We start from the raw sequence: 144,179 nt of genomic DNA, 5'->3' as shown, positions 1-144,179 counted from the left end.
AGCTACATGCATGTATTACATTGAATAAAAACATTTTAAACTGAAAAAAAAGTGGATGAGATCACTGAGGGTGAGGTTGGGGAGTTTGTGGAAGAAGAGGTACCTTAGGGTAAAGGTTGCAAGAAACAATAACCCATTAAAATAAGGTAAGGAAAAGAGAGGGTTATTACAGGGATACGGGGAATCACTCAGAAACGTAGTCCAGTAAGCGCAGCAGCACCTCACAGAAACTCCAAAGTCGTCTGGGTGCCGCCTCCTCTGTGCTCGCTCTCATCACTCCCCTGTCTCCCTCCTATTCCTCTCACAACTCTTCCCCTCTCTCTCCTCCTCTGTCTGCTACTCCGCATCTCTCCCCGGATCATGATCTCTTCCTTGGTTCTCAGGGAGTGTTGCTTTTTTTTTTTTTTTTTTTTTTTGCAGTACGCGGGCCTCTCACTGTTGTGGCCTCTCCCGCTGTGGAGCACAGGTTCCAGACACGCAGGCTCAGCGGCCACGGCTCACAGGCCCAGCCGCTCCCCGGTCTGTGGGATCTTCCCGGACTGGGGCACAAACCCTCGTCCCCTGCATCGGCAGGCGGACTCTCAACCACTGCGCCACCAGGGAAGCCCGGGAGTGTTGCTTTTATCTCCCACACCTGTTCCTCTGCCTGGCAGTATCTTCTAGTCACTCATCCACTCCCACAGCCACAATGGTAGCATCAGCCCCTGAGCCTGTGCCACCTCTCAGCCTGGTTCCCTGCGGTCCACTTCCTCCATCTCACCGCATTCCTGGGGGAGAGAATGGACTTCCGCAGATACGGTGTCCACTTCCCATTAGATAGCCGTCCCTAGGCCCACTGGCTGTGTCTCCGGCTTTACCATCCCTTCCTGAGAGATGACAGGTTGGGAAGTATTGCAGTAAAGGAGATTTAAGCTGGGTGTGAACCCAAGATATAACTACCATCAACTAAGATCCTTGAGGAACAGAGGAGTAGGAGAATCTGGAGAAGAAAAACCAAGGAAAAGAGAGTTTCAAGTAGGCGAATGGTTGAGCTGTGTTAAATGCTGCAGAGCAAGAGTCCTTAAAGACCAAAAGTTGTTCATTGAGTTTGGCATTGGGGTGAATGAAAAGGAAGGATTGAGAACATCAAGTACGGACCATTCTTTCAAGAGGCTTGGATGACAAGGGAATAGCGGAGGGGGGGACACAGGTTGAAAAGATTTTTCTTTTTATCAAAACAAAACAGAGGTTTTGTTGTGGTTACAAATGCAGCAGGGCATAAGGGAAAAGCAAAGAATTGTGAAGAGAGGAACAGGTGAAAAGGCGGGTGTTGAACTGAAGAAGGGATACATTATCTGCTGAGATAGGTGGAACATCCTAAGAACTGCAGTTGTAGCTTTTCAATTCCGACTCAGTCTTATATTTGTCATACAGACCAACCCTAACTGTGGAGCTGCTCTGAAGAGAAGAAAAGAGGGCCAAGGGCAGAACCCAGGAGAATGCCAACACTTAATGCAAGCAAGGGTCGACTCCAGATCTGATCATCCAGGGTGAATATTTAGTTTGGGTCTAGCTTTTCCTACTATTGTATGGCTCTGGATCCCTTCTTAACACCTAATTGGCTTCGTGCCCCAGGAATGCAACTAATAACTTTTACAAATCATAATTCGAAAGGAAAGTATATAGCAATAAAGTCACATATCACGTTCTGGAAAGAGGACAGGAATGGGAATCATGAGAGCTGCTACCTTCGCTCTCTGGGTCTCAGTCTCCCTGTGTGTAAAAGTGAAGGGCTGGCCTCAGTTGTTTCTATGGCTCCTCCGGTTGGAACACTCTGATTCTTTGACTTCTGGTTTATCTCTACTTCTCTTGTAGCTGTATTAATGCTCTCCTACATTAATACAAATGGGTAGAAGCTGACCACATTCTTTTTCAAGCTCCTGATAACAGGAAAAAAATCTGAAGAATGTGGACAATCACAAAATATGATAAGTAAAAGAAAAGGAGAGTCAAAAGGAAAAAAAATATGATTGGCCTTTTGCTACTAATGCCAGTGCCCAGGGACTTCCCTGGTGGCGCAGTGGTTAAGAATCTGCCTGCCGGTGCAGGGGACATGGGTTTGATCCCTGGTCCGGGAAGATCCCATATGCCGTGGACCAGCTAAGCCCGTGCCCCACAACTACTGAGCCTACACTCTAGAGCCCGCGAGCCACAACTTCTGAGCCCGTGCACCACAACTACTGGAGCCCGCATGCCCTAGAGCCCGCACACTGCAACTACTGAGCCCACGTGCTCTAGGGCCCTCGTGCTGCAACTACTGAGGCCGCATGCTGCAACTACTGAAGCCCACACGCCTAGAGCCTGTGCTCCGCAACAAGAGAAGCCACCGCAATGAGAAGCCCACACACCACAACGAAGAGTAGCCCCCGCTCGCTGCAACTAGAGAAAGCCCGCTCACAGCAATGAAGACCCAATGCAGCCAAAAATAAATTTAAAAAAAGAATTCACAGTCACTTAAAGATAGATAAATAAATAAAAAATAATGTCAGCACCCAGCTGTGCAACAGTAAGGCTGTGTTCCCTTGAGATCAAATCAATGGCTCAGAAGTGGAAAACTCAAACCACTTTTTTTCTCTGGTCAAATCAAGATTTCCTACTCCAATATAAAATAAAAATTTAAAAATAAAGGAGAAAACATCAAGATCTACTCCCTATCCCTGCTAACTTTTCAGGAGATAGTGAATATTTTCCTCTCTTCATAACACCCCTCACAGTTGTCATAAGCATTAAGAATATTTTAATACATGTAAAAGAAAGGGTGTTTACTGTTCTCAGTTCACCAACTATTCCTACCAAACTTTCAGAACTTCATGGGGGGGAAATTAGACTAGGGACAGTGTGCCCTGCCCACCTTCTCCCACACTGCCAGCTAGGAACAATTTACCAGTGTCAACGCCTAGGTTCGTCACTCCTATTCTGAAGTTTAAAAATACTTTAAGAGTGGGATTGTGAGGAAAGAGCATGCTGTCGTTTCTACAAAAGGATGGTAGAACTGATTTGTGTGTAAATCATATCCTTTCAGTTCTTTTTCCAGGGTCGAGGATGGGATTATTCACTCTCTTCTACACCCTCTCACCCTCTTGTGACCAAATGGCTTTCATTTGTGCCCGAGTGGCCAGGGATAGAGGTAAAAGCAATGGCCAAGAAATTAACCTGTTCATTTATATCAGACCCAGGACCATGAATCAATCACACACGCCTGGAACCTCACCACCACGAGATAATTAGCGTGCAGTCCCACAGGCGGGCAGGGTATAGAGAATGAACAACTGAAGTGGAAAATCAGATGAACAAAAATGTAGGGGAGGTTGAAAATGTTCATGCCTCAACATGAAAGGCTCCGATTGCACCAGCTCTAAAGATGCATTTCTTTCCCATTCGCATTCGAGTCTCAAACATTTAACTAGCTTCCTAGGTGCACTTTATTTCTGTTATTTCTCAGAAAGCACTTCCTCTGTGACTATTACTTTGCAAAGGTTTGGACTATCTTACTGCTCAGTTCTCCCACTCCCTGGGCCACACCTCAGCTCACCTGCTTGGAGCCCAGGGGCCGTGGCCAGAAGCCCTCAGGAAGGCCACTGTGCCTGCCCCAGTGTCTCTGCCGTCCATCTGTTGCTCCGCTTATTTAACCACGGGCTGCTGTCATTATATGGTTTGAATTTGTTACAAATCAAGATGATAAACTGCACTTTTGATTATTCCTTTGCTGTTTGAAACATCCTTTTGATGCCCTAAGAGCCACTTACCTATACATAAAATAAGCAGCTGTCTCTTTTATGAACCATCAGATTGAAAATGTGTCAACTCAAGCACAGTCTACCAGTTTACTAACTGTTGGCCAATGGCTAATTAACAGAAATGAGCTATGTTACTGGCAGACACACCGACCGTTACCTCATTAATTGTACGTGTCTGTGTGTGGCAGGAAGTTGTAAAATAACACTGGTGAAGAAGACCAGGGCCCTGGTTCACCCCGGGGCAGAAGGGGCGTTTGCTTCCTAAATGCAGCATGCAAGGGTTGTCCTACTGCCCTCAGTGCCAGGGTAAGCCCAGCCACCGAGACTGACTCCCCTCCCTCACAGGAACTGGACTCGATTCACCCACCACCTGAAGTCTCCGATACTTGGCAGTCAAGTTCCTTTTACAGGTAGGACTTCAAGAGTGGCCTGCCTTTGGGGAGAAGGATAAAAGGCTATAAACACAAAAGAAGGGGAAACTGAATAAAAAGGAAAGCTCTCCTTCGATCAGAAGGTGCCTTTCTCCTTAGTTAAGTACACTGGATTCATAAACACTCTTTTATTGAATTGGGTTTCAGAGCTTTTACTTAGTGTTGACTTACTAGGTAGATAAGACAGCAACAAACAAGGCATCCTTAAAACGTTACCTTCTAGGCAATTGTACTCATTCCTGTGCATGGGACTGGTTCTAGAATCACACGGAAGTTCCTGGGCAAGAAGCATATGTCTAGAAGTCCACTGGCCACTGCTGTCCTGGTAGGTTTCTCAAGTGGTGAGAGAAGTGATTTGAGAACAGTTCAGGCAGTCAGGGGTGCTGCTTTCTAGTTTTAGAACTCTATAATGCTTGTTTAGAAATTATTACCTACTTCTTGCCTCTCTACTTTTTTTTTTCGCCAGAAGAAACAGATTAAGAACTGGGTAAGAGAAACATTAATAACTGTCAGTCATTTGACCAAAGGTGATTTCATTGCACACAGATTACACTGTTGCTGCACTATTACAAAGCCTGCTTAGAGGACTAATCAACAAAATTGGAGAGCAATTCTTAAGTAAAAAGGGATCTTAAAATGAACTACCGAGAGATACAACGATGTGATGAATCCCAAAGACATGATGCTGAGTGAGAGAAGCCAGTTTCAAAGTTACCTACTGTATGATTCCATTTCTATGACTTTCTCAAAAAGACCAAACTACAGGGCTTCCCTGGTGGCGCAGTGGTTGAGAGTCCGCCTGCCGATGCAGGAGACATGGATTCGTGCCCCGGTCCAGGAAGATCCCACATGCCGCGGAGCGGCTGGAACCGTGAGCCATGGCCACTGAGACTGAGCGTCCGGAGCCTGTGCTCTGCAACGGGAGAGGCCACAGCAGTGAGAGGCCCGCATACCGCAAAAAAAAAAAAAAAAAAAAAGACCAAACTACAGTGATGGAGAACACATCAGTGGTTGCCAGGGTTTTGGGGCGGGGGTTGTGTGTGTAACTACAAAGGGGCAGCATGAGGGAGCTTGGGGGGATGAATCCAGATACAGTCTGTATCCTGACTGTAGTGGTGATTACATGAAACTATACATGTATTGAAATTCATAGAACTGTATACCAATAAAATCAATTTTTCTATATATTAACTTAAAAACTAATATTAAGGGAAAATGCACTTTTCCCATTGTTTGTTTAGTCCTCTGTGAAATCAAGTTTCGCCTCTGTAAAATCAAGTGGTAAGTTCAAGATGCTCCAGGTCTGAAGAACAGGCATGAAAAGGGCTCTTCGGAAAAGATCATAAAAACCCTCTGAGCTCCTCCTAAGGAAGGTGTTGAATCTAAGAAGGCGGCGGAGCATATGTTTGGAGGCGCTGGCCAAGCAATGGAATGGGGTTTGCAGCCCATCATCCACAGCTTCTCATTCCCCCTCAGAGTTCCTCTTGTGGTCTGAGCCTGCTGGCTGACTGACTAGGGTTAGGGGTGGCGACTGTTCACCATACAGAGTTAACAGGCCCATTCAGCCCTCACATATTGGCTCCATGAACAATGATCAGGCCAGTGATTCCTATGTTAGAAGGGCTAGGGTGGGGACAGGTTGGAGATACCCTATTTTGATTTCCTGGTGCGGCCCTCTGATATGAAGACATGTAGCAAACGTTTGCTTTCTCATGGAAGTGATTTGCAATTAAATTTGGTTACTGAGAATTTCCAGAAGGTGAACAATACCTGTTTGGATTATCAGAGGCTCCCGAAGGGGCTGCATCCCCAGGCTGGGGGAGTCACTGTTCTTTGTAACTATCTAGTCTGTAGCCAGATGGCCAACTAGTTCCATGCCCGTGCAACGAAGCAGATTCCTTAGCCCAGCTTCTGGCAAAATGTTCAAGGGCTCAATTTTTTGTCTTCATCTTTTTTTTAATTGAACTTTTTATTTTGAGATCATTGTAGAGTCACATGCAATTGTAAGAAATAATGCAGCGAGATACCACATACTCTTTAATCCAGTTTCCCGAAGGGGTAACATCTTGTCAAACTGTAGTATAATGTCACAATCAAGGTATTGACACTCCTGCAAACTGTTGATCTTGCCCAGATTTCCCCAGCTTTACTTGTAAACATTTGTTTGTATGTGTCTGTGTATTTAGTTGTATGCAATTTTATCGCATGTGTAGGTTCACATATCCACCGACACAATCAGAACTGTACTATCACCAAAAGGATTCTTCCTCTGCAGCCACACTCACCTTCCATCTGCCCCATTCCCTAATCCCCGGCACCCCCTAACCTGTTCCCCATCGCTATGTTTTTTGTCATTTCAATAGTATTATATAAATAATCATATAGTACGTAACCTTTTAAGACTGGCTTTTTCTCACTCAGGAGGATTCCTGGGAGATCTATTCAAGTTATTACATGAACCGATACCCCATTTCTTTTTATTGCTAAGTACTATTCCATGGCACGGATGTCCTACAGTTTAACCATTAATCTGTTGAAGAATACATGTATGAGTGATTCAGTTTCTCTGCATCCTCACCAGCATTTGGTGTCACTATTTTTTTATTTTAGCTATTCTGAGAAGTGTGTAGTAATACCTCACTGTGGTTTTGATTTGCACTTTCCTGATGACTTAGGTGTTGAACATCCTTTCATGTGTTATTTGCCACCTGTATATCCTCTTTAGTGAAACGTCTGTTCATATCTTTTGCCCATTTTCTAACAGGATTGTTTGAGTTTCCAGAGTTCTTTATGTATTCTAGATAAAAATCTTTTCTCAGATATGTAGTTTGCAAATATTTTTCCATTCTGTAGCTCATATTAATAGGATCTTTCATAGAACAAAACTTTGTAATTTTGATGAAATCCAAATAATAGTTTTTCCTTTTATGGATCATGCTTATGGTGTCAAGCCTAAGAACACTTTGCTGAGCCCTAGACCATGAAGATTTTCTCCTGTGGGCTTCTTTTCTACAAGTTTTATAGTTTTACACTTTAAGTCTGTGATCCATTTTGAGTTAATCTTTGTATACGGTGTGATGTTTAGGTCAACGTTCACTTATTTTGCCTATGGATGTCAATTGCTCCTGCACTATCTGTTGAAAAGGCTACCCTTCCTCCATTGAACTGCTTTTACATCTTTGTCAAAAATCAGTTGAACAAATTTGTGTGAGTTTATTTCTGGGTTCTCTATTCTGTTCCATTTATCTGTGTGTCTCCCTTCCACTACTACCATACTGGCTTGATTACTGTCGCTATATAGTAAGCCTTTACACTGGCTTATTCTTTTAAAAAGTTTATTCTTTATAAAAATCATTTTAACTACTCTAGGTCCTTTGCCTTTCCATATAAAAAAAATTGGGGGGGGGGGAGCTACACCACATGGCTTGCGGGATCTCAATTCCCCGACCAGGGATGAACCCGGGCCATAGCAGTGAAAGCCCAGGATCCTAACCACTAGGCCACCAGGGAACTCCCTCCACAGAAATTTTACAATAAGCCTATCTATATCTATATCTACAAAAATCCTTGCTTGGGTTTTGATAGAGATTTCATTAACCTATAAATCAACTTGGGGAGAACTGACATCTTAGTATGTTGATTGAGTATTCCAATCTATGAACACAGTCAGTCTCTCAAATTACTAATGTCTTAAGTTCTTTCATCGGTGTTTTGTAATTTTCAGCATACAAATCCTGTACCTGTTTTGTTTAGTTTATACCTAAATATTTCATTTTCTTTGGAGCACTTATAAAAGGTGTTATTTTCTTTTAGATTTCCAGTTACTATATAGAAATGTAATGGATTTTTGTGTGTTGCTCTTGTATCATACGGCCTTGCTGACTTCCATTATTAGTTCTAGAAGGTTTCTTTTTAAGATTTCTTGTGATTTTGTATGCAGATGATCAAGTTTTCTGCAAATAGAGACAGTTTTACTTTGTTCTTTCTAACCTGTATGTTTTAAAATTTCTTTTTCTTGCCTTGTTTCACTGTCTAGAACTTCCAGTACAATGTTGAATAGAAGTGATAAGAGCAGACATCCTTGCCTTGTTCCAATCTTAAGAGCAAAAGCATTCAGTCTTTCACCATTAAGTATAATGTTAGCTGTATGTTTTTTGTAGATGTTCTTTACATGGTTAAGGAAGTTCCCCTCTAATTCCTAGTGTACTGAGAGTTTTTATCACAAATAAATGTTGAATTTTATCAAATGTGTTTTTCTGTGCCAATTGATATGGGCATATGATTTTTGTTTAGCCTTTTGATATGGCAGACTATCTTGACTGATTTTTAAAATATTGAACCAGGCTTGCATACCTTGAATAAATCCCACTTGGTCATGGTGTATAATTCTTTTATACATTGTTGGTTTCATTTTGCTAATGTTTTGTTGAAGATTTTTCTAAGTTCATGAGATACTTGTCTATAGTTTTCTCCCTTTTCTGCACTGCCTTTGTCTGGTTTTGGTATCTTTCTGGGACTCTGATATGAATGTTGGATCTTTTGCTATTTCCCACAGGTTTCTGAGGCTCTATTTTTTTTCCAGTCTATTTTCTCTCTGCTGCTCAGATTGAGTAAGTTCTATTGGTTTATCCTCAAGCTCACTGATTCTATCATCTGTCATCTCCACTATACTACTGAGCCTATATAGCAAGTTTTGAATTTCTATTATTGTATTCTTCAGTTCTATAATTTCTGTTTGGTTCTTCTGTATAACTTGTTTTTCCTTTGCTCAGATTTTCTATTTTTTTCATTTGTTTCAAGAGATGTTGCAATTGCTTATTGAAGCATTTTTGTGATGCTGCATTAAAATCCTTGTCAGATCATTCCAACATCTGATTCATCTTGGACATCAGCTGATTGTCTTTTCTCATTCAAGTTGTGATTTTCTGGTTCTTGGTATGATGGGTGATTTTTCATTGTATTCTGGACATTTCGGCTACTATGTTAGGAGACTATTTAAATCTTTTATTTTAGCAGGCAGTCAATGTTTAGGTTTAGCACACAAGTCCTAACCTACTTTTGTAGGCTGTGATTTCAATGATGATTTACTTTTCAGAGCCTCTGTGGTGCAGTTTTGGTCTGATTGGTTAATGTGGTGCTGATGGGGCCCTCACTGGTCCCTGCTGGTGTTGCCTGAAGGAGCAGAAGGTGCTTTACCAGGCTGCGTTGCCTGATGTCTCTAGGTGGAGGAAGTGAGTCTCTAGTCTGTGGAAACAACAAATCTTCCCTGGCTTTGCTTACTCTGGTGGAACCCCACACACACACACTTGCCAGTGCTGTATGCCCTCCTGGTATCTCTTCTGGGGAGAGGGGATCCTTAAGACCATGGGGACAAAGGCTTCCTGAGCCAGACTACTTGTTGTGGTGGGATTTCCTCTTGATGGTGCCCTGGTTGCACAGTATCTTTTGGTGGGGTAGGGGAGTCTCTGGTCTGGTGAGAAAGGAAAGCACTTCCCCTGGCTGCTTATTTTCAGTGGGGCTCCCTGTTAGACTCCCTTTGCTGGAGTTGCCATGCTCACTTGGTGTTGTCAGCAGGACTCCCATTCAAACCAGAGGGAGAAGGAGCCTATCTGAGCCACTGTTGCTAGGTTGGGAGCTGGGAAATGCTGGGCCTGGGTTGCCTTCTTCTGTTGGGTAGTAAGTCATAAGGCTACCATAGTGTTCCTCCAGTCCTGGAATTCCTAACCATTCTGCCGTCCTCTTTACATCTTCTAGAATTCTCCTTTGGTTGCCTCTTGAATTATTTCTAGGATTCATAATTATACTTAGCTGGGAGGAGCAAGGAGAAATGAGTCTATGCCATCTTGTCCAGACTGGAAGTAGAAGACCAATTTTGCACTGGCTTCTGCTGCTGCTTCTCCTGGGAATGACTCAGGCTTTCATCTGCCACCCTTTCCTTGGCAAAGGGAAACTCAGGAGGCTTTGCTTTGGTTAATATAACAAGCTCCCAGTTTGGGGGGTTTTGTTTGTGTGTATGTGTGTGTGTTGTTTGTTTTTAAGAAAGGCTGGCAGACATCAGCCCTGAAGGAGCAACTGTGTTACAGTGGGGCAAACACTCTTGATAGGATGCTGAGTCAGCTGTGGATCTGTCTTGCCTATAAGGTACTCCTGTGCCACTGTACTCACAGGATCATATTTTGAGGAGTCAGAACAACCAAAGTTTGGTATTTCCAGACAGGATGGTGGCAGAAAATAAGATTTTAAAATATTCTCCTTCCTTTGCATAAAACCTTGGCATATCAGTGTGTGGCATACTCTGTGCAGCACTGGTCCTCAAGGAAAACAAGATGCCACTGGAGAACACTGCCTGTTATGGTAAGCTGAATCATGATTCCCCAAAGATGTCCACATCCTAATCCCTGGGACCTGTGGAAATGTTACCTTACATGGTAAAAGGGACTTTGCAGGTGTGATTAAGTTAAGGATTTAAGAGGGGGACATTATTGTGGATTATCCAGGTGGGCCTATTCTAATTACAGAGTCCGTATAAAAGAGAGACAGGATGGTCAGAGTTAGAGAAGGCAATGTGAAGCAGAGGTCAGACAGTGAGAGAGAGGTTTGAAGATGCTATTCGTTGGCTTTGAAGATGGAGGAAGGGGCCAGAAGCCAAGGAATGCAGGTGGCTTCTGTAAGCTAAAATATGGCTGATTTTTAAAAAATAAATTTATTTATTTATTTATGGCCGTGTTGGGTCTGTGTTGCTGCATGCAGGCTTTCTCTAATTGCGTTGAGCAGGGGACTACTCTTTGCTGCGGTGCACGGGCTTCTCACTGCGATAGCTTCTCTTGTTGCGGAACATGGGCTCCATGTGTGCAGGCTTCAGTAGCTGTGGCTCGCGGGCTCTAGAGTGCAGGCTCAGTAGTTGTGGTGCATGGGCTTAGTTGCTCTGTGGCATGTGGGATCTTCCTGGACTAGGGCTCGAACCTGTGTCCCCTGCATGGCAGGCAGATTCTTAACCACTGTGCCACCAGGGAAGTCCCCAAATGGCTTATTTTAAACTTCTAATCTCCACAACTGTAAGATAATAAATTTGTGTTGTATTAAGCCATGAAGTTTGTGGTAATTTGTTATAGCAGCAACAGGAACTAATACACTGACAGAGGGCAAGTGACATGATCAGGGTAGGAGGTCAGGGGGTATCGCAGAGTAGTAGGAACATGGCTGCTGCACAAGGACATGCTGAAAACATGAGACTTCAATCTGGAAAGGGGAAACCTGAGAGGAGACTGATTCGAAGTCTAGACCACTGATGAAAAATAGAACTTTCTGTGATGATGGGAATGTTGTGTATCTGCATTCTCCAGTACGGTAGCCACTAGCCACATGTGACTACTGAGAACTTGAAATGTGGCTAGTACTACTGATTTACTCAATTAATTTATATTTAAATTGTAAAAGCTTCATGTACCTAGTGGCTACTTGTATTGGACAGAGCAGATCTCTACCATTAAAAAGAGTGTGGGTAAGGTAAATACAAACTTATTCATTAAATCCTTCAATGCTAGAAAACTAGCCCAAAATAGCTATATCATATTAAAGAAGCACCAACACTTCTCTGGAGATCAGATTTCTCATAACCTCTGCCATAATATAACCACAAACCTAGAAAAGAAAAAAACATCTAAACAGCATGTCAAACTGCCACCATAAAATCCATGAACTTCACAGGAGGTGTATGGGGTCAGTCCTTGTTCAAACACCTGTACATTAGAAAAACCTAGAATATGCTGATCTCAGCCTCTGACACCAAAAAGAGTAAAGCTGGAAACTAAACGAGATAGAATTTCAAAAGCACAGAAATCTGGGACCCATTTAATAGGGAAAGACATATTCCTACATGCCTCAAAGGTCCAGGGCAAAAGCAGATGGTCATAATGGCCATTCTGAGTCACAAAGGAAGGTTATACTATGTTCTGAATTATCTGTTTAAGAAGACAAACAGTGAATGATGTAATCTTTTTTTTAACATCTTTATGGGAGTATAATTGCTTTACAATGGTGTGTTAGTTGCTGCTGTATAACGAAGTGAATCAGCTATATGTATACATATATCCCCATATCCCCTCCCTCTTGCATCTCCCTCCCACCCTCCCTATCCCACCCCTCTAGGTGGACACAAAGCACCGAGCTGATCTCCCTGTGCTAGGCAGCTGCTTCCCACTACCTATCTATTTTACATTTGGTAGTGTATATATGTCCATGCCACTCTCTCACTTCTTCCCAGCTTACCCTTCCCTCTCTGCATGTCCTCAAGTCCATTCCCTACGTCTGCGTCTTTATTCCTGTCCTGCCCCTAGGTTCGTCAGAACTATTTTTTTTTTAGATTCCATATATATGTGTTAGCATACAGTACTTGTTTTCCTCTTTCTGACTTACTTCATTCTGTATGACAGACTATAGGTCCATCCACCTCACTACAAATAACTCAATTTCGTTTCTTTTTATGGCTGAGTAATATTCTATTGTCTATATGTGCCACATCTTCTTTATCCATTCATCTGTCGATGGGCATTTAGGCTGCTTCCATGTCCTGGCTATTGTAAATAGAGCTGCAATGAACATTGTGGTACATGACTCTTTTTAAATTATGGTTTGGTACATGACTCTTTTTAAATTATGGTTTTCTCAGGGTATATGCCCATTAGTGGGATTGCTGGGTCGTGTGGTAGTTCTATTTGTAGTTTTTTAAGGAACCTCCATACTGTTATTCATAGTGGCTGTATCAATTTACATTCCCACCAACAGTGCAGAAGGGTTCCCTTTTTTCTCCACACCTTCTCCAGCATTTATTGTTTGTAGATTTTTTTAACATCTTTATTGGAGTATAATTGCTTTACAATGTTGTTAGTTTCTCTGTACAACAAAGTGAATCAGCTATATGTACACATATATCCCCATATCCCCTCCTTCTTGCATCTCCCTCCCACCCTCCCTATCCCACCCCTCTAGGTGGTCACAAAGCACCAAGCTGATCTCCCTGTGCTATGTGGCTGCTTCCCCCTAGCTAGCTATTTTACATTTGGTAGTGTATATATGTCCATGCCACTCTCTCACTTCGTCCCAGCTTACCTTAGAAGAGAGAAAGAAAAACTCAACAAAGGAAATGGGTAAATGCAAAACAAAACAAAACAAAACTATCTTTCCAGTGTCATGCAAAAACCCTATTTTTAAGGTTCCAGCCACTATGCTATACCATCCACTCCAGCTCCTCGTCACTGTCACTTACACAGGAATGCTATGCACCAGGCTTGATAACTCACTTCAAGAACTCTCTCACCATTACCATCAACACCATTCTCACCTCATCCTCCTGCCTTACCTGCCACACAACTTCCAAATTTGGATCAATGCAATCATCAACCACTGCTGTTTCTATGTCCATTCTGCTGAGCCCTGGGGGGAGGAAATAACATAACAGTACAGACAGGATCATCTTGAAAAGCATGGTCTCTGTGGAATATTACATAGCAGTTATATACACAATAAATCTATATGTGCTGATGTGGAACAATATTCAAGGCACCTTAAATTAAAAAGCAAGTGATATCACACCCCTGAGTATGGCAATCACCAAAAAGATAGATTGTAACAAGTGTTGGTGAAGATGTGGAGAAACTGGAACCCTTATAGGCTGCTGGTGGGAATGTAAAATGGTGCAGCCACCTTGGAAAACAGTGTGGCAGTTCCTCAAAATGTCAAACATAGAGCTACCATATGACCCAGCAATTCCACTCCTTGGTACATACTCAAGAGACGTGAAACTTGTATTTGAATGTTCAGAAGAGTATTACTCATAATAGCTAAAAAGTGGAAACAGCCCAGTGTCCACTAACTGATGAACAGATAAACCAAATGTGGTCTATATGTACAATGGAATATTATTCAGCAATAAAAAGAATGAAGTTCTGATTCATGCTATAACATAGATGAACCTCAAAAACGTGTGCTAAGTGAAACAAGCCAGTCACAAAAGACCACCTATTATATACTTCCATTTATATGAAAGTCCAGAATAGGCAAATCTGTACAGACTGAAAGGAGATTAGTGGCTGCTTAGGGTTATGGGTGGGGATTGTGGATAAGGGGGTGATAGCTAAAGGGTACAGAGTTTCTTTTTGAGGTGATGAAAATGTTCCAAAAACTGACGATGGTGGTGGTTGCACATATCTGTGAATGTAACTAAAAACCACTGAACTGTACACTTTTAATGTGTGAATTGTATGGTACATGAATTATAGCTCAACAAAACTGTTTCTTTTTAAAAAAACCCAAGTGCTAGAATAATGCATGTACTATGAGTTCATTTACATAAAACCCCAAACTACATATGCATGTAATATAAACATTTATGAATGTATGTAAATATATAGAAGATGATTTGGAAGGCTACCCACCCATCTGTTAGCATTGGTTACTTCTGGAGAGGGAAACAGGATTGCCTTCTGTACTATCACACTTTCCTGTTTCTCCTCCTACCACCCTAGTTGTTCCTTCAAGTTGCTTTTGTAAGCGTTCCTTCCCCTGCCCATCTCTTTTGAATCTCATTCTACTCTTCAGGCTCTTCTTGAAGTAATCCTAAAATCATACATTTCCCATGGCTTCAACAACCTCCATCCATATCCTGACTCATTCATTCAGCAAATATTCATTGAGCACCTACTAGGTACTGTGCTAGTACCTTTGATTCCTTCCTCTCCCTCATCTCTCATCCCTTATCCAGCAAATTCCACCAGTCCTCTCTCCTATAAACATACTCTGTCTCTCTACTTCTCTCCATGTCCGTGGCCTCCACTGTAATGCAAGCTACTGTCATCTCTCCCAGATCACTGCAACAGTCTCCTCCCCAGTCTCCCTGCTTGCATAGGCCATTCTGCACACAACAGCCAGAGCCCACTTTTAAATATATAAATCAGCTCATATCAGTCTCCCTGCTTTGAAGCCCTCCAAGGACTTCCGAATACACTTTGCATAACATCTAAGCTCTTTGCTTTGACCTAGTAAGATAGAGCCCTTGCCTAAATCTCTGATCTCATCCCATCCTTGTTTGCTATGCTCCCAGCTATAATTTGCTCCCTCCTGAGGGTCTTTGAACTTGCCTAAAATGTTCTCTCATCATCCACGTCTCAGCTCCAGTGTCAGCTCCTCAGTGAGGCCTTCCCTGTTCATCCCAACTAAGTAGGCCCTGAGCCTGGTCAGTGTCTCATCGCATCTCCTGTTTTACTTTCTCCTAGCACTTACTGTCATCTGCAGTTGTTTCATTTATTGGTTTGCTTGTTCATTATGTTTCTTCCATGCCACTTGAATGTAAGCTCCATGAGAGTGGCAACTCTATTTGCCTTGTTCCTGCTGAATCTCTAGCACCTAGAAGGTACTCAATGAATATTTGCTGAATGAATGAGTCGGGAGATGGATGGAGGTTGGTGAAGCCATGGGAAATGTATGACCTTGGGATTACTTCAAGGAGAGCCTAAAGAATAGAATGAAATTCAAAAGAGATGGGCAGGGGAAGGAATTCTTACAAAGGCAACTTGAAGGAACAACCAGAGTGTCTGACCCTCAGGTTTTTGGCTGAAGCAACTAGGCAGATGGTGGGTGCCATTCACTGAGACTGGAAGATAAGGGGAGGAGCAAGCGGGGTTGGGGATTGCTTCAAGAACTGAGTTCTGGACGTGTTAAATTTGAGATGTGTATGAGTCACCCAACTGGAGATCCTAAGTAGATGGCTAGTTATAGAAGTCTAGATAGACTTCGGTGAGGTGGTCAGGGATAGAGATGGAAGTTTAGAAATTGAATTCATCAATATAGATACAGTATTTAAAGCCCCGGGAATAAATAACCTAGGAAGAAAGCAGAGAATGAGAAAAAGGGGGCCTGATGCAGAGTTCTAATGTCTCCCACATTTGTATCTCCAGTCCTCACCTCCTTCTCCCAGGAGTTCCAGAACTACCATCAAATGCCTTACATAAACCCCGTGTGTCCCAAAATGACTCCATCGACTTCCTCTTCAAAACTGGTCCTCCTTCTGTATTCACCAGTCAGTTGGACCTCTTCGTAACATCTCCAGTACAGTTCCCCACCTTTCCAACCCCGTGACAGTTACCTTAGGTCATCAATCTCATCATCTCATGCCTGGATGACTACAATAGTTTCTTAGCTGGTATCTCTGCCTCCAGTATTGACCCCCGACTGCTGCCAGTAGGGTCCTTCTAAAATCCCTTGATCATGGTACTTCCTTACTTAAAACCTTTCAATGGTTTCCCATTGTTCAAGATAAAGTACAGGACATCCCTGGTGGCGCAGTGGTTAAGAATCCGCCTGCCAATGCAGGGGACATGGGTTCAAGTCCTGGTCCGGGAAGATCCCACATGCCACAGAGTAACTAAGCCCGTGTGCCACAACTATTGAGCCCGTGTGCCACAACTACTGAAGCCCACGCGCCTAGAGCCCATGTTCCGCAACGAGAAGCCACCGCAATGAGAAGTCCACACACCACAATGAAGAGCAGCCCCCCTTCACCGCAACTAGAGAAAGCCCACGTGCAGCAACGAAGACCCAATGCAGCCAAAAATAAATAAATAAATTTATTTTTTAAAAAAGATAAAGTACAAATTCTTAAACCTAATGTATAAGGTCTTTCAGGACCTGCTTCCTGCTGACCTTTTCAATCCTGTCTTCTGCTTACTCCCTCTCCCTTACATCCTAGGCATACCAATTTATCAATTGCCTTTAGTTCTCTGGATGCATCATCCTTGTTTATTTCTACAAACATGTACCTACGATGCACCCCACCACTACCTGTTCTCCAGCTCTACGAAAAGTTTTGCCCTCCAACCAAGCCAACTTGCTCTCTTCTTTCTTGATGTCCCCTCAGCATCCTGAGCATCTTCCATCTTTATTTTCTGTAGTATCTTATTGTACTTCTATGTTCATGTAGCTCTCTCCCTCTACTAGCCTATAAGCTTAATGAGGGCAGGGATGGTACTTCCTTAGCTTTGTTTTACCAGCACCTAATATAGTGCCTAGCATATAGTAATCACATCAGCCAATATTTATCAAGTGCTTATCAGTGCCAAGTAATTCTATAAGTGCTTTACATGTATTGATTCATTTACAACAACCCTATGAGGCAGGTAGTATTATGCCCAACTGACAAATAGGAAATAAAGACAAATAGGAAATTAAGTAACGTTGCTCAAGTTACACAGCTAGTAATGGATACAAGCCCAGTCAGTCTAGCTCCAGAGTCTGTGCTTGTAACCACTAGTCTCTCAGCAAATGCCTGTTCAATGAATGTGAAATTGGAAATGTGGGACATGTGACTTTTTTTCATGTTATTATTCTGACCTTGACTATTTCATCTTTTCTTTCATTAAAAAATCTCATTTCATTCAGAGCTCAGACACAATACAGTTACAAAATCAAATAACAGATCCTGTGCTATGGAGCTCACGGGAGTCAATAAGGGCAAATGTCATTATCCTCACACCTCCAGGCACTTAGCAAGTCAGGTTGATTTACTGATGTTCAGCGACTAGGGCCAAAGCACAGAAAAGTAAGATAGGACAAAACATCATAACATCTTAACATCAAAACATCCTGACAGCAACCACTTACTGAGAGCCCCATAGATGCCAGGCACTTTGTTGAGAGTTTTACATGGATTACCTCATTCAGTCTTTCCAACAGCCCTCTGTGATATATGTACTGTTAGGCTCCCCATCTTACACATGAGAAAATAGGCTCAAAGAGGTTGGATAACTTGTGCAAGGTTGCAGAGTTAGTAAATGGCAAACCAGGATTTATGCCAGGGCTGCCGGCTGCAGTCCGTGCTTTATTGTTTTTTAACATCTTTATTAGAGTATAATTGCTTTACAATGGTGTGTTAGTTTCTGCTTTATAACAAAGTGAATCAGCTATACATATACATATATCCCCATATCTCCTCCCTCGTGCGTTTCCCTCTCACCCTCCCTATCCCACCCCTCTAGGTGGTCACAAAGCACCGAGCTGAGCTGACCTCCCTGTGCTATGTGGACCGCCCCACTCACCCTTGTCAACCGTGACTCTAGGGCTGCACTGCCCCCATTGGACAAACACTAGCCATACACGGCTAGGTCAATTTATTTATTTACTTTTTAAATTTTATTGAAGTATAGCTGATTTACAATGTGGTGCTAATTTCTGCTGTATAGCAAAAGTGACCCAGTTATAGATATATATATTCCTTTTCATATTCTCTTCCATTATGGTTTATCACAGGATACTGAATATAGTTCCCTGTGCTATATAGGACCTTGTTTATCCATCCTATATATACTAGTTTGCATCTGCTAATCCCAAACTCCCCATCCATCCCTCCTCCACCCCCTCTCCCCTTTGGTAACCATAAGTTTGTTTTCTATGTCTGTGAGTCTGTTTCTGTTTTGTAAATAAGCTCATTCATGTCATATTTTAGGTTCCACATATAAGTGATATCATACATATGGTATTTGTCTTTCTCATTCTGACTTAGTTCACTTAGAATGATAATCTCTAGGTCCATCCATGTTGCTGTAAATGCCATTATTTTATTCTTTTTTATGGCTGAGTAATATTCCACTGTATACATGTACCATACCTTCTTTATCGACTCCGCTGTTGATGGACACCTAGGTTGTTTCCATGTCTTGGCTATTGTAAATAGTGCTGCTGTGAACATTGGGGTGCTCGTATCTTTTCGAATTACGGTTTTCTACAGATATATGCCCAGGAGTGGGACTGCTGGATCATATGGTAGCTCTATTTTTAGTTTTTTGAGGAACCACCATACTGTTTTCCATAATGGCTACACCAATTTACATTCCCACCAACAGTGTAGGAGGGTTCCCTTTTCTCCAGACCCTCTCCAGCATTTATTGTTTGTAGATTTTTTTGATGATGGCCATTCTGACCAGTGTGGGGTGATATCTCATTGTAGTATTGACTTGCATTTCTCTAATAATTAGCAATGATGAGCATCTTTTCATGTAGGTCAATTTAAATTAATTAAAATTAACTACAACTAAAAATTCAGTTCCTCAGTCACATCAGCCACATTTTAAGTGCTCAAAAGCCACATGTGGCTAATGACTGCCATATTGGAGAGTGCACACAAAGCACATTGCCCTCATCACAGAAGGCTGCATAGGTCAGCGTGGCACCAGAGGGTAGGTTCGGTGAGCTTCTTGTAACTTGCTGCCCCCCTTCTCTCCACCCTGCCAGTCTGGCTCTTCTCACTTCAGCATCTTGGGGAAACTTTGAGGCATACGTTAAGGTAATAACTTTCATTATCGTCCCCTCCATCATTCACCTCCTCAGTAATATCACCCTTTCTATCCACTGCCTGCAGCTCATCCTCATGCCCCATCCCAGTCGCACCCTCCCCTCTCCAGTTCTGGGGAGACAGAGGTCCTGTTGTTATTCGTTCTCATTGTGCCTCCAACCAACCCAGATGATCCAGTGCAGGACAGGAACTTTACAGCCACAAGAAGCAGAGATCCCTGACTGTCATCCGCAGCCACACCCTGTCTCCCCACCTGCTGCCGGCTCAGCTCTCCAGAGGGAGGGCTCACCCTAACCCTGGCCCAGCCGGCTGCTGAGGTGCAGCCTCCTGTGGCCACCACGACTCCAATATGATTTTGGAGCTGGTGAAAAGGACCTGGAACCTTTCTAAAATCACATGTTACCCGATGTCAATGGCATCTAATAGGATACTAGAAGGCAGGCTGGTTATATATGATCTGCTCTGCACACAGGGATGAGTTGGGAAGAAAGGAGACAAAGCAGCCAGGGATAGGGGAGCTAAATAAGATACACTCAATTACCCATGGTCATGGAGAACAGACATGGCAGCTTATTAAAGCCAGTCAACAATCCCAAAGGCACTCTGGAATTCATCATACGACGCAGCCATAACCTACCTCTGAACCCCAGAGGATTTATCCATCTAATTAATTTTTCTCAGACTGATATTAAAATGAGTGTGTATTTTCCAAGCTGATTCTAACTGATGTCTAGAGAAGTGGGCAATGGCATGCATACCGGGAAGGGTAAAGACAGCCTAAAATGATTAATTTGCCACCGAAAATCTCAATGTATGTATTTGAGAGTCACCTGTACACACTGTCCAAAGAAGAATTCTGCCTGTCAAAGCAACTAAAGAGTTGAGCCACCTAAGACTCTTCTCGGAGGCCCACATCGAAGATGTAGGAAACGGTCAAGTCAAGCTGGATGTCTCTCAGTCCATAATGCCCCCAGTCACAAAATCAGAGACACCCTGCTGATTCCCAAAAGGTTCTCATGCAGAAGCAACTTCACTCCAGCGCATGTCACTTAACAGCAGGGGCTATAGTAGGGAAAGGAGGGGTGGGCAGGCTCTGTCCCCATCCCCGTGATGTGTGGGCCACACCACCTCTGAAAACACAGCTATAAAACAGGGACCGTAAGTAACACTCAGGGTTCTGCTTCAGTCATGCTTCAAGTGAGTAGAGCAGAGTGATAATGGAGCATGGAAAGGACAAGGGGCCAGAAGAAAGAATCAACATTGCTGAAAGCAAGAGTACTCACGAGACATGTATTGGTTTCTGCTTTCCCTCTGAAGGGGAGAAAGTAGGTCAACACACTCAAAGAACTGTGACCAGGAACAGTGGGTCTGAGAGGGAGGCACTGGCTGAGCCCTGCCAAGGTGAAGCAGTGAGACACATGCCTTTCACTTTCAGGCATTTGTCTGAGGTCACTTGGCCTTGGGAAAAACTCGGGCTGTGAATCCCTCGGTGTGTATTCTCTGCAGGGCCTCGGAGTTGGGTGCAAGGGGAGCCTCGCATTTTAAGACAGACATCTAAATGATTGGCTGGCGTGAGCTGGCAGGCACAGGAATGTTTATGAGCAAACTGCCTGCTTTGGCTTTCAGACAAGGTGGACAAGGCTCGGGGCAGCGTGGCTAAATATAGACAGCACAGGGGGCCCAGAACAGGAGAGCTCAGTTTCATTCCCAGGTCTCTCGGTTAACCTGAGGCAAACTCCCTGAGTGTCTTTCTTTCATGGACTGATTTGTTCTTGGTAAGGCAGGAGCACTGAGGAAGATTTCCCAGGCCTAGAGCAGGGGGTCACACTAAGTCTGCTGCATTTTCTTGCCTCATCTTCCCTCAGCGACCCAAGTATGGGGAAAACACCAGACTTGTGATCAGGTGGGTGGTGGAGTCACCGATTCACGTATGGAAAGAGGACAAGCTGTGATGACCCACTGGCGGCCACACGAGGTCCCCTCAACAAGCTTGCTGCCCAGTCAGAGCCAGAAGGAGGCTGACTGACCCCTGGTCTAAAGGTAGAGGTGTTAGAGAAGCATACCAGAGGCGCCAAATCAGAACTCTTGCTGCATAGCACACAGCTACGAGGCAAGCAGTGTGAAACCCAGGAATTTAGGTGGGCAATTTTAGGAGGAAGTTCAAAACCCAGGCAGTTCCTGCCCTCTGTCACTGCTCATATGCCATTCCTTTCCTCAGCAAGACGCTACTTGTACAGAAGCAAAGAACCCAGACCAAGGCGGCTGCTTGTCCAGTCCAGTTAGGGGGCAGTGTTCTTAGGAAAAACCGGGACTAGCCATGGAGCAGGGGAGGCCGAGCCCAAGGAAACTCTTCAGTATTTCCCGCCCCAAGGGCCTCGGCCCTACCCTCATTCCTGGACACTTCTGCCAGAAGTCTCTATATATCCCTGGGTGGCAGGAATACCTGGGAGGAGCTACTATTTTTTTTTTCTGATTATAAAACTGATAAGTGATCATTGTATAAAATTGAGAGCATAAAGAAAATAGAAACTAGAAAATTTTAAAAATCACTATAATCCCATCACCTAAAGATTACTACTGTTAACAGCCTTTATGTAAATTTGGAGTAGTCAGGCCTGGATTCAAGCCCTGGCTCTATTGCTCACTTACAGTGTGACTTTGGGCAAGTTACATAAGCTCTCTGAACCTCAGTTTTCTTATCTGCAAAATGGGAATAATCATAGCACTCACCTTAAAGTGTTGTTTCAAGAATCTGAGAATTCCCGTGAAGAGGTGTAGTCGTCCCTGGCAAATAGTAAGTGATCAATAAGTGCTGGCCATCATCACCACCACCATCATCATCATTCTACGTGCCTGTATTCAAAACCCTCCATAATGATGGCTGCATAATATTTCACCTTGTGATGGTACTATTTCCTGAGTGTTAAACACCTATGTTGCTTCCAAGATTTTGGTATTACGAAACTGCTGCAAGGAACATTCTTGCACGTAATCTCTGATCATTTCCTTAATATAAATCTCCTAGAATTGAGTTTACTGGGAAAAAGAATATGAACATTTTTTAGGCCCTTGTTCCAGACTGTAAAATGGCTTTCTAGAAAGGTTGTACTCACTTACATGTCTACCAGCAGGGCATATAAGTACCTATCTCTTCATACTTTCACCAACACTGAGTAATAACATTTTTAAAAAGTCTTTGCCAATTTGATAAGGGAAATGGTGCTTTGTTTTCACTTGTAGGACTTTGACCATAAGGGTGGATACACATTTTTTTTTTTTTGCGGTACGCAGGCCTCTCACTGTTGTGGCCTCTCCTGTTGCAGAGCATGGGCTCCGGACGCGCAGGCCCAGCGGCCATGGCTCACGGGCCCAGCCGCTCCGCGGCACGTGGGATCCTCCCAGACCGGGGCATGAACCCGCGTCCCCTGCATCAGCAGGCGGACTCTCAACCACTGCGCCACCAGGGAAGCCCGAGGATACACATTTTAAGCTAACTCTCTGTTAAACTCTCTGGGAACACGTGAGTTCCTGTATGCAAGGAGTCCCTATACTTTAGTTTTGCTTTCTTAAAATATTTTAAGTCTCTTTCCCTTAGTAACTGACATACTTGTAATAAAAGCTATGCTGGTTTATAATAGCATATAACTGAAAGAAGCAAATGTTTTTTTTTTTTAATGGACCTGTACATACACATAAAAACATACACAGGGCTTCCCTGGTGGCGCAGTGGTTGAGAATCTGCCTGTTAATGCAGGGGACACGGGTTCGAGCCCTGGTCCGGGAGGATCCCACATGCCGCAGAGCAGCTAGGCCCGTGAGCCACAACTACTGAGCCTGCGAGTCTGGAGCCTGTGCTCTGCAACAAGAGAGGCCACAACAGTGAGAGGCCCGTGCACTGCGATGAAGAGTGGCCCCCGCTTGCCACAACTAGAGAAAGCCCTCGCACAGAAACAAAGACCCAACACAGCAAAAATTAATTAATTAATTAATAAACTCCTACCCCCAACATCTAAAAAAAAATACACAATTTTCCCCAGGCATGTGAGTAAATAAAGTATTCTGCCTCAAACCTAGCATATCACTTGGATATAGCTACATGTGTTAGTTCAATTTCGAAGTCATGCCCCCAACGTCAGTATAATTTTAACATTTTCCATTCAAGCTTAAGTGTCAGTTATAAGTCAGGATTCTGATTTTCCATCTTTTTTTCCCCCCTCAACCTGTTAGATAGGTCAGAGTTCTTAGTTACAAACTACAGAATCCACTCTGACTAGTTTAAGCAGAAAGGAAATTTATTGAAGAATATTAGACAGTTCCAGGATCTATTGAGACCCATAAAGCCAGGCTCTGAAGAAGCCAGAAGCATGGTGCAAGTACACTGGGAGCACTGCTCTGGCAAAAACACCACTGCCCCTACCCTGCAGAAGACAGCAATGCCCCCTGATCCTTGTCTTCCATTTGGAATTTCCAGGCTGCTGGTATCTCCCTTCCAACAGCCCCTAGAAGTCCATCAAAGAGAACAATGGGCTGGAGGGATTCAAGCTGCTCGATGGGGCCCCTCTGCAGTCTGCTGGTTTCTGCTGTCCAGGACAGCAGGACTGACATGCCCTATGTTGGATACCAGAAAGCACAGCGAAGTTTTCTGCATGTTTTGCTGGTTCTCACTCAACTTTCCAGTAGAATGTAAACTTTTAAGGGCAGAGACTGGCTCATCACTTTTAAGTAGTCACATACTGATTATTTATTAATTATCTGCTACATGCACCAACAGATATTTCTGAATGCCTACTCTGAATTTGCCATAGTGCTGGGTGCTGGGGATATAAACTGTGGACTAGATAGAAAAGCGTCTTCTCTCACAAGCTTACATTCCAGCCAGCGCTGAGTGACATCAAATATATAAACAATCATGATTTCAGGTGAGGCAAGGGGCAAGGCTACCTTCAATAGGGTGGTCAGAGAAGGTCTCCATGAGGGGCTGATGGTGGGAATAAAATGCTAAGGATGAGAAGGATCCAAGCATTTGAAGAGTTAGGGGAAGAACAGTCCTGGAAGAAGGAATATCACACAAGGAGGAAACAGACTGACTCACTGGCTCTGGGGCTGGAGCATGATGAGCGAGCAGGGGAGTGAAATGCTTGCATTTTAATCCGAGCACAGTGAGAAGCCACTGGAGGCTGTGAATGGCAGGGAGTGACAACATCTGGTACACATTTTGAAGGATCACTCTGGGTGGTGAGGGGAGAACACACCATAAGGGAGACAAACAGAAACATTAAGAAGGTGAGTAACCCAGATGAAAGATGATGGTGGATTGGAGCAGGGTTGCCGAAAGAATGGGAGGTGGTCACATTTGGGATACGCCTCAGAATTAGAATCAACAGGAATTACAGATTGGCTGTGGGAGGTGAGAGGAAGAGGAGGATCAAGGATGATGCCCAGATTTGGGGGCTTGAGCAATAGAGCAACTGATGCTGACAGTTACTCAGATGGGGAAGAGTGGTTGGGGGCGGGGCGGTTCGAGTTCACATTTTGACAGGTTCACGTGTCAGTGTCTATGGGACTGGATGTGGTGAGTAGATAGTGACGTGCATCTGAGTGGAGCTCAGAGGAGAGGCCAGGTCTTGTGTTGCCCCACACTGAGCACTCTGAGAGGGGACATGAACTGTACCAGACACAGCTTGGAAGAAGGAGTTAACACAGAAGGTCTTATCGATCAGTCCTTGCATGTCTCCAGGGGAGCCTGGCATCATAATTGACCCTTGACCTACCCTGGGGACTATGGCCCTCAGAAGGCTTTTTTATGTCTCTGATTGACCTTGTTGTTTTACGTATCTGTCCAGAGAAATGGGGCATGTTTGTACCAGTTCAGGGGGACCTCTCAGGAGTGTTTGAGAAGAGTCATGATGTACCTGCTTTCGATGCTAGAGTCCTGAGTTTTGTTTCATAAACACCTCAGACTCTGAGACTTGGTGGACTTTCCTGGGCACAGACATGTCACAGGTGTCCCTGTAGCTTGCTGTGAGCTGCTCCTGTGTGGCCCTGGGTAGGGAAGAACTTGGAAGCCTGTGCCTGAGCGACGCATATATTTTTCCCACTGCCTTTCTCTGTATCCTTTGCTGTAAGAAACCTTAGCTGTGACTAAAACCCACTGTTGAATCTTATGAGCCCTTCTAGTGAATCACCCAAGTTGAAGTGGTTGTGAGCCCCCCGAAACACAGCCTTTGCCCTCAAGGGGCTTAAGCTTTAGCTGAAGAGGAGAAAGGAAGAAACAAGAAGCAACAGTGACCCAAGCAGGACAATATATTTATATAGCATGGTCCACCCGAGGACAGGGACTAAGTCTTTATTCATCTTTATATCCCCCAAAGAGGGCTGGGGAACTGCAAGGGCCTCAGTAAAAGTTTGCTGAACTTCACGCAAGAGGTGGAACTTCCTGGATGGTGAGGATTTTCAATAAGCTAAGAAGAGAGGGAAGGCCTGCCAATTGGAGAAAACAACTTGATGGAGGCCCAAAAGCAAGAACAGGCAGGGTTTGTTTGTAGAAAGCTGTCCCCTCAGTCTCCCTGCTCCACAATGCCTGGCTCAGTCACCAAACAGTGGGCATTTAATAAAGTCGGCCACTTGTTAGGTATCCGGGCCCAAGTTTGCTGCCACACCTTCTCCAGCCTCCACCCCTGCTTTTCTGGGCAGCACTAAGGATGAGAGGTGAGGGCACAGCTTATTCCTCCTGCACCCGCTCAAGTCACTTGCAAGAGAGTAAACTGCGGCTGAGATGTCTAGTTCCAAATCTTACTGCAGCACAGTTAGCTGGGCTGATCTCCCTGTGATTCTGAGATAAAATTCCAGATGGGACTACAATACCTCTATTAATCCTGAATTCCATGTCAGTTTCAAAATCAAAACTCCCAGAACTTAGGCATCTCTAATACAATCTTGCCCAATTCCCTGGGCAGCTTTCAAAAGAAATAGATTCATAACTTCTTCACTACAAGAGAGGCTCAGGTGAAGGGAGATATGGAGACCAAGGAAAAGAGAAGGCACTCTCAAAAATGGGCCAAAACATTTCTGTCTGCATGAACAGGAAAGAGAATGGAAGGATGAGCACTTGGACTTTATAGAGATCATCGAATGCAACCGTTGCCCCTCCCCTCTAACAGATGAAGAAGAGATTTGTCTAGCATGGAAGCAACCTAAGTGTCCACCGACAGATGAATGGATAAAGAAGATGTGGCACATATATACAGTGGAATATTACTCAGCCATAAAAAGAAACGAAATTGAGTTATTTGTAGTGAGTTGGATGGACCTAGAGTCTGTCATACAGAGTGAAGTAAGTCAGAAAGAGAAAAACAAACCCCATATGCTAACACATATATATGGAATCTAAAAAAAAAAAAAGGTTCTGAAGAACTTAGGGGCAGGACAGGAATAAAGATGCAGACATGGAGAATGGACTTGAGGACACGGGGAGGGGGAAGGGTAAGCTGTGACAAAGTGAAAGAGAGGCATGGACATATATACAGTACCAAACGTAAAATAGATAGCTAGTGGGAAGCAGCCGCATAGCACAGGGAGATCAGCTCGGTGCTTTGTGACCACCTAGAGGGGTGGGATAGGGAGGGTGGGAGGGAGGGAGACGCAAGAGGGAGGAGATATGGGAACATATGTATATGTAAAACTGATTCACTTTGTTATAAAGCAGAAACTAACACACCGCTGTAAAGCAATTATACTCCAATAAAGATGTTAAAAAAAAAAGAGAGAGAGAGAGAGATTTGTCTAGGACCACACAGCTGATCCAGGACCAGAACCCAGTTTTCCTATTTCCAGTCCAGTGCTTTACCACATTTTAGTGGTATTCAGCCCTATTTGGTAGTTCTACTGCCATAAGAATCATCCCCAAAGAAGGTGGATGCATTAAATTTCCAAATTAGCAACCATCCCTTGGTGAAGCACGTTAAGAGCCAGCACAGGGGAGGGGGGCAAGAGGCTCAGCCAAGGCAGCACAATTGCAAGGGCTAAGTGAGACATGTTTCTGACTGCTTTACAGGCTCTGCAGCCTCACTGCTTCTTTGCTTTGAGCCAAGTCAATCACGCTCTGTGTCATGGGGTGGGGGGTCAGGCAGGGAGAGGAGTGAACAAAACAGACTTTCCTGCCGGCAGAGGTGCGTGGCCAGACTATTAATCGACCAGCAAAGGGAAGGAGGTAATTGCAGATGCATATGACAGCAGCAGAAAGCCCTGGCCCGACCAGCATCCCTCCCACCCAAGGCCTGCCAGTTCACAGCAGCCGGTCAGAAAGCTCATGGCCATGAGAACAGGATAGGTTGCCAGAGTGGAATCTGCACATCAGCCTCTGCGCCCTGCCCAGACTTCTGACTCAGAGGTGGTGACGAAGAGGCTGGGTTGGTCCAGCAGCACAGTGAACCCAGACGACAGGCTGGCAGTGACTTCTTTGAGGACCGAAGTCACTTCCTGTTTGGGACCCCCAAACCCTGAGCTGCACTCCAACACAGCTCGGGCCTCCACAGAGGATCACAGGTGGCTTCTAGGCCAATCGCAAAAATGTCAGAAAAAGCCTAGAGGTAGTTAAGGGAGCCTTAGATAAAGTCTGAAATGTGACGCCTCTACTGAGTACCAAATCCGAGAATGAATGAATTCAGGATTCAAATCACATTCTTACTCAATGCCTGAATCACTCTCACAAAACAAGACTTAGATTCAGCTCCTCTCAGGGCTTGAAATCCTCACTATAAAAAAGCATTATATTGTCATCACAGGAAATACCCCATAATTCTAGTTTAGGTGAGGTATGGCAGAGTTAGAAATAACTGGATTTGTACAGATAAGGGAATCGTATCCTTTAAACACTAAAACATTTAAACAGTATCTTTGATGACATGAAATATACGTGTATATATTACACGCTTCCCAGATTTCTTAATTCACTCGATGTTTTTCCAGCTAACTCAGAGTAATCAGAATCAACATGTTTTATTATGTTATGCCATTTTATTTTTCTGTCTCTTTTCAGGATATCAGGCCTTCAGCCAGCACTTGCTCTGTCAGTATCTCTGAGCTTCTTCCCCCCCATCCCCCACTCCAACATCTCTTCCTGTTGCTTCTAACCTGTACAACTAGGAACCAGATTACAAAACTCTTTATAGCTATGTTACAAGCAAGGCACTAGAAAATAAAGTGCCTTGGGGAATAAAGTTTGTGGCTTTAGTGCTATCTCTGTGTCTTTGAGGGAGTTTGTGGCTATTTCTTCTTTCCAGGTTTGGGGAAAATTTCCAGAGAGCAGAAGTTGCCAGAAACCTGGCCTGGGGTTAAGTGCTGTGCTACTGAATATTTGCCTGGGATCAGGCCAGGCCTCAAAATCCCCTGCGCCCACATCAACTCCCTGGCTCAGACAGCTCTGAGTGACAGAAAATTGGGAAGAATAACCAAGAATAAACATGAGGCCGTGCCAGATTCTTCTTTCAGAAAGTGAAGTGCTGACAAAGTAAGGGCAACATGGGCTTGGGGAATCTGCTCTAACCTCCAACAGAGGAGCATCCCTGCACTATCCCCAAAACTGTGAAGCACTGAGGAAATTAAAAAGGTGAATTCTCAGAACTAGAACAAAAAAATCTTAAAATTTGTATGGAGACAAAAAAGACCCCGAATAGCCAAAGCAATCTTGAGAAAGAAAAACGGAGCTGGAGTAATCAGGCTCCTGGACTTCAGACTATACTACAAAGCTACAGTCATCAAGACAGTATGGTACTGGCACAAAAACAGAAATATAGATCAATGGAACAGGATAGAAAGCCCAGAGGTAAACCCACGCACCTATGGTCAAGTAATCTATGACAAAGGAGGCAAGGATATACAATGGAGAAAAGACAGTCTCTTCAATACGTGGTGCTGGGAAAACTGGACAGCTACATGTAAAAGAATGAAATTAGAACACTCCCTAACACCATACACAAAAATAAACTCAAAATGGATTAAAGACCTAAATGTAAGACCGGACACTGTAAAACTCTTAGAGGAAAACATAGGAAGAACACTCTTTGACATAAATCACAGCAAGATCTTTATTGACCCACCTCCTAGAGTTACGAAAATAAAAACAAAAATAAACAAATGGGACCTAATGAAACTTAAAAGCTTTTGCAGAGCAAAGGAAACCATAAACAAGACCAAAAGACAACCCTCAGAATGGGAGAAACTATTTGAAAATGAAGCAATGGACAAGGGATTAATCTCCAAAATATACAGACAGCTCATGCAGCTCAATATCAAAAAAACAAACAACCCAATCCAAAAATGGGCAGAAGACCTAAATAGACATTTCTCCAAAGAAGATATATAGATTGTCAACAAACACATGAAAGAATGCTCAACATCACTAATCATTAGAGAAATGCACATCAAAACCACAGTGAAGTATCACCTCACACTGGTCAGAATGGCCATCATCAAAAAGTCTACAAACAATAAATGCTGGAGAGGGTGTGGAGAAAAGGGAACCCTCTTGCACTGTTGGTGGGAATGTAAATTGATACAGCCACTATGTAGAACAGTATGCAGTATGGAGGCTCCTTAATAAACTAAAAATAGAACTACCATACGACCCAGCAATATACCCTGAGAAAACCATAATTCAAAAAGACACATGCACCCCAGTGTTCATTGCAGCACTCTTTACCATAGCCAGGTCACAGAAGCAACCTAAATGTCCATCGACAGATGAATGGATAAAGAAGACATGGCACATATATACAATGGACTATTACTTAACCATAAAAAGGAATAAAATTGGGTCATTTGTAGAGACGTGGATGGATCTAGGGCCTGTCATACAGAGTGAAGTAAGTCAGAAAGAGAAAAGTAAATATCGTATATTAACGTATATACATGGAATCTAGAAAAATGGTACAGATGAACCTGTATGCAAGGCAGAAATAGAGGCACAGACATGAAGAACAAACGTATGGACACCAAGCGGGGAGGGTGGGGTGGGATGAATTGGGAGATTGGGATTGACATATATGCACTATTATGTATAAAACAGATAATGAATGAGAACCTGCTGTATAGCACAGGCAACTCCACTTAATGCTCTGTGGTGACCTAAATGGAAAGGAAATCCAAAAAAGAGGGGATATATGTGTACATACAGCTGATTCACTTCTCTGTACGGCAGAAACTTGCAAAGCATTGTAAAGCAACTATACTCCAATAAATAAATAAGTAAATAAAACACGTGCATACACAGATTTTACCAGAAAAATAGAAACAAAAATAAATAAACATAAAAAGGTGAATTCTCATGCTTAGGCAGATCCAGAGAGAAACCCAATGACATAAAAAAATGCACTAATCAATTTTTAAGCACATGATACCTTATTGTTAACTATAGGCACTACATTGTACTGCAGATCTCTGGAACTTTCTCATCTTGTACTATATATCTGTAACTTTATACCTATTGAACACCAACCCTCTCCCCATATCCCCATCCCCCCATCCCCTGGCAACCACCATCCTTACTTCTGACTATTTTAGATGCCTCATATAAGAGGAATCATGCAGTACCTGTCCTCCTGTGACTGACTTAGTTCACTTAGCATAATGTCTTCTAGGTCCATTCACGTATCCAAACTCACCAAATTACATATATTAATTATTTGCAGTTTTTTTTTCTTTCTTCGTTACGCGGGCCTCTCAGTGCTGCGGCCTCTCCCGTTGCAGAGCACAGGCTCCGGACGTGCAGGCTCAGCGGCCACGGCTCACGGGCCCAGCCGCTCCACGGCATGTGGGATCCTCCCGGACCGGGGCACGAACCCATGTCCCCTGCATCGGCAGGAGGACTCTCAACCACTGCGCCACCAGGGAAGCCCTATTTGCAGTTTTTTACATACCAATTACACCTCAGTGAAGCTGGAGAAAAAATAACTAAGCCATGGGCTCTACGTTCCAGCCAAACAAAAATGCACTCATCAGAAGTAAGGTAAATAAAGTGAATTTTGAAGTTTCTTAACTATGGTAATACTTGAGATCTTTGAGGTCTTTCTTTAAAATCCTGGGAGAAAAACAACACATGCAATTTATAATGTAGTACCAATAGCCGTCATGTGTTCCATGTTTTTACAATTTAGAAACCATTTTCATAGTCAATACTTCATTTGATAAACTGCAGAGAAGGCCAATCTCTCTCGCATCCTCAGTCATCACTTGTTACTTTAAGAAGCAACATTTGAAATTTTCTACCGTCTATAATATTATTGACAGCTAAATCCCTACTGTGTCCACATACTCTGTAGACGAGGATTACCACAGGGTCCTGCTGGGAGAGCTGGGTCAGGCCCCAAAGGCCCAGCTATGCACAAGATATAAAAGGAGGATTGCCTAGATGCTGGGGTCCCTGCCTTCTGGGGACCTATAGCCCCAGAGTCCTGCCTCTACCAGACCATTAGCACCCACCCAGTGCAGAGCAGTCTCCTTCAGCCTGTCCCAGTGTCCTTTTTAGCCCAGGATGGAGGTAATAATGCAGAATCCACAGGTCAGCATTTGATTACTTTGGCCTGGACATCAAACAACCAGCAGGATGATGACAAGGTTCATCTCTGAAACTTGATTTGACCATTCTTAAGACAGAAGGGATAAAACTTGCCTCTACCTAGTTCCCAGATATTTGGAGATGATAAATGAAGTACTACAATTACATATTTTAGTTTTTAAGGTGAATTACTTTGAAGTCCTTGGAAAGGTCACAGAAGTCTGAGAGAGTCTAACTGGCTCAAAGTTAAATATCTTCGATCACTTAGCAGTTTTACTAGAAATCACACACAACATCTCAAACTAAAGATATGGAAAAGAGACAAAAGCTTAGGTTTTGATATTGGGAAGTAGGAGGAAACTTAGTGAGGAAAGTGTCAATCAACAGCAGGAGTATGAAACAGGAAGAGGAAGACATGAAGAAGTCAAAGTGAAGAATTAAAATTTTGTTTCTGGGAAAGAAAGGGGGGAATGTAAACAGCAACCATCGAATGATGTTTTCCCATAAAGAAAGCACAAAGAAATTTTTAAAAGTGGTTCAATCTGGAATAACTGATAAACAATTTAAAACACATCATAAAGGACATAATGCTTATATGCGTGAAATAAATTTAAATGGAAAACTCCAACCAAAGTGAATGCTGTACCTGAGTCTTAGAAATCTTTTAACCATAATGAGTTTGGCAGTGATTCTAGAAGGTAAGGGGATGTGATTTGTATCTCAGAACTGTCTATTTGGGTGAGTCTCATCCAGATTCAAGCTAACAAGACCCACACAGAGTATCACAATGAAGCCAAAGGAGAGAAAGGAAAAACTAATCATCCTGCCCCTCTTTCAGATACAGCCCTGCCTAACTCCTACCTCCTTATGTTGCTGCCCCTTCACACCCTTCTAAGCCAACCAGCTAACCAGCCAAGCAGTCACCCTGAGGCTAACTTACTTACATCTGGTCTAGGGCCTACCCTGCAGAAAGGTACACATGCCAGAGGCAAGGAAGCTGAGCTGCAATTCTGGCAGATGTGCACTCCTTGGATTGGTCTACACTGATTCCAGCCACCCCTTTCCTCTGGAAGACACTAAAAGCAGTAAGAGTAAATTATTATTTCCTTAGTTTGCTCACGCCTGTGATTCCAAGGGAAAATAACAACAACAGAAGAAAACTGTTGCAAGGGCTGGGCAACCGAAGTCACCAAGTACCACAGGATCAATTTTTACACACACACACACACACACACACACACACACACACACTCTAGTATACTCTAGTAGTTATGGTTCAGCTAAACACACTAAGTCAGGACAGGAGAAGGCAACCACCTTTTTACTCTCAGGTCCCTTCTGGGAATTTGGTCCTCACTTCTAGTGAGAGATCTGGAAATGGCTCCACTGGTCATCCTCCTCCTGGGAGAAGGACCACCTTAACTGTGGAAAACTTGGCTTTGGGAGGGGAGTGAGTTCCCTATCTCAGTGATACTCCTGGACACTTGGGGAATTCTGCTCCCTCAATCTTGTCAGAGGGCTTGCCGTAAGTTAATTTATGGTGACTCAACCCTCGGGCAGTAGGACCACTAGAGACATGGACAGCCTGCCTCAACCTTGTGAGAACTTCATAAACACAACTCTTGCACTTTCTCATCAAACACTCCCACAGCTCCAGTCAGACCTGGAACCTGGGACTAGAGTGACAAAGGTGTCTGACCTGGGGACAACTCTTCTGTTCATATGAGTGTGACTCTCAGGACAGAGCAGAAGTGAGAATGTGTGCTTCATGGTGAGCGATGAGGGAGGACAAGGAAAAGGACCGTACCTGTCAAACAGGTGAGCGCTGCCTGTCCTGTCCCCTTTCTTTAGATAAAACAAGCATTGTCTGTCAGGTTGGAGAGCTGGTTTGGTGTTCACAGTCCAGTCTGTTACAGAATTAGAAAATCAGCATCACTCATACATTCCCTGAGAGTGGGGTGGGAAGTTAAGGGTCAGTTGGTACCCAGGGGATGTAGCAGAGACTGTTAACAGCCACCAAATACACCAAGTATGCTTCTAAGTACCCCTTGCAGTTAGATTGGGGCGAAGTGATTGGTTCCTGCCACTGAAATATGTGAAGTGATGTGTGTCAGGGCTGGGATGAGGCAACTAAGGCATATGGGCTTCCAGCTGTCTTTTCCTCTGCCATGATGCCCTTGGAGGTCACGTGTGCCGCCAGATGGCATTGCAACAAGATTAAAGAGAGCCAACCAGTCTGCATCAAACCTTATTTACGTGAGCAACAAATAATTCTGTGTTGTTTATTTGTTACTGCGTCAGAGTCTACCCTATCCTGACTAATACAGGAGCCAAAGTAGCGGCCCATCCCCAATGCCAGAGACTTTAGTGCACTAAGTTTAACCTAGTCACACTCACAAACTCTGTGAGGATGATTGGGTCTCACATGTTTTCCAAGACTTTCTTCAACAAAACATTGTCTCTGAGGGAGGATGGTTCAGCCTAAAACAGTAACTTCAAGTGTAAAGGCCACCTTTCCCAAGGCATGTATCTTCAAAATATCATAAAGCATCCAAAACTCATTCAATGGCTCATGAAATCTCTTCCCAGGCACCTATAACCTCCTGCTGTTTCCCATTTTACTAACATCACTGGACACAAATGCTGGCTTATAGCCTCTATAAACAGAAGTTCCTCATAAATTCAGGTTCCCATAAAAATCAAACAAGAGAAAAGTGAAAAAAGAGCCACCAGTAAGTTTCTCTCTGTCGAGACCATCTCAGTTTCGTGAGGGCCCTGGCTCAATTCACTTTTAAAGTTTGGAATAGGAAAGAAGAGGAGCTTCCCTCACTCACTGTCTCTAAAATGTCTCTTGGAGAGCCAGTAAGGCCAGCATGAGGTAGGAGGCACATCGCTTTAAAGCTTGAACTGAAAGGGCTGGGGATGCTTCTGGCTGGGCACTCTTCACAAGCTGCTGAAAGCCCTACCTTTCAGAGCACCTACCTACTCAGATGACAAGGACCCCGTATATGACTACTTGTTGTACATGACCAAAACGTGTCTTTAAAAACACGTCTTTCAGGTCTTCCCTGGTGGCGCAGTGGTTGGGAGTCCGCCTGCCGATGCAGGGGACACAGGTTCGTGCCCCGGTCTGGGAAAATCCCACATGCCGCAGAGCGGCTGGGTCTGTGAGCCATGGCCGCTAACCCTGCGCATCCGGAGTCTGTGCTCCGCAACAGGAGAGGCCACAGCAGTGAGAGGCCCGTGTACCGCAAACAAACAAACAAACAAACAAAAAAACACGTCTTTCAAAGGCAGGTCACATTATCAGTGTAAGTTTGAGAAATTACACACATATATTTTTCTCAGGCTGGGACTGGATGGAAATGTTCATGTATTCAACCCCTAAGAGAAGGTCTGTCTGGTGGTTAAGGGCTGCACAAAAGCCATAGCCTGGGCCCGTGCTCCGCACCCGGAATCTTCTGGTGGGAGGGGATGGTCAGAGAAGTCCTTACTCTCTGACCCAGAAGGCCTCTTCTGAGCATTGCCCAATGCTCCTGTTATACAACATGCAAAATAAATAACCAACCTTAAAAGTCAGGCAGCCAAAACTCTACTCAATAATAAGCCCTTTTACAAGCTGCTTATCACTTGCCAAAATCAGCTCCAGAGGAACACCAGGAACTCTGAATTCTATTGTTCTTATGAACTACTTGAGGAATATAGACAAGCTTCACTGGCTTTATTGGTTTTCTAAGAGACAAAAGACAAAGGTTTTCATCTACCCATACTCTGACCTTGACCTCAAGAATGTAAATATAGCCCCATCCCACCATCTTAGAGAGGTCCCTATTACAAGTGTGAGTTAGAAAGGGGTCCTGATCTTTTCTTAGAAAACACGCTGCTCTCTGCTTTCCCTCTCACCTGATTGTTGGGGTGAGGAATGGAAGAAAATGCCAACCTTTTCAGAAAATTCACTGGGAGGGAGGGAGAGGGCAGGACAGAGGCATATGGAATGCAGTCTTCTGCCTGCGGGGGCCCTCTGGCTTAACTACAAAAGGAAAGAGGAGTTTTGCTCAAGGAAAACTGTTCAAAACCATTTTTGGTACACTTAGGTTGGCTTGATGATACGTTGTTATTGGCCCAGAATGGTTTCTCTGGGTTTCCAAATACACGGTGGAGCCTCTCGTTAAGGGGTCTTGTTAAAGAAATTGATGGGAGAAATCTGTTATAAAACTCATTTCTGAATTGAACCACAAAAGGGATTTTGATACCCATTTGGCAGTTTTTTTTTTGTTTTTTTTTTTGCGGTACGCGGGCCTCTCACTGTTGTGGCCTCTCCCGTTGTGGAGCACAGGCTCTGGATGTGCAGGCTCAGCGGCCATGGTTCACGGGCCCAGCCACTCTGCAGCATGTGAGATCTTCCCGGACTGGGGCACGAACCCGCGTCCCCTGCATCGGCAGGAGGACTCTCAACCACTGCGCCACCAGGGAAGCCCCATTTGGCATTCTTATTCCAGGATCCTCAACCCACAGATGCAAAGCTCAGGATGTACCTGCTCTAGAAAACCTTACTGCCCTCCCATTTCCCCTCATTGCCCCCTTCCTCCTCCAGGCTCTATACATACTGACTTGTTGCCTTCACTAGCTGAGAGGTCTTCTTAGAGCAGGAACCAAGCCGTACTCCCCTCTGCATCTCTATTGTCTAGCACAGTCCATGGAACATGGTACGTGTTTATTAAATCATTTAATTAACGATAAGATTAATAATAAATATAGTTAATATCCGAATGTTCAGTAACCGTGTTTAACTTCCTATATTTTTTCTCATTTTCCAGATGAGGAAGCTGAGGCAATGAGGGTTAAGAAGCTAGTAAGTGGCTAAGCAACGACACAAACTAGGCCATCAGGCTCTAGAACCTTCATTCTTAACCGCTACGTGGAGCAGTACACAGCAATAAATAAGTGAGCTGATGAAGGGGCTATACACATATGAAACCGTTAAACATGAACCTAGTTTAGTCACACAAAAATGTATTAGGCACCTAGCACTCTGTGCCAAGCCCAGTGCTAACATAAGGGCATCATCTTATTCCTCAAGGAGAAGAGAGACAAATAACAAAAGCTTATTGAGCACTTACTACATGCTGGGCACTGTCCTAAGTACTTCACACATATTCTTTCCTCTTTACAAAATCCCTATGAGGGCACTACTACTACTATTATTTTATATTGAGATAAGACAGGCGAGAAACTGAGGCACAAGGAGATTAAGCAATTTGCAAGAAGCACGATTTAAACCCAAGCAGCCTAGCTCCAGAGCCCGTGCTCTTATCCACTACACTCTGCCGCCTTTTCTGTTTACAACCACACACAACTCAGTGTAACGTGTGCGAGAAGAGAGAAAGAGAAAAAGTGGTATAGAAACTCAGGGAAGGAAATGGCTCATTTTGCCTGAGATGGGGCTCACAGAAGGCTCTGCAGAACAAGTGACACTTGAGCTGGGCCTTGAAGACATGAGAATCGGAAACAAGTTCAAATAAAAACAGGATATGGAGACCAGTAAAACTTGTATGTGTTTTCAAGGCCATCACTACTAAAACACAGAGCTAAGAAGCAAGCCTGGCCCGACAATGGCTTCTGCTGCTGAGGCCACTTCTTGCCAAGGAACAGGGATGTCATTCGTGGAACTGTGACCTGAATTTTTATGTCACTTTTCCCACTTGGTTCAAACTCTACCTAGGGTTTTGTCATGCTCACAGTACCTATAGAAATTTCTTTTCCTCTCCCTTCCCTAGATAATAAGAGATAATAATGTTTCTGGAAGCGGATCTACAGGCTGTCTTCAGTGTAACTGAGGCCAGATCCTTCAAGGTTGGCAAAGGAGGCTGGAAACACCCAGTGAACAAGGGGGATGGCTAGAGCTCATGGTCCCAACCATTTCCACACGTGCAGATACTCTCCCTTTCCCTAACTGCAGAGGGTCTGAGTCCAGTTTTATGAAAGGATGCCCACGGGTTTCCTTAGAGTTTGTTCCAGTCAAACCCACTGGCAACTTCCCCTCCCTCAACATCTAGCTTCTCTGAGGATTACTGGCTACTATGCCCAGAAATGCATGTGACTACGGACTAGTGAATGCCTACGGACTAGTGACCGCCAACGACGAGTGAGTACTCCTGGGGCAATCGTTCCATTATTTCTCCCATTCTGAGTTTATTTTTGTGGATGGTGTGAGGGAGTGTTCTAACTTGGATTGGTTTACATGTGGCTGTCCAGCTTTCCCAGCACCACTTGCTGAAGAGACTGTCTTTTCCCCATCGTATATTCTTGCCCCCTTTGTCGTAGATGAATTGACCGTAGGTGCGTGGGTTTACCTCTGGGCTCTATTTCTCCCATTCTGATACCTTCTTTTGACCCCCTCTCCCACACACCATTCCAGTTACTGCCTCATCTCCCTCCTCTTCTTGACAGCAAAACTCTTCAAAAGATTTGTCTATATTCCCCGTGTACAATTTTCCTCTTCCCCTTCTCCCTTGAACCCACTCCAATCAAGCTTTTGTCCACTGAAAAGGCTTTTATCCGGGCCACTACTGGCCTCTATGTTGCTAGAGTCCACTGAATATTCTCAGGCCTCATCTTGCTTGGCCAACCAGAAGCACTTCTCACAGCTGATCATCCCCCCTTCCTGGAAGCACCTTCTTCACGTGGCTTCCGGGGCACCATTCTCTTCTGGTTTTCTTTCCATCTTCCTGGCCACTCCTTGTCAGTCTCCTTTTCGGGTTCCTCATTGTCTTCCAAACCTCTGGCTGTGGGAGTGCCCCAGGGTGGGTTCCATGGTCCCCTTCTCTTAACTATCCTTACTCCCAGTGATTTCATCCATCTCACAGCTTTAAATACTATCTAGATGCCTATGACTCAAGAATATTTATCTCCAGCCCTAACCACGCCTGTGAGTGCCAGGCTCATACATCCCACAGCTCACTCCTCATCTCCACTTAGATGTCTCAACTGGCATCTGAAATTCAACATATCCCAAAGTCAACTTCCAATATACTCCCAACCTTGTCTACCCACAGTCTTTATCACTGCAGTTAGTGGCAACTCCATCGTTCCAGCTGCTCAGGATGAAAACCTTGGCATCGTCTCCAACAGAAACACTGTGTTATACAACTCCAGAGGGCACGAGCCACATTTTATGCAATGCCATTGGTGTTATGTAACATGGTGACCCTGTTTTCCTTGATTCCTCATTCACATCCCACATCTGATCTCTTACCAAATCCAATTGGCTCTACCTTCAAGATATACCCCAAAATCCAACAACTTCTCCCAAACTCCACTGTTACCAGCCTGGCCCAAGCTTATCCCCTTAAACATAACGTATTATCCAAAAAACAAGAGTGATCCTTTTAAAACATGTCAGATCACATCATTCTTACTCAAAAACCCCCACTGCTTCCCATCTCACTCATAGTAAAAATCAAAGTTCTTACAATGGCCTTCAAGACCTTGCATTATTTGTTCTCTTTAGCACTTATCCCTATCTAATATACTACATATTATTATCTATCTAACTTATTTATTATCTGTTGCCCACATATGAAATAAGCTCCATGAGGTCAGAGACTTGGTCGGTCTTGTTCACAGATGAAGCCTCAGCATCTATAACAATATCTGACACAAAGCATATGCTCAGTATATATCTGTAGAAGAAATAAAAGATTGGCAAGAGGGAAATCTTTACACATGGGCCAGAATCATACCAAAACCCAATATAACAAGTGAAATGGCATTTGGGCCAACTGGTGCTGAGACTAAGTCAAGTCCCAAGAGATGTTATGTGTAGTTCCTACTTCCTATTACTTGTTTTCCCATTGCTTTGATATTTTGCCTGGTGAAGTCTCCTTTCTTTTGCCTCTAAAGAAAAAAAAATTGACCTAGCTATAGTAAGGAGCTCCCCCTGGTGGAAGCAGCTCCATCAAAGCAATGGCAAAGAAAATCATAGAAAACAGGCTTTAAGTTACAAAGGAGATCGCTGGAGACAAAGGAGTGACGCCAGCATTTCACAGGAAAAGTCCTTACTAGAAACAAGAGAAACTAAAGATTAGATTCAAGGTACATGGGGGAACTTATCAACTTATTTTACTGTTGAACCTCTTTTGCATCTGATGATGAGAAAGAAAATAATTCATTTAAAGTTGAACAACCTAAGTACCTTCCCTCAAGGAATTTAAAATCTGATAGAGGAGGTAAGTCATGAATACAAATAAGTACAGGGGCTTCCCTGGTGGTCCAGTGGTTAAGACTCCACGATTCCACTACAGGAGGCACAGGTTCAATCCCTGGTCAGGGAACTAAGATCCCACATGCCACTCAGCCAAAACAAACAAACAAACAAACAAAATAAACAAATAAGTACAAAGCAATGAGTATAACTGTGAAAGAGTGAATGGGGGCTAAATAAAAGGAATAAACTAAGAGCTATGACTTACCTAGGAAAAAGAAGGATTACTTTAGGCTGAGTAAATCCAGGAAGACAACTTGGAGGAGGTGGTTCTTGAGCTGAGCCTTGAAAAACAGACACATTTTTATTGAGCATAAATGTAGGGAAGGGCACATCAACCCAAGTTGACCAACGGGACCCTGTAAAGGTCACAATTTCAGTGACAACACAGATTTCAAACTCTCTTCAAAAGAGCAGAGAGGGATTCTCAAGAGAAAACTCCTTGGCAGAGGCAGACACAGGAGGGAACCAAAGAAAGCTCCTTTCCTTGTTTTCCCTTGGGTGAGAGAAACACTATTAAAAACTATAGAGGAAAAAAAAGATAAAATACAATCTCCACGATAAATGGTCCAGCTTCCATACTAGAGGATTTAGAATCCACAAAACTAATGAAAAAGCCCATATAGACATGCAGGGTCTATTCTGTTCTATATTTTATCTGAAGGTAATGTGCAGAGAACATCCTTTCAAATGAGGCTCGTCTCCCTTCTATTCCCTCCTGTGCAATGTCCTTCCTGTGGAGATGTCAAAATGCATGCTGAATCCATCCACCCCTCTCAATTTCCACTGCCATCCCCCTAGTCTGAGCCACCATCATCTCTCCCCTGGTCTAGTGCCACAGTCTCCTGACTGGTCCCCCCACTTATAGTCCGGCCCCTCTGTAAGCCACGCTGCACACGGCAGTCAGATCACCTAGGGATATTTGGGGGTGAGGTAAATAACTCATGTTTCATTTTCTTTTTTTAAATTTATTTTCATTTATTATTTATTTATTTATTTGGCTGTGCCAGGTCTTAGTTGTGACACGTGGCATCTTCATTGCTGCGTGTGGGATCTGTAGTTGAGGCATGCGAACTCTTAGTTGTGGCCTCTGGGATCTAGTTCCCTGACCAGGGATCAAACCCGGGCCCCCTGCATTGGGAGCACGGAGTCTTAGCCACTGGACCACCAGGGAAGTCCCTCATGCTTCATTTTCAACTTTTCATTTTGGAAGTACAGACGATGAAAAAAGTGGCAAAATAGCACAAAGAATTCTCATATACCTTTCACTCAGATTCTCCAAATGTTAACATCTTCCATAACCACAGTACAATATTATAAATCAGGAAATTAACGTTCATACAACACTATAACCTAATCAACAGGCTATTTGCTTTTCTCCAATTGCCCCAACAGTGTCCTTTTTCTAGTCTAGGATCACACCTGTCTCCTTCAGCTCCTTTAATCTGGCATAGTTCACTAGTCTTTTTTTTTTTTTTTTGGTCTTTCATTACCATGACACTTTTGAAAAATACTGACTGGTTTCAATTTTGGGTTTGTCTGATGGTTCCTCGTGACTCAATTTAGATTATTTGTTTTGGCAAGAATACTACAGATGTGATGTTGTGTCCTTCTCAGTGCATCCTACCAAGAGGCACATGGTATCAGTTTGTTCCACAACTATTGATCTTAACTCTGATCATTTGGTTAATGTGGTGTCTGCCAGGTTTCTCCCCAGTGAAGTTACTATCTTGCCCTTTGTAACGAATAAGCATTTTGTGGGGAGATACTTTGAGACTATAAACACATATACTGTTTTTCACCATACTTTTGTCCATTTTGTGGAGAAAAGGGAACCCTCTTGTGCTGTTGAGTGGGATTGTAAACTGGTGCAGCCACTATGGAAACAGTATGGAGGTGCCTAAAAAATTAAAAATAGAACTGCCATATGATCCAGCAATTTCACTTCTGGGTATTTATGTGAAGAAAACAAAAACTATAATTTGAAAAGATATATGCACGCCCATGTTCATTGCAGCATTTACAATAGCCAAGATATGGAAGCAGGGCTTCCCTGGTGGCACAGTGATTGAGAGTCCGCCTGCCAATGCAGGGGACACGGGTTCGTGCCCCGGTCCAGGAGGATTCCACATGCCGCGAAGCGGCTGGGCTCGTGAGCCATGGCCACTGAGCCTGTGCATCTGGAGCCTTTGCGTCTGGAGCCTGTGCTCTGCAATGGGAGAGGCCACAACAGTGAGAGGCCCGCATACTGCAAAAAAAAAAAAAAGATATGGAAGCAATCTAAGTGTCCATCGACAGATGAATGGATAAAGAAGATGTGGTGTATACACACACACACACACACACACACACACACACACACACACACTGGAGTATTACTCAGCCATAAAAAAGAGTGAAGTTCTGCCATTTGCAGCAACGTGGATGGACCTAGAGAATATTATGCTAAGTGAAATAAGTCTGACAGAGAAAGACAAATACTGTATGATCTCACTTACATGTAGAATCTAACAAACAAAATGAAAACAGACTCATAGATACAGAAAACAAACATGTAGTTACCAAAGGGGAGGAGGGTGGTGAGAGCAAAATAAGAGAAGGGAATAAAGAGGAAAAAGCCTCCAGTTATAAAATAAATAAGTCACAGGGATGTAATATACAGCATAAGGAATATGGCCCATAATATGTAATAACTTTGTATGGGGACAGGTAGTTACTAGACTGATCAGTTACTAGACTGATCATGGTGATCATTTCATAATGTATGCAAATGTCAAATCGCTCTACGGTACAACTGAAACTAACATAATATTGCATGTCAACATAATATTGCATGTCAACTATATTTCAATTAAAAAAAAAGAATTCCAATCTTGTAAGTAACTTAGAGTCATCTGAAATTGGGAATACTGACACATGCTAATAAAGCTCAGAAGAGAATGAAGTTTATAACTTACAACATCAATTTATTAATTTAACTGTAAAGTGGGCATCCTCTCCCCACAGGCTTGCCTACTAAGACAGTTTTCTGGTGAGCCTAGAACAGGGATCCACAAACTTTTCCTTTTAAAGGGCCAGATAGTAAATTTTTTTGATTTTGTGGGTCATATACTCACATCTGTCACAATTACTCAACTCTGCCACTGCGGGGCAAAAGCAATGATAGACAATAAGTAAACAAAGACGTATGGCTGTGTCCCAATAAGACTTTATTTACAACAATAGACGTCAGGGTTTATAGACCCCTGGCCTAAAATAAGAATAAGAGGAGTAGTAGTTACATGATTCAAATGCTTGATCACATCAGGCTTCTGTCTCCGCTATCAGATTAGACACGCTGCTTAGCTGGACACTGCCAACGTTTGCCTCTCTAGTCCTCCTTTCTTAATGCCAGCCACCCTACAAAAATCCCACCCCATCCTAAAGCCTTGAGTATAAGAAAGCTCTACTTACCAGTAAAACTCTAAGGGAAATGCCAGCAGCCTCAGTTTACATTCTGCAGCTATTTCACGGAGAAAACGTTGATCCTTTGTTACCTTCGGGGTGGGGCGGGGGAAAGAGCACCCTCCATTCTTACTTGTGTCCCCCTGGAAAAAAAGTGACAGATTTGGCAATATTAATACTTATAAGAGGCACTAGCGTGTAAGCTCCATGAAGAGAGATATTACTTTTTAAATTAGAAAGAATCTCTTATTTTTACAAAAGCAGTGTATGTTTGTCCATTGTGGAAAATTAGAAAACAAAAATTAATAGAAACATTACATTTCTACCACCCAGAAACTATCACGGTTAACAGCTTAGTATACATCCTTCCAGATCTTTTTCTAAGTATATATAATATGTATATGTACTTTCTACCAAAATGAGGTAACGCATGTGCATAATGCTTTTTCTCAATTAACGACCTCCACCATTCCACGTTAAGAAGTTTTCATCTCATCTAAGACCCATCCATATTCATATCTGCTTACTTTTCCCCAAAATGTCCTATAAAGCTAGTCTGTTCAAATTAAGATCCAATCTCAGACCACACATTGCAAGCTAAGTCTCTTTTCATTTAGAACAGTGTCCTTTTTTCAGGACAGGAACTTTGTTTCCCAATGTATCCTCAATGCCTTTAACAGTTCTCGGTAGGCAGGAGTAGATCAAATATTTGCGTAATTAAGTAATTAATAAAAAACTTAGGAGATGGGGGGCTTTCGCCCTCCAGCTTATCTCATCCACCCATCACCCTTTATCTTCACTTTATAGATAATAAAAATCAAGGCCAGAGAAGTAAAATGACTTCCCAAGGTCACCCAGCAAGTACATGGCAATTTCTCGGTTTCTTCTGTTAAACCAGGAGTTGGCAAACTTTTTCTGTGAAGGTCAGATAGTAAATATTTTAGGCTATATGGGCCAAGAAGCAAAATCGAGGATATTATGTAGGTACTTATATAATGACAGAAAAAAATTTCCATAAATTCTTTACTGATGAAACCCAAAATATAATAATAATTGATTATACGGTTTTGTAATACAGGTCTACTAATGAAAAAATGGAATTGAAGAATAAAATATTTTGTTTTATTGTGGTTGAAGCTTAGTGTTCCCTATAATCAAACTGATGGTAAATGTTCATCTGAAAAAACATTCTTAGCTGCCAGGTCATAGTGTGCCAACCTCTGTCCTACACTATGCTGCTTGTCTGTGATTTGGCTTTTTCTTTGAAAGTTTGAATGAGAATAACATTCTTCCTAATTGACAGTTGCAGTTGGGTTCTGGCTTATTGAAGTTATATGGTACGAAAATACCAATGAGGAAAACAACTCCTTGGCTGCTCCTTTAAAATGTATATCTTGTCTTACTTCTGTTACTCTGGTACCTAACTGTTGGTAATGCCTGTCTTCTTTCATTTAAATGGTAAGGTAGGTTGCACTGTGACTGTGGCTTTCACGATTAACCATGCGTTAATACTAAATGGGGCTGGGACTACCCTGGTGGCACAGTGGTTAAGAATCCACCTGCCGGGCTTCCCCTGGTGGCGCAGTGGTTGAGAGTCCGCCTGCCGATGCAGCGGACACGGGTTCGTGCCCTGGTCCGGGAAGATCCCACATGCCACGCAGCAGCTAAGCCCCTGCGCCACAACTACTGAGCCTGCGCTCTAGAGTCCACGAGCCACAACTGCTGAGCCTGCGTGCCACAACTACGGAAGCCTGCGGGCCTAGAGCCCATGCTCCGCAACAAGAGAAGCCACTGCAGTGAGAAGCCTGTGCACTGCAACAAAGAGCAGCCCCCGCTCGCTGCAACTGGAGAAAGCCCGCACGCAGCAACGAAGACCCAATGCACCCCAAAATAAATAAATAAATAAATAAATAAATAAATAAAAACATTAAATGGGGCTGACTAATTGAGAAATCACTGCAAGTGAGGATGGTGATTGTTTGGCCTATGTCAAGGCTGATAATTTTTCTTCTAAAATAAAAATATGCTATGCTATTTAAAGATATAGAGGTAAATATCCAAAGAGTTAAAAGAACAGAAACTATTGGTTTGGGGGAAGCAGGGAATGGGGAGGAAAGCTGGGGACTCCTCTTTTTAAAAACAGCCAACCTCGTAGAATTATTTGACTTTTTAAAACTATGTACATGTGTAATTTTGATAAAAATACACAAAAGAAAACCAAGGCACATTAAAGTGCCTTCTAGAAAAGGCTTTTTTAATACTTTCCTATACACAAAAACAAACTCAAAACGGCTTAAAGGCTTAAGATATGACACCATAAACACCATAGAAGAGAACATAGGCAAAACATTTTCTGACATAAATCATAGCAATATTTTCATAATTCAGTCTCCCAAGGCAAAAGAAATAAAAGCAAAAATAAACAAATGGGATCTAATCAAACTTACAAGCTTTTGCACAGCAAAGGAAACCATAACAAAACAAAAAAGACAATCTACAGACTGGGAGAAAATATTTGCAAACAAAGGCTTAATTTCCAAAATACACAAACAGCTCATACAACTCAGTATCAAAAAAACAAACAACCCAATCAAAAAATGGGTAGAAGACCTAAATAGACTTTTCTCCAAAGAAGACATACAGATGGCCAACAGGCACATGAAAAGATGCTCCACATCGCTAATTATCAGAGAAACACAAATCAAAACTACGAAGAGCTATCACCTCACACTGGTCAGAATGGCCATCATCAAAAAATCTACAAATAATAAATGCTGGAGAGGGTGTGGAGAAAAGGGAACCCTCTTGCACTGTTGGTGGGAATGTAAATTGGTGCAGCCACTATGGAAAACAGTCTGGAGGTTCCTTTAACAACTAAAACTAGATTTACCATATGATCCAGCAATCCCACTCCTGGGCATATATCTGGAAAAAAACCATAATTCGAAAAGATATATGCACGTCAATGTTTATAGTAGCACTATTTACAATAGACAATAGCCAAGAAATGGAAGCAACCTAAATGTCCACCGACAGATGAATGGATAAAGAAGATGTGGTACATATATACAATGGAATATTACTCAGCCATAAAAAAGAATGAAACATTGCCATTTGCAGCAACATGGATGGACCTAGAGAATACCATACTAAGTGAAGTAAGTCAAACAGAGAAAGACAAATATTACATGGTATCACATGTATGAAATCTAAAAAAAATGATACAAATGATACAAAACAGAAACAGACTCAGAGACATAGAAAACAAGCTTATGGTTACCAAAGGGGAAAGTGGGGGGAGGGATAAATTAGGAGTTTGGGATTAACAGATACATACTACTACCTATAAAATAGATAAACAACAAGGACTTACTGTATAGAGCAGGGAACTATATTCAGTATCTTGTAATAAAATATATAACTGAATCACCTTGCTGTACACCTGAAACTAACATAATATTGTAAATCAACTATACTTCAATTTAGAAAAGAATACTTTCCTCCATCCTCCCCCTCCCAGACTAGGTTAGGTGTCCCTCTTCTCTGCTCCCCATAGCATCCCTTGCTCAGCTCCATCAGAACACTTAACACACTGTACTGTAATTATCTGTTTCTCTACCTGCCTCCCTGAAGGAACTATATATGAGCTCCTTGCAAGGAGGGACCATGTATTATTCATTTCAGCTCCTAGATTAAAATATTAAAATAGGTATTCATTAAAGTGAAGTAAAACTAGCTAAATACCACTCAGTCTAGGCAAATTAACATCACAATGAGATACCAAACAAAAAGACAAAACAAGTGTTGGTGAGTATGTGGAGAAATTGGAACCTTCATACATTTACCGACAGGAATATTAAATGGCGCAGCCACTTTAGAAAACAGTCTGGAAATTCCTAAAGAAGTTAAACATGCAGTCACCTTATGACCCAGAAATCCCACTCCTAGACCAGGGAACAAGTGAACATGGTCCTTGCCCTTTCCAGTGTAGAGACAGAGAACAAACCCAAGCTTATAGGGCAGTGTGTTAAGTGTTATGACAGAGGTCTGCTAAGGGCACTATGGCAGCACCTGTGCAGGGCAGTGAAATCAAGAGAATTGACAACATATGTCCTCACAAATGTTCACAATAGGATTACCCATGATAACCAAAAAGTGGAAATAAATGTCCATCAACCGATAGATGGATAAACAAATGTGGTATACCCATTCCATGGAATGTTATTCCGCCATAAAAAACAATGAGGTACTGATACATGCTACAGCATGATGAAGCTGGAAAACATCACGCTAAGTGAAAGAAGCCATTCACAAAAGACCACATATTGTATAATTCCATGCACATGAACTGTTCAGAAAAAGCAACTATAGAGACAGAGGGCGGTTACATGGTTGCTTAGGACTAGAGATAGGAGGAGAGATTAACTACAAAGTCTTTTGGGAATTTGGGGAGGGGTGATAAAATGCTCTAAAACTGGATTCTGGTGATAGTTACACAACTCCATAAGTTTAGTAAAAACAAGTGTACATGTAAAATGATTGAATTTAATGGTATGCAAAGTATAAGGCTCTTTTTTAAAAAAAAATCCCTCAATCTATTACATTATTTAGTTTCTCTCTAAATTAACTTTTTCCTGTATGACAAGACCTGGTAAGAATTGTGGTAAATGAAGTTTCTGAAGCATTTTTGTCGGTTGGGGTTTGGGGTTGTGCTGACAGAAACATCAAAGTCAACCTCTCTGAATATTGCGTGAGGAGGTGTACAATGCGTTTCCAGTTGGGTGATCCCAGTGTGTAATCTGGACAATCCGTGGTCGGCCAGTTTAAGTGTGAGTGCGCCAGGCCCCTACTCCAAGCAATACACTGTAGTCAGGTAACAAATTCACTTCTTGCAACTCTCAAGCCTTGTTCACAACCAGGTGAATTGTTCTATTACAGCATATCTGTGAAAATGTTTAGTGGTTTTTGTTTGTGTGTTTGGGTTTTTTTGGCAATTTGGTCAGTGCTTACTAGGCAAGGATGTCCTGCCAGAACAGCTGATAGATACTAACTCCACCCCTCCAGACCCGCCCCCTTGGATACTCCAGAGGAAAGCACACCTATCTAAGGGCGATGGGGGAGGTGCCAGGGGATGGAACAGCACCTCTCCGAGCTAGGGGAAAGGCTGGGACCGAGTCCCTCCTTCTTTGCGTTGCGGAATGGGCAAAAACTGCCACAAAGTCAGGGTGAGGTGTCTCCTCCCAGGGCCTCCTGGTGCCCGGGAAACTCACGCGTCTTCTTGTCAGGGTCGCCAGGAGGTTACAGGTAACTGCGCCCAGACCTCAGTCGCTTTCGCCGCTACAGTCCCACCGTGTGGTCCGCGCACAGCGAAAGAAGGCGATGGAGGAAGGCAAGCAGCCTGAGCAGGCCTGCAGCCGTGCCGAGTTCCAAGCCGCGGTCCCCTACGCCCCAGCGCTCGTCTCCCTGACCACGTGGCCGCCACCCCTCCCCGCACGCGCGATTATGTCGTGGCGCCCCCTGGTAGCCGGAAGCGGGCAAAACCGGCGCTGTTGTCACCGGCTGGTCGGAGCATGCGTGGACTGGCGAGTGGCTTCCGGTCCGCGGGGCAGCCCAAGCAGAGGCGGAGGCATCTGCGGCGGAAGTGGCCGCGCCGCTGGCCCTGGGCGAAGCGGCGATGCCGAGGGGAGCTGACCCAGATCCCAAGTGGAGTAGGTGGAGGCGGCCTCCACCCCTTCCTCCTTTCTCCCCAAAGGGAGAAGGACCCCAAAGAGGACAGAATGGTCAAATAATTATCTCGAACCTGGATGCCAGCTCTCTTCTGCAAAAACGGAACAGAATAAGGCAGCTTTGTTGAAGATGGTTTTTGTTGACGTTCCGCAAAAATGCATTTGTAGCCGCATCGATGTGAGCTAATTATTACCTCCCTGAGCCTCAGTTTCCTCCTCTTATAAAATAGGGATAATAATAGTACCAACTTCACAAGGTGTTTGTGAGGATTAAATAAAATAATCCACCCAAAGGGTTTACCAGACAGTTAAAGCTAGCTATTTAGTTGTTTCTCAGGATAAGAGTAGGTATTATCTTTCCTCAGGATTCAGAGAAACGGAAGGATTTTGACGCTACCAAATAAACGCATACCTAAGGTGAATTATTCATAAAAATGTTTTGTATATGAGGAAACAGTCCATCCGCACACTCAGCCTGGACACTGAGAAACAAAACCACGCCATACTATGTACATAAATGTGTCATGCTAGTCCACTGTCTTCGTTGGCATTACTTTTCCAGGACTCCTCTGTCCAGGCAAATAGTTTCTTCACTACAGCAACGTCCCCAAAGATCCATCAACTCTTCATTGGAAAGCAGCAACAGTTTGCTCTCTGAAATTCTTTAAGTGCCTCTCCTCAAAATCCTCCCCTTGCAGCTTCCACCAGTCCCAGACTGTTGGTATCATGATCCTTACCCAATCCTAATCAAGCCCCAGAGTTGAAAGACCCTCTGCCTAAAACCATGCTTTCATTTCTCAATAAATTCTACCCTTTCCTTCCTCCCTGAAACACTAGCAAAGCTTTGTGAGGTGAGGGTTCTCCCTTACAGAGGTAAGCGATAAATTCAGCATTGTCATATCAACAGGTGCACTGGTGATATTTGGGGAGCCAGCACTGGACGGTTTTGAAGTCCCCACTGACATCCAGTGCCCCTGAGACCTCAGCACCACAGCTCAAGACCTTCAACTTGGAAACAGTGTGCTCCTCCTTCCTCTTGGACCTCCAGCTTGGGGCTCTCTGACCACAATGGTAAGGTACGTAGGTTTCACAATGGTTAGAGTTCTGATCCCTTTGAGCTCCCCGTTGCTGAGGATACTAGTCCTACAGCCTGCACATGACCCCCTGTGAGAAGCCTGACCCCGCGGATTATAGGGCCCTCCTCTGTGTTCTGACTGTCCCCTGGCTCACCCCTGCCGTGGCTCTCGCCCCTCTTGTTTTATTCCGATGAGCTACTGCACTTAATAGTAAGCCAAGTGGGGCAGAGGACCCCTGCATTGTAATTGTGAGGTCAGCCTGTGATGTGGCTGGGGCCTGGGTGATTTTATAATAATGTCTTCCTCTACATCCACCACGCTCACCCACCATCCTCTAGCTGAGCTTCAGTTCTCTCCTTTGATTCGTACCTTCTAATGGTAAAAAGAGTTTTATCATTTTCTTTTCCTTAGGCTTTCAGATTTTACATTAACGTCCCTCATTTTATTTTCAGAAACGTTTCCACCAATTCTTTTGCTTTGTCTATGAAAATAATCATACTTACTACAATTAATGATCATTATTTGTCAGCCAGTAACAGCACAGTGTTTATTTCTTGTATTTTGGGGGGGTATGTTTTTATATTTGCTCAGGCTTTACCATCCCCTTACTTCTCTTTTTGCCAATCTTTATTTTCTACTTTTGAAATTATTGCACTTATTAACAGAAAAAGAACAAAATTTACTCAATAAATTGTACATATATCTACACTCACAAAGGTAGAAAAAGGATTTAAAAGAAATATGCCACAATGTTCAGTATTCACCTATGGTTTATTTTTTCTTCCTGTATACTTTTATGGCTATTTAAATATTAACCATGTAAAATATTTTGTATAGTTTTGTGACATTCTAAATACTCTACTTTTGTAACAACTCTAAAATTATTTAGTGAATAAAGTAGTTTTACCAAGCATTCTGGCAGACAGAGAAGGAAAAGTTTATGTGTCATTTCTTGAGTTTCAGAGATCAGTGATACTAAAGACATTCTATTTTCAATTATGTTTCCCTGAGCTAAATTAGATCTTGGTCCATTCAGGATATTTAAAATCAACCTCCATCATGTTCCCTCTAGTAAAATTTAAGTTCTTTTACTTACAGATTTTCAAACAGCTTTAACCTGTGCTTGATTAACAGGAAATTGATCAGATGTTCATATCTGCCTGGTACCCCTGCCCCAATAACTGATCTTCCACTGTGATACAGTTTTTCTCATTAATGTCAACACTTCTACTTCAGATATGTGATGGAAAGTTCATAGGCTTTGGTGCCAGACCTACCATCTGTTTACTGGCATATAACACCTTAATCCTGTTGCTGTCTCTTACTGAGACCCATTTATCGCCTCTAAAATGGGGTTAATAATTCTTACTATATTATTGACATGTTCAACACATAGCGAATGAAAATAATATTCATTATTTTACTCTTTTTTTACATCTTAGGTTATTTATTTATTATGCATGCAAGTCTTACATATTTTTATTGAAGTGTAGTTGATTTACAATATTGTGTTAGTTTCAAGTGTACAGCAAAGTGACTCAGTTATATATATATTTTTTCAGATTATTTTCCATTATAGGTTATCACAAGATATTGAATATAGTTCCCTGTGTTACACAGTAAATCCTTGTTGCTTATCTATTTTATGTATAGTAGTTTGTATCTGTTGATCCCATACTCCTAATTTATTCCTCCCCCCTCCCTTTCCCCTTTGGTAACCATAAGTTTGTTTTTATGTCAGTGAGTCTGTTTCCATTTTGTAAATAAGTACTATTTGTACTGTTTTTTAGGTTCCACATATAAGTGATATCGTATAGTATTTGTCTTTGTCTGACTTCGCTTCGTATGATATTCTCTAGGTCCATCCATGTTGCTGCAAATGGCAATATTTCATCCGTTTTTATGGCTGAGTAATATCCCATTGTATGTGTATATATATATATGACATCTTCTTAAATCAATCATCTGTTGATGGGCACTTGGGTTGTTTCCATGTCTTGACTATTGTGCTACTATAAACATTGGGGTGCATGTATCTTTTTGAATTAGAGTTTTCCTCTTTTCTGGATACATGGCCAGGAGTGGGATTGCTGGATCATATGGTAGCTCTATTTGTAGTTTTTTAGGGAACCTCCATACTGTTTTCCATAGTGGCTGCACCACATAGTTATTATTCTTAATTATCCTTTAATAAAAGGGAAAGAGCAAACACTACCCAAAACATTCATATTTTACAGGGCAGTTATCTTTAATATTTACAAATGCACATGGAGTGATTGGGACTTTGAAACACCTAAACCTAAGGTCTGATGATGTGACATGTATGTAGCCACAAAGAAACCCACCTCTCACTTTCTGCCATGCTAGGAGTGAATGGTCCAACTAATAAGTGACAACCTGGGAGAGTGAGAAGCAAGCAATTGATCTAGAAAGTCTCCCAGGTTTCTGATCTCAACTAGATGGATGGTGGTTCAGCAGTGTACACTGTTCTCTCCTTGACTGACTCCCCTCCAGTAAAATTTGTTCCAGGAAAGGAGCAATAATAAAGGCTGCCATTTGCTGAGTGCCTACTGTGTGACAGGCACTTCATTCATTCCAGCCACAAACATTTATTGAGATCCAGCTTATGTTCCAGGCAGTGTTCTAGGAGCTGAGGATACACCAGTGAACTAAGCAGACTAAAATGTTTATAGTCTAGTGGGGAGAGGCGGGAATAAACAATTAACATAATAAATCAGTAAATTATGTAGTATGCTAGAAGAGAGGCATGTGATGGGCAAACAGCAGGGAAAGGGAAATGAGAATGCTGGTCCAGGTGCGCAGTTCTATTTATTTTTTTTTTAATTGAAGTATAGTTGATTTACAGTGTTGTGTTAATTTCTGCTGCACAGCAAAGTGATTCAGTTATATACAATTCTTTTTTTTTTTTTTTTTTTTTTTTTTTGCGTTACGCGGGCCTCTCACTGTTGTGGCCTCTCCTGTTGCGGAGCACAGGCTCTGGACGCGCAGGCTCAGCGGCCATGGCTCACGGGCCCAGCCACTTCGCGGCATGTGGGATCCTCCTGGACCGGGGCACGAACCCGTGTCCCCTGCATTGGCAGGCGAACTCTCAACCACTGCACCAACCAGGGAAGCCCCTACAATTCTTTTTTATATATTCTTTTCCATTATGGTTTATCATAGGATACTAAATATAGTTCCCTGGGCTATACAGTAGGACCTTGTTGTTGATCCATTCCATACATAATAGCTTACATCTGCTAACCCCAACCTCCCACTCCATCCCTCCCCAAACACCTCCCCCTTGGCAACCACCAGTCTGTTCTCTATGTCCATGCGTCTCTTTCTGTTTCATAGATAGGTTCATTTGTGTCATACTTAGATTCCACATATAAATGATATCATATGGTATTTGTCTTTCTCTTTCTGACTTACTTCACTTAGTATGATAATCTCTAGTTGCATCCATGTTGCTTCAAATGGCAATATTTGATTCTTTTTTATGACTGAGTAATATTTCACTGTATATATATATACCACATCTTCTTTATCCATTCATCATCATGTCGATGGACATTTAGGTTGTTTCCATGTCTTGGCTATTGGATTAGAGTTTTGTCTGGATATATGCCCAGGAGTGGGATTGCTGGATCATATGATAATTCTATTTTTAGTTTTCTGAGGAAGCTTCATACTGTTTTCCATAGTGGCTGTACCAACTTACATTCCCACCAGCAATGTAGGAGGGTTCCCTTTTTGCCACACTCTCTCCAGCATTTGTTATTTGTAGAGTTTTTAATGATGACCATTCTGAGTGGTGTGAGGTGGTACCTCATTGTAGTTTTGATTTGCATTTCTCTAATGATTAGTGATGTTGAGCAGCTTTTCATGTGCCTATTGGCCATTTGTATTTTTTCTTTGGAGAAATGTCTATTTAGGTCTTCTGCCCATTTTTTGTTTGTTTTTTTGTTTTTGTTGAGTTGTATGAGCTGTTTTTATACTTTGGAAATTAAGCCCTTATCGGTCGCATCATTTGCAAATATTTTTTCCCATTCTGTAGGTTGTCTTTTTGTTTTGCTTATGGTTTCCTTTGCTGTGCAGAGCTTGTAAGTTTGATTAGGTGCCATTTGTTTATTTTTGTTTTTATTTCTATTGCCTTGGGAGACTGACCTGAGAAAACATTGGTACGATTTATGACAGAGAATGTTTTGCCTATGATCTCTTCTAGGAGTTTTATTTTTATTTTTTATTTTTTTAACATCTTTATTGAAGTATAATTGCTTTACAATGGTGTGTTAGTTTCTGCTTTATAACAAAGTGAATCAGTTATACATATACATATGTTCCCATATCTCTTCCCTCTTGCGTCTCCCTCCCTCCTACCCTCCCTATCCCACCCCTCTAGGTGGCCACAAAGCACCGAGCTGATCTCCCTGTGCTATGCGGCTGCTTCCCACTAGCTATCTATTTTATGTTTGGTAGTGTATATATGTCCATGCCTCTCTCTCGCTTTGCCACAGCTTACCCTTCCCCCTCCCCATATCCTCAAGTCCATTCTCAAGTAGGTCTGTATCTTTATTCCTGTTTTACCCCTAGGTTCTTCATGACATTTTTTTTTCTTAAATTCCATATATATGTGTTAGCATACGGTATTTGTCTTTCTCTTTCTGACTTACTAGAGCCTGTCATACGGAGTGAAGTAAGTTAGCTATCTGTTTTACGTTTGGTAGTGTATATATGTCCATGCCACTCTCTCACTTTGTCACAGCTTACCCTTCCCCCTCCCCATATCCTCAAGTCCATTCTCTAGTAGATCTGTGTCTTTATTCCCGTCTTACCCCTAGGTTCTTCATGACCTTTTTTTTTTCTTAGATTCCATATATATGTGTTAGCATACGGTATTTGTTTTTCCCTTTCTGACTTACTTCACTCTGTATGACAGACTCTAGGTCCATCCACCTCACTACAAATAACTCAATTTCGTTTCTTTTTATAGCTGAGTAATATTCCATTGTATATATGTGCCACATCTTCTTTATCCATTCATCTGTTGATGGACACTTAGGTCATACCTTATGTTGTCTTTAAGCCATTTTGAGTGTATTTTTGTGTATGATGAGAGGGTGTGTTCTAACTTCATTGATTTACATGTGGCTGTCCAACTTTCCCAACACCACTTGCTGAAGAGACTGTCTTTTTCCCATTGTATATTCTTGCCTCCTTTGTCAGAAGGTTAATTGACTGTAGGTGTGTGGGTTTATTTCTGAGCTTTCTATTCTGTTCCATTGATCCATATGTCTGTTTTTGTGCCAATACCACAGTGTTTTGATTACTGTAACTTTGTAGTATTGTCTGAAGTCTGGGAGGGTTATGCCTCCTGCTTTGTTCTTTTCCTTCAGGATTGCTTTGGCAATTCTGGGTCTTTTGTGGTTCCATATAAATTTTAGGACTATTTGTCCTACTTCTGTGAAGAATGTCATGGGTAATTTTATAGGGGTTGCATTAAATCTGTAGATTGCTTTGGGTAGTATGGCCATTTTAACAATATTCATTCTTCCAGTCCAAGAGCATGAGATATCTTTCCATTTCTTTGAATCATCTTCAGTTTCCTTTATTAATGTTTTATAGTTCTCAACGTATGTCTTTCACCTCCTTGGTCAGGTTTATTCCTAAGTATTTTATTTTTGGGGGGTGCAGGTGCACAGTTTTAAATGGGCTGTTTAGGAGGAGGTGCCATTTGAGCAAATACTTGAACATGGTGGGGAGTCAAGGCACAGGGATATCTAGAGGAAGAGTTACAATAGCCAGGGCAAACACGTGAGGTGAGAGTGTGCCTGGATTCTGTACCAAGGTATTGAAAACTCCCTGTGCTCTGCCCAGGGGTTATAAGCCTCCTGGGGAGGACAGATAATTAGACAAGCAGTTACAATGAAAAGTACTACCTAAGCTGTAAGGAATGACCTTTAGTGGAGTCAGAGAAAGCTGTCCCGAGGGAGTGCCAGGGGAGATGATACTAGAAATTTGACAAGAGTTTTGCCAGATGAAGGGGAGGACCAGGCTGATAGACACAGAACATTGGGAGTCACAGATAACTCGGAAGCCCTGGTGGACTGGTGGTCTTCTAAGCCCTTTTCTAGAGGGGCCACTCTTCATTTGTCTGGTTAGGCCCAATGATCTGAAAGCACTCCCAGAGTCTTAAAAGCATAGCATTCCATTCCAAGTGTGGAGCCTAATTTATTCAGCCAAACTTTACTCGTGGTCTTTCAAGTTGTTTCCAGTTTTCCACTATTACAAAAAAATTAAAAAGCTAGAATAAACATCTTTGTCCATAAGAATTTTTACACTTGTTCAGTTACTTTCTTAGCCTCAATTTCGGAAGTTAAACTGCTGGATTCAGGGTTTTCACATTCAACCTTTGATACATTTTCCCTTTGGCCTTGTAGAAAGTATGTGTCAATTCTCAGTCCTGCCAGCAGTGTGGGAGAGAGACTCTTGCCCATGTCCTTACCAACAATTTGTTATTTTTAGTATCTTATCCCAGAAATTGGATATAAAAATAAATATGAGGAGAAGATGGTTTCAGGCTCTGAGATGGAAGTTTCCTAAAATGATAATTTTTTCTGCCTTGTTCAATAAAAGAAATGAGACTAAGGCCATCCTACTATGCTTAGGTTGTGAGTATGACAATTCAGAAATCCATACCCAGGATGCAGCCAATAGAATGATCAGACGTCTTGTACCTGTTACCTTAGGAATGACTTTAACAACACAATGGTAAAGACTACAGTCTCTGGGGAGGGACAAATCTGATGTTCAGTTCCAGCTCCAACTTTTACTAGCTGTCTGATCTTAGGCAAGGTCCTATAACCATGTGTGCGTCAACATCCTGGTCTGTGAAGTGGGGATGGTGAGTGTGGTACATATCTGAGGGAGCAGTTGTGAGAGGCCATGATAAACTGTGACCTCCGATCTGAGATGAGATGCTGCAGCTAGAGATCCATACACCCTGTCAGGATGTGGTGAGAAACCCAGCCCCATTCCCTCTGCCCCCTTTTTTCCTGTCCCTGAGATCCCTTGTAGTGACAGGATTGGGGGGTTACCCGGATCATAAAGAACTCCTCAGACCTCAGTCATGTCTCCTTCCAGCCACGCACTGGGGAGCCTGTGTGACCCTCTGGGATCAGCTCCCCTGACCCCTAGCTCCCATCTGCTGCTCAGGGGAGTTGTTTGAGTGGGGGAAGACTTGGCTGGCCTTGACCTATCTGAAAGGATAGGAGTGCCTCTGACGTGGGGGAAGGAGACCTCTTCTGGGGACACACAAAACTAGGAGAAATCCACCTCGGCATTCAGTAAGTGTTCCCTTATCATCCCATCATCAATCATCATCATCATCATCATCATCACCACCATCATCACCATCACTAAACACTCGGGGATTTCTGAATCCACTCTTGTGCCTGTCAGGGGCCAGGTTCGTCGTAGCTCCTGGAGCCCAACTGTCATGGTGTCAGATTAACACTGAATAAGCACTGCCTGCGTAGCATGGACTGCATTTAATTTTCCCCGTCATTCCTTCTGTAGCAGAATAATGCATTCTAGCCGAGTAATAATAGCTACCATTTCTTGAGAGCCTACAGTGGCCCAGCCCTATGCCAATCACTCATACACTGGGCACCTGGGGAAGACAGGTCTTATTATCCTGAATTTACAAACCTCAGTTTCCTCATACTTCATATGCAGATAATAACACCTACATTGTAGGGTGCTTTGAGCACAGGAGAGCTAAGACGTGTAAGAAGCATAGCCTTCTCACCTGGGAGAGTGACCTCTGGCTCCACCACTAACTAGCTGCATGCCCCTAGGCAAGTTTCTTAACTTTGCAGTGTTTCCTCATCTGAAACATGTGCTAGTGGTAATACCTATTTTATGGAGTTGATATGAGGCTTAAAGGAGCTAATGCGTTTAAAGGACTTGGCACAGGGTGCCTGGCACTCAATAAGCTCTTAATAAATCACATTTTGATTTTGATTACTATTGTGGAAGGATCAGGAAGAAGAAGAAGATTCAGCAAAGGAGACTGAGAACTGGCCACCAAGAAGGTCAGGGAGGGGGGAACCATGAGAGAGGGGTATCATGGAAACCAAGGGAAAAGAGTGCCAGGAAGGAGAGAGACATAATGCAGAAGGGTACTCTGGAGGCCAGTCTCTTATGACAAGACAAAAGGGTGATTTTCATCTTTTAGCGACCAATGAGAAATGAGGGCAGAAAGGAAGAAAAGAAACCTATAGTTTGAAATGAAGCCTTTTTTAGGCTAACCCCATTAGTCTGATCTGAATGCCCAGGTCTTGGTTCCATGTCTCCTAATTAGTGAGAATACATATTTCTTGAGTAAAGGAAAAGCCAGTGTCACACAAAGTGAAAAAAGAAATGTCAGATTACATCAGGTTGGCGAAATAAAAATTTAGACAATCTTAAATTCATACAATAGAGAGGAGGATGGAGGAGGGAAGAAAAGGGGGGTGAATCACAGAACTTTCAAAGCAGTGGTCTATACTGACCTCCCAAGCTAACTGCAGTGAAAAGCAATGGTCTATACTGAACTCCCAAGCTAACTCCAGTGAAAAGGAGGGTAGTGAAATGGGCAGAATTTATTTATCTATCATTTCACGTTTCTCTTCTACCTGGTGCCAGAAGGAAATTATGGCAACATAAAGTGGGTCTTTGGGCAAATATTCAACAAGTGTTTATAAAGTAAAATTAAGACGAGCAGAAAGGGAGAGGTATGAGGAATTAAGGGTTAAAAATCTATGTGAGCTGGGAAATGGTGGTGGTCCCTGTGGCTTTGGGGGCCTGAGTGGAGCTGCCTCTTGCCTGAAGGTGATGGGGGGGTTCCTCTTTGGCTCTGGAGAGATGGAGGTGGCTACCAAGATCCCAGAGGTGCCATGCATGGATGCAAGGAGAGGGCCTCTGGAGTCTGCACTCCTGGCCGGTTCTCAGCTAAAGGGTCTGAGGCAGAGAGGCCCTCACAGTCTCCCTCTGGCCAGGAGGGTTAAGGAGGCTGAGGCTTAAGGCAAACCTGGGATGCTAGGGGTGGGGGAGGAGTAATGCAGAGCTAGGGAGGCTGAGCCTCCACCCCCCTGCACCGAGAGAGAGTGTGTGCCGGTGTGGGGGGGGCGGGGGGTGTCTTTCAAGGCAGGTTCAAGGCGTGGCAGCCCAGGGAAGGCTGCACTGGCTTCTTACAGCGCCTGGCATCTCCCCCTCCCTCCCCCCTTAACTACTAACATAATTAGAAGCCCACTATCTCTCCCTGGGTGCCTCAACCTGTGCCATTCCTGGTACACACAGCCCAGAGTTCTGTATGAAACCCTGGAGTCTGTGATTCCCACCGGACTTCCTGTCCCTGTCAGGCTCCATGTGAGTGTCCCTGGTCATCGGGCCCTCAGCCGCTCTCCTCTCACTCTGTGTTTAGCTCCTGACACACCACCTCCCGCTGCTGCGTGCACTGTCCTCTCGGCTCTGTGGAGCACTGATTTCCTGCAGGACAGCTGCTTCAGGTCCTGAGGTGTGCGGCGTTCGTTTTGCTCCACCCCCTGGCTTAAATGCAGTCGTCCCCCTCCACCACCCACCCCCAGCCCCGTCCTGCTCACAGAGGTAGGAACTTATACACCTACAAGAAACATAGGGATCCTCAGGGTCTGAGGTCAGATACGTCCTCTTGTACCACCCTCCGATATGAGATCAGGAGAGGGGACAGGGCAGGTTCCTGGGAAGGTTCTCCGCCCCGCCCCAACCCTGTCCCGCCTCTCCAGGCCATGAATGTCCACCACTCCACTAAAATAACGTGGAGGGCTTCCAGGCTTTCTGATCCCTGTGTTCCTTCATGCGTCCTGGCAACTATATTGCTTTTCGCTCCTCCCCAGCTATTCTCAGTTCCTGGGTTGAGTGGGGTTGGGCTTGGAGTCCTCAGGCTGTGCGTGTCCTCTAACATGTAGCTTCAGGGCTTCCAGGCTGAGCCTCCTGGTGCTCTGCTCCCTTTCCTTAACTGGGGAGTGGGAAGAGGGCCATGTCAGCCCCCAGGAGAGATTCCCGGTTGTGACCAGGATGCGGTGAAGCAGCGGCAGCAGCGATCTCAGAAGTACCCCCCGAGGAGGGAGAGCTGCCCCTCCCCAAAGTGGTCAGGAACGGAGCCGCTGGGATCCTCATTTTGGGCTATTCAGCACCAGACTCCCCCGCTGTCAGAATCTTCTGGATACATTAGAGAAGAAAGCATTAGCGTGTCGTCAGCTAGTGGGTGCCATAGTTTGGCTCTGTGACCTAAGGAACAGGTCAGTTGTGGTAAAGGGGCTCTGTCCATTTACCTTTGGGGAATATGTCAGCCTATTTCTTCTTCCTTTTTCCTCATCTGCAAAGGGAAGTTAATAAAAACCCCACCTCAGGGTATAACCCCACCGTTTACAGCTTTTTACTGTATTTTTCTTATTCCTTTTTCCTTTACTTCTTCCTAAAATAATATCAGAGACATTAAGATAGATGCTGATATATATTTATTGACATAGAAAGAAGCCCACAACATATATTATTTGGTGAAAAAATACACTTTAGAACAGCACTTATATTTGATCACTTTTTTCTATACATATATCTATCTGGGTACATAGGTATAGGGAACTATCTAGAAGGACATTCATCACAGCGTTGACAATGGTTATGTAAGGCTTGGAGGGTTTGGGGTTACTTGTACTTTTTGTACTTCCCTTTATTGTTTTAATATTTAACAATGAATTATACCAGTTTCACAAAGAGAATAAAGCCATCAAGGAAAGGGGCACACACAGAAGGTAGACCCTTGGGCAGCAGGGGATTGGACGCAAGGACGGAGGTCAGGCCATCTCCCTCCACTGTGCTAATATTCAAGACCCTTTGTCTTCCACCCCGAAAGAAAGCCACCTTGTGGATTCATTCATGGAATTAGAACCACCACCCGCCATTTTTCCCATTGCTAGACTCTGTATATAGGTTAGGGTTCATTTAAAGCTGGGGGCTAGCACCTCACTGTGGCTCAGAAGAGTCACTGGGTTGGCCAGGGGCCTCTCTTGACCCCTCCTCCTCGGTATGTGTCAGCTCCTGCAGGGTGATAATCAGGTTCTCAAACATCTGGGCCTTGTTGCTCTCATTGTCACAGGTTTCCTTTGAGTGGCCCTCCTCTCCACAGTACAAACAGCGGATTGTGTATTTTCGCTTCCTGGTTCTACGCATATCCCCAGGACCATCATTCTTATACCCAGAACCCCCGCTGGTACAAGGAGATTGAGCCCTGGAATTGTTGGGGGAATCAATGACTAGCACTTGATTCCGAGGTCTGGCCCTGCGTCTGGGGAGAGGAGAACTCGAGAATGAAAGTGGAGGGTCCTGAGACTCCACCAGGATCACATCCTCATCTGAGTCATCATCAGGGGTGTCATCTATCTCTATCACATTGCAGTCGGCATTACCGATCAATATGGGTCGGGAGCCCCCAAATGCCACTGGGCTAGTTGCCCTCTCCACCATTGACTCAGATCTCTTGGCCCGCTTCCGTTTAATAAAAGTGTCATCCCAATCCTCTTCCTCCCTTATCATTCTGATTAACTCCAGGAAACTGGGGAGACGCTCCTGCTCATTTGCATACATCCTGAGAAGATTCTTCAGCCTGAAGCGCAGGTCCCCATTCAGCTCAGCCCCTAAAAGGAGCTGGTGCAGGCGACTCTGGTTTGCATCTTTCTGAGCTATGATCCCTGCCTGAATAGCATTCTGGAGCTGCACCTCTAAACGGATCACGTAAAGGGAGGCTTTCTCCCCTTGTGCCTGCAGGGTGTTAAAAAATCTACCATGAGCGGTCACACTGCTTTCAGACTCCCCAAACACCAATTTCATGGCGTGCAAGAAATCTGCCACACTTAGATTGGGGTTGGCCGCCTGCAGCAAACGCATGACCTCCCGCGCGGGGCCCCTCAGGGTTTTCATCAAGCGCTTGAGCTTTTCCTCCTCAGACATATTCCAATCTGGTAGGACCCCACTGACTTGGGTCAGCCAGTTTTCAAAGGTTTCTTCCCCCTGGGCTGGCACCACCCTCCCCGAGAACAACTTCATGTTTCTCTCTGCCATGTTGGCCATTAAAGGACCAAGACTTCTCTCCAGGGACCTTAGCATAGAATGGGCCCAAGGCGGCAAGGGTGCGTTCTGTCGCCGGCTGTTACCCACGCGCGCAATGATGCTAGCCATGACGGACGATGACCGGGTTTCTGAATGTAACAAGATGCTCAGGCTTTTTAGAACAGCCTAATCTGCAGGCGTGCTGGGGGGCTCTGCCTTCCTCTTACCTCAGTAGGAACTGTAAAAAAAGAAAACAAAACAAAAAGCAGGAGGAGTTAATAAGGGACGGGCTGCAGCTGTATTCTCTCCCTTCCTGAATATCCTGCAGTACATTTTATATCTGCCCACTGCCCTAAAAATATCCTCCAGAAGACTGGCAATTACAACCTCACAGAGCCAGCCGGTGTCTCCGTGTTAGCAGGGTGCTTTTTACAGCCTCATCCATCCCCTCCCGCCAGTCCTTCAAGAGGGACGGCAACTGTTGCTTCTAATTCTAAGTGTAATAGTGTATGGAGCTGATATTGGGCTCTCAAAATAGAGCACAGCGGTCACAGATTTGTGGGAATAAATAAGATCTCATTAACCTCTTGGTCTCCGGTCTCAACCACACCCCTTTCTTAAAGTCCCCTCTCCCCCGCCCCATTATTTTTCAGATTCTTACAGGAGCTCAGGAGCAAGCGCGCGCCTTTATTTCACTTCCAGCTTCTGCAACCGGTGGCCTCCGTGAGAAAGCTCGCCTCTGGGGTACGGTCGATCGCTGTCCACCGGGGGTCGCCGATCCGGGACCTTAGGGCGTCGAGACTGCGCCGCTACAGAGGGCAGGGCAGGGAGGGAAGGGTCAGAATCAGCCTCGTCCCTCATCCCGCTCCCACCCCGCGCCCGCCACCGCCCCCTCCCCTCCCCTCCCCCCCCTCCTCCGGCGGCCTCCGTAGTACCCAGACGGAAAATTCCTTCTCCCACCTCTGAATACAAGCCAAAGCAAGCCCCCGCCCATTACATTTCCCCCGGGAAATCGTCGCCCTACCAGCTCTGCAATCAGTCGCACAGAATTCAAGTTCGGATTCGGCTCTGGTCGCCTGCCAAGGAGAAAGGGAATAGGAGTTGGACGCTCACAACCACGTATTCCTCCCTCAGGAAGGGATGAGGAGATGCAAAGGGGTTCAAGGCAGACACTTTGCGATTCTACCCCCAATACCAACGCGCCCCTTGCCACTTCCCCCCGAAAACGCCCGCCCTCTCAATCCAGGCAAATCCTATACCCTTTTGGCAGCAGCCAGTGGAACCCCACCTCCTCCCTCAGCGCAGCCGGGCCGCGGGAGTGCTCCTCCCCCCTGCCGCGCAGTCCTCGATTTCCCAGACGGGGAGCCGCCCAGTCCTGGTAGGGCTTCCCCCTCCTCTCTCCTCGCGGGGCAATCGCGCCCCCTTTCTTTACCTGTGTTCGGCTGGTGGGCAGCGGACGCTCCGGCGTTGACAGCTGTGATTCCACCTTCAGTCTCCGTGGCCCTGCAGGGGGAAAGGACGGGCGCCTCCTCGGCCGCTGAGTGACCCGGGACCGCCCGACGGAGCTGCTTCGCACGGCCACCCAGCGAGTAGTAGCCGAGTCGAGGCAGCACGGTTCCCACGGCAGCCGCGGCTGCTTTTATCCTCTGCACCGCCCCCCCCCCCCCGCCCAGACAAAAGAGCATGACGAGCTGGCAGGCGGGGCCAATCAACGGAGCGCGGAGGTGGATTCCCCGCGCCGCCTCGGGCAGGATGCAAATGTGCGCCGGCGGCCGAGGGGCTGGGGCGGTGACCCGCAGGTCCCTGGGACGTCAAGTGCAGCTTGGTTGCGGGGACTGGAGGAGTTTTCGAGTCTTCCCCTCTCCCTCTCTTCCTCGCCTCAACCCTGGGCCTTGAAGCCAGGTGCATTAAACATGAGGCGGAATGGAAATCAAATAAGCAATAAAAGTTCTTCACCTTCGTAGAGGCGGAGTGGAGAAAAGAAAAGAGGGTTAGCGCTTTCTTTGTGCAAACAGCTCGCACAGACTTTTTTTTTTTTTTTTTTTTTACTGTGAAGGAGGTAGCAGTACCACGTCCATTTAACAGTGAGAGGACTTGGGCACTCAGGCTCTTAACCAATACTCACTAAAGTATGCGCAAGGCTGGCTGCCTCAATCGTTTGGGGGAGCTTGTTGGAAATGCAGATTCCTGGGCCCGGCCTCTGGGAGATTCTGACTGACGAGGGCTAGAGCTGGGGGGTGGGATTTTGTATTTTTTTTTTCTTTTTTGCGGTATGCGGGCCTCTCACTGTTGTGGCCTCTCCCGTTGCGGAGCACAGGCTCCGGACGCGCAGGCTCAGCGGCCATGGCTCACGGGCCCAGCCGCTCCGCGGCATGTGGGATCCTCCCAGACCGGGGCACGAACCCGTATCCCCTGCATCGGCAGGCGGACTCTCAACCACTGCGCCACCAGGGAGGCCCGGGATTTTGTATTTTTAACCAGCGCTGTAGTTGATTCTGAGGTGTCAAGAGGATGATGGATAATAGACCCGCCTCCAGCGTATCTGTTCACAGCGTACCTAAGGTGAAATGCAATGCCAGGGCAGATGTTCCTCCTGGAATCCATGATCTTCCTGAAATTGTATGCAAAGATTTTGGACTTTGGAATAATGTCCACCCCAACATATCAAGTCCTAATCCCTGGAACCTGTAGATGTTACCTTATCAAGTAAAAGTTTTTGCAGGTGCAGTTAAAGTAAGAATCTTGATGTGGCGGAGATCATCCGAGATCATCTGAGCGGGCCCCACAACTGACCACAAGCGTTCTTATAAGACAGAGAGGAAGAGAGAGGGCTGATGCACACAGAGTAGGAGAATGTGACGTGAAGACTGCGGCGGACATTGGGGTGGCGTGGTCACAAGCAAAGGAATGCTGGTAGCCACCAGAAACTGGAAGAGGCAAGGAAGAGAGTACAGCTCTGCCCAGAGACACTGATGTTGAACTTCTGGCCTCCAGAACTAGGAAAGAATAAATTTCTCCTTTTTTAAACCACCAAGTTTGTGGTGATTAACTACAGCAGCCATAGGCAACTAATACAGACTCCTGTATTTTGCCGAGTCCATAGCTTTGTAGATGTTTTTAAAAAATATTTATTTATTTATTTTGGTTGTGCCAGGTCTCAGTTGCAGCAGGCGGACTCTTAGTTGCGGCATGCGGGCTCCAGTTCCCCGACCAGCGATCGAACCCAGATCCCCTGCATTGGGAGCACAGAGTCTTACCCACTGGACCACCAGGGAAGTCCTGGAGATATTTAAATAGTGGTTAAAAAACATTCCCCTACAGTCTTTCTGCATTCATATCTTCCCCCTTCCATTTGTACTTGAGGACGAAGTGCAAGAAATGAAACACAATTTGCTTACACACAGCTCTCTGCTACTGATACAACTCTTCCATTTCTCAACTTGAAGACAGGTTGCTAGGCTGCTCTTCTGTGAGCTAAGGACAGGTTGAGGGGACCTGTCCTTCACTGGATTTGGCATCACTGGCCTCAGAGGAGTTAACTCCATGGAAATGGCATGCAGGGCAGCCCGGAGTGAATCGGCGGTGAAGCCAGTGGCTCCATGTATTAGGGTGCTGGGGCTGCCATAACAAAGTATCACAGACTTGGTGGCTTAGACATAAGAAATTTATTTATTTTCTCACAGTTCTGGAGGCTGGAAGACCAAGATCAAGGTGCCCACAGGGATTGGTTTCTCCTGCTGCTTCTCTCCTTGGCTTGCAGATGGCCGCTCTCTTTTTGCCTCTTCACAGGGTCATCCCTCTGTGTGCTCTAGTCCCTGATGTTCAAATTTCCTCTTCTTATAAGGACCCCAGTCAGTTTGGATTAAGACCCACTCTATCAGCCTCATTTTAACTTAATCACCTTTCTAAAGTCCCTATCTCCAAATACAGGAGAGGTATTGGGGGCTAGGGCTTCCACATATGAATTTTAGGGGGATGCATTTCAGCTCACAGCACTCTATTTTCCCTTACTTCTGGTTCTGGGAAAACATGTCTCCTTTCCTTCATGTAGAGTGTGACTAGGAGGTCCCTGTGGGGCTTTTGGGGGTCAGGGTGGTGGCAGCATGCACTGCACAAGTGCAAAGTTGTTGCTGCTGCTTGTTCTTGACTGCTGACATTTGGTGCTTTTTTTCTTTATTATTATTTTATTTTTGGCTGCGTAAGGTCTTAGTTGCTGCATGCGGGATCTTTCACTGTGGCCCACGGGCTTCTCTCTAGTTGTGGCATGCGGGCTCCAGGGCACGTGGGCTCTGTAGTCGTGGTGCGTGGGCTTTGCTGCCCCGCGGCATGTGAGATCTTAGTTCCCCGACCAGGGATCGAACCCGAGACCCCTGCGTTGGAAGGCGGATTCTTTACCACTGGACTGCCAGGGAAGTCCCTTGACTGCTGACATTTGGAAGCATGTGAACAATCTGGTGTCCTTCTGTTGCTGTTGGGTTCCTCTTTAGACTGCTAACGTACGTCACCTGCTCCTTTCTGCTTTCTTATTTCCAACCCCAATACTTAGAATGCCTTGGAGTAGACAATCCGAATTTGGAGATGAAGCTCCCTGCATCTCAGGAGTGTGGCCTTGCTCTCGTGGACAGAACAGTGGGCGGGGGGTGGCAGAGGGTGGAGGGTGGTGGAGGTAGAAAGAAGGCAGGTTGGTCACCCGGCAGAGTCAAGGGTGATGCTGGTGGTAGCTAGCTCATGGGTTACCCTCAGACTCCTCCTTCGGCTCACCAGTGCTGTGAGATCTGACCCTAGCCTCTCAGCACACTCTTGTTCTGAATTTAAATAGCTTCATCACCAAATCAGGTGATCTGCAGTTGGACATGGTGGCATCATAAAAGACAAAGACTAGATCTCAGAGCTCTGACAAAATGTTGGAAGGAAATGGATTGTGTATCAGGCGCCTGGGTGGGGTCATTAGAACGAAGACAGGGTCACTCCATGTAGGGCTAGGGGAAGAATGTTGGATAGTGAGCATCCCTTATCTCTGGTCTCATGTTGCCGGGTGTTGGGGGACACTTCCAGTTGCAAAGATTCAGCTCTGTGGCCTCTAAGGAGGCCACATTTTATTTTCCAATTGCAAAAACATAAAGCTTAAAAACCTGTAGGTTAGGAGCTAAAGCTTTCAGTTGAAACAGTATTAGCTACCTTCCACTGCCTTCCCCCTCTGTGCCAGGAATTTTCCCTCATTTAAGCATCTCCGGCAACTTTGTTGAGATAGACATCGTTCTTTCATCAGAGGAGCTGAGGGCATGCAGGCACTTCACACTAGGGCTTTGGCTCATCAGAAGTCAAAGCTGGGATGAGGATGCTTACAGGAGACCCTGACCATAATAAACTGGGGCCCTGAGGGCAGCATCTTTCATGAACATCTTCAACAAGAGGGTGAAATAAGGATATCTTTAAACAAACAAAAACTAGGAGAGTTTGTCGCCAGCAGATTGCACTAATGGAAATTCTAAAGGATGTACTTCAGGAAGAAAATGATTTTAGAAGAGCTAAATGCAGGAAAGAATGAAGAGCAAGGAAAGTGATAGTATTTGGACAATGTCAGTGAACATTGACGACAGAAGGAATCATAAAAACGTCTATTCTGCTTTTAAAAAATAAACTTAAAGTACCGTACAATAAGGAAAGACGTCAGAGGGGCATAAATGGAGTTCAACTTTTATAAGGGCCTTGTATCATATCGAAAGTGATTTAGGTATTTATTAAATGTATACTTTGATAAGGTAATTACATATGTAGGAATTAATAGGATGTAACTATTAAAATAATAGCAACAGAATATAAATTTCCAAACTAGTAGAGAGGGAAAATAATTGAAAAAAAAATTCTGAGTCAATACTTGAAGTCAAGAAAGAAGAGGTTAAAAAAAATAGGTGGAAAAAAAAACATAGGTGGAAATAATACAAGCACAAAATAAAACGATAGCTTGAAACCTAAATATACTAATAATTTTATTAAATGTTTGTGGGCTAAATGCTCACGTTAAAAAATATTGTCAAATGGGATTAATAAATACACCCATATGCTGTTTAAGAGAGACTAATCCAAAATATAAGGATACAGATAGGTTGACAATAAAAAGATGGAGAGAGATAAATCATGCAAATAACATTTAAGTGATAGAAAACTTGTATACCTGTGTTTGTATCAGACAAAATACACTTAAAAGCAAAAAGCATTATTAGAGCTATAGAGGGTTACTTTATAATGATAAAAGGTTCAATTCACCAGGAATGATTATGCACGTATAACAAAACCTCAAACTACATAAAGGCAAAGTTAACTTACTAAAAAGACAAATAGACAAATATACAGAGTGGGAGGTCTTACACCTCTCTCAGTAGTTGATCAAGGAGAGAGAAAAATGTCTCTGAGGATATAGAATATTTGAACAATACAATTAATAATTTGAGCTAATAGCCAATGTATAGAACACTGCCCACCAACAACTATAGAATACACACACAGAACATTTATAAAATTTGACCATGTACTAGGCCAGAAAGCAAGTCTCAATAATTTCAAAAAATTGAAGTCTGATCATAATGCAAATAAGTTATAAATCGATAAATATAAAAGATAACTGGCAAATCTCTGTATGTTTGGAAATTAAGGTACACACTCTGAAATAACTGATGGGTCAAAGAAAAATGATAGTAGAATTTAAAACATTTGTAGTTGAACAATAATGAAAATATATCAAAACTTGTGGGATGTAGCTAAAGCAGTGCTTAGAAGGAAAACTATCTTTCAGCAATGATGAAAGGCCAAAAAAGTTCATGAGTTAAGTATCCATTTCAAGATTTAAGAAAGTAACAAAGATATGCCCAGCAAAATTAAGAAAACATGAAATGATAAAGATAAGAATATAAATTAATGACATAGCAATAAAGACAAGTCAAGAATGTCTTCTCTTGTCACTTCTATTCAGCATTGTATTGGAGTTCTAGCCAGGGAAATTAGGCAAGAAAAAAGAAATAAACAGCACTGGATTGGGAAAAAAAAGTAGTAAAACAATCTCTATTTGTAGAGGGCATGATTTTGCATATAGAAAATCCTACAGAAACCACGAAAAAATTTCTAGCATGAATAAATTAGTTCAGCATGATTGTAAGATACAAGATCAAGATACAAAAATCAATTGTAGTTCTATACACTAGCAACGAACAATCCAAAAATGAAATTAAGAATGCAATTTATGATAGCATCAAACAATAAAATATTTATGAATAAATTTTAGAAGTGCAAGACTCCTACAAGGAAAACCACAAAACATTGTTGAAAGAAATTAAAGATCGAAAGAAATGGAAAGATATTTCATCTTCATGAACTGGAAGACATAATATTGCTAAAGTGGCAATATACAGATTGATCCATGAATTCAGTGTAATTCCTATCATAGTCCCAGCTGGCGTCTTGGTAGAAGTTGACAAACTGATCGTAAAATTCATGTGGAAATGCAGGGGACCCAGAATAGCCAAAACAATCTTGAAAAAAAAGAATAAAGTTTGAAGATTCACACTTCCCAATTTCAAAAGTTATAAAAAGCTACAGAGTCAAGACTGCCTGGTATTGGCATGAGAATAGATATACAGATCAGAATAGAACAGAATTGAGAGGCCAGAAATAAACCCATACATTTATGGTCAATTGATTTTTGACAAGGATAGCAAGACCATTCAGTGGGGGAGAAGAATAGTTTATGCAACAAATGACACAGGGACAACTGTATATCCACATACAAAATAATGAAGGTGGACCTCCTATCTCATACCATGCACAAGAATTAACACAAAATCGACCATAGACCTAAATATAAGAGCTAAAATAATACAACTCTTAGAAGAAATCACAGAAGTAAATATTTGTGACCTTGAGTAAGGCAAAGACTTCTGTGACACCAAAGCACAAGCAACACAGGTAAATTAGAAAACATAGATAAGTTAGACTTCATCGAAGTTTAAATATTTTGTGCATCAAAGGACACTGTCAGGAAAGGGAAAAGACAATCCATAGGATGAGAGAAAATATGTGCAAATCATATATCTGTATCTAGAATACATAAAGTACTTTTATAACTCAATAATAAAAAGACAAATAACCCTATTAAAAATTGGGCAAAAGATCCGAATAGAACTTTCTCCAGGGAAGACATAGAAATGGGCAATAAACACATGAAAAGATGCTCAACATCACTAACCATCAGGAAAATGCAAATCAAAACCACAGTGAGGTACCACTTTATACCTACTAAGATGTCTGTAATAAAAAAGATGGACAATAACCAGTGTTGGGAAGGATATGGAGAAATTCGAATTTTCAAATATTGCTGGTGGGAATATAAAATAATACAGCCACTTTGGAAAACAGTCTGGAATTTCCTCAAAACGTTAAATGCAGAATTACCATACCATGCAAAAAGTCCGCTCCTAGGTGAATACCCGAGAGAAATGAAACCATATATCAACATACAAACTTGTACACGAATGTTCATAACAGCATTATTAGTAATAGCCAAAAAGTGGAAACAACCCAAATGTCCATCAACTGATGGATAGTTAAAAGGAATGAAGTTCTGATACACGCTCTAACATGGATGAAACTTGGGAACATTATGCCACATGAAAGAAGCCAGTCCCAAAAGGCCACATATTGTATGATTTCATTTATAGGAAATGTTCAGAATAGGCAAATCCAGAGAGCTCGAAAGTAGAGTAATGGTTGCTGGGAGTTGGGGAAGGAGGAAAAAGGGGGTGACTGCTAATGGGTACAGGGTTTCTTTCATTGTTTTTTTTTTTTTTTTTTTTTTGGCTGCATAATGCAGCATGCAGGATCTTAGTTCCCAGACCAGGAATCGAACCCGTGCCCCCTGCAGTGGAAGCACGGAGTTTTAACCATTGGACCGCCAGGGAAGCCCCCAGGGTTTCTTTTTGAGGAGATTAAAATGTTCTAAAATGATTGTGATGATGATTGTACAACTCTGAATGTATTTTTTTAAAAAAAACACGGAATTGTACACCTTAAAAGGATGAATTTTATGGATGCGCACTGTATCACAATAAAGCTGTTTTTTAAAAAAAGAATACTTATGGTATGGATCCATTTATGTAAAGCTCAAACACAGGTGAGACTATATTGTTCAGACATGCATTCAGAGATGATAAAACTAAAAGAAAGCAAGGAAATAGTAAATATATAAATATTAAATCAAGTCAAGAGAGTGGTTACCCTGCGGGTGAGGGAGAAGTTTTGATTGAAAAGAGACCTCCAGAGGGCTTCCGCAATGTTCTACTCCTGACCTTGATTTGTGGTTACATGGGTGGTTTTTTTTCCTATTTTTAAAAATGTATATACGTGCTTTATGCACATTTCTGTATAAATGCCCTATTTTGAATAAAACAATAAAATTAAACTCATTCGCATGAGTTTATGTGGACTACACTAAACTGTTAAAATGTTGGACTGAGCCAGGTTATTTATTCCAGATATTTAAAGAAAAGAGTTGCCGTATTAAGTGTCCGTGAGATTCAGAGAGGGTGTAGAGGTGGAGAGGGAGTAGGGTAGAGGAAGAAAGAAGAGGATTTGACTCTCCTAAGAAGTACTACCCCTTGGGATCCTGAGCAAAGCACTAAAGATGGGGTAATAGTGGTGAAGTATCCAGGCTCTGCAGCCAAAGCAACTAGGTTCAAACTCTGCATCTGCCACTTAGTTCTTAGTTTCTGACTCCTCCTGTGCCTCAGTTTCCACATCTGTAAAGGCGGTTTATAATCGCATCTAGCTTAAATGTTACCGTGAGGATTAAAGAGTTAACCCTTGTAAGGTCTTGAGAATGGTTTTTGACACACAAGTGCTCAGTAACTATCATTTGTTATTATTTCTTCCTAAAGCTCTTAATAAGGTAAAGAAATTAATTCTGAATCCCTGTTGTATGTCTGCTATTGTCCTACTTTCCATTTTTCGTAGATACATGAAAGTATTAAAATTTCATTTTAAAAATCTACATTGCTGACGTTTCACTCTTTCAGACTGGTTCTGCTTCCTCAGCCCAAAGGAGTAGTCAGGTGTTAGACGTATGCCAACTCCCTTAATCCTCAAACCTATGCTGTGAATTGCTACATTCAATAGAAACTGACACTCAGAGAGGTTAAGTAAGAAGCCTAAAGTGGTACAGCTTGGAAGAGATAAGGTCATGTTTTGAAAACAGGTCCATCTAAGTCCAAAGTCCTTGCACTTCCCACTGCATCATGTTGCTGTGGGGTTGAACATAACCATTAATCCATCGGATTAATATACTGGGCTTGATTGTTTTTTTCCCTTACCATTGCTAGTGTCAGAGTTGGCCCTTTGTGTAGCTGGAGTAGCCAGCCTCTTCCATGGCCTGGTGTTGAAGGAGCTTCAGCGTTCCGTTAGCCTGGAACTATTTCCCCTGACATGCTCTATAAACAGGTCAGCCCTGAAATAATAATACTAACATGTATTATGTGTTTACTGGGCCAGGTACTGGGTTAAGTGCTTTGCACGTATTAACTCATTATGTCTCCAATCCCCCCCCCCGCCCCCGCAGGATGCCGCTCTTATTATTCCTATTTTAACAATGAGGCATCTGAAGTTCAGGTAGATTTTGATATCTTAATTTGGTTCAGGTTCAATATGTTAGAACATTTAAGACATTATGTTCTAGTTCAAATGAGTGTATATGGAGATTTTAAAAGTTGGTTTAATTCTTAAAAAAATAAAAGTGAAAGAAATCAAAATCTAGTATTTCAAGAGTTCAGGAAAATTAATATTTCTTTATCTACTTATATCTATTCTTTTCCGAAAGGGGCAGTCTAATTTGTAGTTTTTTTTTAAATTAATTTATTTAGTTAGTTTATTTTTGGCTGCATTGGGTCTTCATTGCTGTGCGCAGGCTTTCTCTCTAGTTGCGGCGAGCGGGGGCTACTCTTCATTGCGGTGCGCGGGCTTCTCATTGCAGTGGCTTCTCCTGTTGCGGAGCAGGGGCTCTAGGCGCGTGGGCTTCAGTAGTTGTGGCAGGAGGGCTCAGTAGTTGTGGCTCGCGGGCTCTAGAGCGCAGTCTCGGTAGTTGTGGCGCACAGGCTTAGTTGCTCCGCGGCATGTGGCATCTTCCCGGACCAGGGCTCAAACCTGTGTCCCCTGCATTGGCAGGTGGATTCTTAACCACTGCACCACCAGGGAAGTCCTTGTAGTTATTTTTTATCTCTATTTCTATGTTTCCTGATTTTCTGATTGTTGTTGTTGTAATTATTATTTCAATTTTAGACACACACTTTTCACTTTAACTGTCATGCCAACTCAGGATTCAAGATTCTCCTAGGGATTGTCTGTAAAGCTTGGAGTCTCCCTACTGCACTATCATTCTAGAAGACAGAGGAACCAGGAGGATGGCTCCTTCTTTGCCCGGCCTTGTGGGTTTCATATTTTTTAGAACAGTTAACTCCTAGCTAATTCTGACTAATCCTTCAAATTTCAGCTTAAATGTCACATCCTTAGAAAAGTTTTCACTCCCCTTCAAGACTCGGTTGGGTTCCCTTGTTACCTGCTCTCACTGTACCATGAACCTTTCCTTCATGGCAATGATCACATTTAGTATGATTGTTTTTCTGTCTTTACAGTTAGACTGTAATACAACGTTTTGAGGGGTCCCATCTGCTTTTGCTCCTCAAAGTATCCTCAGTACCTGGCACACTATAGCCACTCAATAAATGTTTGTTGAACGAATGAATGAAAAGATGAAGGTCCAGTTCCATTACAGAAAAGGAGGTTAGCAAAAGAAAACATCAACGAGTAAGTGGTGCCCCTGCAGGCAAAAAGTAAGATATTCTACAGGAGTATCAAAAGTCAGAGCCAGCCAGTGACTCAATCAAAGCCAGGGATTTGGTGGGTCCAGCAAGGAGTTGCGGTCCAGGCCGGAACTTTGGTCAGTAGCTACAGGATAGCAGGAGCAGCAGGAAAGATCTCAATTCAGTGCTGGGATGCCGGACTGGAAGCAGTCTGTGGTCAAGGTCAAACCCTTCTGGAAAGAAAGGATGCTACAGAACACGTAACCCCATGGTTTCTTCATTGGCGACCGATAAATCAAGCTAGCTAAAAAGAATTTGAGGGTGAATTCCCTGGTGGTCCAGTGCTTAGGACTCGGTGCTTTCACTGCCATGGCTCCGGGTTCAATCCCTGGTCGGGGAGCTAAGATCCCGCAAGTCGCAGGGCGTGGCCAAAAAAAAAATTCCAGGAAGAACTGTAAAAGACTTTTGAGAGGCGAGGTCTTTCTTGCTGGCTCCAAAATATGTCCCCTGTCACTAAGCGGCTTTCGCAAAGCTGCCATTACGGATTCTACATGCTGCCCCTAGATGGCAGCAGTGCGTTAGTCTTGAGCTGGAAGGTACTGGTGAGCGCTCCGTCTCGCTGGCAGTCCCGTGACTGCCCCATAGTAAGCTTAGATTTAGGGTTTCCTCACCCTGCGCCGTGAAGCCTTGCAATGCGTCTTCTTCTGCGAGTGCCCGCCCCTCCCCCATTTGTCTTTCCCCGGCGCCTGGCTCCCGCGACCCCAACTCTTGAAGTCCTTCTCCTCTCACTGCCATCCCTGAGTGCCCTCCACCCTGATGGAAATCATGACCCGATGGTTCCCTCCAACCATCCACGTCAACATGTCCAGAACAGAATTCTTCTCATCCCCCCCATCCCCGACGCCCCCACTCAAGCCTCCACTTCTCTCTCTCATCTTAAACATCTTCCATCCATTCCTGGTGAGCCCACCTCTAAAAGATTTCGGATCTGCACTCTCCTCTCCAATTTGCCTGGCACAGGAGATCCTCAGCACCTCTCGACTGATCTCCTAACACATCTGCTTGTCTCCATTATCTTCCCCCACAACCCAGCCTGGCACCATGATCTGTGCCTTCACTCAAACTCCTCCAAGGATAAGCATGTCCCCTTTTGTTAATCTCATTAGATTCTACTCACACTTCAAGATGCAGGTCAACTAGCACCCTCTTTAAGAAATTTCTCTATCACTCTTTACCCTGCCTGTCTACAGCACTTTATTTGGACCTCTTTTTATAGCTCTAATTTCTAACATTCTGCCTTGCAGACTATTCATTATTTATATAGATGAAGATCTCCCTCCATCCCTTAGCCCAGGGTGGCAACTGTGTGGCACAAATGCTTCAACTCATCTCCCACCGGCACACAGTAAGAGACATCACTATTAGATCCTAGCTGTCTTGCTACTGGGCCCAAATTCAATCTCAAAATCCTTCTCGAAACAGTACTCTAGGCAGAACTGGTCCACAAGATTAAACCAATTTTCCATCCCTGCCCCAGACTATAAGAAACATTAAGACAGAAAGCATGTGCTATTCTTTGAATCCACCACTGCATCTTGCACATAATCTATACTCATTTCAAGGCTTCTTGAATGAATGAATTTAAAAAGTGGAATGGAGCAGACCCTGGCAGCAGGAGTGCTGCTCCCAGATTCCACAGTTCAATTTAATCAGCTTTTTTTTTTACTCCAATATATCTACTATATCGTGCTGGTGATAGACATTGTGTATATCAATATTTCCCAATGGTATTCAAAGCAGCAACTTACTGAAAGCTGAATGACTAAGTGTACACTCAGCAGGTTTAAGAAGCACATACTTAACCATGCATAACTTTTCTCGGCCTAATATTCAGACCCATAAGCCTGTTTTTCTACCCTGCTTTCAGATTTTCAGTGCACTTAAAAATATCATGAAGGGGTTGCACCATTTTGGTCTTAATCCGTGCTGAAATGCTCTTTCAATATCACATTTCCAATGTGCTTAAATTGGTCCTTATCCTGAGGGAAAAAATGATACAACACACATATGCTTTGTACTGCCATACGCAAAACCATTTCCTAGACATATTACAAGTTGGCATTTGGTTGCATGTGCGTGTGTGTGTGTATGTGCTCATGCAAGCGTGCAGGGTTTTATTTTCCAAGGAAACCTATGTTCTGGAAGAGCTTTCTAATTTCAAGGCCAAACTTGAGTTTTCACTTCTTTCACAGATGTCATACTGTTCTTATAAAGAATTTCCGGAGTCCAATTGGACACTAAACTTATGTTTAGTCACAGCAATCTGGAAAGGAAAAATAAGCTACTTTGTGGTGACAGGACCATATGCATTACTAGATGCCAACATGGTATGGTTTTGAGGGCCAACAATTGTTTGTTGCCAAATCCTTGCCCCTACATATCACGAAGCATCAATATTCAAAAATCCACCATGAGCCTGGCTGGATCCTGATTTGAACAAATTATAGAAAAAAAATTATGAGACAATTGGGAAAATGTGAACACTGACTGGATATTTGGTAATATTAAGCAATTATTGTTAACTTTTAAGTGTAATAATGGTATTGCAGTTATTTTTTAAATAAAAAGCATCCTTAATTTTTAGAGATGTATACTGATATGCTTACAGATGAAATGATATAATGTTTGGGTTTTACTTTAAAATAATTCATTTTGTCGGGGGTAGAGAATGGGTGGAGGTATAGATGAAACAAGATTTTCCATGTTGATAATTGTGGAAGCCGGAAGATGGGTACATGGTAGGTCATTTATTGTAACAATCTCTCTACTTTTATGTTTGAACTTTTCTATAATAAAAGATTTTCAAAAATCTACCATGGAAGTGGTAGCATGGTTTTGGGGAGGCTCCTTGTAATATGAATCTTATCCAGGAATAATTATCCACAAACATCTTGGACTTCCTTGACCACATTAGCAAAGATGAACTGATCAAATGTCTTAAAATGAGGCAGAGGCCAAAAGGAAGAGGAAATGAGGCAGGGCGAGTCTGGAAAGAGAGGAAGTTGGGAAAGGCCTGGAACTTGGACTCTTTCCAGAGTAGACAAGGCACTGCCAGCCACTGAAAGAGAGCATTTGGGGGCGGTAGTAGCTGGAGAGAGAATGCTGGAAGAAAGTAGTAGACTCAAAAGAGGGAAGGTATCTTGCATATGCATGCTGGTGAGGGCTAGTGGGATGCAGCTGGAACATCAAAGCTGTAAAACAAACTCACCTTTTGGGTAGAGCTAGCTTTGTCTCCCCTCTAGCGCCTTTGGAAACATCATGGAGATAAGACATTTAGAATTCATTCCTAGTCCAATTCTCAAGTCAAACAATAACTCATAGAATCATTTTCTGTTTTTGTCTACATTTTCAAATCTACAAGTCTTGGGTCAGCTGCTGTTTTTCTATATCTGCTTCCACTGTTGTTCCAAAAACAATCAAACATTATCATTTTATTGATTGTGGGGGTTAGACCTGAAGGGGCTCCTGTAGATCACTTACTCCTTTTCACAGGAGAGAAAACCAAAACTAAGAGAAAGGAACTGACTTGCCCAGCATCGTGCAGTGCGGGGGCGTGGTAGGTTCTCAAAAAATATCTGTTGAGGGTGGAATTGTTAAACTTGAGTCTTGGAGACTAAGCTGACCGTTCACTGAGTGGAGTGGGGAGGGGCCAGGGAAGGAAGTGCAGAGAGAAGGGTTCTGCGCCCATGAGTCTTTAGACAAGTTCAGATTGTCTAACCATTGTTCTATTTGTCCATTTTAGTTAATGTTGCTGTGTATTAAAGAATAAGCAACTCCTGGGCTTCTCTGGTGGCGCAGTGGTTGAGAGTCCGCCTGCCGATGCAGGGGACACGGGATCGTGCCCCGGTCCGGGAAGATCCCACGTGCCGCAGAGCGGCTGGGCCCGTGAGCCATGGCCGCTGAGCCTGCGCGTCCGGAGCCTGTGCTCCACAACGGGAGAGGCCACAACAGTGAGAGGCCTGCGTACCGCAAAAAAAAAATAGAGGTAGTAAAATAATCCCTTAATAAATGCCCTTTTGTTTGTTTTTAGGAGTGTCTTCTGGGAGTGTCTATGTTAATCCACATCTTGGAGCTAGATGTAGTCCTGTACTTAGCTGAAATGCTGGAGGAGGGGTAGGAGGAAGGGTGAAGGGGAGGGCTCTTGGCTAATATCTCCATATCTAAAAGACAGTTTTAGGTTATAACCACAGGTCTATATGTGCATTTTTTGTAAAGTACCTATGTTTATTATGGACAAGGTTCATTCATTATTTTGCAACATCTAGGCTTGTTAGATGTCCTGAGGTGACAATGCATGATAAAAAGTAGAGCTAGTGAATTAACCGATTTATAAATATTTTTGTTATAGTCGATAAAAAAGCAGCACCTTGGACATGGAATTGTTAAACCATCTCTGAGAAATGTACGTCAGGACTTGTTCATTAGGTTGGCAGCAGAGGGGCAGAAGGAAGTATAAAGGGAGGGATGTATGTGGATGTGTTCATATTTATATTTTGATGATAACCATTAACGTGTATGCGTCTCTTGGCTGTACTATAGGAATACATTGTTAAGTAATTCAATGGAAACATGCCTCCTTGCTAATACTTTAATAGTTTAGATAGGATAATGAATCCTCTTAGAAGCATTATACTTTGCGTACTCTGTTGCTTCATGTCTCATTTTTAATGGAATATTAAAGGAATGTAGTATCTTAATCATAACTCTGACAATAATTTTATCTAGAAGCCTGTTGCCATTTTTGTCTTCTGTGAAATTTTTGTCACCAAGAAAGACAGGATTGCATTTTTTTCTTCCAGATTGAGTTGGTATAGTGTATTCTTGGTTATCAAAATACTCATAGATTTGGGACTTTGAAATGGTAAATATTCATGATGTGTGAAAAAGCATGATACATAACTATATGATCTTAATTACATAAAAATGGATGCTTAGTTGTATAAATACACAAATGAGACCTAGAAGCACACATCAAATGGCAAACTGCTTGTGAAGATGGATGACTTTGTTTTTTGCTTCTTGTGTCTTTTGGTTTCCTATTATGCACATGTTAACTTTTAAGAAATAAATGTTATTTTAAAAACCTTAAAAAAAATCTGTTGAATCCAGGGTACATACTAGTATGACCCTACCAAGAAATTACAGCTGGCATCAGATCTGATTGGTTGGCGCCCATGTCACATAGTTTTAATACCACTCCTGGTTGAAAAAAATGAATAAATAAATAGAGAAAGCAAAGTTAGATTGTCCCTGACTTACAGGCTTTCTTCCTCTGTAATTCTAGTTCTGGTCTCCTCGGGGCCCCTATGTGCAGGCAGAGCAGCTCTTGGCTGTGAAGGTCACAGCTAATCCAAATCTCCTCTTGGGGCTGAGTTTTGTCAATTATCTGCTAGCCTCCTTAGTGCACTGCACTCCTATCCTGAGAAAATGGTTAGTTGGCCTCCAGACTACCTACTTTACTGTCAAGGAGCAGCTCTCCAGCATTATTTTTCCAGTTTTTAATCTAACCCAGGGGTGAGGGGAGAAAGTGGATCTGTGCAGTTTTTTTCTGACAACTTGAAAAGTAAAAATAGAAAAAAGAAAAACGGAAAAGGAAAGAAAGAAAAAAACTACTTTTGATTTTAAACATTTTTAGAAACAAATAAAAGAGTTAAGATTTGAATTCTAACATTCTAAGATTCTAATATTGCTAAATAGATTTATACCATATTTTTTCCTAAAACAGTGCAATTAGAAAATGTCATACCATTACAAACTCAGTACAATGAAGGTTAATAGTATAATAAGATATTGTAAAAGCAAGATATATTGCTGCCACTAGTATTGTCATTTTCACATAAGAAGGAAAAAGGAACTGGTGCCAGAATAACAGTACATACAATCACAGCCATCATTTATTGAAGTTCACTTCACATGGTTTATTTCATCAACATCTCAAAATAATCCTATGAGGTAGGTCCTTTTATCACCATTTTACAGATGAGAACTGAGGCTCAGACAGATCAAGTTAAGGAAACCTCCAAAAAAGTAGAACCAAAAGACAATTAATTGAAACATGAGAGAAAGACATGAAAATGAAAGAATCAGTCCAGGACATCCAATATACAACCAATAGGAGTTCTAGAAATAGAGAAAACAAAAAAGAGATAGTATGTGAGAAATGTCTCAAAAATGAAAGATGAGTTTTTTGATTGAAAGGACTCACAAAAGCCCAGCCCAGTAAATGGAAGAAGACGCAGAAGAAGGCATATCACTGTTAAATTTTAAAACAATAGAGATCAAAGGAGAACTTTTAAAGCTTGCAGAAAAGAAAGTTACATACAAAAAAAAATCAATACAGGATTAGACTTTTCAAAAGCAACACTAGCAGCAAGAACATATTGGAATAATGTTTTCAAAATTCTAAAAGGAAATTGTTTCTAATTAGGAATTCTTCACCTGGTGAAAATGTTAATGATGTATGAAGATATATTCAGACACAGAAGGGTTTTATTAAAATTACCTTCCATGCAATCTTTCTAAGGAAGTTAGTGCAGGATGTGGTCCAGCAAAACTAGGGCATAAAGCAAGAAAGTGGACAAGCTGAGAGCTAGGAAACAGAATCTAACACAGAAGAGAAGCAAAGGGAATTCCCAGGATGACAGCTGGGTAGCAGGCCTAGAGGGCATCCATTCCAGAATGGATCAGGAGGGCAGCAAGCTCCACTAGGGCTGTCTCCAAGAAAAAGAAATGGAACTCGTAGAATCGAGTATGACTAGATTACCTAATATGCTTGACCATACTGAGTGGAGTTTAATGGTTCTGATAGAAAGTTTGAGACTGAAGTCATGGCAGGTGCATAGCAAAACAAATCGAACCAAATGTACAGTGTGGGGAATATAGTCACTAGCTATGTGATATCTTTGTATGGTCACATATTGTAATTAGACTTATCGTGGTGATCAGTTTGAAATGTATAGAAATACCGAAGCACTATGTTGTGTAACAGGAACTAACATAGGTCAATTATACTCCAAAAACAAATAAACTGGGCTTCCCTGGTGGTGCAGTTGTTGAGAGTCCACCTGCCAATGCAGGGGACACGGGTTCATGCCCCAGTCCGGGAAGATCCCACATGCCACGGAGCAGCTGGGCCCGTGAGCCATGGCCGCTGGGCCTGCGCGTCTGGAGCATGTGCTCCACAATGGGAGAGGCCATGGCGGTGAGAGGCCTGCATATCGCAAAATAAATAAATAAATAAATAAATAAATACAAACAAACAAAATAAACTCATGGAAAAAGAGATCATATTTGTGGTTACCAGAGGCAGGGGGTGGGGGGAGTGGGAATTGGATGAAGGCAGTCAAAAAGTACAAACTGGCAGTTATAAGATAAAACAAGTACTAGGGATGTAATGTACAACGTGATAAATATAATTAACATGGTTGTATGTTATATGTGAAAATTGTTAAGAGAGTAGATCCTAAGAGTTCTTACCCTAAGAAAAAAATTGTGTTTTTTCCTATTCCTTTAATTTTGTATGTATGTGAGATGATGGATGTTCGCTAAACTTATTGTGGTCATCATTTCATGATGTATGGACATCAAATCATGATGTTGTACACCTTAAACCTATACGTGCTGTCTGTCAATTATATGTCAATAAAACTGGAAGAAAAAATTCAAATCAAACCAAAATAGACTATTTGGGAAAAACAAAATAAAGGAAGTACAGTTAATGGCACTCTACACGGATCAACTGTAAGCAATAATTATATGGTATAATGCAAATATTGAATATTTAACCCAAAATTTGTTGCATCTGTGGAAGAGAATTATGAGTGCACGTGGTGTGTGTTTATGTGTTGGGACGCATATATGAAAGCTAGTTCCTCATCTTCCATAGCAGAAATTTAGAAATAGATAATTTCTAAACCTAAATAAAAATAAGAAATAGCATTAAGTATTAGGGTATTATTCCAAAGTAAAGAGTTATATGTCAAAAGAAACAGCTAAAAATGTTAAAAGCAGTTTTAAACAACACAAATTTATTAGCTCATACTTCTGCAGGTCAGAAGTGCAGCCCAGCATGACTGAATTCTCTGCTCAGGGTCCCACAAGGCTGAAGTCATGACAGGTCGGCCAGACTGGGCTCCTATCTGGAGGCACTGGGAGAGAGTCTGTTTTCAGGCTCATTCAGGAGGCAGGCAGGACGCGGTTCCCTCTGACACTTTCTACATGGCCTCTTCCATCCTCAAGCCGGAAACAGCACTTTGGGTCCTTTCTGTGTTTTGAATCTCTCCTCCTCTTCTGTTTCCAGCCAGAGAAATTTCTCTGCTTTTAGGGGCTCAAATGATTAGATCTGACCCACCCACATAATCCAGGATAATCTCCCCATTTTAAATTCTGTCATCTTAATCACATTTGCAAAGTCCTTTTTGCCATGTAAAGTAACATTTTCACAGGTTCCAGGGATTAGGGTGTGAGGATCTCTTCTGGGAGGAGGAATCCGGGGTAAGGAGGGGTGGGGCAGGGGACTGTTTTTTATAAGCCCTGTGGTACTCTTTGGCTTTTAAAATTATGTACATGTTTAATTTTGATAAAATGAAACCCCAAAAGTTAAATTCAATGACCAAATTTGCAAGTATTGAATTCAAATGGATTTTAGAGAATGCATCAGATGTAGTCATTATACAAGCAATCTGTATTATACAAAGTCCATTTTTGCATTTCTGGGCAAAATGACCTAAGATCTGCAAAGCATGTCAAGAAATATTTGTTAGGCACAGCCATGGCTGGGCCCTTGTGAAAATTCTGATTTGGGTGAACCACAAGGCTCTTCCAATGTATCAATTCTTTTGTTCTTACTGTTGTATTAAAGGGCCGACTTTGGTTATTTTTGGCAGCTACTGCTAATAGCTAACTACCTCCTATAGCAAGAATAAGAGGTGACCACAAACATATTTTCTTGATATGTAAAACAAAAGTCATCATCTTAATTTTTGCAGGATGTCAGAACAGAGCTAATCTAGTCCAGTCTCATTTTACGGATGAGAACCCTGATGCCCAGAGAGAGGAGGGGACCTGCCCGTGGCATTGCTAGTGCACGTAGCAAAGATCCTCACTTCTAAATGAGCTCTACGACTTATGGCCACTGCTATGAGCCTTGGATGGGATGATATATCACTGTCTAACATCTTCATTTTATAGATGGGGAAGCAGATGCAGATAGGAAGAGATACCTGCCCAAGGTCATTTGGAACTCCTACATTCTAATCCAGGTTTCTTTCCCCGTACAAAGTAGCCTCCCCCTGACTAAACACCTGATACCAAGACAAATCTTATTCACTTCTAAATTCCTAGTGCCTAGCACATTGCCTGGCTCATAGAGGAATGGACACATGAATGAATCTTGACACTGCATAAAGCTCACTTTGCAATTAAATATTTTAAATTCTCAGTCTGTCGGTTGATAAGAAATTTGGCAATAATTTGAAATAAGATGTTTCTTCTTTAGCCTCCTTAGGACAAATAAGTACATCACTGGCTATATTATACAGGCTCTAAAGCCAGGCTGACTTGTTTTCCGGTTCTCTCAGTCACGATCTGTGTGATCTTGCACACATACACTCAATCATTTTATGTCTTGGTTTCTTCATCTGTAACATGAAGATAATAATCAACCTATCTCATGGGACTCATATGGGGATTTAGTGAAATAACACATGTAACTTGGCACACAGTAGCTACTCAATAACTATTAATTTTCTCTTTTTTATATAATGGTCTACCTAATAAATGTTGAAAACTAGCAGTGAAGTATTTTCCTGTTGCTAATGGTAAACTAAAAGTGTGACCATTAGAAAACATGGCTAAAGGCCAAAGAAACTTCAGGAAGAAATCATCTTGGGAATTGATGTCAAAAATATCTAGCACATCCAAATGTCAGTAAAACTGCTCCTTCTCTTAAAGTAAAAGCATGCCAAGATTTCGCTACGGTATTTACAAAGAACTTTATTGCTTGATCTAATCATTAGGGTTTAAAAGAAAATAGAGTCTCTGAAATAAGTGTTCTTGTCCCCTTACTTTCTTCTAAAACTACTAATATTCTAGTAGCATGATATGCTACTCACATGAGCACAAAGCTGTGCTTGTAAAAGAGCAGGACTTCTTGGAAATGACAAAATGGTAAATTACCCTGGAAAGCAAATGGTCTCAGGTCATTCTGGCTCCTCTGCCCTGAGATAAGGTGAACATGTTTGTGGCTACAGGAATTTGTTTTCCATAGATCTCATACAGATGTACAATCTCAAGGGTCCTCAGTTAAATGTTTTCTGTCATAATACTCAGCGTGTTGATGTGTTGAGGACCAAAAGGTGATTTCTTATTCAAAACAAAACGAAAGTATACTTACCTGGAGATGGATTTCCAGAATCTTCTTGGATCATTTTAGATAGTTACAGAAGTAACCTGACCAAGATCAGCACCCCCTACCCATACCCTAGGGCTTGGACCCTGGAAAGATGCAGGGTAATTAACAAATGTTGGGGCTAAAGACGCACTCCTAGAACTTAATACAAATGAGAAGAACCCTCCGTGACATTCAAACCGTTTTGCTGTAGTTACAGAAAACATGAAACTACATTACCATCTCTTAAGAGGGAAGTATTGAAAACTGATTTCCTTAGTCTCAAATCTAACCTGTTTATGTGATTAATTCATAACTAGAGGTCCCTCATCGTGTATATACCATGACAGTCTCCTTAAGTACATTGCACTCTATTTGAAGCTTAAAATTAGAAAGGACCAGTTCTCCACTTCCCTTAATTGTCAGAACCATGATTTAGCAAATACTTATGTCCCTTTAGGTACTGTTTGCAAAGGCTGTACTAATACTAAAACAAATGCAGGCCTTTATCAGAAAACACAGGCATGCCGAGAATAGCAGGGAAGCTTATGATACATGGTTGTAAGATAAAATAGCTGTCTTGGAATTTTTTCCCAACTTAGATTCTTTTAACTCCAATTTCTTCTGCCACCCACTCCTCACAACACTTTCCCCAAAATAAGACAAAGGAAAACATTTGGGTGACATACAAAAAGACAATTAATATTTATTTTACTCAAGCTTTTCTGTAAGAAGTTAAACAAAATGATCCCCATTTGAAGGCATTACCAAAAATGTTAACAGTTTCACGTATCCCTTCAGTGTGGGATGAAGAAAACACTTATCTGAATGAAAGAATAAGGACCATCCTTACAGTGGCTTTACTTAGATATGTGGAGAAAACAAATCCATAAAGGTTAGACATAAAATAGCACATAAACCTACTAGTTTCCTACAGGTAGTGGGAATTCCACTGATGTGTTAAAGTCTCCAAGAGCTCTCAAGACCTGGGGATCAGTTTTCAGCAGTTATAAAACAGCCATAGGTACTCCCATAATTCACTGCGCACTTTTCCCTCAACTACTTTACCACTAAAAGAGCAAGATGGGAACACCCCCGCTCCCAGCCCACTCCCAGGCTGCAGGACTGGCATCAGTAGTTCTTTGGGTAATCAGAATATCAAAGCATCCCCTCCCCGCACTGCCATCTAAACAGGATGACAGGAAAAATGACTTTGGGTGAGGCATTTAGGTGTTTTGTTTCGCAGAAGTATAAGACCTGGCTAGGAAATAATCTCATCCCTATACAGGAAAACCAAATATTCTTTCTCGAGAAGAGTAGGACAGAAGAGCACATCCATGCCCGTCTCCCAGCCTCAATCTGACCTCAAATATAAAAGCAGGGGGAAGAAACACCTTGACATCTGCCATTGCCACGAACTCCAATTTCCTCAGGAAAGCCAGGGCACAGTGCTCCTCCACTGTGCCCAAACCTGAAAAGAGCAGGGATGTCTGATCTCCCTTCCCCTAAGAGCAGGAATTGGAAGTAGCATTATCTTATTAATACAAATGGATGAATGTTTGGAGAACTTGTGATATAGAGTTCTCAAATTTCTACCAGTAATCTGAGTCTATGTGTGTGCGGAGAGAAACATTGGAGGGGACTTCTCATTTCCACACTTTAAATATGGAGGAAGTAGAAGTACAGGGAATATATATATATGGATACGTTGTGGGGGTGGGTGAGAATGGAGCCTTAACGTATGCAAAAAAAAATACAAACGTTGGAGCCTTGGATGGCTGGTTATCAATATAAGAAACAAAACCTACTAATTACCATTTGTGGGAGTAAGGGAAAAGAGAAAGACACAACTATTCTTTTTTTCTCAAGCAAATAGCAAAGTTCTAGGTGAAGATAATACCTGTTTTCTGTTTATAAAATGCATACAGAAACAGTAAATGCTGAAAAGCTTCAAATAAATGCAGAGTCACACAGAAGTTACAGAATATGCGAGAATTAGTCATTGTTTCTCAGTCTACTCACACTTTTCCTGAGATGCAAATTACTCCCTGCTCCTCTAGGTGCTGTGAGCAGATTTATATCCTAATTGCTCGTGAGAGGTGAAAGACTACACAGAAGAATGAGGGAGATGCAAAAGGGGAAATCGACGTGGTAAGTGGGGTGTTGAAAGGTCTGGAAAATGACTGGTGGAGAAAGAACTGAGGAGCCCCAACTAGACTGTGAATTCTTAGAGGGAGCTGGTGCCTCACACGTGGGGGCCTAACACAATCTGGACGCAGAGTAAATACTTGATTTGAGTAGTGGAGGTGAAGAATAAACAATGCATCATTAGAGATTGTGTCGCTCAAACTCTAATACCCAATAAGTCATTCTGCCTCTACTGCCCTTGAAAGCCTGAAATGGCTTTGAAAGATCTCAGTAAAGAAGCTGCTTCTGCTTTTTCTGTAGTCACGGCCAACAAGGATGCCTGGGCCTTTCAAAGCACAGGAAAATGCTGCTGAAGGGGATGAAGATTCCGGACTATTAAAGAGTTTTAATAGCCATAGCCCTTACTCAGTGGGATCCCAAACAACAGATAACAGATTTTATCAATTTTGTTTGCTAGATGTTCTCTATGACTCAGGTTTGACTTTTAGCATTTGCACTCAAAATGAGTTCTCCTACAAATACAATTTGTTGGTATTATTTGAGACGAAGAACACAAAGCAGGCACAGGTCCCTCAGGAAGTTGTCACAACTCTTGATAAGATTAACTCGACTGCCATCATCACTTTTTGCTTTTGTCCTCTAGTTTGAAGCCTTAGCAAAAAGACGTCTGCTTTTTATAATTCAACAAAAATGACTCCACTCTTTTCTCCAAAGGGCCCATTATTATTTTTAGTTTTTCGGTGCACGACTCAACATAAAGACCTGTGGCTCTTATGAGCTGCCTGTTTTTAAATGGTCCAGTAGTTTCGGTTTCCATTTAACAAGTTCCCAGATAACAAATGGAAAATGGAATGAATCTTCACAAGGTCACATTGAAGGTTAAAATAAATTATCCCCATCACTGAGAGACTCTCTTCAGGCTTTCTATCAGCACTACAGAGTCAGTTTCTTCTTTGGTTTGCTTCTCATAGATGTCGTACTTCTTCCAGTGCTGGAAGGGGAGAAAAAACACATACACGATGACTTTTCTAAACAGTGTTCTTTCCCTGAGTACTCGCAGCCAATGCTTATTTTTAGGTTTGTGTGCATGGAACCCTGAGTATATGTTTTCCTGTTTTGTTTGGGGTCTTTTTTTTTGACCTAAGAATCTTCATCTATTTGAACAATCAATTAAACAAAACGATCAGGAATTAACATTAAAGGTGAAAAACACCATGGAACTGTTATATGATATTTAATAGCTGTCTCAAAAGATAAACAAATGTGGACACCTCCAAAATTGGAAACGAAGTCTTTTGAAGAAGAATAAAAGAGCAGCATGCTTTCCTTACTTTAGCTGTTTCTATCTTTACTTTTTTACCACTCAAATTTGACCATTGCTCCAGAGATGTAATAGGCTCAAAAAGGCATCAAGGTGAATGGCAATATATAAAATGTCCCAAAAGTCTTCGTGCAGGTAAAAGTTTTGAAAGACCCTGCATTAACAGCTTCATGTAACATCATTTGCTAGACAGGGAATTATGCATATAAGGTAAACTCATCTTGAACTCAATTTAAGTGTATCTTATGGTGAAAGCCAATATCCTGGTCCTTGCCTTCCTTCCTTACAAGTCAAAGGAAAGGGTGAAATGGGAGCTCAGTCCCCTCATCTGTAAAATAAAGTTGTTAGACTAAACCAGGGGACTGCAAACCATGGTCTAAGGGCCAAATCCAGCAGGATGCCTGTTTTTTTAAATAAAGTTTTATGGGAACAGAGCCACCCCCATTTGTTTCTGTACTGTCTACGGCTGTTTTCATGCTACAAACAGCAGAGTTGAGTTGCTGTAACAGACCAAAAGGCTTGTGAAACCAAAAATATTTACTACCTGGCTCTTTATAGAAAAAGTTTGCCAATCCCTGCACTAGATTATTTCTAGGCTCCATTTCTGCTCTGTTGTTTTCTGGTTCTATAAGCCTAGAAAAGGAAAGGGAAAGAAGGAAAAATAGAAACAAACAACAATGATGATTCAGCTGCCTCAGGTTGTGCAAATGGAGATGGACTCAGCAGGTCAGGAGCATCCAGTCTTAGAGAACGTATGGAGAGATAAGTTGGAAAACACTGCTTAAAATATCCAAATTCTACTCAGCCTGTGCTCTATAGAGCCCATGAGCCACAACCACTGAAGCCCGCACACCTAGAGCCCGTGCTCTGCAACAAGAGAAGCCACCGCAATGAGAAGCCCATGCACTGCAACGAAGAGTAGCCCCCACTCGCCGCAATTAAAGAAAGCCCGTGCACAGCAACGAAGACCCAACACAGCCAAAAATAAATAAATAAATAATTTTTTTTAAAAAAGAAGAAGTATATTATAGGACCAGGGTTGGCAAACTTTTTCTGTAGATGGCCAGATAATAAACATTTTCAGCTTTGAGGGCCATATAGTCTCTGCTGTTGTAGCATGAAAGCAGCCATAGACAATATATAAATGAATAGGCATGGCTGTGCTCCAACAAAACTTTATTTATGGACACCGAAATTTGAATTTCATATTATTTTCTTCTTTATATTTTTTCAACTACTTAAAAGTGTAAACACCATTCACAGCTTGCAGCCTGTACACAAACAACTGGCAGGCAGGAGTTGGCCCATGGTCTATAGTTTACAGAGAAATCCTATGAGGAAGGTAGTGGATGGCAGCATAGTTTTTGCATTTCCCCAAATGCCACTATAAAAACCACAAATAGGAAAGGTAAGTAGGAAAGCAAAGCCAAAATCCACGGACACAATCTGCAACAAGACCAGATGAAAGTGATGCCCCCCTGAACCCTGAAATATGAGTGGGTAGGGACAAATTAGAGATGCTACAAGAGCAAAATGCTTTAGCTATGGGAGAGTATGGAGAGGGAATCAGCAGGGCATCTGATAGATCTGAGAATCCTAAAACAACTCACTCAAGCTTCCGCAAGCTAATTTATGAACAATAAGTGAGTCTGGCAGGGGTTTGCACTGCCAAAAGAGTGACCAAATGCAAGGAGTCCACAGAACAGCCTGAGAGCCACCTGAGCCCTATGAACTCTCAAAACCATCCAAAGCTGCCTTCCTGGGCAAAGTCCCACTCTGAAGAGAAACTGATAGGAACAGACTCCACACTGGCTAGGACACAGACAAGAGACGCAAACTATAAAGTCCAGATAAAAGTAGACGAGGTGAACAGGCAGAGCCAAATTTCAGAAAGGAATTCACTATAGTTTTGAAAAATTGTCAAAGATAATAGAAGATGGAACTCTATAGCCATGAAATTAGAAAAAAAAAACTATCCTAAATCAAGTCTCCTTCTAAAACTTTAGGGAAACTAGTTTCATGTAAAAATAAGCAACAGAATAATATTCTTATGGAATAAAAGATGCCAGAAAGATGTCCACAAAATATACACAGATGAAAATTATAATCTAATATTTCAAAACTAGCAAAAGTATATTAGGAAAAAGTTATGTGATATGAAAAACTGTGCATGATGTCAAAGAATATAAAAATTCAGAATAAGAACAATTCAGAAATGACATGGTAACACCCAAGAAACAATTAGAAGTAAAAGAAAATAATCATTTCAGAAATGAAGACTAGCTAGAGGAAACACAGGGGCAAATAAACACAACAGATAATACCTTAAGAGAAACAAAAGATGAAAAGAAGGATTTTTTAAATCAAAGAGAAATAAAGATAGATGAAAATTATTTGAAAGGATGTGACAAATATAGAAGACAGGCAAGGAAAATAAGGGAACAGAATAACAAAGTCTATAAGTGAAGACATTTTCACTGAAAAATTTTAAAAAGATTTGAAACTACATACTGAAAAGGCACACTATATACCTTGGAAAATCAACCCAGAATGACTAATACCAAGACATATTCTAGTAAAATTATTGGACTTCGAAGGAAAAAATCTTTTGACAAGCAGGCAAAAAAGACCAAGTGTTTTAATACAGAAAGAATATTATATTGTCAGCAGACCTTGACAACACTTTATGCCAGAAGAAAATGGACGACATATTTAAGATACCCAAGGTAAGAACACGTAAGCCATGGATTTTATATCTAGCTAAAATGAATTTCAATTATTAATGCAGGAAACTCCATCAATATGTAAATAATCCAGGAAATGTTGGTCACATGAATCCTTCCTGAGAAAACTTTTGGAGTTTCAAAAACCAAAATGACTGGAGAGACATCAACATAAAGATCGGGGGTTAGCATCAAATACATACCATACAGAATTAAGACTAAAGAGGGCTATAGGGAGACGATATAGTATATAATGGTCTTATGCACTGGAAATGTAGATCCTGGACAACTTTAAGAATGGGGAGAGAATGGGAAGAACATATGGAAAAATTGCTGTCTTTAATAATTGTTAAAAATTATTTTATAGTTTGTCAAAAGTTCAGAAATTCCTTCAGTTCCACCTGTTTCCTTTTCATCTGTTAAATACAAATAAAGATAAATATGAGCATTTTATTAAAACATGTTATATAATTTGTTAAAAGTGTGGACTGGAGGATCAGGAAGCCTGGGTTCAGATCCCAGCTCTAACTCTTGTTAGTTAGATTTAGATACTAGCTCTGCTAGGTAGCAGCAGTGTAACCTCAAACAAGTTACATGTAACCCCTCTGGTGCTTCACTGTCTTCATCTGTATAGTGGAGATAATCCCTGTTGCAGGATGGGGGCAAATTAATAAAGGAAGTGCTTAGAAAAGTGTCTAACACATAGCAAAAGTTCAATAAGTATGAACTGCTATTATTATTGTTGCTACTATTATTCCATTTACCAGTAAAAGTGCAGTCAGCCCTCCAGAGGATGTGCATAGGTTATGTGCACACACTACACCATTTTATATAAGGGACTTGAACGTCCGTGAATTTGGGTATCCGAGGGGGTCCTGAAGCCAATCCCCCACAGATACCAAGGGATGACTGTATTTCCATTCCTCTATGCTGTTCTCATAACCTTAAAGATGATTATAGCTGGATGACAAGATTAATTTTTCTCTTTTGGTCATCTGTATTTCTCATTTCTTTATAATAAACATATTTCTTTTAAAAGAAAAATTATTTTAATTTAAAAAATGCACCCTGCCCCCTCCCCATATCCAGCCGCATAGCACAGGGAGATCAGCACCGTGCTTTGTGACCTCCTGGAGGGGTGGGATAGGGAGGGTGGGAGGGAGGGAGATGCAAGAGTGAAGAGATATGGGAACAGATGTATATGTATAACTGATTCACTTTGTTATAAAGCAGAAACTAACACACCATTGTGAAGCAATTATACTCCAATAAAGTTGTAAAAAAAAATGCACCCTGGGGCTTCCCTGGTGGCGCAGTGGTTGAGACTCCGCCTGCCGGTGCAGGGGACACGGGTTCGTGCCCCGGTCCGGAGGGATCCCACGTGCCGCAGAGCGGCTGGGCCCGTGAGCCATGGCCGCTGGGCCTGCGTGTCCGGAGCCTGTGCTCCACAACGGGAGAGGCCACGGCAGTGAGAGGCCCGCGTACCACAAAAAACAACCTCAACAACAAAAAATGCACCCTGAATGTTACATTTTCATTGGTTTCTGCTCATTAGACCCAATGCTTAACTGTGTTGGACAGGAAAAAAGCAATCAGAACAATGCAGCAGAAGTGGCTTCTAAGAAAACATTAATTTTTTAATTGCCTTTTTTCATTCCTGAAACTTTGATTACTCTCATTTTCACCCATCATCAGCATCAGGGCCTTTACCTGAGCACTGCTTCTATGAATATGTCTATGTAAGGTAAAAGGGACAAAAGCAAAGGCTCTGACCTGTTATTCAATTTTGTGAATTATAAGGCAGTCTAATTTTAAAATTACTTGTAGAAAAAAAATCCACAAAATTACAGTCCATAATTCAATTCTTACCCTGCTGATTTTTTAAACAAGGTAATCAACAATAGAATAATGGCCAAAGATGAAAAACATCCTAGATGAAAAAAAATCAGTGTTTGGGTGGTGAACACAACTGGCTTTTAGTTGTTAGTCATCCTAGAAAAATACATGTATGTATATATAATTTTTTTAAAAGAAAGAAACAAAAGTCATAGAATAATGGAACATCAAGTTTCAATTTAAGAGTACCTTCAAGATTTGGTTATTTCCCACAGCGAATTGCCAACAGAGGTGAAGTGGGTTTCATGCACCTAAGCACCACGCAAAACACTGGCCTTGTGTGTACAAGTCAGCTGATTATGTGCCCCCGTCTTCTTCAGAGCAACAGACACAATAGAAAGTTGTACAATATGAATTGTAGATCCCCACGCCTTAAAAATCACTGCAGCTTAAAAAGAACTTGTTGAATGTGGTGTGGAGGGGACTAATTTGGTACCATTTGAGGTGGCTATCAATTCAAACCCTCACTTTAAAAATTGATAATTAAAGGGAAAGAATTAAACATGTTCCCTACCTTTCTAGCAGAAACCGAATTTCAGAACAACTAAGAAGCCTAGTTGAGGACTGAAAGCAGTGCTTTGTAGGAAAATGTTAGCTTATAAATGTAGATTAAATGATAGATGAGAAAAATCATCATTGTTTCACAACCCCTAATGAGATTATTGATTCAAGCAAGGATACAAATTGGCCAATAAAAAGCATCAGCTGGGGCTTCCCTGGTGGCGCAGTGGTTGAGAGTCCACCTGACGATGCAGGGGACATGGGTTCGTGCCCTGGTCCGGGAAGATCCCACATGCCGTGGAGTGGCTAGGCCCGTGAGCCATGGCCGCTGAGCCTGTGCGTCCGGAGCCTGTGCTCTGCAACGGGAGAGGCCACAACAGTGAGAGGCCCATATGCCGGAAAAAAAAAAAAAAAAAAAAAAAAGCATCAGCTGAAGAGTTGACAGGGTGCTAACATTAACACCACACAGATTATCTTCAGGTGGCAAGGGGAGGAAGGAAATGTGTAGATGGCAGGAGGGGACATGCTATTATCACCTTAAATACAGTGGTCCATCTCACTAATGGTGGGACAACTGGATATTATCTGTCTCCTGACAACTGGGACAGCTGGAAATATTTAAATATGGACTGAGTATTAGATGATATTAAGGAATTAATAATTTTTAAAGTTCGGCCATGCTATTTTGGCTATGTAGGAAAGCGAGCTTAGCTTTTAAAGATACACACTGAAGTTTAAAAAAAAATTCAGCAGTATTTGGAAGTCAACTCCAAGTTAAATAGCTGCTTTCCAATCAGGAATTCAAAAATGGCACAGTACTGAAAATGTAATTGGTTTCCAAGAAGCGGAGGAAGAATAGATAATATTTTATGGACGAGAAAGAAATGCAGATGCAGAAGAGAAGCAATTCCCTCCACAAAGCCCCCCTACCCCCCAAATATGGCCAGCAGCCCAATTAGTCACACAGAAAAGGCAAACAGCAAAGCAACAGGAAAAAAATGCTGCTGGCCAAAATGTTACTACAGTGATGAACAAAACATTGTCAAAACAGTAGAAACCTTAAGGAAAATGATACAGAAGATTTAGTTTACTGGTGGCCACACCTAAATAAGTTTTTTTTTAACAACCACTACTGATGGTGCAGCGTGGAAGAAGAAATTGTTTAGAAAGGGCATGGATTATTTCTTGGGATTAGAAGTTGGTAAATTTGGGCTACAATGGCTTCTACTTCAGGTTCTGCAATTCTCTCTCTATGTGATAGTCCTTGAGAAATTTCTCCATGGTCCCCAATGTCCCCGTCTTTAAAGTGAGGAGTTGGACTAGAATCTAGAGTTTTGAAAATGTATAGTTAAAGACAACTAAACATGTAAACATACACCTCATTAGATGACCTCTAGGGCAATGTTCACTCCATAATTATTCATTCCCTAATTCGATGATTTTAGAAGTAAAAGGACAGTCTTTCTGCTGCATATGCAGTTCAATTTTCGAGAACTGCTGCCATGTAGAGAAAGTAGATTATTCATTTGGTTAAAAAGCAAACATGGAAATTTGTTCTATTACCCTTTCCCCTGTCTGGCATTTTTATTATACTTTTAGTTTTAAACACTGGTTTTATTTAATGGTCTGCAACCACCGCAAACAAAAACATCTTATGCTTTTAGTGGTCCATCTTGTCAGTATATCCACCTCACTAAATTATAGAATTATCTGACTCATCAGGACAACATATTATCCTCTAGACAGCGAATTGAAAAAAAAAAGCAATTTTCCCATCTCTGAGAAAGATAATTGATCTGATTTCACTGTCAATGTTACCATCATTCACTCTATCACCCAGGCTTGAAACCTTGAAATTATTTTTTACTCTCGCCACCTTTCATCACCCACACAGAGTCACCAAGTCGTAATGAGTTTCCTTTAATCATGTGTCTTGCATCAATCTCCTCTGCTACCACCTAAGTTCAAACCCCTATTATCTCACAGACCTGGATGACCACAATATTCTCTTTTCCCTTAATGACTTGTACAGCGTTTCTTTTTATTATAAAAGTAATACATGCTCATTACAGGCAATTTGGAAACTTCAGAAAGGTAGAGAGAGAATAATATCAATTATCCACAATCTTCCTGTCCAGAGATGATTATTTTGACCCATTTCCTTCCACTCATTGTTCTATGTATATATTGATGCGTTTTTTATAAAAATTAGGATTGTAATACACTACACATTTATGATATGTTTCTTACGCTTACACCGTGAGTATTTTGCTAGGACATTAAATGCTTTGAAAATGTAACTTTTCAAAAAACTTATTCTTGATTGTTGATGTTTCCTTAGTTTCTAATTTTTCGTTTTAGAAACAAATGCTGCACTGACCATCCTTGTACCATTGTTGGACTAGTTCCCTAAAATAGATTCCTAAAGAAATAATTATAAGATCAAAGATTCTTGTTACATTTTACCAAGTTGCCCTCCAGAAAGAACACATACCATTTTACAGGCCCACCAGCGTTGCATGAAAAGTGCCAGTTCCCCCATCCACTTGTTAACACTGGATATTATCACTTTTTAGAAATTTATTAAGCTGGAAATTTGTATCTCATCAATGCTTTGGTTGTATGTCTTGTATATATCAGTGACTCCAAACATGTTTTCACAGATACTGGACATTTGTGTCATGGCACTTTGACTGTCTTCATTCTGCTAAAAGGGGTAGCAAACTCAAATGCTTTTCAGGGGTCTGGCATGTTAGGTCAACATGTGAAACCACAGTGGGAATTAGGAATGGTAGGGCCTGAGATGAACTGGTAGAGTGCATGCCCTGCTTAAGATCCCAAATTGAAAAATTTTAAATACACCATGCTGGCCAAACAAAACATCTGTGGGGCAACTTCAGGACTAGGTTCCCAGTTTGCTACTGTGCTAGCGCCTCCCCTCTCTAATCCATTCCCTCCAGGTTGTTGTCAGAATGATAGGTGTGGAGAGAAGGGAACCCTCCTACACTGTTGGTGGGAATGTAAATTGGTGCAGCCACTATGGAGAACAGTATGGAGGTTCCCTAAAAAAACTAAAAATAGAGCTACCATATGATCCTGCAATCCCACTGCTGGGCATATATCTGGAGAAAAACATGGTCTGAAAGGGTACCCCAATGTTCATTGCAGCACTGTATACAATAGCCAGGACATGGAAGCAACCTAAATGTCCATCGCAGAGGAATGGATAAAGAAGATGTGGTACACATATACAATGGAATATTACTCAGCCATTAAAAAGAAGGAAAGAATGCCATTTGCAGCAATGTGGATGGACCTAGAGATCGTCATACTGAGTGAAGTAAGTCAAAGACAAATATCGTATGATATCGCTTACATGTGGAATCTAAAAAAATTGATACAAATGAACTTATTTACAAAACAGAAACAGACTCACAGACTTAGAGGAGAAACTTACGGTTACCAGGGGGAAGGGTGGGGGGAGGGATAGTTAGGGAGTTTGGGATTGACATGTATACACTGCTATATTTAAAATGGATAACCAATAAGGACCTACTGTATAGCACAGGGAACTCTGCTCAATATTATGTAACAACATAAATGGGAAAAGAATTTGAAAAAGAATAGATACATGTATATGTACAACTGAATCACTTTGTTGTACAACTGAAACTAACAAAACATTGTTAATCAACTATATGCCAGTATAAAATAAAAAGTTATAAAAACAAAGAATGATATTCCTAATACCTTCTCATATAAGGTCAGCCATAACACGACTCCAAATCTGTTTCTCGGAACTCCCCTATCCCAACCTGGTACTTCTATCATACAGAACTCTAAGGAGGTAGTGAGGTTCTTGAGGACAAACATCCTATCTTACAAAAGGCAATGCAGCATAGTGGAAAGTAAGAGAAAAGTCTAGAATCAGACAGTTCTGGGTCAAATCTCACCTTATTATCTACTAGCTGTGTGGCTGCAGTAAAGTTATTTAACCTCACTGAGGCTCCATTTCCTCATCTGTGAAATGTACTAACAGCACCTACACCACAGGGTGGTTATGAAGATGGAGCATTTAATACACTGTGTACACATGGTAGACTTCCAATCACTGGTTAGAGGAGCTGTTAGAATACTTGCACAATTCTCAACCTCCAGCATCTGTCTCAGTAGCTGGCAAACTGAAGACACACGGGTGATCCTAAGGAAAATATCTATAACAGTGATTTTCAAAGTGCGCTCCGTGAATGATCTTGCCAGGAGAGGAATCATCTTTGGGCTCCTTTGAAATATGCAGATTCCTGGGACCCATCCCAGAGCTGGTGAATCCGAACTTCTGAAGGTAGGGCCCAGGATTCTATATTCCTACAAGCATTGCAGTTGACTGTGACTCAAAGCTGAAGAAACACCGTCACCTTGGTTACAGTATACCAGCCCTTCATCAGGTACCTGACTTCTGGACCTCCCTGGCTAGTGGTGCCATATCTGGCACAGTTACCCACTGCCCATGCCCATGACTTGGTGAAAAAGTTATCCAGATGGCTCTTCCTCTGACAGCATGGGAGCCTCCCTGCCTTCCTTCCCTAGCCACTGTGTATCACCCGTTATTACAAGAATCGTTTGGGCATTAAAGATAAATGGAAAGTATTATCAATAGTAATACTAAGCACTAACATTTACTAAGCACCTATAATGTGCCAGACACACTAAGTGGTTTCTATGTATTAAATTAATTGAATCCACATAACAACACTATGAGGCGGGTGCTATCATTACCTCCACTTTTTACAAGTGGGAAAACTGAGGCACAGGAAGGCTAAGGAACTTACCTAAGGTCAAATAGACGGTAAATGACACAGCAGAGATTTGAATCCAGACAATCTGACTCCAGAGCGCAGGCTATTATCTACTATGCTGTACTATTTCCCTGAATTAACTGCCCTATGCCTGAAATTACTAATTTAAGATATATATAATAATATTGATATTTATTTCATTTAGTGCCTTCATTATTTTATTTGGGTGAATGTATTTATCAGAGAAGCCTCAAACTCTTTTGTTCCCATAAGGTCTTAGCTTTTCCAGCCACAAATTCTAGCGTGAGAGTCTTCAGCCAACTAACTCTAACAGTTCGGGTGGGTTTGCTCTAGCTCCATGTCTTCGGAGGCCAGCTGTCCAGGCAATAGCATGAACACAATCTATTTCAGTTGTTTACCTTATCTTTATATTTCCCTAAATCAAGTTTTAAAAATTACTCCAGTCAGAAGACCTGCCTATTGGCTTAGTTTCATAAAGGAGGCTCCTCCCCCTGCAGGTTTAGATCAAATATGTTCCCTACCCCAGAGAGAGAATGAAGCCCCGTGATACAAGACAGGCGAAGTATTCTGGGAACTTCTTAAATGGTATGCTTGGCCTGAGATACAACATTTTAAATCAGCTCTTCTTTAATCTTTTAGGTAAAATGTAGTTTAAAATAACCAATTTTGAAATGAAATTCTGACACATGCTACAACATGGATGAACCTTGAAAATGTTATGCTAAGTGAAAGAAGCCAGCCACAAAAGGACAAATATTGTAGGATTCCATTTATATGAGGTACCCAGGTTAGGCAAATTCAGAGAGACAGAAAGCAGAACAGAGGTTACCAGGGGTTGAGGGGAATGGAGAGTTATTGCTTAATGGGTACAGTTTCTGTTTGGGATGATGAAAAAGTTCTGGAAATAGTGAAGATGGTTGCACAACACTGTAAGTGTACTTAATGCCATTGAACTGTATACTTAAAACTGGTTAAAATGGTAAATTTTATGTTTTACCAAATTTTTTTTAAATCCCATAGCCTCCCCCCCCCAAGAAATCAATTTCAAACTTCACAGAGTCAGTGCTTACCAGGGTATCATCATTCTGGTCTCCAAACATTTCTTTAAAAATCTTGCCAGGATCAGGAATTGGAGGGAATATAATAATCTTGAGCCTTTAAGAAAACAGAGACATTTTTGATCAAACCTTCCATTCCATAGAAATGTCCCACTTAAATACAGCCATATTAAAAGAAGGCTTGGACAAAAGACATGGTACACAGGTCATCTTTAGTGATAATGTAGTTGTGAAAAAATTTCTAAAACAAGCTGAGAAATCGATCTCCTAAAAGTATCAAGTGTGGATAAAGCAGAGGGCCCATCGGTAGCAGACTACTTATACCCTTTCAATGAAAAAAAATTTTTCCAGCTTTACTGCGATATACTTGACAAACAAAAATTGTATAAATTTGAGGTGTACAAAGTGACATCTATCACCTCACATAGTTATAATTGTGTGTGTGGCGCTGTGTGTGTTATCCTCTATCATTTAAATAATAATGGTGCTTTACTTATCACAGATCAGATGGGAGCTTGCTGTTTATAATTTTGAAAAAAATAATCTTCCGAGAACAGGGGGCATTCTCTTTAATTTTTCTTCCTTTTTCTTACTTGTCTCCTCTGTTTTTTTTTAATTAAAAAATTTTTTTAATTGAAGTATAGTTGATTTACAGTGTTGTGTTAATTACTTCTGTACAGCAAAGTGACTCAGTTATACATATATATATACATTCTTTTTCACATTCTTTTCCATTATGGTTTATCACAGGATATTGAATATAGTTCCCTGTGCTACACAGTAAGACCTTGTTGTTTATCCATTCTATACATAATAGTTTGCATCTTGGGCTTCCCTGGTGGCGCAGTGGTTGAGAATCCGCCTGCCGATGCAGGGGACATGGGTTCGTGCCCCGGTCCGGGAAGAACCCACATACCGTGGAAGCGGCTGGGCCCGTGAGCCATGGCCGCTGAGCCTGCGCGTCCGGAGCCTGTGCTCCGCACGGGAGAGGTCACAACAGTGAGAGGCCCACGTACAGCAAAAAAAAAAAAAAAAAAAAAATAGTTTGCATCTTATAATCCTAAACTCCCACTCCATCCCTCCCCCACCTCCCTCCCCCTTGGCAACCACCCCAGTCTATTCTCTATGTCTGTGATTCTGTTTCTGTTTCATAGATATGTTCATTTGGGTCATGTTTTCGATTCCACTTATAAGTGATATCTTATGGTATTTGTCTTTCTCTCTCCGACTTACTTCACTTAGTATGATAATCTCTAGTTGCATCCATGTTGCTGCAAATGGCATTATTTCATTCTTTTTTATGGTTGAGTAGTATTCCGTCGTATATATGTACCACATCTTCTTTATCCATTCATCTGTCAATGGACATTTAGGTTGTTTCCATGTCTTGGCTATTGTGAATAGTGCTGCTATGAACGTAGGGGTGCACGTATATTTTAGAATGAAAGTTTTGTCTGGACTCTCTATTTTTGCATCTGATAGTAGTACCCTTTGGTGGACCTACCTCATCTCCTAGGTCTCTAAATGTTGATGTGTCCCAGCATTCTCTTTTGTCCTCTTTATCTCCCTCACTTTATTAGTGCTCTCTTCCAGTCTTAGGGATTTAAATCCATTTACATGCCAAGGACTCCCAAAATTCTATATCCAGCCCAAACCTCTCCTTTAAACTCCAGATTCATGTATACAAGTACCTATTTAGCATCTCTACTTAGATATCTAATAGGTATCTCAAATTTCTCATGTTCAAAACTGAAGTCCTCACCTTTTCCCTAAAGCCAGCTCTCCTCCCAATCTTCTCCATCTTAGTAAATGGCTCTAGCATTCACTCAGTTGCTGAAGCCAAAAATCTAAGAGTTACCCTTGAATCCTCAATTTCCCTCGCACCTTCGAAGACAAGCAGCCATCAGCAAGCACTATTAATTCCACCTTCAAAATATATTCCACATCAGACTATCTCTTACTACCTCCTAACTAGTCTACCAGCCTCCACTCTTGTCCAAGTCAAGTCTTCACTCAGCAATACAATGATCTTTTACGACAGTAAATCCAATCACATCCCTCCACTGATTAAAACTCTCTCATGTTTCCCCATCATGCTTAGGATAACATTTCAATTCCTTGCCACAGCCTACATGATCTGGCCCTGCCAGCCTCTTCAGCCTCATCTCCTGTTGTTCTCCCCCCTTGCATGCGCTCCTCTAACAAGACACATGGAGTTCATTCCAGCCTCAGGACCTTTGCACTTGCTGTTCCTTTGGCCTAGAATACTCTTTCTTTGAATATCTGACTGGTTTGCTCCTTTAATTCTGTCCTCAAATGTCACTTTCTCAGAGAGGCCTTCCCTGGCATCCTATGTAAGATGAGCCTCATATCACTTCCTAGCCTTTCTCCCCAGCCCGACTCCACAACTTTACTACTCACTACGTGAAACCATAGATAGGGACTTTGTTCTGTTCATTGCCACAACCCCAGCAATAACAACAGTGCCTGGCACATAAATAGGCACTCAACAAACGTATGTTTAAAGAATACTGAAATAATGATAAAATGTTGATTCTAGAACCAGCTTAATAACCTTATTCTAACTTTAGGTATTTACCAAAAGAGCAAATAATAGCACCAGACTAGTCCTTATGATGAAATCGAGAAAGTAAAACATTCTCAAGGAATGAGTGCTGTAACTTAGAGACAACTTGAAGTTCTCTTTCCTGTAGCATTAAGTAGCAACCTGTTTTGCATTCACACTAGACAAGTCATTTAATTGGTAATGGTCTCCATTTCTAAAACTTATAAGCTACCAGCCAACTGTTGACAAATTAGGCATTTGAAAGAGTAGAGTGAACATAGGTCTTATCAACAATTCTAAAAATATACAAAGAGAGCACTGCCTGAGCAGAGCCCTGGGATCCAACACTCTTCTCACCAGAAAATGGGCACAATAATATTTCTTTGCCATGCCATACTACCAAAAAGCCAGGTAGAGCCAAAATGCTTCCAAAACACTGGGGAAACATCAAACACACCCACAAAGAAGAATAACCATAGCAACCAGGGTAGCAGAAACTGTCAAGCCTTCCTGGGCAGCTGCCTTACCTTTTCAGGTACAGCAGAAGGACTACGATTGCAGCTGCAACAATGATCGGAATGATGAGTAACGTGGTTATGTAAAATGTTGGATTGGCCTTCTGACCTGGAAAATGAAAAACAAAGAGAAAGACATGAGAAATAAAACCCTTTTAGAAATAAACCAAGCAACAGTTGTATTAGACTAATGAGATTACAGATATTTCTGCCCTCTACACCAACATATTTCCCAAAACTCTTCAATTCTCTTATCTTTTGTTATCTTTTTTTACATCTTTATTGGAGTATAATTGCTTTACAATGGTGTGTTAGTTTCTGCTTTGTAACAAAGTGAATCTTTTGTTATCTTAATAGTGAAAAACAAAGTCCTGCTCTGGTGCCTAAAATTCCATGGATGAAAAATCACCTTAAGGATTATCTGAAACCAGGATACCTTAACTGGTTTCAGACACTATTAACAAAGATGTTATATTTGTTAAATATGTCATCTCATTAACAGTGTCTATCTTTTCTTATTGGTTACTTAGCACTATTAGAAGACCTAAAATAATCCTAACAACAACTACCACTACTATTCTTAATTGAGGAACTACTGTATGTCTGATATCATACTAGGTAATTTTGCATGCTTATATCTATGCTAAAGAGATAGATAATATTATTTCCCACTTATACAGATGAGAAGTGTAAGGCTCAGAGAGGTTCAGTGGCTTGTCCAGAGGGTTTAGTAAGTGATGGAGTCAAGCCTCAAACCCAGCACTGTCCAATTCCAAAGACTTTCATTAACTGCCTTGCTACACCTTACACTTAGAATGGCATGTCTATTTATTGGGTTGGCCAAAAAGTTTGTTCAGGTTTTTCCATAACATCTTACAGAAAACCAAAACAAACTTTTTGGCCAACCCAATATATGCTTATCTTTTCCACCAGGGCATGAAAATCTGGAAAGCATCTCAGGGCCTAACATTGTGTTAGGCAGCCTCTAAGATGACTCTAAATGATCCCTGCCTCCTGATATTCACACCCTTGTATAATTTTCTCCCCTTAAGGGTGGGGTGGACTAAATGGGTGAATAGCAACAGTGATGGAATGTCACTTCTGAGATAAGGTTATAAAGGGCTGCAGTTCTCATATTGGGTGTTTTCTCATATGCTCTTTCTTGTTTGGACTACGCACTGGGGGAAGCCAACTGCCATGTCATGAGGTAGCCCTGTGCAGAGATCCAAATGGTAAGGAACTGAGAGAGGCCTCTGTATTAGTTTCCTAGAGCTGCTGTAACAAATCACCACACACTGGTTGGCTTAAAACAGGAGAAATATATTCTCTCATAGCTCTGGAGACTAGAAATCCCAAATCAAGGTATCAGCAGGGACATGCTCCCTCTGAAGGCTCTAGAGTAGACTCTCTCCTTGCGTCTTCCTAGCTTCTGGTGGCTCCCAGGAATCCTTGGCATTCCTTGGATTGTAGCTGCATCACTCCAATCTCTGCCTTCATCTTCACATGGCCTTCTTCTCTGTGTTTCTGTGTATCCTCTCTTCTTCTGATAAGGATACTAGTCATTGGATTTAGGGCCTGCTCTAAGCTGGTATGACCTCATCTTAACTTGATTACATCTGCAAAAACTCTATTTCCAAATAAGGTCACATTCACAGGTACCAGGAGTTGGAACTTGAACACATCTTTTTGGGGCACATGATGCAACCTGCTACAGCCTCCATCCAGCATCCAGAGTGGAAATGAGGCTTTCCAATGACCATATGAGTGATTTTGCAAGTGGATTCTCCAGCCCCAGTCAAGCCTTCAGATGAGACTGAAGTCCCAGTCAACAGCTTGACTGGAACCTTATGAGAGAACTTGAGCCAGAGGTACCTAGCTAAGCTATGCCCAGATTTTTGAGCCATGGAAACTGTGAGATAGTAAATATGTGTTTTTTATTTTTTAATTTTTTATTATTTTTTAAAATTTTTTGGCTGCACTGCACAGCACGTGGGATCTTAGTTCCCCAACCAGGGATCGAACCCACGCTCCCTGCATTGGAAGCATGGAGTCTTAACCACTGTACTTCCAAGGAAGTCCCAAATATGTGTTTTTTGTTTGTTTCCTTTTTTAAATTAATTTTTATTGGAGTATGGTTGCTTTACAATGTTGTGTTTTCTTGTTTTTTGTTTTTTTTTTTAATTAATTTTTATTGGAGTATAGTTGCTTTACAGTGTTGTGTCCAAATATGTGTTTTGTAAGCCACTAATTTTGGAGGTAATTTGTTATGCAATAATAGATAACTAATACAACCTTGCCTGGCACATAGCTTGTTCAGTCTTTCAATTAATAGGGAATTGACTACTTCAATAACCTGTCTCTGACTGTTAGATAGCTGTTAGAAAGTTCTTAGGTTGGTCCTGTTTTGGCCCATGGAGCCACAAAAAAGATAGCCTATTCCCTCTTCTACCTGACAATACCTCAAATATTAGAATTCAGCAATTATGACTCCCTAAGCTTACTTCGTTAACTGTTCTTCCCCAAATTTTGAGATTCTTCAACGTGATTACCCTTTCAAGGAAAGATTCCAGTCTGCCAATGCACCTCTTACAATGTGGTGCCCAAGATGGAATACTGTATACTTTTGATGTGGCCAGGACACTGTGCCCCACCCTGCAGCATTCCCTTGTTCTGGATGCTGCACTATCACTGCTGCCTATGACTGCAATATGCCTTTGGGGGATATTTAAGGGACCGATGTTGAGTCACTTTGAGCTTACAGTCAAATAAAACCCTATCCCTCACCCCACAGCACACACATCCATAAGGGACATGTCTTTCCAATCCTGTACTTGACCCTGGCAGATAGCTTGCTCAGCCTCTCAATTAATAAATGAAACTGATTTTCTTCAAACCTAGATATGTGTTTATCTCTATAAAATGCCATCAAGGTCATTGCCCTACTCTTGATTCTGTTACCAGCACATAGGATAGTACTCTAGCACTGCACAATCTGCAGATTTAATCATGCCTGCCTTCTATATTTTTGTTCAGGTTGTTAACAAAGATACAGACAGGACAGAAGAGAGGATAACACCATTTGGACTGCAAATTTTCCAAGAGTTGCATATTGTAAATTAACCCTGAGTGATCTGACAACAATTAAACAGAAAATACATTTCAATTGCAAGTATCCTCTGGCTGACGTCAAGAATGAAGAACAGGTCCGGGCTATTGTGAAAAGAGCTGCAATGAACATTTTGGTACATGTCTCTTTTTGAATTATGGTTTTCTCAGGGTATATGCCTAGTAGTGGGATTGCTGGGTCATATGGTAGTTCTATTTGTAGTTTTTTAAGGAACCTCCATACTGTTCTCCATAGTGGCTGTACCAATTCACATTCCCACCAACAGTGCAAGAGTGTTCCCTTTTCTCCACACCCTCTCCAGCATTTATTGTTTCTAGATTTCTTGATGATGGCCATTCTGACTGGTGTGAGATGATATCTCATTGTAGTTTTGATTTGCATTTCTCTAATGATTAATGATGTTGAGCATTCTTTCATGTGTTTGTTGGCAGTCTGTATATCTTCTGTGGAGAAATGCCTATTTAAGTCTTCTGCCCATTTTTGGATTGGGTTGTTTGTTTTTTTGCTATTGAGCTGCATGAACTGTTTATAAATTTTGGAGATTAATCCTTTGTCAGTTGCTTCATTTGCAAATATTTTCTCCCATTCTGAGGGTTGTCTTTTGGTCTTGTTCATGGTTTCCTTTGCTGTGCAAAAGCTTTGAAGTTTCATTAGGTCCCATTTGTTTATCTTTGTTTTTATTTCCATTTCTCTAGGAGGTGGGTTCAAAAGGATCTTGCTGTGATTTATGTCATAGAGTGTTCTACCTATGTTTTCCTCCAAGAGTTTGATAGTTTCTGGCCTTACATTTAGGTCTTTAATCCATTTTGAGCTTATTTTTGTGTATGGTGTTAGGGAATGATCTAATCTCAAACTTTTACATGTCCCTGTCCAGTTTTCCCAGCACCACTTATTGAAGAGGCTGTCCTTTCTCCACTGTACATTCCTGCCTCCTTTATCAAAGATAAGTTGGCCATATGTGCGTGGGTTTATCCCGGAGCTGGAAACAACCTAAGTGTCCATCATCGGATGAATGGATAAAGAAGATGTGGCACATATATACAATGGAATATTACTCAGCGATAAAAAGAAACGAAACTGAGCTATTTGTAATGAGGTGGATAGACCTAGAGTCTGTCATACAGAGTGAAGTAAGTCAGAAAGAGAAAGACAAATACCGTATGCTAACACATATATATGGAATTAAAAAAAAATGTCATGAAGAACCTAGGGGTAAAACGGGAATAAAGACACAGACCTACTTGAGAATGGACTTGAGGATATGGGGAGGGGGAAGGGTAAGCTGTGACAAAGCGAAAGAGAGGCATGGACATATATACACTACCAAACGTAAGGTAGATAGATAGTGGGAAGCAGCCGCAGAGCACAGGGAGATCAGCTCGGTGCTTTGTGACCGCCTGGAGGGGGGGGATGGGGAGGGTGGGAGGGAGGGAGATGCATGAGGGAAGGGATGTGGGAACAGATGTATGTGTATGACTGATTCACTTTGTTATAAAGCAGAAACTAATAAAAAAATAAAATAAAATAAAATAAAAATGGTTTCTCTACATAAGGGCCTAACAGTGTAAGATGCGGCAGTGTTTTGCAAATATTGGTATGGATTTGATACAGAGTATATGAATTACGGATAATATTCCAAATGATTTGAGGCTATACATTAAACTAGTTTAAAAATTAAAAAAAAAAAAAAAAAAGAATGAAGAACAGGGACTTCCCTGGTGGCGCAGTGGTTAAGAATCTGCCTGCCAATGCAGGGGACACGGGTTCGAGCCCTGGTCTGGGAAGATCCCACATGCTGCGGAGCAACTAAGCCTGTGCGCCACAACTACTGAGCCTGCACTCTAGAACCCGCAAGCCACAACTACTGAGCCCGTGTGCCACAACTACTGAAGCCTGCACACCTAGAGCCCGTGCTTTGCAACAAAAGAAGCCACCACAATGAGAAGCCCGCACACCACAACGAAGAGTAGCCCCCACTTGTCACAACTAGAGAAAGCCTGCATGCAGCAATGAAGACCCAACGCAGCCAAACATAAATACAATTTTTAAAAAAGAATGAAGAACAGTCCTTTCCCACAATCAATTTTCTGCTTCAACTTAGTTTCCATGCATCAATGGTTTAACTTTTAATAAAATCCCATTCTCTTACCTATACTCATTGCTTGACTCCAATTACTCCAGAGTTTGTCATCCTCATAGCATAACTTATTTGTTTTGACTCTTATTCTGACTGTGTTCAAAGTATCAGGAAGAACACCAGGGACCATGAAACAAATTGTACCCTTAGATATAAAATAAAAGCACACAAGGAATATTACCAGCTTATTCTCTTTCTCTACTTCTGAGTCCTAAATATAATTATCTGCCAAATTTTGTATATGATTAAGACCTTGTATTGCAATACAAATTATCTGACTTTAACTCCTGAAAAAGAAAATTGGCAATAATCCACAGAACAAAGTAGTTTGTTTTTCTCAAAGCAGTTCAGATTTAGCATATGCTCACCCTGCCCCACCCCCAATTACTCTATGAGTTTAAGCCCAAATAGCTAAAACTGAATTTACTGACCTCTAGGTTTCCTTCAGATTCTGAATTCTGACATTTGGCCTCTTCAACCTTGAAAATATAAAAAATTAATACATTCAAAAAGTTTTAAAGACCACACTTTATATCATTTAACCGTTTTAACAAGTTTTCTTTTATGCCATTATCAGAGGACCAGGTGCAGTGAAAAAAAGGTAGGTTTTTAAAAATAAGTGGTCAATTACATATCCATATGTGGAAAAAAAAGAATCTTGACCCCTACCTCACATTATTTACAAAGTCAATTCCATATGGATTGCAGATCTAAATGTGAAAGTTAAAATAAATTAATAAATACACAAATACAGCAAGCTTTTAGATGAAAACATACAACAACCTCATGACCTTAAAGTAGGAAGATATCTTAAATAGGACCAAAAAATATTAACCATAAAGGAAAAATTTTTATAAAATAATCTATATTAAAATTAAAAGCTTCTGTTTACCAAAAGATATCCTATTAAGGAAGTTCAAAGGTAATGCATAGAGTGAGAAAAGATATTTGTAGTTTCTGACAAAGGACTTCCATATATATATAAAATATATATTTATATATAATATACACACATACACATACCTCATAAATTAATAAGAAAAAGACAGACAACCCAATAGAAAAGTGGCAAAAGACTTGAACAGACATTTCACAAGAGGATATTCAAATTGCCAATAAACATAGGAAAAAGTGCTCAACTTCATTAGTTATCAGGAAAATGCATATTAAATCCACAAGATAACGATATACACACCTACTGGACAATACCAAGTGTTGGTGATGATGTAAAGCATCTAGCACTCTCAATTTCTGCTTTTAGTAGTGTAAATCGGCACAACCATTTGGGAAAACTTATTATCTACTAGAGACAATCATATGTAGCCCTATGGCCCATATATGCGCAACAGAAATGTACACACAGGTGCACCAAGAAATAAGTTTGCAAATGTTCATAAAAACTCTATTCATAAAATTCCAAACTGGAAACTATTCAAATGTCTATCAGTGGGAGAATGGATAAATCAAATGTGGTATACTGACATGATGGAATGAATGCAATGAGATGCATCTTCAACCACAGGCAACAATATCAGTGAATATCATAAATATAACATTGAACAAGAGAAGACAGACACACAAAAAAGTTCTATATAACTCGTTTATATAAAGTTTAAAAAGAGGCAACAAAATTAATCTATGGGATTAGAAGTCAGGATAATAATTGTTCTTTGGGAAAGTAGTGACCAAAAGGAGTCATGATTGAGCTTCTAGGGTACTGGTTATGTAAGTGAAAAATCATTTGTGAAAAATCATTGAGCTGTACATAATGACTTCTGCAATTTTTCTATAGTATACTATATATAATAAAAAGTTAAAAAAAAGAAAACTATTATGCTCCATTGTTGAGGGTATAATATACCAAAAATGACTGGGTTAGAGAAAAGAAAGTAAAATGCAATTTTCTCCTCTACACAATTTAAGTCACGTGCTGTCTGAAGTAAAGAGAATAACCAGTTCCTAAAATGTAAATATTTCCAAATCAACACAAGAAAATCTGTTGCTTAGTTAAATAGTCTACTTCTGGCCAACAGGTCCATGAAAAGATGTTCAACATCACTAATCATTAGCGAAATGCAAATCAAAACCACAATGAGATATTATCTCATACTTGTTAAGTGGCTATCATCAAAAAGATAAGAGATAACAAGTGCTGGAGAGGGTGTAGATAAAAGGAAACCCTTGTGCACTGTTGGTGGGAATGTAAACGGGTGCAGTGACTTTGGAAAACAGTATGGAGGTTCCTCAAAAAATTAAAAATAGAACTACCATACGACCTAGCAGCCCCAAGGAAATCCTGCCATTTGTGACAACATGGATGAAACTTGAGGGCATTATGCTAAGCGAAATAAGTCAGAGAGAGAAAGACAAATCCTGTATGATCTCACTTGTATGTAGAATCCAAAAAAGTCGAATTCACTGAACTGGAGAGTAGAATGGTAATTGCCAGAGGCTGGGGAGTGAGGAAAATGGGAAGATGTTGGTCAAGGGTGCAAATTTTCAGTTATATATTCTGGGGATCTAATGTACAGCATGATGATTACAGTTAATAATACTGTATTGTACAGAAACTAACACAACATTGTAAATCTACTATACTCCAATAAAAATTAATAAAAAATACTGTATTGTATACCTGAAGTTTGCTAAGAGAGATCTTAAGTGTTCTCATCACACACACAAAAAAGGTAAGTTTGTGAGGTGATGAATGTGTTAACTTGTTTGTGATAATCATCTCACAATGTATATGTATATTAAATCATGTTGTACACCTTAAAAGAATCACATTGTACAACCTAAATATATACAATTTTTACTTGTAAATCATACCTCAATAAAGATAGAAAAAATAGTCTACTTCTATCAAAGAGATGTTTAAACATGGGACAAAGACCGGAACACACGCTATGATCTTTGGCATTCAAGGTCATTCACTAAATGGTTCCTACCAGCATTTGTGAAGAGTGAAAGGCCAACTGAATGATGAAGAGCCATCCTATCAATATTTCATATAGGGGCAGAGAAAAGGCCACTCGGGGGCTACTGTACACCAGTGCTGGCCATTCGGAATCAGAGGCCTGCTGGGGAATCACAAGTGCCAACTACCACTTGAGGGACCAGGTTGCAGGCTGATGTCCCCCCTCCCCTGGACCATCTCCCAGATATATATATTCCAAAGTCAGCAAATCATTGTGTAAATTGATAGTTCTGGGCTCTTGTTCAAATGTAAATCTCCTTGTGTAGTTTACCAACTGCTCAGATATTTCCATGAGAAAAGGAAAACAAGGACACAGATCACCAAGTAGATAGCTGGCAGGGATGGAGGTAGTCAAAGACAAGTCACTTCTTACTTTATGATTCTGTCATGAGCTACCTCTGACCCAGCACCATGTGATGGCACCAGTTCATGTTCCAGCCTACTTCCCCCTCTTAACTAGAACACCAGGCAAAAGAATTCCTCAAAGAAGTCTTGCAAAAAGAAACAAAAAGGGTCTAACCAGCAGAGCTCAAAATCAGCAAGCACACAAAAAGCTGATGACATTCTAGGGGAAGAAACAGCTGGTGAACATCTGCTAAGAGAGAGAACATTAAACTCAAGTGTATAAACAGAGTTAACTCCAAATCAACTATAGTTCTGGTTTTGATGGATAAATTTCACAGTATAGTGTGCTCTCTGTAAGGCCAACTGGCCCGAGGCAGGGGAATGCAATCAGATTCACAGGTTGCATCAGACTGAAACTCTCCGGACCACCCAGTTCCAGAAACTGACCTGGGGACCTTCCACCCGGCCCAGCTTTCCCACCTTTCGAGGGGCAGGACTAGCAGTCCCAAGACTGATGTAACCAGCACCAGATAGTGCCACGATACCCAAAGAGACCACTAAATAAGGAATACCCTACGCTCTCCCAGATTCACCACACCCCTTTCCCTTCTTCCCCTATAAAATCTTGCCCAACCCTCTCCCGGGTGTGACTTCTCTGGCCCCTTTCTCTCGGACCAGTGAACCTCTCCCAGGAGCGCCCCCTAATAAAGCTCACTTGAAGCTTTCCTCTGTTTCGCGATGCCATTTGTTAAGATCCGACCTTACACTCTCTTCAGTTCAGAAGTTTGCAAAAAAAAAAAAAAAAAGAAGGTAACTCAATTCAACAAGAATTTATCAAGTGGTGACTATGCACATGGTCTTATACCAAGTGTTCTTGGTCAAAGCTTAATACATGGAGACCAACCTCTGAAGTCATACTTATAAGCTATGTGGCCTGTAGCAAGTTACTTGACCTCTCTGAGCCTTAGCTGCTCAATAAAATGTAGGTTAAAAGAGAACCTATTTCATCAATCGTTATGAGCTACTGTATAAGAAGTACATAGAAGAGTATATTTGTAATACATCATAAACAATAAGTGATGGCTGTTACTATTAACAGGAAGTATTGAGGTGTTCCCGGGGGTCAGACTTTTACAGAAATCTTGACTCTATCATTTATAAGAAATGTGACCTTACGAGTAGCCTCTGAGACTGAGTTTTCTCATCTGTAAAATGGGGACAAAACAACAGGACCTTGGGACTTCCCTGGTGGTGCAGTGGTTAAGAATCCGCCTGCCAATGCAGGGGACACGGGTTCGAGGCCTGGTCTGGGAAGATCCCACATGCCGCAGAGCAACTAAGCCCGTGTGCCACAACTACTGAGCATGTGCTCTAGAACCCACAAGCCACAACTACTGAGCCCGCGTGCCACAACTACTGAAACCCGTGCGCCTAGAGCCTGTGCTCTGCAACAAGAGAAGCCACCACAATGAGAAGCCCATGCACCGCAATGAAGAGTAGCCCCCGCTCACTTTTGAGGAACCTCCATACTGTTTTCCAGCTAGGGAAACCCCGTGCACAGCAACGAAGACCCAACACAGCCAAAAATAAATAAGTAAATAAATAAATTTATTTAAAAAAACAGGACCTAGATCCTTGGAGTTATTGTGAGGACCAAATGAGACAATTCAAATAAAGTGCTTATTAAAATAGCTAATACATAGTAATTGCTTAATATGTTAGCTGGTATTAGTAGCAGGAATGGCACAAAGTAAACACCACCAACTCCTCCCTACAGGAGCTTATATTTTTTGGTAGAGATCATGGGTAACTACCAGGACATAATTCAGTACCAAGGGAGTAATGCAAGCAGCACGTGTCTCAGGATTTCAGACAGAAGAGAACAGTAAAGGCTGGAATACTCAAGCATATTCGGCTTTCTGATAACTCACTTGGTTGTAAATTCAAGCCTCACCCCCTCCCCACTTGGAAGCCCTTTGCCTTTTCCTTTGTGGCATTATCTGGGGACTCTGGTTTCTGGTACGAATAATGATTATTCTACTTCAGCAAATGCCTTCATTTGCAAATGTCCAGAAGAGGTCTGCTCAGCTGTGGACCTGGTCACTTCCTCTTGGAGTTACAGCCTGTTAATACCAGCTTATTTTAGTAAATAAGATAATTTAGTTTTTGAAACTCCCATGATGAACTAAAGCAAGTGGACCAAGGAATCTGCCCACATGTGAGATTCAGGACTCCTTTAAAAACCAATATAATACACTTGGTTTCTAACCTCTAAAACTCAAATGCACACAGGGCCCAGGCAGGTGGCACACAAATGAGTGGGGCAGTCCACGTGGTCCTAAGGCGCCACCTTATGGCAACTATACTGTCAGGTACCACAGTTTTAAATCTGGGTAAAAAATTCAAATTTAATGTACAAGCAAACAAAACCCCACTTTGTTTGTGGTCCAAACAAAAATGTTTGAGGCCCGAGTTCATGTCCTCTGCTGTAAAGCGTAACAATGCGACTGAGGCCCTGAGGTTATGCCACATCCTGTTATGCCCAGTGCCCCACAGTGACCTCTAATTAGCATGTTTTGTATTAGAGTACAAATAGTGTAAAATGTACATAATCCAAAAAATACTGACTACTCAGTACTGACTACTTTAGTTGCCACAAACTCCAAGAAAACTGAATGGCTGTACTGGAGCCTCCAAGTATCTACATAATCTGACCCCAGCCTCATGCTCAGACATCTCTTCCTACTGTATTTTGGTCACACCAGTCTCCTTTTTCTCACGCATGCCAAGTTCATTCCTGCCTCAGAGCCTTTGTACATGCTGTCCCCTCCGCCCCCAGATCACCAAATGGCTAGCTCCTGTGCATCGTTCTGGTCTTATCTCAAGTGTCATCACTTCGGATGACTACCCTACCTAATATTCCCTCAGGACTTCCCATCACCGCCATTTAATTTTCTGCATAACATTCATTCTCTAAAATTAGTTTGCTCATTTACACACTTGTTTTCTAGTAGGTAAGCTTCGTGGGAAAAAAATTCTTTTCGTCAGGTGTCATGTGCACATGAAATAGTGCCTGGCACATGGTAGGCACATAATAAAAAATTTTTGAACAAATGAATTAATGAATGGCTGGAATCTTGCAGCCAATGCTACCATAAACTGTCAAACCTTTCACCATACTCTATTTCAGAGAACTTTCATCATCATCATCATCATCATCATCATCATCACCATCATCATCAGATGACAAATCTAAGAGCTACATTTCACTGATATTTCAATTTATTACACTGTAAGAAATTCAAGTGAAAGAAAAATTCCAAATAACAACAACTATCAAAACAAAAACTTACGTAGAAAATATCATGTGTCTCAGCTTGGCTGTTATTGACTTCTACTTCATAAGATAAGCATCTGCTATAAAATTTCTGTGGATTCTTCCATTGCACGTATAAGTCACCATTTCGGAAGGAGAGATTTTTAATATGTGGAGGATCAGGTTTCACTGATAGAAATAGAAGAATACAAATTAGCTTCCAGAGTTTATTTTGATGAGATACACATATGGGTAGAGACAATGAAGGTCACAGAGTAAATCAAAATAGGGCTGATGCTTTTAATGGCCTTACATGATCAGACATACAGTTCTAGAATTTCTGATTAGCCACGATTAATATAGGGAGCTTATTTTAAACTGCCTAGTAAATGTATCTAAGGAGCATCATCGGGGTGTCTGCCAGATGACACGAACTCTGATCTGCATCTGGTTAGGACATGGCTGGGGTATAATCAGGACATCTAGCTGCAACAAGGAGGGTAAAGAAAAGAAGTGCTTAGGTCCAGATATGCCTCTATGTGATGGGTACTGAGGAGCATCAGGTACAAGCGGTTTCCCCAGGCGACACTCACTTATGCCAATCAAAGACCACAATTAAAACATTAGCATAGTTTTCCGTGGGACAACTAAGCCTGTGCGCTGCAACTACAGAGCCCACGCGCTCTGGAGCCCGAGTGTCACAGCAAATGAGCCCGCATGCCGCAACTAAGACCCAATGCAGCCAATAAATAAATAAATATTAAAAATAAAAAAACAGCATAATTTTGTCACATGCTACAACATGGATGAAACTTGAGGACATTATGCTAAATGAAATAAGTCCATCACAAGAGGACCAACACTGTATCATTCCAGTCATTTGAGGTACCTAAAGTAGTCAGTCATAGAAACAGAAAGTAGGAAGGTGATTACCAGGGGCTGGGGTCGGGAGGAGGGGGACGGGGGGAGGGGAAATTTATGTTTCATGGGCATGGAGTTTCAGTATTACAAGATGAGAAAGTTCTAGAGATCTGTTGCACAACAATGTGAATATACTTAACACTACTGAACTGTACACTTGAAAATGGTTAAGATGGTATATTTAATGTTATATAATTATAACCACAATTTAAAAGAAAGTAAAAAACAAAAAATTAGCCTAGTCAATTCAGTTTTTCAGGAGTCAACTATGCTTAAGACCGAGCACCAAAAGAGAATGGATAATTAACAGAAAACAACTTGACAATGTCATCTTCTAGCTGAGAAGGATCTCCAGTTATTTTTTTAATTAATTAATTAATTAATTTTTGGCTGCCTTGGGTCTTCATTGCTGCATGTGGGCTTTCTCTAGTTGTGGCGAGTGGGGGCTACTCTTCGTTGAGGTACGCGGGCTTCTCATTGCGGTGGCTTCTCTTGTTGCAGAGCATGGGCTCTAGGAGCACGGGCTTCAGTAGTTGTGACACGTGGGCTCAGTAGTTGTGACTCATGGGCTCTAGAGCGCAGTCTCGGTAGTTGTGGCGCACGGGCTTAGTTGCCCCGTGGCATGTGGGATCTTCCCAGACCAGGGCTCGAACCCGTGTCCCCTGCATTGGCAGGCGGATTCTTAACCACTGCACCACCAGGGAAGCCCAGGATCTCCCTTTATATCACCAGTAATCTCTAGGAAGAAGAGCAGCAAAATGAGCTTAAAAGGTCCAACAAGGACAATCTGCCAAGCCGGGGGGCAGCGGGGGGTGGGCAGAGAAGGGCTTTGCTTCAGATGATCCTACTTGGCAAGTTTCTGCACACCCCCCGCACCCCAACCCCTGCCCCGGCCTACAAATTAGCTGCCCTGCGTGCACTACTAGAATTCATTTCCATGGCTGTCTGAAGCAGCGGTAAACAGTGTTCTACTCAGACTTGGAAACCTCTGTCAATTCATGATTATTTGCCTATAAATTTTCTGTGTACCACTTAGCCAGAATCTGAGCTCTCTGTTGGGATATCACAACAAATAAATAAACATGATGCTTATACTACTCTGCTATAGAGACTTACAAAACGCTTTTATACAGTTCACATCATTTGGACCTTACAACAATCCTTTGAGGTCAAGAGGAACTGTGTACCCCCTTTTACAGATGAGGAAGCACTTAGAGTATATATGCCTTGTCCAAAGTGAAGAAGCTAGGACCTTAAGCAGGTCTCTTAAGTTTTTAAGTTGAGGACTCTTTCTAGTGGGCTGAAACTCAGCTGCACTGGTTGTTCTGATTGATCAGTGCCTGGGTCACCCAGAATGTTAGACAGTTTGAATATCACCCCTGATCACTCCACCTCCAGTCTAAGCTTTTTTTTAACTAAGAGGCAGATTATCCAGGAACCATATTAAGTCACATTTATTCTGCAGCATCATCCTCTGGAGTGTAAGTAAAAGAGAACAGATCTTGAGTCACATAGCCCAGGTTCTAATCTCGGTTCTGCAACTGACTACTTGCTCTAAGGCTCAGTGTACTCATAAGTAAACAAGGATAAAGCATGTGGCATGTGTGCTGAATAAATATGAGAATTTCCAAGCTTGCTTCTTTAAAAAGGGGCAAAGAAATATATACATAAATATAGTCCCTTTTTTTCTGAGAAGATCTTCAAACCAAAAATCATCATTTTTAATTATTTCTATTGATGTTCAAAAAAAATAACACTTTTATCCACACTGTCTTAGAGGACTTCTAAAACGTACCATGAGAAGTTAAAGGCACTATATTAAAGGATGGTCTGATTTTTCCCGCATTGTCCTTGACCATTACTTGGACACTGTGTTGTTCAAAACTGGAATCCTTCACCTTAGTCAGAGCAAAGGAACAACCAATGTGTTGATCTTCTCTATAGATGTCTTCACACTGAAGAATTTTTCCTAGGCTGCTGTGCCTGCAAGATAAAGTAAGACAACCTTCTGCATTATTTTTAACCAGATATTCAAGAAACAAAGGTAGAAGTTTATTTGTTTGGTTGTTTTTAAATGACTGAAGATGTCCATGAAAAGCCATATTTGCAAACTGGCAGGGTAGCATTTTTTAAAGCCCTGTGTTATAATGTGGCTCCATGTCATACTCTAGGAAGAAGTGAATGATCCTTTTTCATGAATATTGGTACTTTCAATAGTTATAGAAACTAGAAGAGTCCTGACTCTTTTTCCTCTTCTGTATGGGAGATAGCATGAGGACAGGATGAGAAATGTTATGCTTCCTGAAAATGCCTCATCTGTTCAATTCCATGGTTCTCCTCTGGTCCCTCTGCCAGTTCCTTCCTTGTTTTCTTGGCTTGCTCCTCTCCTTTCTCCTATTCTCAGAGGATTCATATCCGGTCCTCAGCCCGCTGCATACCCCTGTCTATTTCTTACTCCCTCATCCATTCACCCATTTATCACTTCCACCCCTTGACTAGAATTTCTGCACTGAGGATTCCTAATCCTGACCTCTCGCCTTGGAGCTAGTCCCAGATTTCTAACTGCTCCAACCTCAAATTCAACAGCCAAAACAGATGCCCCCTCTTCCCTGCCAAACTGCCTTTTCTTCTAACCATCCCAGTTTCCATCAGTCAGAGCTCAGTTTCTCTGGGCTCCTCAATTAGAGCCTTTGAAATCACCTCTCTTCACTTTCCCTATATTCTATCACCAAATTTTGTTACTTCTTCCTTTGCAAAGCTTCTGGGATTCTCTCCTATGATATTCCCCTCACCCTGTTTCATGTCCTGATCACTTGAGGCTTCATGGCTTCTCCAGACTGACCTCTCTGACTTTATTAGTGTCCTCCAACCAGTTCCAGATCAATGTTCCAGAACACAATAGCTTTCTAAGTGTCTTACTCTACTGTGTGGCTCTAGATGCTGGTATCTTCTTTCCCATTTCAAAAAACCTCTACATATACCTTTCCCCAATGATCATCTAGCACAGCGCAGGCAGACAATGTGCTCATTACACTTTTTTGTCTAGACTATCAAAGGACTCTGTTTTATAGTAATTGGCAGAAGACACAGAGTCAAGCCTTACATTATCAGTCATAAGGGGAGTTGTGCCAAGGTTCTGCAGAAAAGGAAGACAATTTAGAAAATGAACTAAGAGTGAAGAGTCCCAAACCCTTCACCTGTTTACTTCAGAATCATCTGTGCTCATTTTACAAATTCAGATTCCTCAAACCTTCTCCCAGAGAACCCTACTTAGAAGGTTTTGCCCAGGGCCTAGGAATAAGCATTTTGACAGCAATTCTCCAGGGGATTGTGCTGCAAAATCCAGTCTTATAAAACTCAGAACTTTCCCATAAATACAGTCAATTGATCTTTGACAAAAGAGCAAAGGCAAGACAATGGAACAAAGACAGTCTCTTCAACAAATGGTGCTGGAACAACTGGACATCCACATGCAAAAAAAAATGAATCTAATCACAGACCTTACACTGTTCACAAAACTAAACTTAAACTCACAATGGATCACAGACCTAAATGTAAAGTGCAAAACTATAAATCTCCTAGGAGATAACACAGGAGAAAAGCTAGACAACCTTGGGTATGACAATGACTTTTTAGATATAACATCAAAGGCATGATCTTTAAAAAAATAATTGATAAGCTGAATTCCATTAAAATTAAAAACTTCTGCAAAAGATAATAACAAGAGAATAAGAAAACAAGCCACATACTGCGAGAAGATATTTTCAAAAGACACATCTGATAAAGGACTGTTATCCAAAATATACAAAGAACTCTTAAAACTCAACAATAAAACAAACAACCCAACTAAAAAATGGGCCAAAGATCTTCACAGACACTCCACCAAAGTAGATATATGGATGGCAAATAAGCATATGAAAAGATGTTCCACATCATATGTTATCAGAGAAATGCAAATTAAAGCAACAAGATACCACTACACACCAATTAGAATGTCCATAATCCAGAACACCAACAACACCAAATGCTGTCGAGGATGTGGAGCAACAGGAACTCTCATTCACTGCTGGTGGGAATACTAAATGGTACAGCCAGGGCTTCCCTGGTGACGCAGTGGTTGAGAGTCCGCCTGCCGATGCAGGGGACACGGGTTCGTGCCCCGGTCCGCGAAGATCCCACATGCCGCGGAGCGGCTGGGCCCGTGAGCCATGGCCGCTGAGCCTGCGCGTCCGGAGCCTGTGCTCCGCAACGGGAGAGGCCACAACGGTGAGAGGCCCGCGTACCGCAAAAAAAAAAAAAAATGGTACAGCCACTTTGGAAGACAGTTTGGCAGTTTCTTACAAAACTAAACATATTCTTACCATATGATCAGCAATCGTGCTCTTTGGTATTTACCTAAAGGAGTTGAAAACTTACGTGCACAAGAAAACCTGCATACAAATGTTTAAAGCAGCTTTATTCATCATTGCCAAAGCTTGGAAGCAACCAAGATGTCCTTCAGTAGGCAAATGGATAAATAAACTGTGGTACATCCAGACAACAAAATATTATTTAGCCTTAAAAAGAAATAAGCTATCAAGCTCTGAAATACATAGAGGAACCTTAAATGCATATTACCAAGTGAAAGAAGCCAATCTGAAAATGCTACATACTGTATGATTCCAACTATACAACATCCTGGAAAAAGTGAAACCATGGAGAATAAAAAAATCAGTGGTTGCCAGGGGTTGGGGTAGGGGAGAGATGAATTGGTGGAACACAGAAGAGTTTTAGGGCAATGAAAATACTCTGTATGATATTATAATGCTGGATATATGTCATACATTTGTCCAAACCCATGAATGTAGAACACCAAGAGTAAGCCCTAATGTAAACTATGGACTTTGGGTGATTATGATGTATTAATGTAGCTTCATCAATTGTAACAAATGTACTACTGGTGGGAATGTTGATAATGGGGGAGGCTATTAATTGTGGGGGCAGTGGGTATATGGAAAATCTCTGTACCTTCCTCCCACTTTTGTTGTAAACGTAGAACTGTTCTAAATAATGTCATTTTTGAAAAAGAAATCAAAAATTCAGATCTAATGTATTTAGTTCTTCAAAAGCTGTGCAAAGAAATGCTTCAATATAGAAAGTGACCTTGTCCCTTAAGAGATAGTACATAAGATTTTTCTTGTGGTCGTAGGCCCCTGTGGTTCATGAATCAAACAGTTTTTTAAAAGCTTAGTTACAGCCATGACTAGTTTTTAGATCAGACAGGCCTGAAATGTTCTCCACCCACAGCCAAAAATAAAAAACTGAAGAAACGTATGACATTATTTTTACATAACTAAAGAAAACTATGTAGAAATTAAATTTTTTTTCAATAATGCAAGGAACTCCTCTAATGGGTAACCTTTGAGATTCCTTTTTCATTTTTGTACCCTGAGTATTTCATATATGCTCATGGACCCCAGATATGAAATAAAAAATTTTTTTTTGTTGTTCTTTAGAAAAAAATAGCGAAAGGAAAAATATCGGTTTTGAATAGACAACTTTCAAAATTTTGTGAAAGATTAGATGATAACCTAAGATAGGACGCATTCAAGTGCTTCCTGTTAAAAATCAAACACTGGAATCCACAGAATCATACTGTAGACATAAGGAGGAAATGGACAAATTACAGACTATTTCCCCACTCTGAAGATGATTAATATGGTAAGAAATTCCCGAAAATTCATTGGCATGGCTAGTCTGTAGCTATTAAGGTCAGGCTCCCTTCAATGCCAGACTATCCCTGTAGGACTTCAAGTCATTGCCCCGGGGCTTCAAAATGACTCCGCATTTTCTGACTGGTGATCAGGGAAACAGTCTCCGGCAGTTTGTTTGACAAGATTTAAACTGGTACCTAAACCAATTCTGAGTGCTTGATTATGAAGGAGCCACGTGTCTTTCTTTTGTGGTTTTGATTGGAAAGGACCTCTCTAGGGGAGAGCAGGGAGGAAGAGGTATGGGCTAGGCGCTAATTATGCGAGTTTGGGCAAGAGGCCAGCTATGTGTACTGGCTACATCTGCAAGGGAGTGGGGATGAATAATAAAAAACAATATAGCCACCATGTATTTCGTGCTTACTCAATAAATGTTAGCAGTTAGGCACAACTCCCAACACTCTTCTCAAAAGAAGACATACAGATTGCCAACAAACACATGAACGAATGCTCAACACCACTAATCATTAGAGAAATGCAAATCAAAACCACAATGAGGTATCACCTCACACCAGTCAGAATGGCCATCATCAAAAAGTCTACAAACAATAACTGCTGGAGAGCGTGTGGAGAAAAGGGAACCCTCTTGCACTGTTGGTGGGAATGTAAATTGATACAGCCACTAGGGAGAACAGTATGGAGGTTCCTCAAAAAACTAAAAATAGAACTACCATATGACCCAGCAATCCCACTACTGGGATTACGTATACCATGAGAAAACCATAATTCAAAAAGAGTCATGCACCACAATGTTCATTTCAGCTCTATTTACAATAGCCAGGACATGGAAGCAACCTAAGTGCCCATCGACAGATGAATGGGTAAAGGAGATGTGGCACATATATACAATGGAATATTACTCAGTCATAAAAAGAAACAAAATTGAGTTATTTGTAGTGAGGTGGATGGACCTAGAGTCTGTCATACAGAGTGAAGTAAGTCAGAAAGAGAAAAACAAATACTGTATGCTAACACATATATATGAAATCTTAAAAAAAAAAGAGTTCTGAAGAACCTAGAGGCAGGTCAGGAATAAAGATGTAGAGAATGGACTTGAGGACCCAGGGAGGGGGAAGGGTAAGCTGGGACAAAGTGAGAGAATGGCATGGACATATATACACTACCAAATGTAAAATAGATAGCTAGTGGGAAGCAGCCACATAGCACAGGGGGATCAGCTCGGTGCTCTGTGACAACCTAGGGGAGTGGGATAGGGAGGGTGGGAGGGAGATGCAAGAGGGAGGGGATATGGGGATATATGTATACGTTAGCTGATTCACTTTGTTATAAAGCAGAAACTAACACACCATTGTAAAGCAATTATACTCCAATAAAGATGTAAAAAAAAAAAGCCTATAGTAACAGCTTTCTCCAGACTTCACCACAACATTATCAGGGCCAGGCTACTCCTTTTTAAGGCTTAGTTCTCGGTCCCTTTCACTAGCAGTTCTTTCGGGAGGCAGATGCACTCAATCCTCCTCTGTTTTTATTCATCAACTATAATGCTCTTGAGTTGTTTATCCCTCCCTTCTAAGTCCTCACCCCAGTCCTGAATGTTTTCTAACTTTGGATCCTACCAAACATTCAAAACCTATTTATGGAGCACCTACCATGTATCAGGCACAGGGGGAAACAAGACAGAGTCCCTGCTCTCAAGGGAGATGGCAGTCTGGGGAGGGTGACCACTAAGTAAATGGGAAATACAACACAATGTGCTGAGTATTATGACACAGAAAGTTGCAGGGTGCCATGGTACATGATGACTGGGACATAACTAGGCTTGAGAGGTCAAGGAAGGCTTTCTGGAAGGGAAGTGATGTCTGAGCTAAGAAGGACAAATAAGCAGCATCCAGGTGAAAGGGCAAGGCTTGGGCTGTGAGGGAACACAGAATGCTTCCGCTATTCTGGCTGAACGTTCGGTTTGGCTGCCACTCTTCTGTTTGAGTGTTTGAAGAGCGAGTTTGAGGAACTGGAAGAAGTTCAGTGTGGGCTGGGAGGTAGGTGCAAGAGGGGTGGGGGTACATGGGGGAGACGAGACTGACGCTAAAGAGATGGGCAGGAGCTGGAGCACAAAAGGCTTTGTCGGTCACGCTGGTGAGTTTGGACTTTATCCTGCAGCCACCAGGGAGCCACTGAAGGGCTTTAAGTAAAGGAGAAACAACAGGTACCACAAGCGGGCAAGTGAAACTGCAAAACCTCAAGTGAGAATGATCTGTCCTGAGGGGTGGGGGGGACTGAACTGTACGATCTCAGTCTGGCTTCGCCTGCAGTGCTTCTCAACTTGGCCGGGAGCACCTCTGGGGACAGGGGAGGAGAGTGAATGCTAACCCCCCCACCGGCAACTTGGGAGGTTTTTGTTAAAAAATTCATGGGATATTTTTATACTATAAGCATACTTTTTTTTGTACAGAGTGTTCATTCTTGAATAAAGTAAGTTCAGTGTTGGCTTGTAGATAATAAAAAGCAAGTATTTGATTTTGATTCAATAAATGTTTCTCAATCCTGAAAAAAAATTCAGGTGGTTGTTTGCGTTCTATTGCATGACACAGCCGTGAGTGTTTTCATATACCAAAAATACTTTACAGCAAGTCATCAGGCAAAATGGACATTCCAGGATAAAGGCCATGTTTATACTATAGCTTCAGAAGTCCTGGACGTGGCCTTCCACAGCCCACTCTCTCAGGAACGGTCTGAAGGAGAGATAGACAGGGGGACAGGGGCACGTGCAGGGCAGACTGCCAACACTAGATCTCCTGCTTCCCCTCCTGGAATCACACAGACTCAATGCCCCCAGTCCTCAGACCACTCTTGCCCGGTGCCACCTACAGCCTCGGAGACTCCTCCCCATCCAGGCAGTCCACCCCCTTCACCAAAGCTTCCCAGCCTTGCTCTGTGACCACCCCAAGCTCCACCGTCACTTCCCACAGAATCTGCCTACACTTCTGGAAGCCTCCATCATGCACTCTTATTTCTATATAGGCAATTGTGCCCAGTGCTGTCTCCTCCACATTTGAAGCTTTAGGAGTGAAGAGACATGTTTCTTATCTCTGCTGCCCGTTCAGTGCTTTACCCACAATGCGTGCTAAAGTTTTACTGAATTGAATTGATTATCCTGGTCCTTTCTTCCTTGTCCTGTTGTTAATAATTCTAGGCTCTAGAGAGGGCAGAGAGCAGAAGCAAGAAGAACTACAAGCCTGAAGCCTGTGGAACAAAAACCACATTCACAGAAAGATAGACAAGATGAAAAGGCAGAGGGCTATATACCAGATGAAGGAAAAAGATAAAACCCCAGAAAAACAACTAAATGAAGTGGACATAGGCAACCTTCCAGAAAAAGAATTCAGAATTATGATGGTGAATATGATCCAGGACCTCAGAAAAAGAATGGAGGCAAAGATCGAGAAGATGCAAGAAATGTTTAAGAAAGATCTAGAAGAATTAAAGAACAAACAAACAGAGATGAACAATAAAATAACTGAAATGAAAACTGCACTAGAAGGAATCAATAGCAGAATAACTGAGGCAGAAGAACGGAAAAGTGACCTGGAAGACAGAATGGTGGAATTCACTGCTGCGGAACAGAATAAAGAAAAAAAGAATGAAAAGAAATGAAGACAGTCTAGGAGACCCCTGGGACAACATTAAACACAACAACATTTGCATTATAGGGGTCCCAGAAGGAGAAGAGAGAGAGAAAGGACCCGAGAAAATATGTGAAGAGATTATAGTCGAAAACTTCCCTAACATAGGAAAGGAAATAGCCAGCCAAGTCCAGGAAGCTCAGAGAGTCCCATACAGGATAAACCCAAGGAGAAATACGCTGAGACACATAGTAATCAACTTGGCAAAAATTAAAGACAAAGAAAAATTATTGAAAGCAGCAAGGGAAAAACGACAAATAACATACAAGGGAATCCCCATAAGGTTAACAGCTGATTTCTCAGCAGAAACTCTACAAGCCAGAAGGGAGTGGCATGATATACTTAAAGTGATGAAAGGGAAGAACCTACAACCAAGATTACTCTACCCGGCAAGGATCTCATTCAGATTCGACGGAGAAATCAAAAGCTTTACAGACAAGCAAAAGCTAAGAGAATTCAGCACCAACAAACCAGCTCTACAACAAATGCTAAAGGAACTCCTCTAGGCAGGAAACATAAGACAAGAAAAGGACCTACAATAACAAACCCAAAACAATTAAGAAAATGGTCATAGGAACATACAGATCGATAATTACCATAAATGTGAACGGATTAAATGCTCCAACCAAAAGACACAGGCTTGCTGAATGGATACAAAAACAAGACTCATATGTATGCTGTCTACAGGAGACCCACTTCAAACCTAGGGAATGAAAGCGAGGGGATGGAAAAAGATAATCCAAGCAAATGGAAATCAAAAGAAAGCTAGAGTAGCAATTCTCATATCCGAGAAAATAGACTTTAAAACAAATACAACTACAAGAGACAAAGAAGGACATTACATAATGATCAAGAGATCAATCCAAGAAGAACATGTAACAATTGTAAATATTTATACACCCAACATAGGAGCACCTCAATACATAAGGCAAATACTAAGACATAAAAGGGGAAATCGACAGTAACACAAACAGTGTAGGGGGCTTTAACACCCAACTTTCACCAATAGACAGATCATCCAAAATGAAAATAAAAAAGGAAACAGAAGCTTTAAATGACACAATAGACCAGATAGATTTACTTGATATTAATAGGACATTCCATCCAAAAACAGCAGATTACACTTTCTTCTTAAGTGCGCATGGAACATTCTCCAGGATAGATCACATCTTGGGTCACAAATCAAGCCTCAGTAAATTTAAGAAAATTGAAATCATATCAAGCATCTTTTCTTACCACCACGATATGAGATTAGAAATGAATAACAGGGAAAAACATGTAAAAAAAACAAACACATGGAGGCTAAACAATACGTTACTAAATAACCAAGAGATCACTGAAGAAATCAAAGAGGAAATCAAAAAATACCTAGAGACAAATGACAATGAAAACACGATGATCCAAAACCTATGGGATGCAGCAAAAGCAGTTCTAAGAGGAAAGTTTATAGCTATACAAGCTTACCTCAAGAAACAAGAAAAATCTCAAATAAACAATCTAACGTTACACCTAAAGGAACTAGAGAAAGAAGAACAAACAAAACCCAAAGTTAGCAGAAGGAAAGAAATCATCAAGATCAGAGGAGAAATAAATGAAATAGAAACAAAGAAAACAATAGCAAAGATCAATAAAACTAAAAGCTGGTGCTTTGAGAGGATAAACAAAATTGATAACCCATTAGCCAGACTCATCAAGAAAAAGAGGGAGAGGACTCAAATCAGTAAAATTAGAAATGAAAAAGAAGTTACGACACTGCAGAAATACAAAGCATCCTAAGAGACTACTACAAGCAACTCTATGCCAATAAAATGGAAGAAATTGACAAATTCTTAGAAAGGTATAACCTTCCAAGACTGAACCAGGAAGAAATAGAAAATATGAACACACCAATCACAAGTAATGAAATTGAAACTGTGATTAAAAATCTTCCAACAAACAAAAGTCCAGGACCTGATGGCTTCACAGATGAATTCTATCAAACATTTAGAGAAGAGCTAACACCCATCCTTCTGAAACTCTTCCAAAAAACTGTGGAGGAAGGAACACTCCCAAACTCATTCTATGAGGCCACCATCACCCTGATACCAAAACCAGAAAAAGATACTACAAAAAAAGAAAATTACAGACCAATATCACTGATGAATATAGATGCAAAAATCCTCAACAAAATACTAGCAAACAGAATCCAACAACACATTAAAAGGATCATACACCATGATCAAGTGGGATTTATCCCAGGGATGCAAGGATTCTTCAATATATGCAAATCAATCAATGTGATACACCATATTAACAAATTGAAGAATAAAAACCACATGATCATCTCAATAGATGTAGAAAAAGCTTTTGACAAAATTCAACACCCATTTATGATAAAAATTCTCCAGAAAGTAGGCATAGAGGGAACCTTCCTCAACATAATAAAGCCCATATACGACAAACCCACAGCAAACATCATTCTCAATGGTGAAAAACTGAAAGCATTTCCTCTAAGATCAGGAAGAGGACAAGGTTGTCTACTCTCACCACTCTTATTCAACATAGTTTTGGAATTTTTAACCACAGCAATCAGAGAAGAAAAAGAAATAAAATGAAGCCAAATGAGAAAAGAAGAATTAAAACTGCCACTGTTTGCAGATGACACGATACTATATGTAGAGAATCCTAAAGAGGCTACCAGAAAACTACTAGAGTTAATCAATGAATTTGGTAAAGTTGCAGGATACAAAATTAATGCACAGAAATCTCTTGCATTCCTATACACTAATGATGAAAAATCTGAAAGAGAAATAAAGGAAACACTCCCATTTACCATTGCAACAAAAAGAATAAAATACCTAGGAATAAACCTACCTAGGGAGACAAAAGACCTGTATGCAGAAAACTATAAGACACTGATGAAAGAAATTAAAGATGATACAAATAGATGGAGAGATATAGCATGTTCTTGGATTGGAAGAATCAATATTGTGAAAATGACTATACTACCCAAAGCAGTCTACAGATTCAATGCAATCCCTATCAAACTACCAATGGCATTCTTTACAGAATTAGAACAAATAATCTTAAAATATGTATGGAGACAAAAAAGACCCCGAATAGCCAAAGCAGTCTTGAGGGAAAAGAACGGAGCTGGAGGAATCAGACTCCCTGACTTCAGACTATACTATAAAGCTACAGTAATCAAGACAATATGGTACTGGCACAAAAACAGAAATGTAGATCAATGGAACAGGATAGAAAGCCCAGAGATAAACCCACGCACCAATGGTGAACTAATCTATGACAAAGGAGGCAAGGATATACAATGGAGAAAAACAGTCTCTTCAATAAGTGGTGCTGGGAAATCTGGACAGCTACATGTAAAAGAATGAAATTAGAACACTCCCACTCCCTCACACCATACACAAAAATAAACTCAAAATGCATTAGAGGGGCTTCCCTGGTGGCGCACTGGTTGAGAGTCCACCTGCCGATGGAGGGGACACGGGTTCGTGCCCCGGTCTGGGAAGATCCCACGTGCCGCGGAGCAGCTGGGCCCGTGAGCCATGGCAGCTGAGCGTGCGCATCCGGAGCCTGTGCTCCACAATGGGAGAGGCCACAACAGTGAGAGGCCCACGTAACACACACACACACACACACAAAAATGGATTAGAGACCTAAATGTAAGAACAGACACTATAAAACTTTTAGAGGAAAACATAGGAAGAACACTGTTTGACATAAATCACGGCAAGATCTTGTTTGATCCACCTCCTAGAGTAATGGAAATAAAAACAAATATAAACAAATGGGACCTAATGAAACGTCAAAGCTTTTGCACAGCAAAGGAAACCATAAACAAGACGAAAAGACCACCCTCAGAATGGGAGAAAATATTTGCAAACGAATCAATGGACAAAGGATTAATCTCCAAAATATATAAATAGTTCATGCAGCTCAAAATTAAAAAAAAAAACAACCCAATCCAAAAATGGGCAGAAGACCTAAATAGACATTTCTCCAAAGAAGACATGCAGATGGCCAAGAAGCACATGAAAAGCTGCTCAACATCACTAATTATTAGAGAAATGCAAATCAAAACTACCATTACGTATCACCTCACACCAGTAAGAATGCGCATCATCAGAAAATCTACAAACAACAAATGCTGGAGAGGGTGTGGAGAAAAGGGAACCCTCTTGCACTGTTGGTGGGAATGTAAATTGATACAGCCACTATGGAGAACAGTATAGAGGTTCCTTAAAACACTAAAAATAGAATTACCATATGATCCAGCAATCCCACTACTGGGCATATACCCGGAGAAAACCATAATTCAAAAAGACACATGCACCTCAATGTTCATTGCAGCACTATTTACAATAGCCATGTCATGGAAGCAACCTAAATGCCCATCGACAGATGAATGGATAAAGAAGATGTGACACATATATACAATGGAATATTACTCAGCCCTAAAAAGGAATGAAATTGGGTCATTTGTTGAGACATGGATGGATCTAGAGACTGTCATACAGAGTGAAGTAAGTCAGAAAGAGAAAAACAAATATCGTATATTAACGCATATACGTGGAACCTAGAAAAATGGTACAGTTGAACCGGTTTGCAGGACAGAAATAGAGACACAGATATAGGGAGCAAACGTATGGACACCAAGGGGGGAAAGTGGCGGGGGGTGGTGGTGGTGGTGGTGGGATGAATTGGGTGATTGGGATTGACATGTATACACTAATATGTATAAAATCGATGACTAATAAGAACCTGCTGTATAAAAAAAACAAATATAATTAAATTAAAAAATAAAAAAAATTCTAGGCTCTAAAGAAAGGAAATGATGAAAGATTAATTTAGAAAAGAAAGAAAATTTTAACAAATTTTGTAGATATAGTCACAAACATGAAATGTAAGTTATTTTGTGGGGAGCTAAACTACTTTTTTTTTTTTTTTTTTTGCAGTACACAGCCCTCTCACTGTTGTGGCCTCTCCCATTGTGGAGCACAGGCTCCAGATACACAGGCTCAGCGGCCCTGGCTCACGGGCACAGCCGCTCTGCGGCATGTGGGATCTTCCTGGACCGGGGCACGAACCCATGTCCCCTGCATCGGCAGGCGGAGTCTCAACCACTTTGCCACCAGGGAAGCCCTAAACTAGTTTTTAATCCTGGGAATGATTTAAGTTTCCTTTTGAGAGGTAGATACCAATCACTCAGACATTGTTGATGGGAATGTAAAATGGTACAGCCACTCTAGAAAATAGTTTGGCAGGTTTTTTTATGAAACTAGATATGCAATTACCATATGATCCAGCAATTACACGCTAAGGCATTTATTCCAGGGAACTGAAATGTGATGTTCACATAAAAACCTGAATATGAATATTTATAGTAGTTTTATTCATACTTGCAAAAAATTGGAAACACTTGAGATATCCTTCAATGAATAAAAGGTTAAACAAACCAATACATCCGTATCATGGAACACTACTCAGCAAGAAAAGGGAATGAACTATTGATACACACAACAGCTTGGATGGATCTCCAGGGTATTAGGCAGAGGCTAAAAAAGATAAAGTCAGCCTCAGACAGTTATATGCTGTATGATTCCATTCCAGTTACATTCTTGAAATGACAGAGGTTAGAGACTTGGGGGAGAGGAGTGTGGGGAGAGGGTGTGCAGCAGGGAGGTGGGTGTAGCTATAAAAGGGCAACTCAAGGGATCCTTGTGGTAATGGAGCTATTCTGTATCTATGCATATGATAAAACTGCATAGACCTACACACACACACACACACACACACACACACACACACAAATAACTGGATGAAACACCAGTGAAATTTGAATAAGGTCAGTGGACTGTACCAATGTCAATTTTCTGGTTTTGATATTGCACTCTGGTTATACGAGATGTTACCATTGGAAGAAACTGGGTGAAGGGTAGATGAGATCTCTTTGTATATATTTTTGCAATCTAATTTTGCGGATCAATAATTTTTTTAACATTTTTGTTGGAGTATAATTGCTTTACAATGGTGTGTTAGTTTCTGCTTTACAACAAAGTGAGTCAGCTATATGTATACATATGTCCCCATATCCCCTCCCTCTTGGGTCTCCCTCCCACCCTCCCTAACCCACCCCTCTAGGTGGTCACAAAGCACCGAGCTGATCTCCCTGTGCTATGCGACTGCTTCCCACTAGCTAGCTATTTTACATTTGGTAGTGTATATATGTCCATATACACACTACCACTCTCTCACTTTGTCCCAGCTTACCCTCCCCCTCCCTGTGTCCTCAAGTCCATTCTCTAGTAGGTCTACATCTTTATTCCCGTCTTGCCCCTAGGTTCTTCATGACCATTTTTTTTTTAGGTTCCATATATATGTGTTAGCATACAATGGAATATTACTGAGCCATAAAAAGAAACGAAGCTGAGTTATTTGTAGTGAGGTGGATGGACCTAGAGTCTGTCATACAGAGTGAAGTAAGTCAGAAAGAGAAAAACAAATACCGTATACTATCACATATATATGGAATCTGTAATTATTTTTTAAGAGTTTGGTTTTTTTTTTAAACGAGACACCAAAAGCAGATACATTTTCCAATGAAGCAATGTGTAGAAAAGAATAGGCTGGTCCGTTTTTGGGTTTAACTAGGTTAGGTGCAAAGGATCCCAATGCAATCACAGTCAGTCCCTCTCCAGTAAGTCTCCTGTGCATACTCACCAATAGTAGAGAGTATAGTTAGTGTCAGGATTTGTATTCCTTCCAGGGAGCCAAGCGCACTTCATGTAGCTCAGGTTATACCAAATGCATCGTAGCTCAGTAACAGCGGACTCAGGATCGCCTGGAATATGCAGCCATGAGTTTAGGACCCTTGTCTCCTTGCCCTGCGAGCTGGCCAGTCACTAGGGGCTAGGGGATGGCAAGCGTGCTTCCAGCTGCTTCTCCGGAAAGCTAATCCCTAACTTCTCACCCCACTTGACCCAGAAGGCACCCAGGCGGAAGAAAACCCAAATCTAACTTGTTCACAACTTTCTCTCTTTACTATCACTGAGGGACCCTAACTCCTGTATTCCTAACTGGAGAGAGAGTCTGAAGGTCAAATAATATTTCAGTCATAGGAAATGACTATGGAATTTCCCAAATGAACGTGAAAATATAAACAACCATTATATCTACCTGTCTTTAAAAAAAAAACAAGTGTTCTGAGTTATAATTTACCTTGTCTTTTGAGCAATACTGACACACCTTGTTTTAAAAATTAAACAAACCTTCCTCCTGAGGCAATTTGGGGAAAGGTAAGTAAAACGTAACTCTTCGTAGTTGTCTATTGGGGCTATGGCCTTAGGAGCCCTAAAATCTTGATGATCTGAAATCTCTACCTTTATAAAGCCTTTTAAGTTAAGACATCACATCTCTAAATTAAATGCCTATGTTTAAAATTCAAACCTGTTATCCCTCGTGTTCCTTAAAGGCGTACTGTGCTGAGCCATCACCACCCACCTTTTCGTCATAATACAATTTAGTTTCTTTCAGATTATTAAACTCCTCAAGAAACGAGTATGGGGGGGTAACTTGCTGTAAACCATGCTCCCAGCCTCCTAGCAGTACTGAATTTTATAACTTTACAAATACTACTTCATATACTTTTGATCTGTGCATACAGAGAGAATGGTCTAGAAAACAAGTCATGTAGTGTTAAGGTTTGGAGGTAGGAGATGGGACCTTGCCCAACCTAAGGGCAACATGATATGAATAGATAATATGTATCTAGCATTTACTGTCTGCCAGGCACTATTCTCAGCACCTCATATGTACTGATTGATGTAATCCTTTCAACATTCCTGGGAGGTAAGTACTATCATCATCCCTTTTTACAGGTGAGGAAACTGAAGAGAGAAGGGGTTAAGTGATCTGCCTAAGGTCACACAACTAGAAGCTGGCAGTGCTGAGATTTAAACTTGGACATCTGGGCTCTGGTAGCCCTGCTCTTCCTGAGTATATGCTGCTCCCTGCATGTAACATAAGAGCCAGAAGGACACTGGCTGATGGGTGGGAAGGGAGCTGGGGGACAATGATCAACCTGACTACTTGACAGCTTTTTCTAGGCCTAGTCTTGAGTCAGAGCTGGGCCAACATGCCCACTTTCCTCTTTTAACATCTTTCCCCAAATATATCCTGTATATCAATCTAATCTCTCTATATAATGAGTAAGACACTATCAATATTTTCATTTGTTTAAGGCACTGGACCTGGGACCTGAAGATCTACAGCAACTCACTCAGTTCCCTTCTTCCTCACAAAATAGATCAGGGTAATAATACATGCCTTGCTCATTTCACCGAATAAGCTTGAGAAGCTCAATTTAGGGGAGAGGCATATCTGTGCGCACGCGCGTGTGTGTGTGTGTCACTTTCCAAATTATTAAGTACTCTATAACTATCAGGCATTGTTATTCAAGTTGTCTGTGAGCTCCTCGAAGGCAGAGATGTTCTGACAGTTATTGGTGTGTTGTCAGCATCTAATACTGGTGCCTGAAAATTATTAGACTCAACAAATATTTGAAAATTAAATGAATTAATGAACACTGAACATAAGCATATGGATAATTTGGATTTATTCTCTAAATGCCAAGAGACAGTGCTTTTAGCTGTTACCTTCAGGGGGCGAGATGCACTTTTCCACCAAAATGCTAGGCTTTTCACTTTCGTTGGTGCTACACTGGGACCCCACTTGCAGACAAATCCTCTCATTCAGGGGCACTTCTTTTGAACGATAAGTTTCTGGAGCAATTTTCTAAGATAAGGAAATTTAAAAAGGCATTCAGTAGCAAACACACAGAAATACATTTGTGTAAAGAAAATGGAAAGTTATCAAATGGTATACAGTTCAGTGATTCTCAGCTTCGGGTGATTCTCTTCTCCCATTCCCGGGGGACATTTGTTAATGTCTAAGAACATTTTTAGTTGTCATAATTTGGGAGGGGGCTGCTACTGGCATCTACTGGGTAGAGGCCAAGGATGCTGCCAAACATCCTATAATGCACAAGACAGCCTTCCCTACCCCAACAACAAAAAATTATCCCGCATCAAATGTCGGTAGTGCCACCATTGAGAAACCGTGGTATAGATAAAAGACAGTTTCCCACATTTTCAATGTATAAACATCATGACATTTACTACAAACCTACCATGCTAACGCATATGTGTAAGAGCAACTTCACAGGAAACACAATAAGCTTATCAAAATTCAATTCCAAGTAGATGCAGTATAACATCAAGATCAAGGTAAAATGGACTGCTTTAAGAATCTGGCAATCCTGGTCACCTCTGAGGAGAGGAAGTAAAGAAGGGGAGCCTGAGGGCTGAGGAGAGACTTTTCAGGAAACACCTTTCTGCACTGTTTGACCATTTTGACTATCTCACATACACATATGAATTATAAGGGTTGATATTATATGCACTGAGTATAGCACGCTCTTATTCTGAAAGGTAGATAAGCTTTGTGGAACCACAGAAAGCCAACTTATACACAGCTTACGGATAACAATCACAAGCCTGGTTATTATGATTTAGAATAATGAGATTAAAGGCTCTTGAGGAAATTAACAATTTCCAAGGTGACAGAGTTGGGATAATTAAGAACAGAGGTGCTTTTAATCAGAGCTCCAAGGAGCTTCCTGTTTTGCAATAGTTTCTGACTCAAGTTAGAGACAGCCACTTCCTTTTATATACGTGCTGATAGCCATGAAGGGAAGTTTTGTCAGAGCTACCTTTATCTACCACCCTAAGGGGTACTCTGCCATTTCACATGCCTGCTGCCAACTGAGCATGAGGGCAACTGTGAGAGACTCTCAAAACCAGGACACAAGGATGTCCTCTGAGAGGTAGCCAGCAAATCATCAATTAACGAACCACAGCAAAGACATGGGGAAGAAAACAACACTTTGTACAGACTGAACAGCTCTTAGGCCCAGGCAAGACAGCACTCTAAAAAAGGAGTTAGCTGGTCAGCCCTGGAAGAAGAGAAAAAGAAATGTCTGCAAACAAAATTCTGACAGGGAGAAAAGAGAGGGTGATTCAGCTCCATGGACATTGATTATTTTTGTCCCAGCAGCAAAGCCCTGCCCACCCTCAGTGGGGCCTCCAGTTATTCTGAGTCAAGTACATATTCACAACAAATTCCTGATTCCTTGCCAAGAAACCTACTTATCATTTGGCTCTCCATATAGCTGCTGCCTACAGGAATGGAACATACCAATTGTGCCAAGAGAAGGCTCTCGAGAATGTTTCACCATTATAGCTCTCATGGCAAAGTAAGGAAACTGGCCCTTAATTGATGAATGTGTGCTGAGGAAACAAGGATTGTTGGTAATGGTGGCAGGAAAGCTCCGAATGCAAATTTCACCAACCACACAATGTTACTAAGCAAAAGTCCCATATACCCCTGAAGGAGCCACCCTGACCCAAGAATCCTTGATAATTCTTGTGTGGAAGCTGCATTTGCCCTCTGAGGACACCCAGGGGTAAATGTACGGTCAAATGCCATAAATTAGAATCATTATGGAAAAATCCCAGTTCTCTTATTATATTAGATATTGTTCCAGTGAGAGGGCTGAGGAGTTTTATTACACAAGTATTTTTAATAAATGGAATTTCTTAAAGTAAAAACATACTTTAGCACCTAAATCTGAACCTTTTTTTAAAAAAAAACTTCATTTTCAAAGTTAATCGGTTATTGATTCAGACCCTTTATTAGTTTATTTATTTTGGGCTGCGTTGGGTCTTCATTGCTGCGCGGGTTTTCTCTAGTTGTGGCGAGCGGGGGCTACTCTTTGTTGCGGTGTGCAGGCTTCTCATTGCGGTGGCTTCTCTTGTTGCGGAGCACGGGCTCTAGGCACGCGAGCTTCAGTAGTTGTGGCACGTGGGCTCAGTAGTTGTGGCTCACAGGCTTAGTTGCTCCGCCCCATGTAGGATCTTTCTGGACCAGGGCTTGAACCCGTGGCCCCTGCATTGGCAGGCGGACTCTTAACCACTGTGCCATCAGGGAAGCCCTAAACCTGAACCTTTTGTTTTGGGCACATGAATAAAAAATAACTTAGAAAAGACATGGTAGGGGGAAAGATAAAATACTTTTTAAAAATCTCTTTCAAAGCTCAAGGCAAATAATATTAAATTGGCATGAATAAAGTAGGAACCCCAATTGTCAATGATCGCCAAGTGAAGTGCACCTCTCTGTATCAGACAGGGAACTAAATCCCTCCCAGAAGACCTTGATGAAGTATGTATGATAGCTCCCACGTGACTTTCGGCTGTGGTGACTCATTCCACTGGTAGCTGCTGTATGACATTATGCTCCACCTGTCAGAGAATCTGGGCTACTTTGAAAATTTATCAAAAATCAAGGCCAGAGTCCTGAACTGATCCCTCCCCCTCAAGACCAAAGTTCATTTGGCTAGATTGCAGCTTTCCCAATTGCTAATCCTTTCTCAGAAGGAAAGGGGAGTCAGCTTCAGCTTCAGTCTCTTTGGATGCCTAGACAGAACAACATCCTTTTAATTTATTCACCTAGTAAGACTTGCCTATCTCTTGGTGATGAAAGAGATCTAAAATCTGATGCCAGATCCTTCTTCTAATTGCCAGATTACACACTGCTAAAACAATGGTGAAGGGCAGCCACTTAAGCTAGTCTTGTATTGAATTTTTTTTTTAATCATCTATGGGGGTTCCCTGGTGGCGCAGTGGTTGAGAGTCTGCCTGCCGATGCAGGGGACGCGGGTTCGTGCCCCGGTCCGGGAAGATCCCACATGCTGTGGAGCGGCTGGGGCCGTGAGCCATGGTCGCGCAGCCTGCGCGTCTGGAGCCTGTGCTCCGCAATGGGAGAGGCCACAACAGTGAGAGGCCCGCGTACCGCAAAAAAAATATATATATATATCTATGATTCCATATCTCTCATCTTAATGGTCCTCCAATCTGAAGATTGAAAATGACCTCAAGGATTTACCTCATTTAGCAATTTGGGACTGTCAGACAGTCATAAAAGCCCCATAACATGTACAAACTATCATAGTGCCACTGCTTCAACATGCTTCAAAGCATATATACACCCCAGTGTGGTCTGATGACATTAATGCTGTGTCCAAAGGACAGAAAGAGGGAAGGAAAACCACTCCTCCCACTGATTCTCAGTCTCAGGATTGTAAACTTCAAAAAGGTCCAGATAGGAAATCCCCCATCACTGACTGGAAAGAATAATCTGTGTTTATCACAACTGCCACATTGGCAGCCTTCAAAGCTGTCAAATGGCTGGAATAAATGAGCAGGCCTTAGGCAGAGGCCACCCTTTATGGTCTCCATCTGATCTCTTCAGGGGCAAAACGGAGGGACCAAGATTAAACGATAATATTAGGTTGAACCATATAATATGACCTATAAAGGCAACAATTTCATATGGTTGAATCTAACAACAGTAATAATAATAAAAGCTAACAATTATTGAACACTAACTCTGTGCCAGGTGTATCACAAACATTATCTCCTTTAACAAACACACACCATTCATATACAGTAGGTACTGTTACTAGCCTTTCCCCCCAGCATTCTACAAACAAGGAAATGGAGGCTCAGGCTCAGATAGGTTAAATGACTTGCCTAAGGCCACAAAACTTGAAAGGGAAAGAGACAAAATTTCAAACCCAATTCTATCTGATTCCACTGCCTCCTAAAGTTACTTTCAAGTCTAAATTTCTGTAACTATACTGAGGAGTTAGCCCCATTTCTAGACTAGCATATCAGCATGTCTACCTGACTGATCCTTGAGCGTGGTTGACGGGCTAATGAATAAGGACATGTTAGAAAGATGGTGACCTCTCCTGGGGGTTTCAGTTAGATACTTAGGTGACGCACTAAAGGGTCTTTCCTGGAATTTCTCAAGGCTGAACTACCAAAAGTTGCCACTAAGACTCCAACTGTCTAAGGCCCCTCCTTAGGAACAAGAGGAAGCCAACAGTGTGAAAAGGGGAACTGGCCTACCAGAGTTTCACAGGCTTCTGCATTTGGAGGACCTCTTCTAAAACACAAATATTTCTGACCAGCCTCAATTCCTTATCAATCAACACCTAAACTATAATTAACACCTCTGCAGGAAAGCAGGAAGGCAGATTAGCAAGTTTCCCTCTAGAGGAAGAGCCCATTCCACCCTCACTTCATTAAGTTTCCCATACATTATTTTTGGTGGACCAGCAAGCCAGAGATGTGAGTAGAGCCACACTTTACACACGAGGAAATGAAGGCTCAGAGAGGTTAAGGAATTTATCCCAGGCCACTGAGCTAGCTGAATGGTGCACTAACTAGTTCTCCAGACTCTTCCTGCCACCAAACTGCTTGAACATGGTGATTCCACAGTTCACTGAGCCAAAGTACTGTCATTAATAACAACTTCTCATTGGCCTTCTCAAAATCCGGGACAAATTCAACCCCAAACATCCTCCACCTCCCCCACCCACACGCTGAAAGAAGATACAGTCAGTCATCCCTCTTACACCCGAGGGGCATTGGTTCCAGGACCCACCACGGACACCAAAATGCATGGATGCTCAAGTCTTTATTTAAAATGGTGTAGTGTTTGCATATGACCTAGGCACATCCTCTCCTATATTTTACATCACTCTAAATTACTTATAATACCTAGTGCAACGTAAATGATATGTAAATAGTTGCCAGTACGAGGCATTCAAGTTTTGCTTTTTGGAATTTTCTGGAATTTTTTTTCCCTAATATTTTCCATCTGCAGTTGGCTGAATCCACAGGTGCAGAACCCAAGGACTGTATAAAGATATAAAACAGTTCTGAACAGACGATATGATGCTTTGAGGAACCTGTCAATTAGCAGGGGCTACAAACCAATAAGGCTCAAAAGGAACTTCCATTGAATAAGACTATCATAAAGAATCCAAAATTATCCAATCTTGTTAACAAAAATTCACTTAAATTGGTCACACATCCGACTGGAAAGGCTGAAAGTTTCTCTCATTTTTCCCCAAGCATCAGGGAACTGTCTGGTCAACCCCACCTGCCACTGACATCTTATTTTTTCATTTTCCATATGGCCATTTACTTCTGCATCACATAGTTCTTGCATATCTATCTGTGCATGTGATTAGTGAGATGGTAAATGTGAAAATTCCCTGAGAAATGGAAAGTGTTATATAAATACAAGGCTTCAGGCAGCAACACAGAAACCAATGTTAACATAATTAATTATTCACTGGGTGCCTACAGGAACCAACTTTAACATAATTCATTATTTACTGAGTGCCTAGTATCTCCTAAAAGAGTAATAATCTCAACTGTATTTGATTGACAAATATTTTCTAATGTTCAATTTTGTCAACAGTTGTTTCCATAATTTTCCCAGTTAAAAACTTTGGACACAAGTCAAAAATAAAAATCCCACTTTGAAGTAAGATTAGAATTTGGCTTATTCTTAGCTCCAACTCACAGTGTTCACTTTACCTTATCAATGCAGTACGTTCCAGAAAACTTACCTTATCTTGTTTGTTGCCAAAATGACTAAAATACTTTAGACTACAATTCGGGCTGGCTCCCTCAGGAGGATTCCATGTCCATGTGACTGTGCAGAGGTTTTCAACAGACACACTCAAATTCGTCACAGGTGGCTGAGTTTCTGTTCAAATCAAGCACAAGAAATAAATTTATCCAGAGCAGCCAGTGTTTTCAGTGGTTAATTTAATCCATTCCTCCAAGTCCTGGAGACCAAGAATCATAAACCTGAGTTATCAAGAGCTAACATTTATTGAGCCAGGCAGCATTCTAAGTGCTCTCCACATGTTAATCTCAATCCTCACAACCTTATGAGACAGGGACTCTCAGCCTCATGTAAAGATGAGGCGACTGAGGCACAGGGACATTGAGTCACTGACCCCATATCCCACGGCCAGTCAGTGGCAGAGCTGAGGTGCAAACCTCACACGCCGCACTCTTTTTTTTTTTTTTTTTTGCGGTATGCGGGCCTCTCACTGTTGTGGCCTCTCCCGTTGCGGAGCACAGGCCCAGGATGCGCAGGCTCAGCGGCCATGGCTCACAGGCCGCTCCGCGGCATGTGGGATCCTCCTGGACCGGGGCATGTGGGATCCCCCCGGACCGGAGCACGAACCCATGTCCCCTGCATCGGCAGGCGGACTCTCAACCACTGCACCACCAGGGAAGCCCCCCAGGCTGCATGCTTAACCACTTGCTATAGTGTGAACACAGAGGAGAGTATATTCTTAAATGTCCAAGTTTTCCTCCGGTAGGTATTTGGGGTCCCCTACACTGCGCGCCCAGGCCCACTCAATACAGACAGTTCAATCCCAGCAGTTCTGCGAGTGAGTTTAAGCGGCTCATCTTTAATCGTGCTTGCTAACGTGACCTGGCAATTGTTCTTATAACTTTTCCAAAGTAGTACTGAGAAAGAGATCTAACAACCCCGTTGCTCCCCTGAGGTCTGACATTAAACAACTGGAACTGTAGCTTTGACAAATCTGAAGAGGGATGAAAAGAGGAGAAACTGTGAACCAGTGTCTTAAAAAATGTGTTTCATTTTGAGAAAACCCACCACTGTCTCCACCAAATATTTCCTGGCTCTATTATCTTGGACCCAGCTTTAGGATCGGGGATAGGAGTTTTCATGCTTCTGCCAAATGCAGGGAAGCACATATAGAGGAGGGAAAGGAAACATCATTTCAAACTTTCCCGAGAACTTCTCCTGAGGCCAGGACTACCAAAATCGTCCCCTGGAAACTGGATGAGGGCTCCTCTGTCCTATCTTTGCAACTTTTCTGTAAGTCGAAATTTATTCCAAAGTAAAGTTTATTAAACTAATTTTAAAAACAATCCCCCCAAATTGTCTAAAGTGGCAAACTTAATCATTATTCATTACTTAAGGACTATAGGCTCTAGGCGCACGGGCTTCAGTAGTTGTGGCACACGGGCTCAGTAGTTGTGGCTCGTGGGCTCTAGAGCGCAGGCTCAGTAGTTGTGGCACACAGGCTTAGTTGCTCCATGGCATGTGGGATCTTCCCGGACCAGGGCTCGAACCCATGTCCCCTGCATTGGCAGGTGGATTCTTAACTACTGCACCACCAGGGAAGTCCTGTAACACCTCTCTTAATCATCCCGATCACACTAATGTGCTCTGCTGGGCCCCGTGCGCCAGGCAGACCTACAGCAGTAAGGCACGGGCCTGGACAGAAGGCGTGCACAGCACATCTTTCTAGTGACCACCTCCAACTCTCGATCCCTGCGTTGCTTCGCACTCCAGTGATTCCCCACACTCAGTCAAGTCTCCCTGCTGGCTTCTCCTCCAGGGTCACTTCCCTCACGCTGCACCCCACTCAGCTTCAAGGGCAAATGAAGCCCTTCCGCCTGGACTGATTTTGCCAATGCACCCTCCTGCCAAGCTGGGTTCCTCGCTGAGCACAAAAGGGTACCCTCACCCTTACCTCTGGGCCTCTGTAGCTGCTATTCCCCCCAACTGGGAATAACTTCTCCTCCACCTACTCAAATGTCACCCACCCTAAAAGTCTAGCTCAAACTTTAGCTCTTCCACGACACTCCCAGCCCTCAGTTTCCCCTCTTCTGAACGCCTACAGTACTTATTGTTTGGACTACACAGTCTGGCAATTATAAAGCAAGTCTCCAATACATGATCATTCACTTCATACCAATGGCCTATACATACTTGCATGGGTACCCACCACTCCTGCCCTGCTACTCTGGGAGGGGCCCAGCTCCTCTCCCAGCCAAGGACTCCCTTCACTTCTGCAGAGAGAGGCACTGAATACAGTGGTTAGGAGCACGGCCTCTGGAACCAGGCTGCCAGGGTCGGAAGCCTAGCTCCTCCACTCTATCACCTATGAGAGCTCTGGGCCTTGCTGTGCCTCAGCTTCCTCACATACAAAACAGGACTAATAACAGCACCTACAGGAGGGCTTTGTGTAAAAATTAAATGAAATAGTTCAAGTGGAAAACTTAGAACGCTGCCCAGCAGAGTAAACACTATAAAAATGCTAGTTGTTATTAAGACATGCCACAATGTGAGCTACCAATCTAAACAGACTAAACTGGTAACCTAATCTTTTATAAACACTCAAAAGATTAGCGCTGGAAGAGCCCTTAAAACTTATGGAGTTCAACCTCCTGCCACAGATGAGAAAGCTGCTGTACAAGGGAGGGGAAATGACAAGCCCTGAAGTCCCACACCTGGGAAATGTCAGACCACTAACACTCAAGTCCCCTGACTGTTTTTTTTCTTTTTTTTTTTTTTTTTACCATGCAATTCTATCAATATTTCCAATGGGAAAAAAAGTTTTGCTATTTCTAAGTAACCAAGCTACTAATGAACTTCTGTGACAAAACTGATTAAGTTGGGGGTTGCCAGTATTACTAGAGGGCCAGCTGTTTGTTGTTCCAGGTGCGTGGGGGGAGGAAGTCTGTAGGAGGGAGGGGGTTAGAGTAGCACTGTGAAAATCAGGAGACTAATGAGATGGGTGACCCCCTCCCTTCTCTGGACTGCAGCTGCCCCATATGATTACGGGAATCAGATCCCCTCAAGTGAACTGGGGGCAACGATTACGCAGTATACTCTAAGGTTCTAAGCCAACCTACAGAGCCTGGCTCAGTACTAAGCAAGGCAGGCACTTGAATCATTGACTGTCAAACTTCAAACCTCCCTCAAGTCTCTACTCAAATGCCACCTTTTCAGTGGAAGTCTTCCTACTCCACCCTATTTACAATGGCAAACCCCTTCCCTGCTTTGTTTTTCTCCATAGTACTTATCGCCATCTGACATACCTTATACTTTACTCCCCCGCCCCCCCCACCCCTTCCTCTGACTGCCAACAGCATATAAACTCCAAAGGGCAGGGACTTAACCTGTTTTGCTCACGGCTCCACTCTCTGCCCCTAGAACACTGCCCAGCACAGAGGAGACTGTGCATACGTTTTGTTGACTGAAACAATAGAGGCCATGGAGGTTTCTAATCAACATTTCAACTTGGGTTTCAAAGCACCACACACTGGTTGAAAATGCAATAAACAAATTGTGGGTGTTTGTGTCAATGTGACAATAAAACCTATCGAATTGGGGGCTAGAATTTGGAGCTACTCTCGTCACCAAAAATGTCCAGAAGGCCGCTCATGGCAAAGCTGGCCGTGAGGAATTCATTAGCCCTCAACTTTTCACAGTAACTCTAGTTGATTAATTTAAATTGCCACACCAGGGTGAGGGGTATACGAGAACTCTCTACACTATCTTTGCAACTTTTCTGTCAATCGAAAATTATTCCAAAATATAAAAGTTAATAAAGGAAAAGGAAAAAAAGGCATCCACGTGGATGCTGCTCCGAGATTCCCACTGGATTTCTTGGAAGCCAGAGGTGGCCGCGACCCTCACGTCCTTTTCCTACAGGGACTAGGAGCTTTAGAGGTTCCCTTCGACTCCCACCCCCTCGCTGGACCGGCCGCGCAAGAAGCCCCGGCGCGTCCCAGCTCGCCCGGACCTCGCTCACCGTCCCCGCGGCCTGCCGGCCCCTCATCCTCTCCCGGGGGCACCGGCGACATTCCCGCTCCCGACCCCGCGGCCCTCCGATGCCACGGACTCGTTTCGGCCCCGGGCCCCAGCGCTAGGCTCCTCGGCGCTTCCCGACGGCCTAGGGAAGTGCGGCGACACGTCGTCGTCGTCCGCCCCCGCCGCCGCCCCCGCCGCCCGGGATCTGGGAAAGACCGGCCGCTCTGGTTCCCCCACCTCTAGCCGGGCGAGGGAGGCGGCGGCGGCCGCGGGCGCAGGGCGTCGTGGGGACGGCCCCCGGCGCCCACCCCCGCCGCGGCGGCCCCGGAGCGCCCCATGCTGGCCTCTCGGCCGCGACCCCCGCCGCCCCGGGCCCCGGGGGCCGCACTCACCCGCGGGCGCGGCCACCCCGCCGCCGCCGGCGCAGAGCAGCAGCGCCCACAGCGCGCAAAGCCGCGCCGGCCTCTCCATGCAGTCCCTCGCTCGGAGCCCGGCCGGGCTCCAGCCGCGGCAGTCTCCGCCTTCTTCGCTCCCTCTCCCACTTCCCGGCTCCGCCGCCCTGGAGGCCGGGGGCCGGCGCAGACTGGAAGGGCCGCCCCGCCCACAGGCCGCAGGTAACCCCAGGCGGTCAGCGAGGGCAGAGGGGCGGGGCGCCCGCGGCTCCCGCGGCGCGACGCCTGGCCCCGCGGCAGCCGAGCCGCCACCACGCCCCCGGAGTCCGATCGTGGGCCAGACAGAACTTCCCCGACCGTGTTGCTACGCGGCCCCCGCGCCGCCCGGCCCGGTGCTGGCTGTGCAACCTGGCTGAGCCTCGGACAGGCCCGG

General features: G+C 42.2%; 2 protein-coding genes and 1 long non-coding RNA gene across 9 annotated transcripts in view; all 3 read right to left on the bottom strand.

Moving 5' to 3' along the window:
* Positions 1-49,291, bottom strand: part of LOC309796047 — a 65,549-nt gene extending 16,258 nt beyond the window's left edge. For 4 of the 6 annotated variants that reach the window (XR_014292410.1, XR_014292411.1, XR_014292413.1 and 1 more), the window contains exons 1-5: positions 49,078-49,291; positions 43,817-43,950; positions 40,572-40,647; positions 22,278-22,331; positions 13,566-13,639 (exon numbers count right to left, since the gene is read on the bottom strand). This is a non-coding gene — a long non-coding RNA (uncharacterized lncRNA). Of the gene's footprint in view, positions 1-10,756; positions 11,261-13,565; positions 13,640-22,277; positions 22,332-33,907; positions 34,008-40,571; positions 40,648-43,816; positions 43,951-49,077 lie in introns of those variants that run through there. The other 2 variants (XR_014292412.1, XR_014292415.1) reach the window with 2 other exon arrangements.
* Positions 49,292-61,177: 11,886 nt separating this feature from the next.
* Positions 61,178-64,443, bottom strand: ZCCHC12 (zinc finger CCHC-type containing 12). 2 transcript variants are annotated; one of them, XM_082610401.1, is made up of 4 exons: positions 64,174-64,443; positions 63,766-63,817; positions 63,403-63,550; positions 61,178-62,979 (listed from the first exon to the last, which is right to left on the bottom strand). In XM_082610401.1, exon 4 carries the CDS (start codon positions 62,868-62,870, stop codon positions 61,659-61,661), a length of 1,212 nt encoding a protein of 403 aa, XP_082466527.1. In that variant the 5' UTR covers positions 62,871-62,979; positions 63,403-63,550; positions 63,766-63,817; positions 64,174-64,443; the 3' UTR covers positions 61,178-61,658. The 2 variants fall into 2 exon arrangements, with proteins under 2 accessions (XP_082466527.1, XP_082466528.1); XM_082610402.1 differs by having other exon boundaries at positions 63,403-63,542.
* A 21,266-nt stretch (positions 64,444-85,709) lies between these two features.
* On the bottom strand, positions 85,710-143,971 carry IL13RA1 (interleukin 13 receptor subunit alpha 1). The gene is made up of 11 exons (XM_082609498.1): positions 143,747-143,971; positions 139,333-139,472; positions 133,445-133,583; positions 131,511-131,631; positions 117,192-117,379; positions 114,513-114,664; positions 108,269-108,316; positions 107,850-107,982; positions 102,586-102,682; positions 99,505-99,589; positions 85,710-88,167 (listed from the first exon to the last, which is right to left on the bottom strand). The coding sequence occupies exons 1-11, from the start codon at positions 143,823-143,825 to the stop codon at positions 88,075-88,077; spliced, it is 1,275 nt and encodes a 424-aa protein (XP_082465624.1). The 5' UTR covers positions 143,826-143,971; the 3' UTR covers positions 85,710-88,074.
* Positions 143,972-144,179: the final 208 nt, after the last annotated feature.

The sequence above is a fragment of the Mesoplodon mirus genome (assembly GCF_964341445.2).
Source record: "Mesoplodon mirus genome assembly, chromosome: X".
Lineage (NCBI taxonomy): Eukaryota > Metazoa > Chordata > Mammalia > Artiodactyla > Ziphiidae > Mesoplodon > Mesoplodon mirus.
The sequence above is the reverse complement of the archived record's forward strand: the minus strand, read 5'-3'. Positions and strand labels throughout refer to the sequence as shown.

Bases quoted from the DNA above. Each gene is read 5' to 3' on its own strand.
- ZCCHC12 (XM_082610401.1), bottom strand. From the start codon at position 62,870: ATGGCTAGCATCATTGCGCGCGTGGGTAACAGCCGGCGACAGAACGCA.
- IL13RA1 (XM_082609498.1), bottom strand. From the start codon at position 143,825: ATGGAGAGGCCGGCGCGGCTTTGCGCGCTGTGGGCGCTGCTGCTCTGC. The intron at 133,584-139,332 runs GTAAGTTTTCTG...TCCTTATCTTAG, and splicing joins TTGGCAACAAACAAGATAAG to AAAATTGCTCCAGAAACTTA. The intron at 108,317-114,512 runs GTAAGTTTTTGT...TATATTTTCAAG, and splicing joins AGACACATGATATTTTCTAC to GTTGAAGAGGCCAAATGTCA.